Source organism: Rhipicephalus sanguineus, chromosome 9 (assembly GCF_013339695.2).
Source record: "Rhipicephalus sanguineus isolate Rsan-2018 chromosome 9, BIME_Rsan_1.4, whole genome shotgun sequence".
NCBI classification, from domain to species: domain Eukaryota; kingdom Metazoa; phylum Arthropoda; class Arachnida; order Ixodida; family Ixodidae; genus Rhipicephalus; species Rhipicephalus sanguineus.
The window spans coordinates 71,627,156-71,745,637 of record NC_051184.2 but is presented as its reverse complement, the minus strand read 5'-3'; the positions used below and the strand labels follow the sequence as shown (position 1 = coordinate 71,745,637).

Below are 118,482 nucleotides of genomic sequence, written 5' to 3'. Positions count from 1 at the left end.
CTTGCAAAGCCTCACATCCTTGAGGCAGTGGAAAACCACGTTAGCTGCAGAAGGCTTTCGAAGAGTGCCGGATGAGGACCAATACATCAAGTCAGAAAAAATAAGACGTCTTTAGCCTTCGAGTCGTCTTAGGCGAATGCAGGGAGTCTTGGGATTCTGTAAAAACTGCGCGAAAAACGTGGACAAAGGGAGAAACGGACGACACAAGCGCATACTAACAACTGAAAGTTTATTGAAAAAACACAGACTATGAAGAGCAAATAAACCACGTGTGCAGGGTTAAACAACAGACAGTTACAAGTGCGCATCGAGATACGCAATCTCCGCCTCGTGCAACGCCACAGATGGCCTGGCAACACAACTATCTCCAGCTTTGAAGATAAAACACGCTTCAACAATCTCACGTATAGTACGTTCCTTGTGTCTTGCTAGAACTTTCGTTCCGCGGAAAAGTGGGCTGCACTTACAATCGCGACAGTGTAAAGACAGATTTGTAGAAGGCTGTCCTTTCATCGACAACCTGTGGTCATTCAATCTCTGATTAAGACAGCGGCCGGTCTGCCCGATATAACTGTTTCCACAGGAGAGAGAAACAATATACCACACCTTTGCAACATTCCGATAGGCCATCCCTGTGTTTGACCCCGCACTCAAACCACTTTGGAGATGCACCCTCCACCTTTCTTTCGACAGCCCCGCAAATCGTCCGTTTCTCCCTTTGTCCACGTTTCGCGCAGTTTTTACAGAATGCATTACCAACTCGCCCAACAGTCTGTTCTTCTGAGTCTTGGGAGTTTTTTTATCTCTCAATTTCGTTCTCTTTCCGTATCAGTTCTTGATTCAACTAAGTAATTCCTCGAACGCTTGATTTGATTGTCATGAACTGTCTGCTTCATTCTGATAACAAGAAACTAAACCCCTCGATTCCACTGCTAAATAAATAAATAAATAAATAAAAAAATCGGCAGATCCCACGTACCGTGGAAGTCGATAATATGCGAAGCATGCGGCGGGAAGGTGACTGTGGCGTAATTTTTTTTACTGAGCTAAACGTTACGAAATGACGCTAAAGATTTGTATAAATTTTACACGCACACATATATGCTGAAGAGCCGCATATGTGTTATAAACCAGTTGTTTAAAGTTGGGTAACGCTGCACACGGCAACGTGGGTATTACCAACACCAGAAGCGGTAAGCTGATATGTAGTGCTTATACTTGTCCGCTATCGTGGAGAAAGCATGCACGTTTCGCGAACCCGTGTGCGTGTGTGGAAGGGGTTCCTAACAGTTCTTGAACAAGGTCATCATCACCGTGATCACCGGATCCGGTCGCGATTGCGGTGGCGAGGGGTCCATGTGTAGTGAAGTATGAGTTATAGTACAGCTGTTAGAAATCGTGGATGCCTCGGTCATTTCGTCGATAAATTGTCTGTATATAGAGCCGGCGACATGTCGGAATCCGAAGTCACCCATCGCGTTGGTGAGGTTTAGGCTGCTGAGACCAACATCAGTGGATGGCGCTTGTCGTATTCGTAGGCTACCTGGGCGTACGTGACCTACGTAGACTAGTCTAAAAGGAGGCTGTCAGTCAATCTGTCATCATCCTCGGTCAGCATGAGGTCATCGCCCCGCCTCGTAAAAAATGAAGAGGACACTGCATCATTCTCACAGACTTAGTGCACTTTACGCTGCGATGATGTGAATATCATACGTAACTTTCGTTAATGTATTCCTCCGGGGTCGAGCAATGCTTCAATATAGCTTGCTGAATCATATGAATACAAATGTAATGCTTATTAGACTGCTCTAAAAGCGGAGCCAACACTGGAATCACGGACGTTAATCTGATATGACGCCTGTATTGTAGGACTGCATGCAGGCACGTAGCCAGAATTTTTTTTCGGGAGGGGGGGGGGGGGGGGGGGGCAAGGCCTAATTATTCGAAAGAAGGCTTTTCATGGCAAAAAGAAAAAAAAGTTGCCCGGGAATATAAAAGGCTGGAGGAATTTCAGGGGGGGGGGGGGGGGCTTGCCTACGTGCCTGACTGCATGTGTAGTTTTTATTGTTTTCTTGTAAAATTAGATACCCAGCACCACAACCACAACTGACGTTGCACCGCCATTACACCTGCATAGGCTGTTTTTCCAAACCAGTTTGTAAACCTGGCGTGGCTTTGTGGTAGAATACCTGATTGCCACGCAGAATGCTTGGGTTAGATTCCTGCTTGGATCCTGATTTTTATTCCTTCCATTCGTCGGGTCAACGCTGCCGATGTCAGTTTTTCTTAATGCTCTCGCATTTAAATTACTAATGTGTCTGTTCTTGCCGTTCCTGGGTAGACATAAACTGTCAATCACCTGTGGCGCATACCCGTACACCGCGGCCCGTGGTAAACGGGTATGTGCCACACGTGTCTGGAGGGAAGGGTTTGACGACGCACGCGACAGGATTTTCACGTTATTCATGTCATGACCACACAGTCATATTCGTCAAGTCCTCTTACTTTCCCATGCTAATTTTGGTCTACACCAAGTTAAGGCGATCACGAGAGCACCCAGACGTAGGCGGCTAGTTAGATAGATAGGTACGTAGATAGAAACGCTCAAAGTGCCAGAGGTTCGCTAAGAAATGCTTCGCATTTAATAAATAAATAAATTCGACATAGCGTGCAACCAATTGCGCAAAGAATCCACTAAATGCCCACGTTTATACTTTTGCAGATTGCAGGTGCGGTGATCACATACACCGTCATAGTGGTGCAGACCAAGGAACAGCTAGTCGGCGACGCGGTAGCGAATATGACGATGGCGGCAAACTAGCGCTTACAATATTATACGTGAGTATATGATGTTATCCTTTTATTGCACGCATAATTAAAAAGAAAAAAAAAATTGGGGGACGCTTAAGCTTCGCCTTTAAGAGCTGAACACGATAGCGATATTCTGTTCCTACTGCGCAGTTCGAACACTACGAGGGTTTAACAGAATGCGCCCACTAAGGCGTGTGCCTTATGTAATGGGTAGCATGCTTTAAACCAGGAGCAATTATGCGCGAGAAACTTCTTCGAAGTTGCGATGCACCCACTACGTGGTCTTAAGGGAATACGCGCACTAATGTGTGCGCCTTTTGTAATGGGTGGCTGTCTTTAAACCACGAAGTCGTTATGATATTGGCATGGTGTGACGCCCTATGGGCAATGTACACTTGTACCACGCAATACTACTGCGATATTACATCTCGTACTGTGACACCTGTATACAGGACGCGTATTTTTGGGAAGCATGAAAGTTACTTTCAGTGCAGCTCCAAGCAGAGGCGTGGCTGCGTGGTAGAACACCTGCTTGCCACGCAGACGGCCTGGGTTCGATTCTCATTCGGACCCAAGATTTTTATTATTTATTTTATTTGCAGCTTTTTCGATTTTTCGGTCACGGACATGATGATGATTTTTCGCTCACAACCAACGGCCCCGACGCCGACAGCGCAATTTCTGCGATACGAGCTCTTTAACGCTATCGCGTTAAAATGGTCACCCATAGCACGCAGCACAATTCTATATTTTTCTGACCACATTACTCTCAGATCATGTCATAGAGAATAAAAATTTAAATAAAGAACTTGAAGGACGCTTGAGCTCAAGCGTCCTTCGCGATAGCGTAATCGGGACTCGTGCGCATCGCATTCAATCGTGCTCCAAGAAACGGAACGTTAGCTTGTGCGCGTAACATTGGCCGTTTCGAACTATCCTAGAATTTCTGCTGGTTGTATAGTTGCTAAGTGCCCACTACGCCATAATTCTTCCTTTATCAAATTGTCGAAGTACCCACCACACACGTCCGGAAGGTGCCTCGTGACCCTGCGCAGCTGCGCACTTTGTAATGGGTGGGCAGCTCTAAACTAACCACTCGTGGCGCAGTTCAATTGTTTTGACGCCTGGCGCGATTCTACTATTCTGCCACGCAATATCACATGCCTTAAGGAGACCCCTCCCAATACATGAAATTCTTATAGCATTTTTTTACGAAGCAGTTTCGAGCATTGGCGTGGCTCCGTGGTAGAACACCTGCTTGCCACGCGGTAGGCCTGGGTTCGATTCTCACCCGGACTAAACATTTTAAAAGAGAAACACGTGAAAGCTTTGGTGTGTACAAAAACTATATCATCATGAACGGGTATGTGCCACAGAAATTGGGCAAATCCCACTACTCACCGCTGGTCCATAAAAATGAAGAAGGCAACAGACGGGCGGCGAATCCCAATGAAGGTTTCTAGACAGATGTAACCAGTAATTGAGAAAAGCTTGAATAAACCGTCCAGAATAACCCAGTGATAAACACCGTTGCCGCACGTTTCAGCTTCGCTGAAGCATCTGTACAGAGTGCTTCAGCGGTACGTACAACGAGAGATTACTAGGGAACGGGACAGGCAACGACGGCTGCGAGAAGACCCCGAAGCGATGGAAGCCCCACGCGATCGACGACGTGCCCGTACATTTATGGGAGGTGCGAACGCGCGGTTTCAGCGCGAGTTTCTGACTCAGGAGTAGGTCATCCGTGTCGCGTTTGTGACTGGCCTGTGGTTTAACTCGAACTTCTCTGCGCTGCGAAGCAACCTAGAAACAACCTAGCATCACCTATATAAAGCTAAGCAACAACCTAGAAGCAACCAGATTAGACTTCAGAATCCTCTGGCTTCGCTGTTTCAAGCCTTGGGTGACTTAGTGCAAGCTTCGGCATTTTTTTTGTATCTCTTTCTTCCCTTTCTTCCTCTCTTTCTCTCTACTTCATTCTCTCTCTTCCTTTGTTTCTTTTTTTATTTCTCGCTTTATTTTTCGTTCTGTCTTGCTCTCTGTTTTGTCTATCTCTTTTAGTGCCTATTTTTTCCTCTGTCTCCATCTATCTCTCTTTCTATGTCTTTCTGTCTTTTGACGCCTTTATTTCCTTTATTTCTCCCTATTTTTCTCTTCCTCTTTCTAATTACTGAAACAGATATAAACTGCGTTTTTTGCTTCATTAAGATGATTTTCTAACGCACTTTTCACTTCACAAGGCATTTTTATCCGTTGTCACCGAAATACAGTGTTTCAAGGTGAGTTGAAGACTGAAAAGTTACTTTGAAAGAAACTGTTCTGAGTAGCCATAATACAATCAGCTTATCAAAATCAACTCTCTCTGTAACGGCAATGTTAAAACATCTTCTCTATATGAAGTTAAGATCTAAATGCCTCGACAGTCCGCGTAAGAATTATTTAAAATAGATATATAGTATTGCATCTGCCTGATTCTACTCTTTTGTTACCCACACCTCATGACTGCCCCCTGCTGGCAATAAATAGGTAACTGGTGGAGCACTGGTTTGATCATTGTGCAAAAAAAAAATAACAATAACAAAAACAATAAAAAAGGTTCGTTACATTAGTGCAGATTGTTCGCTAAGTCGCAGATAGGTCCCGGATCTATTCGGCTAGAGTGTTTTAAGAAAACACGGCGAGCATCTCGAAGAAAACGATTATATAGAAAGGTTATGTTGGCCGATATCTAAAAAATAATCTCCTCAGAATAATTGCAGTGCTCTCTATTCAAGCCATTTATGTATCAAACACTGTATTAACACGTCTTTTCTTTCTTTCTTTCCTCTTTTGTTTTCAGATTGGACAAAACAAATGATAAGCGTTCGGGACTTATTTATAAATGTTTGTGCTATATACGATTGGAGAAAACCTTGACGACCCTTGAGAAAAAGACGACCAACAAATGGAAAGAGTGCAAGAATGAGCAAACAATAAAGCTCTTCGCCATCACTAATGTGATTGTAATTATGAGCACGTTTTAGTAGCGAAGCTGTTTAGCTAATTGTTCCTTGTGAGTCGATCGCAGTAAACGATCATCATCTTAACGGGTATGTGACTCTGTGCGGCTACCTGAGAACGAGTACAGAGAGAGAGAGAGAAAGAAAGAAGGAAGGAAGGAAGGAAGGAAAGACAGAAAGAAAGATATAAAGAAAGAGAAAAATTTCTGAACAAAAAAAAATTGTTCACGAGGCGGGGTTCGAACCCGCGTACCCTCTATTCTATGGCGAGCGTCCTAAGCACTCTGCTATCCAGGCACACTAGCACAGCGTAGCAAAGTCTTGTATGGTACAGTGCAGCAAGGGGTGGGAAAGGGAAGTGAACGTGAGGAGGAGAGGTGTGATGATAAGGAGGAGGGAAAGGAGGTGGGTAGAGAGTAAAGCGTAGCACAGAAAGAATAAGAAAGAAAATTAGAGGGAGAGATATCCACAAAGAAAAACAGAAACAGAGAGACCATCAACGAAAGAGAGAGAAAAAAGCAGCGAGAGAGAAAAAAGATAGAAAGCAGGAGCAAGCATCGTGCCGTCTAGCGACCAGATACCGCCCCACCTGGCCATCGATTTCCTGCCAGTTTTATGTTTTGCAAGACTTTTCCTGAATATTCGGAAAACCGGAAGTGATTGCTCGACCGAAAGTGCTCGGAAGAGAAGCAAGATAAACAACCACTTGTTTATCGTGCCACTAAAAACTTGCGTTGTACAACGTACAGCACACTCTTCGATGAGCAATTACGTTATTTTCATAAAGTCTGGGGTACATAATGGTACGGAAAACGTCACTTATTTTATTGAGTTTACGGTGATGAAAGACGGAACGCGTTACGTGTAGCTGCTAATTTATCCTATGATTCCCATACATAAAATTGCTTTAGGAAGTACATGAATGAGGGGAGTTTTCGAGGGCTTGTATTTTGGCTTGAAACAACCTTATTGAAAACCAGCACATAATGAAGCCAGGACGGCAGAAGCTAGCCAGAAATTTTTTTCGGGGGAGGGGGTTCAACCATCTGTTTTTATGTTCGTGCGTGCATTTGTATGTGTGCGTGTATATATACACATGCAAAATCGAAAATTTTCGAGGGGGGGTTCAACCCCCCCCCCCCTGGCTACGCCCCTGAAGGAAGGTACAGGGAACGTTAATTGTAATGTTTTAAGTGTATTGTAATATATATGTGATATGGATGTCAAGAAAGTAAAGTGGAGGAAAAGACAACTTGCCGCTGGCAGGGATCGAACCTGCAACCTTCGGATACAAAGGTACAGGATACAAAATTACGGCTGCAAAAGTATAGGATGACAAAACTTACTTCACTTTTTGATCATAAGTTGTTGCATTACCTTAAGATCGAAATCCGTAACCACACAGATACAAAACTGACTTCACTTTTTGATCATAAGTTGTTGCATTACCTTAAGATCGATATCCGCAATCACACAGATAACATACGATGCACAGCAAGATTATAAGTCAATAAGTCATCTCATCCAACAAGACGCCGTGAGCGTGTGAACGCATTCATGTATTATATTAATATACATATATTGAATTGTTACCAACCGCATATGTTCAACGGACAATGAAGTCACGAGTTGAACTGTTCTCCTAAACAAAATTTCTACTCATAACTTATGTCATGCAGAAGTAGTAAGCTCGACTATATATAGGTGCCACCGCCATAGCGTTTCATAATAATGCACTAGAGAGAGATCTGGCGCTAGTGTTTATGGGAGCAATGATGACACTTCAGCCAGCCAAGGAATGATGGGTAGTACACGGAATCGGCTAAGCCTCGTTCTTTCGACTCCGGGTGTCTGTTTTGCTTTGAAAACTGGTAATTATTAAAAAGTTAAGCCGTTCCACTTCACCCCCTCGACCCTTTTAGGCTCAGCAATTCAAGCCAGCTCACGGGGTTCGCGATGAGTTCTTTTATTCGAAACAAGAGCCAAAACACAATGATAAACAATGTAATCAGTGCGTTCGAGGCCGCAAGCACCTAGGCAAGAGCGAATGCATGAACTAACCATAATTCTCATGGCTAAACAAACGCAGCCTCACTGTCCCCGTACTCTAGTAAATATTGTAGAAAACTCTATGCCCACCGCGTGGCCTCCGCGATTAGCTCCGGCAGCGCGCCTGCCGGTGCCAAGTTGTCTTATTTGTTTACATATCTGCTCTCTCCTTCGGTTAAGATATGAAACTTTACGCAACTGAGCCCCCGAACCGGGCTGTTTCATGCGCCTCGAAAGCGTGCTTCTCCACTATAAGAGAATGCTTGCAAAAAAGCCTACCTTATGAGCGCTCTTTCACAAGAGGTATTGCGGAAAAGCCGTCCACACGTGTTGCATGCACAACCAGGTGTACGTACGCAACAAGAAATTGTAATCATTAGGCAGTTTTAGAATAGCGTACGCAAAGCTTTGCGTTAGCTTTTCGCGCAACTGCGCATGCGTCGTACGCTAACCGCTTGCGAGCTCCCGTTTTTTTTTTTCTTTTTTTTATTGACATGATGTGAGAAGGGCTCCCGTTAAGTGACGGAAATAGCCGGCCGCAAACGCTAACTTAGCGTACGCTATTCTAAAACTCTAATGTCGTATTAATTCTGTTAGCAATTACTTTTGTAAATAGCTTGTAGACAACGGACAGTAAGCTGATGGGCCTGTAATTTTTCAGGTCCTTGACGTCCCCTTTCTTATGGATCAAGGTGATGTTGGCATTCTTCCAAGATTCTTGTACGACATTAGACGACATTAATACGACATTAGAGTTCAATCAACCAAGAGACCAGGCGGGATTTCGTACAGGCTTCTCAACAATAGACCATATTCATACCATCAATCAGGTGATAGAGAAGTGCGCGGAATACAACCAACCCCTATACATAGCCTTCATAGATTACGAGAAGGCATTTGATTCGGTGGAGACATCAGCAGTCATGCAGGCACTGTGGAATCAGGGCATCGACGAAGCCTATATAAACACAATGGAAGAAATCTACAGCGGATCCACAGCCACTATAGTCCGGACCCATAAAGAAAGCGACAGAATCCCAATAAAGAAGGGCATACGGCAGGGAGACACGATCTCTCCAATGCTATTCACCGCGTGTTTACAGGAGGTTTTCAGGGCCCTAGATTGGGACGAATTAGGGATAAGAGTTAATGGAGGGTATCTCACTAACCTGCGATTCGCTGATGACATTGCATTGATGAGTAGCGCGGGAGACGAATTACAGCTCATTATTACTGAACTGGATACGGAAAGTAGATGAGTAGGTCTGAAGATTAATATGCATAAAACTAAAGTCATGTGGAACAATCTTGGCAGAGAACAGCGCTTTGCGATAGGTGGCGAGACACTGGAAGTTGTAAAGGAGTACGTCTACTTAGGACAGGTAGTAACCACGGAGCCTAACCATGAGAGTGAAATAACTAGAAGAATAAGGATGGGATGGGGCTCATTCGGCAAGCATGATCAAATCATGAATGGTAGTCTACCACTATCCCTCAAGAGGAAGGTATATAACAGCTGCATCATACCGGTACTTACCTACGGAGCAGAAACCTGGAGACTTACAAAGAGGGTTCAACTTAAATTGAGGACGACGCAGCGAGCGTTGGAAAGGAAAATGATAGGTGTAACCTTAAGAGACAGGAAGAGAGCAGAGTGGGTCAGGGAACAAACGGTGGTTAAGGATATCATAGTTGAAATCAAGAAGAAGAAATGGATATGGGCCGGGCACGTCGGTAGGATAACCGGTGGTCATTAAGGGTAACTGACTGTATTCCAAGAGATGGCAAACGCGTGAGGGGGAGACAGAAAATTAGGTGGGTAGATGAGATTAAGAAGTCTGTAGGTATAACGTGGCAGCAGAAAGCACAGGACCGGGTTGATTGGCGGATTATGGGAGAGGCCTTTGCCCTGCAGTGGGCGTAGACAGGCTTATGATGATGATGATGATGATTCTAAAACTGCCTATCATCACACAATGACGATGGTCAATAACTCGTGTGCAAACAGCTGTGAAGGCTGCATTCGGCGGGAAAGCAGTGCTGTAGGAAGCGTTCCGCAAAAAAGATATCAATCATTGTGGCGACGATTGTAAGATAATGTCTGAAGGTGGCGCAACCCCACAGAAGCCCTTCTCTCTTAAAAGTATGCAATCCAGCTAACACTACGGAAGAAGGAACCACCCCAGGCCTGATCGCAGGCTTTGCTTTGAAGCTCTTTTCACGAAAACATCAATCAAGTACTCTCGGCACTCACATCCACTGTCACTAGAGCTATAGTGCCTAGTTAGGCACTATACTAGAGCAGTGACTGCCACACTCGTGCGGTGCAGAACACATGTGGTGCGTTGCTGTGAAGCAATGTTATAAGCGAATCGCTGTTTGATCTTAGCACAGTGACGTACACCAGCCGCCGTTACTCAGAGGCTCTTATATGGAGTTGAGGTGCTGAGCTCTGTTGGAACCAGTCGGGTACGATCCCGCATGCCAACTATAAAACGTGTTCTTTTGTTTCTCACCGTCGGCATGATTTTGCCTTGCGCGTTTAGTGTGGGGACCAAACAATCTTCCGCAACCCCATAATTAGCGATATAATTGTGCTCTCCAGTTATCGCTTAATTGCGGAGACTGTCCCACATTATAATTTCTTGTTCGTGTTTCACTTGTATATGCCTGTACATTATATAACCAAATCATTTCTTTAATATAGTTTTCGGTGGCTTTTAAATGTGGTGGCGATTTGTTCCATCGTGAATACGGCAGCACTAAGAGCTCAAATTTGCATAGTCCAGCCTGACGTCATGTTACCCATGGTTAGCCTATTTCCTTCCTTCAATCGACTACGCTGGATTTTATTCTACCCTAATTTATCCTCTTCAAGTTAACTACAAAGGATGGTCTGATTACCAGGTATACCCAGTGTTAATTATATCATGAATGTAACTGCATTACTAACAATTTAACTACAGCTCCAACATTTTCCCTTACGCCAATTATAGTTTTACCCACTAGTTTCACCCAATCATGGGGAGGGGGAGGCTAGGAGGGGCCTGACCCCCCTTGTGTTCAGGCTGGGGGGAGGGGGACCCTTGCAAGTGCTCCCCTCTTGATATTTATTTTTCAAACATCATATTTCAATTACTTGACAGTGAATTACAGTGCACATAACTTTCTTAAAGCCTGTTTATTTCATAGTACGTGTGTACCTGTGTTCAATACTCGTGAGCTGTGTAAAGTTGTATTGCAATTGCAACCAGGGCTGGGCAAGGATACTTTGAAATTGTATCGCGATACGATACAAGATACTAGCTCAATAATTGTATCCGATACGATACTTCCCAATTGTATTCTATGCTTCGATACATTTGCAAATTTACTATTATAGATCGATATAGTGAAGCAGTAAAGACCTCTTTACAAAAGTGTTTACTGGAAAATTTCTGAATGCGACCAACTCTGTATAATTTTATTGAAATGCCTGCTTGTACCTCGAAAGTTCTATCTTTCTTGCTAAAAGTATACTCGTTTCATTCCGAAACAACTTATTCAGATTTCTTTGGCTGTTTAACATGACAGCTTTTTATACACTGCGCTGTCAGATGTTTGCTTGACATTTTTGTAATTGATGGGTGTCGCTACTCTACTTGGCGATCAGCTAGAGGGTTGCCATCTATTTGCAAGAACACCATTACGAAGCATCCGCATGATGTCGCGATTGCCGCTGTGCAGTCTTACCTTGTCCGAAAGCGTATTGCCGTTTTCGCAATACCGCATCACCCGACAGTTGTAGAGCAGCAACGCTGGTAGCGATATTTCTTGTGTTGCATCGTTTGAAGACGATAACTACAGAGTCAGCGCTCAAAATTCATTCTGGACATAAAACTGCAATGGGTTTTCATGTTCTACTTATCAGCTGGCGTAAAGCGTCCGTTAGCAACATATTCATTAACGTGCACTCTTGTACCATTTCTTCTCCGAGAGGAGTTGTGCCACCCAGAAATGTCTCAGACGTATAGTATATACCGACACAAAGCGTCGCAGGATATCGTTGCTATTCACACTATTGCCACTTCTCGCTCTGCTACCTGCCGATTTCTAAAAGTAAAAAACAAAAAAAAAATATGGTGACCTAAACAAGGAAAATGAATATAAGCGAAATAGCAGGGCGGTTCCGTATTAAACAATCAAATTGAATAAGTATGCACGTTTCACATAAGCAGGACTAAATATTTAAAAAAGAAGTGGTTAACCGCGACTGAAAGAAACCGACAGCATATATCCTCTTCAGACCTCGCGTGCATTAAAATGCACATTTGTTTTTTTCCGGTTTTCGAAATTCGCGTCACTATTAGAGCCGACACTCTTGGTGCAATCGCATTCTCTATCATGTGGTGCCATCTGGTCGGCAATACAGGAAGCACACTACAGTGGAAGCCCCGTTTTTCCTCTTTGAAAGATGACGTAATTCTCGTCTTCGTTCTCCTCACGGCGTCCAAGTAATTCACAAATTGCTCAATAATCATCGTGCGATATCTCTTAATTGTTGTTTAAATGTACTTAGGAAGGGCTTAGGAATAATTTCCGCACGTCATGTTACCCCAAGGGCGAGTATTTTTGTTATCACAAGCTGTTTTCTTCAAATGTGCATTATAATGCACACTCGGTCTCAATGGGTGCTTTTTCCTGCGTATGTTTGCCAATCTCATGTGGTTCGTTACTCTTTGGCATTAAGCTTTGGCGCTTGTTTCACCTAGGAATCAGTGATGAAGAAACGTGTTCTTGAGTCAATAACCAGCAACGACACTTCGTACCTAGAATTCGCATACGATGAGGCTGTCCCTTCCTCATTACCTGTTGCCGGAAGACAGGTGTGGTGCAGAATTTGTCTATAGGCAGTTTTCGAATAGCGTTCGCTAAGTTAGCATTAGCGTTTGCGGCCCGCTATTTCCGTCACTTAACGGGAGCCCGCAAGCGGAAGCGTACGACGCATGCGCGGTTGCGCGAAAAACCAATGCGAAGCTTTGTGTACGCTACTCGAAAGCTCCCTAATGAGTCACCACGGAAGCTGCTGAAAGCCAAGGTCGGGCCCATGCCTTCTGAGCCAAGAACTGCGCAAGCAAGCCACATTTCAGAGCTTGGGAACTAGGGATCCTGCTCGAGGTGCCGAAACCCAGGATATTCTCAGCGCAGTAGGCGTGCGCACGGGGGGAGGGGGGTGCAGGGAGTCGGGCGCCCCCTGTGGTAACCTAAGGGCGCAAAATCTGCCCCATACGTTGACACCCCTAGCCACCTAAGAGGGGGGGAGGCGTAAAATCTGCCTCGTACATTGACTTAGTTGGGGGGACACTGCGATGAACGTTCACCCCCCCCCCCTGATGGGGAACCCTGCGCACGCCTATGCACAGCGCACAAAGTTACGGTGTATCACGTGCAACATCGTTCTTTGCCTCACATCTGCGCGAAACTTCTCCAGGCAGTTTCACAACAAATAAGCGTGCTTTTCGCGACCAAATGTAAAATTTCTTTATAGGCGAGTGTCTTTCGTTTTCTGTGCACTGAGACCCAGTGTGCATTATAATGCACACACTGCTGTGCAAAAATTGTTAGCCGTACAGACGCAATTTTTTTCTGGTTTAATACAGCATGTGTGTGCATTCCAAAAATGTGTTCTGATTTCACCTGTATGGCCACAAATTCGCTCAGGTCTCAGGAGGATATAATTCAGCAGGAAGTACAAAGGTAGAGTGCGCCAAAATATCTTCAGCTTCGTAAATGCTCGTCTCGTTCTACTGCATCCAGCATCGGCAACGGGGGTGGGACGATTGTTATTACCTCATTTGTATATAAGTGAATCTCGTCCTATGTAAGTGAAGCTTACATCCACGATATATCACTAATCGCTGATGTGTGAAAGCAGCGAGACGCAAAGCAGCCCCATTCTTGCATTCCTGAGACTGCAAACGAAGCATAACGTGATAAAAACTTCGATAACGACACTATCGATAACGATAACGGCACTTCAGAATTTGAGCGGAAGACGCCGCACGCATTGGAGTACGCAACACAGTACCGTGGCTACGAACAAATGTCATAACACTGACACAACTACAAAGAAAGTAAACATGCGCGTAGACTTTCGCGCGCTTCTTTTTGTCGAGATGGCCCGAGTGCCATCACGTGACTCTGCTCCACCAATGAGGACGCGTAGACCTAATAGCGTGTGCTCGCTGAAGTACTCTGGCGGAAAAATAAAAGAATGTCACTGTCGCCTAGTTTTATTCTGGTGGCTTAGTGATAGCAGTATCAGCTTGAGAAGCGGAGTTCAGCCGGCGTTTATTGTTTCGCTCGGGGGTGTTTCTATAGAAGAATCTTGTAGCTTAAGATACTCGATACATTACTGAATGTATCGGAAATACAGATACTCGTTTTGCGGGCACGTATCGCGATACAGATACAAGATACTCAAAGAGTATCTAAGATAGTATCTAAGATACATGTATCTTCGATACTGCCCAGCACTGATTGCAACTACTATTCGATCGGTTTTCAAGAACACTCAATAGCCCAATGCAATTACGTGGTGTGCTCGTTTCTTCTTTTTTAAATTTTATTTGAAAGCATGATTTTAAATTTTATATAGTTAAATATAAAACCTATATTTATAAAAACAAAATGGCTGCGATGGCTAGGAGTGCCCCCCCCCCCTTGTAGTTTCTCTGGATTTACACCACTGGTTTCAACATTGCATATGAGCATTGCAATACACAGTAGGGTATAACACCCAAATGAAGAGACTCATTTATTGCGATGTTTAAAGGACGACAGGCAACTTTTCTTTTTCGCAGTTTAGCTCTCCCATAAATACGCAGCAAACGGTCTCGATTGCTACAACATTTACACAATTGTGCACAGAGTTCAACATTTCTTCCACATTTCTATGAGCGTCGGCAGGGGGTTGCAAAAGAGGCACTTGGCCCCTTCCCCACGCCACACCAGCAATCCTCCCCACTCACCATGACGCAATGTGTTTGTTCCCTCCTCCCAATCTTGTCGACGCCCGCGCACATTTTCTCAGAATGCCCAACATGCAGCCAAAATCATTGCGAAAAGCGACAAGCGGTTCATGGAGATGCAAAAAGGTTTTATTGGCTATCTCAACAGCAACAGGTACAAAATCCAGTCAAAAACTGCTGGAAAAAGACAACAAAGAAAAAAGAACATGTCGGGGGGTAGCAAACAAACAAAACTCAACAAACAGAGACCCGCGTGCGGGGTGGTGGTGGTGTGCGCCTGCATTTGCTGTGCCTCGATCCGGCCCCGTCGGCCCTTTCTCTTCCACTCTCTCGTTCCAAGGATGCTTGACTAGAACCCTCAACAAAAACTCCACCACCGGACATACGGGGCCGTCAAGCAGCTAGCCGCTCGCAGATAAAAACGCATGGCTGCCGCGCAGTCGACACTGTGCGCTCAACGTTTCTTTTGATTGCTTCCAGCTGCAATCGTGCCCGTACGTGGCGAGCTTGCAGAAACAAACAAGATCATCCTAACAGCGAGAGACCTTTCCAAGAATCTGCCCGACTGTCACGAACCAACCAACTGATAAAAGCTTAATTTGTCAACAAAAAACGTATTTGACTACGTAACCAACATTTTCTTTATTGCGTAACCCGACTTGCCCATGAAGACGATTCTGTCCGTCTATATGGCGAGTCCATGCAGCTTATGGTGACCAGAACACCCATATTTGTTGCACTAAACATAAAGTTACAGGCACTATTGAACAACGGCCAAGCTAGGAGTGTTCGATGATCCCTATTAAAGCAAGATATAAGGCGAAAGTTAACCAACAGAATGTGGCAAACCCGCCAAATGTCATTCAACACCAGAAATTCACCGAGGTCAACTGTCAGCATCCAGTGCTACTGAAGTCGCTCTACAGCTGGCTAGATGAGTCAGCAGGTAAAAAAACTTTACCACTGTCTGTCAGTGCAAGCATCCTGTTCTTGCAAACAATTAAAACTAAATCCACAACTTTCTTGTTGCCCTTCCTGAATGTACAAGGCCTGACAGGGACAAGATAGACCATCGCTATTACAAGCTAGACCATCGCTATTACAAGTTATACTGCAAAACTGCGCTTGATCCGTAATGAAATGATAACCAAATACGTCCTTGGTGTCTGATCACCATTACACTGTGCACACTCGTCGCAGCTTGCAAGCATGACTCCTCCTCAAGGTATTACACTGGGATTTTCCTTGTTGTCTCTACATCACGACAGGTCACAGCATTCTTCTTCAAGGGCATTACAAAATCCGAGCTATCGGACATGCTGTCTCGACCTCTCCTTTGCGAGTCTTAATTGCTTCTGCAATTAAAAAAACCTACGTTCCAAGTCACCACGAGAAGAACCAGTCGAGCTTGCTGAGAGTGCACGCAGCAAACAATGCACAAGCACAGTGTATGCTATGCATCCAAAACTCGTAATGAAGTTGTGTTCAGCTTAAACAAGGCTTTCACTATATATGACACTCATAATAAGCACATGAGTAAAAAATATTTTCACTATATCCAATGACTCCTTATATCAGTGGTTGCTGTATCACAGCTTTACTGCATTTGTCTGCTACATGGCAATAACATATTCTTTTTAGCAAACTGCTTTCACGGAAGTTCGGTCACTCAAATCTAGAAGTGTGCAGCCATCTAAAAAAAGAACTGCTAAGCAGGGCCTTCTCTTGGTGCGACAGGCAATGTACACTTCACTTATTTCAATGAGAACGCAAGTCCATGCGACCTCATAGTTCCAGAAGCAGCCTTTGAACACATATACTGTGATTGAGCATTAGTGCTACAAGCGTCGGTGTGCATAGATATCACAGCAACTAGAGAAAACCAGAGTGCCAAAACTCAATATGGGGAAACCATCACGCGTGCTTTCGACGGCCCAGCGTGATGACGGTCGCTTGGGTTTCGAACACACGCACTCTCGGCATGCTTGACTGGCATCGTGAACAGACCATTTGAGCCCCAAGCCCACCCTGAAAGCTGTCAGGATGGTTCGTACGAACAAAGTCTCATTTTCTGCGTATAGCGGCACCAGTCTAAAGCACTTGTGTAATGCCAAATATGTCCATGCAACTGACTCGCCCTTTCCGTCGTGGCCATTACACATTCGTGGCACGAAGTTGTACCACCTCTGTACTGACAGTCCAAGATGGCTGCCATGCAGCCATTCACTCCTTTGAATACCACTTGTAGCAATCGTCTGAATTCTAAACAAGAAACACAGCAGCTTTCATTGCCTGGAAGGGAGTCCCTGGACACCCTCAGGCACCCCCACTCAGGTCAAATGACAATGTTACACCCAAATTACACTGAGCTGCACTGATGATCTTGAGAGGTATGCTATTAGAGGGCAAATGTGGAACTTGCAGCCCCTCTAAAAAGGGCCAGTGTTGTTAAACAGTGTAACCGTAACATATTCAACGTCGCACCTGTACTGCGTCGCCACTATACAGTGCTATGCTGAGCCACAATGTTCTAAGCAAAGAACTTGAATGCACGAAACCCTTCTTGTCATGTTTCTTGTGTTTTTAGATCTGAGGGAAGTTTTCAAATATACACTCAAACCTCATTATAACAAAGTCACATCCTGTCACGAAAATAACGTCGTTATATCCGAAAATTCGGTATAAACGCTAACTTGTAACACTGTATCTATGACAAGACTACTCTTCATCTACTTCGTTATAACCGATAATTCGTTAAATCGAGGTTTGAGTGTATTCTATTCCGAGATGTACATCCTGTATGCCAGATGTAGCTATGCGCTGAGAAGTTACAGCAACTACCGAAACATATCTGAACGGAATCCAATGATTCCTTGCCTTCCTTGTATAGCTCACACTAAAATTCTCATAAATTTACAAAATATCCACGTTTCTTTCTTTCCCCCAAACGCATCTAGTGGTTAAAATCGCCTGCATATAGAAATCCGAACAAGACAGAAGCTAAGGCAGAAGATGGAGGAGGTTTGAAGCGATGAGAAATTGCTGAACACAGAATATTACCGGAGCTGAGATTTCGTCAAGAAGACCCATCTTTGTCAGGACAGCAAGCTCAAGCCTCAATCTTGCCCGGATGCTGCCCTGACAAAGACAAGTCCTGTGTGACATAATAGCCATTTAAATTACACAGAAATGCAGGAGAGAAGCCCGGACATGACACAACAGGCGAATGTTTGCATTTCTTTCTCGTGTTTTCGTGTCATGTCAGCACCAATTATGTCATACAGCAAGACCCAACTAGGCCATGAACAAGATCTCCTGAAGACATGTCCTCTTGTTGAAAACACCGGCCACATTGACACTACCTGTTCAGCGATCTTTCACAACTGCACGTATAAATGTTTTAGTAAGGTAAGCACCTCTCAAGTCCGGAAGGCAGCTCAGTGAATGTGCGGTGTCACATAATTTTCGTCACGAAGGGGTTGAGGGCCTCGTTACGCACAGACGAACTGCATGGAAGTACCCACTCGCACGGCAAGCAAAGCACAGACTCACTCGATCTGCATCGCACCAACGAACCTACGACACTCACGGATTAACAGGCTGGCAGAGTCTTAAATGTCCCCGGCAGTGACATCTGGAGCCAGACACTAGTTCCTCAGACAAGTAGAGTACAGTCCACTCTTAAAGGATTCATTGACTGATTCACTTACTGATTCATTCACAGCATTTTAGCATAACAAAGCAACGTCAGGGAGTGATGGGTGCCATAATTGAGAGCTCCACGTCAACTTTGATGAACCACGTAGGGTTCCTCGGCATGAGCCTAAATCAAGGTAAGCCCCCAAGAAAGATAGTTTCAATTTTGGTTATACTGAAGTGTGGCTCGATGTGTTCGAGCTGCAATTCAGATGAACTAATAAGCCAAGTACTACTAGTTGGCAATCCCTTTAAAGAGATACTAATGGCAATAAATAGGTTTAGACTGGCGAGGCATCGTTTTAAACCTCTATTGTCACTACCGCTGCCATGGTAAGTTGATCGACAAATCAGAAAACGAATGTCAAGGTTCAATTTTAAAACAGTGTGTAAGAATCTCAACACTGTTGCATCAAGGTTTTTGAAGTACTTTTTACACTGGCCCGCTGAAAGTTTTGCAATCTTGCCGTGTTTGATGTTTACCTGCATAGAAAAAAATGCAGCACATTTTCACCGATAAACGATCAACCAGGCCTTGAGCGGGTGCCGTCAAAAGCAGTGACATCTTGGAAAGCTTGTATGAGTTTCAAGGCAGCACTGTCGTTTATCTTTTGGCACCTTCGGCTGGCTTACCAAATATCTTTCCACAGTAAAGGCGGGACTTTCTAGTTTAATGAAAACGTATAAAGGTGTTCTTTTTTCCGTTTCCCTCTAGCAGTGGACTGTACTGCACATTCAACATGACACAGACCTGCACCAGAGCCGCAGGTAGAGGAAAAGTATATCCCTGTCCGCGTGGAAGTCTACGCGAAAACGCGCATGGCAGCACGACGCTTAATTGTGCGCTTCCCATCTGATGCACAGTTTTGGCTTGGGCAGCTTTGGCAACGAGCACTCTGTATGAACACTTCGGCTGGCAAGCGATTGGCCGCAATCTAAGATAGAATCCCTAGCTGGGATTTACGTGCTCGCGAAAGAAAGCTTGCATTTTGATCGCTTCCGAGGTTCTGCTCCATTGAATGCATTCTCAGAGACTTTAAGCTACGTCACTTGAGCTTAGACAGGTTTTCAGATGACGCTCAGGTGTCACAATTACAGGGCACCATCTGTGGCATCCCTGTACAGGTTTCAGGATATCAGCCTGATAACAAGTAGCCGCTGTAGCACCCGAACACTGATACGATAGGTACTGTACTGGTACTACTGTAACAGCCTAGCACCTAATATAAAAGCAGCCGAAGTCAATTTGGCAGTCAGAAAAGCATGAGAATGCTTCTGCAGGCACGGAGGGCTTTGTCAGATATAACTAAAGGCATTTTTTTGCAAAATTATCATATAATCTAATAGCATCTGCAATTAAATGTGCATACACGCAAGCAAGTTGTCTGTGAAGCCCGCTACTTCCCTTCATCAGCAATTCATGGATATTAAGTATGCAAACAAAAAGCTGTTGAGAAACTTGAGCCTTATGCAACTCATTATGATCATCAGTGCTTCGTTAAAAGTGATCTAAATTAAGTAAAAAAAATTAATTCGTTCTCAATCAGGAAGTGACCATGACAGATGCGTAAGTAGCAGTGCCACTATAATACGAACAAACAGATTTTTTTACAGGAAAACAATGAAATGAGAGATCACTAAGCCTGTACAACGTTCTGCGATACATTTTGTCCACGACATGAATGAATGTGGCACTGCAAGTTGTGATGAACGAGAAGAAAAATAACACTCGCTCGAACTACCAATGCTACGAGGGGTCGGCGAGTTAAAAGAACACAGCTATAAACAAGCTGTCCAAGCGATGCTAGTGCAGTTCAATCAAGTCATAAAAATACGGGGTGCCCTTAATTAAATATACAGCAGCCCCAACTAAGGCAGCCGGTGACCAGGCAACCAACCTGGTAACACCAGGCGCTGATGCAACGTTGCCACAACGTTGACACAATGTTATGTTAATGTTGCTGCAACATTAGAGCACATGCTACTAGAGAACTGCAGTTCCACTGCTGCATCATTTTGAAAGCTGAGATAAGAAAGGACGAAAAGCCAGAAAGATAAAAGTTTTAAAGCATACGATCAAAGCAGGTCTTTTGGCTGAGAGAAATAAGACATTGTGTAAGCCAATGCATGATGCATCAGTGAAAGAAAAAAATAAACAATGGCTGCCCCTTCTTCGCTACGGCTCTGATGCAAGCGCTCATCCGTTTTGATGTACGGTACTCCATAAACCCACACAGAAGACAATGCAGCCCCGTGCATTTTCCCTCTGCACCCACACACACAGGTGAGGCCAACTACAGTGGGAACAAAAAAACCAAGCCCGGACAAACAGAAAAAACAACTAAAAACTGCAAAAAGCAGCAGCAGCAGCAGCAATGACAGACCCTACAGAGATTCCTGTAGTTTGAAGAGCGGGCGACAGAACAACGGCATTGGGCTTTTGTTTCTTTAAAACGAGCACATTGACATAAGTATGAGCGTGGCGAGCGTGCGCCGAGACACAAACAGAAAGCCCGTCGAGTGCTGATGTTTGCATACAGCGTCGAAACTCGCGTTCTTCTTTAAAGGCACGTCTAATCTAGCGTATATCAACAGCAGAAGAGCACAACAAGCGCCCCTTGCGTAAGGCTACGGCGAGAAACGAAATTGGCACACACACTCAACTTGGAGGGGGCGGAGAGAATGGGGAAGGTTGGCAGGGGGCGCCCTCTGGATATTTTGTACTAGCGCGCCCTCTGCAGGCGAAAACGGGAAAGTAGGGGGGGGAGAACAAGCGAAACAATGGCACTGCGCGGCTGCGGAGGACGAAGCCGCCCTTCGCAAAAAGGCACTGACAAAACTAATCTGACGCCAGAGCGCGGTGGTGAAAAAAAAATGAACAAGCGGCGCCGGATGGCGGGGCCCGGGCGTCATCGCCGGCCCCACCTTTTGCCCCCAGCGTGTCACTTATATATTATGTCGCTCTGGCTGTACACATGGCCGTATATACAGACGCAAGTGCGCAAATGTGTTTGTGTGTTTGTGTCTGTGTGCAGCTGAGAGTAAAACAAAAGGAAAAACTGAGAAAAAAACAAAAAACGCATCCCTCTGTAAAGAGACACGAAACGGCGAGAGACGTGATGATGCGCACCGGGACTTTTTCCTGGGCGCCACTGGCTCTATGTACAAGTGACAATGTGTTTGCCAAACTAAATTATTGCCTTAATGTGAGCAGGGTGTGCCTCGGCCCTAACGGCTGGGGCCCCCTCAGTTTGCATAGATTTGTAGCAAAGTTTCATAGGCATAGTTGTTGTGGTTGTGACTCCGAAGACTTGTGCCAACCTTTAAAACTGGCTAAAGCTGAAAAGTAATGCAAACGAAGAACGGAAGGCTTGCACAAAGTTTTCTACACATGCTGCCCTGCAACGAACCATTGCCTATCTCGAGTGTTGTTTGCATGTACGGGCATGTGTATACACAGTATATATATAATGTGTATATATGTGTGTATAATATGCTATAACGTTGTATATATATATATAACTGTCTCTAGCGTGGAGCTTGTAAAAAAGGCCCTTACTCGTGTCACTCTTTTTTGAAAAAATGAGCTACAGAGCAGTATGTCTAAAAAGGGCTATGGTACAACAATCAAGTCTCTGCCTATCACAAGAGAAACCACATGTCTTGTCTTTCTGGCCTTGGCACCCGGGTCTGGGGAAGATGGGGAACACCTTGAGCAAATGGCTCAGGACGGCTTGGACGCCTCTTCGGCTTCTCCACTGGCCACCGAGAAGAAACGTTCTGCAAGTGTGCAGGAATGAGCGCTTCAGAAATTCCATTTCCATTCCACCCTGTGCAAGTAAATGGACAGCAGAGCTGGACATGTGCTTTATGTTTATGGTCAGCTGATTGGAGGACTTCATTTGATCATGTTTGGCGATCTACGGCAATTGCCTCCAGTCTGCGCCAGACACAATATTCAGTACCTATGCCAAGTTGCACCACCTCTTTCAGAAATCTTAAAACACAAACGTTCCACAGCGTGTGAGAACGAACTGTTAGAAAGATGCCAATTAAAACAACGTTGGTGAAAGGTTCTGAGATGACTGCAGTGAGCAATTTGAAAGATATTAATCAAACCATAAAGAAGTATGCAGTAAAGAAGGCAAAAGTCATATAAAGTAAAAGATACACTCATAAAAGCTAGTTTCAAGTGGCACAGCATGGTTTCTACTAAAGTCAAATGAGAATAAACTTTGCCATGATGAAGTAAGGTGCTTGTGCTCTTTCAGAATACAAATTGACAAGAAGTGCATTTCCTTTAGATTACATTGGCTCGTTAAGCAACTTCGTGGTTACTTCGTGGCACAGCCTAGCCGTTCCACGAACGTTAGCCTCTCAACATTTGCCAATTTAAGGGAATGAGAATTCATACCCCTGCAGTCGCACAACTCGATTCTCGGAATGGCACGGCTGCCTTCATCACTTCTTGCACAAGTGCAATCTTTGAAAAATGGTGTTTTGGTTATGGTACGAAGATTCACTCCTCTGGCGACTTATGTTATACGCGGTCTGTGGTGTAATAGAAAGGTAGGCCGACCAGCACTGCACAAGCATGCACGTTTTCCTTAATCTACGCGTACTCACAGCCACTGTGGCGTGGTGTGCGTACATGAGGATGGGCGTATTGCTACGCTCTTTTGACCTCGAGAGATTTGTTTTGTTTTTGAAATATGAAATCATCATGTTTGGTGCAGCTTTGGCGCAGAGCAGTGAAAATGTAGCAGGATGTAGCAGGATTGGTCTTTTGGAGCAGTTTGGCGCAACTGGCGCAGCTATCACATCAATGGACTCTCTATTTCTCTCTTTCTCATTCTTTCTGTGCTACGCTTTACTCTCTCCCCCCCCCCCCTCCCTTCCCTGCTCCTCATAATCACATCTCTCCTTCTCATGTTCACTTCCCTTTCCCATTGCCTTGCTATGCAATACTATGCAAGGCTAGCGTGCCTGGTTAGCCGAGTGGTTAGAACGCTCGCCTTTGGATCGAGGGTACGTGGGTTCGAATCCTGCCCCGTGAAGATTTTTTTTTTTTGGCAAGAATTTTTCTCTTTCTCTTTCTTTATATCTTTCTTTCTGTCTCCATTTCTTTCTTTTTCTCTCTCTCTCTGTAGTCATTCTCTCGCCGGGTTATTACAGGCCACGCCGTATCGGTGAGTAGTGGGATTTGCCCAAATCCCGTGGCACATACCCGTTCAAGATGATGATGGCTTTCAGGCACAACCACACATTTTACGCCGAGCTAGAACAGCTTCGCTGTTAGCGAACTGGACGAGAGAAGGAACACACAGCACACGTGGTGACCACATGTTTCTTTCTGCATCGAGTGCCTTCTCGTTTGTGCTATAAGTTTTCTCAAAAATACTGCAGCACCAGCTAGCCCACCTACCATCCCGTTACAATCTGTTTCTTAACTGTTAGACATAACTACATATGAAGTCAACAGGCATTGAAGCCGAGGAGAGCATATGGTGCATTATTTGTATTCTTTTAATTAAAGTGTAGTCGCTATGGTATAAAGAGAAATGAACGCACAACACGTTTGCATTACGTATGCAGTGCATTACCAGTTGTGCTATGCAAGCGGCCATTTCCCAATCCACTTTCTGGGTGGGTGCTTATGTACAGTATTCACGAAACGAAATGCATCAATTTAAGGCTAAGTAATGCAGTTGCCACTTTCATTTCGACTGTCTTTAGTTCACGTCCTAATGGCAGAATATTAGCTCGAGTGCTTGCCCAAGAACATCACCGTGTGTGACCAGGTTTGTAGAGATGTGACGCAGTTAACCCGAGTAAATTGATCGAACCAGCTGTGATACTGAAAAAAAATGTTTTGATGTCGTGTTTTACTCCACGGGCACTGTACATGTGAACCTGGGAGAGTTGGCCAGGTCTATCTTTAGCCATTGCTGCGAACGTGGAACAATGTTTTCTGCCAAAAGTGTCACATAGTACCCAATGACTGACCACCCTCGTATACCACCTATGAACCCTGGTATACCACCTAAAGACAAAGTCGCCAGATCCGAGACCATCGCTACGAAGCGAAGCTTACCACATTTCCAGTGGATATGAACCTCCATTCAGCACAAAGTCAATATTGTCACACCAATGCTCTTTTCAATGAATCAAATGTAAAGTTCACGTGCCCACTCACCGTCATCGTGGGGTGGCCCCATGAGTGAGTTGTCAGGCGGGGGCTGAGACCCGGCCGGGGGAAGAAGGCCCGCCATCATCTGGTAGTCCATGTTTTCGTCGAGCGCAATGAATGGCGGGTTCCAGCGCGGCGGCAGAGACGTGGGTGTCGTGGTCGTTCGTGCTGATCTCGGGGAGGCGAGCAGACCTCCCGCGCCCGGCGAGCTCAGCACCGTCGACGAGAGCGTGGCACCGCCCCCCGCTGCGCCCGGGTATGAGAAGAGCTGGGCAGATGCAATGAGGAGGTTGAAAAAGTAGGAGGAGTTCGATGAGTGAATTATTCATGAAACCGAACAGCTTGTTTGAATGACGCATTAAAGGGGAAGACGGTTAAGCTTCCACAGTCGGCTACGACTTAAGAACTCCAGATGGCTTTGGCACGAACTGTGTACTTTGAATGGCCAAGCGTCGTCACATGAACCCTATTCTCACAGGCATACGCATACGGTTAATACATTTGTATGTGCAGTGTTCTCACCGCTCAGTTTGCACTGAAGCCATAGACAGCCTGAAGTGAAATGACCTTGAAGCCATAGACAGTGAGTGAAGTGACTCACTGAAGCCATAGACGGCAAGTGAAGTGACCTTTAGTCACTCGCATCAGCAGCGGTGTTTCCTTACATCAGCACTTTGCTGAGTTATGCCAAGTAATATGCTAAAGGAGTCAGCTGCTAGCCTTACTTCGTATACGAATTTGCTGCTGTTGCAATCATTGCTCCACCCTTGTGGCAAAACCGAGACTTTTTTTCACTTGTGACCAGCTTGAAATAAGAGCACTCTCACCTGTCCCTGGGAGTGAATGTGGCCGAAGGTGTGCTCAGATGTCGACCGAGCCAGGAAGGGGCTGGACGAAGTCCGGACTGTGGCAGTCACGACCGAGTCACTCCCGACACTGCAGGCACCTGCTCACAGTGACAGACGCAAACGTAATGAAAATAACATTAAACATACGAGGTCTGAACGGGACAAGTAGATTAATCAAGTCGAGAAGCTTAATACCACAAATGCATCCGAAAATGCATGTAGGATTTGCATGAGTGTCTTATACGCGTGTCACACGGGTTTTTGGAAGGCCTTCCAAGCGATAGTCTCTTGACTCAGTGGCCAAGCATACGCTGCTACATGGGACGTTTCGAAGGCTGTTGAGTCAATAGTCTATCGAGTCAACGAAGCACCCCACAACCACATTTAAACGTTGATAGCCATTGAGCAACGGAAGTGGAAACAGCGCGAATGTGCCCTCTTGTTCACAGTGTGCTTGAACTAACGATTACAAAAAAAAAACATCTAACCAGTATGCCTTAAAAGCAGTGTATCTGAACGTTACGAGTTATTTAATAAAGTATTTTCCCACTTGAAACGTGTGAGCTGCACATGCTCTTGACAACAGCTTTGTGCTTGTCTCCATCATGCCATCTAGCCATGTCTTGCTCGCCACTGTTTCTCTGCTCAACAACTTAAAAATTAAGTATGTATTCATAACTTAACTACGTATATAAACAATTTATTGAAATGTCTGAACAGAGATAAACATGTTTGTGCTTTTAAGTAGATTAATATTCTATTTACCTTTTGTGGATGTTAAAACGAGACTAAAGATCTGCAGCGCCACACAATTTTTGCGAAAAACACCAAAACCAATCAACGGCCGTTCGAAATTGCCATGTAGCAGTGCGACAACTCAATCGAATTGATAGAGTTGTTGCGTTTTGATAGTGATCGACTGGATGGCCTTTCAAAAAGTGTCCATGTGACAAAGGCATTAAGCTTTCAGATCATGACATTGTTATAGTGCTCTTCAGTCCAGAAAACTGTGACAATCTAAACCGCAATGGGGTTGATGCACACAAATGAGAGCTCATAATGTGCACATGTTTTTGTGCCTGTGTTTTGCTGCTGTTTTTCTAAATACATAACGTCGTTTCAACTCTGTGCCTATTTTTTTCGTTATATGTTCTCTTTATCTGCATTGCTTAGATTTTTTTCGGTAAGCATGTATTAACAACTTGCCTAGCTCAGCATTCTCTCGCCTGTATCTTGGGTCGAAATACCCGTACTATATTTGACTATTTTGTGATCCCCTTTAGATTCGATTTGCGAGGCTTAGACTGCAGCAGCGTTTTTTTTTCTAATTGTGATTAGACAGTGATACATATATTTTTATCCACTGCACAATATTTTTTTTATCATGAAGCATTTGTGTGATGCTTTAAGCTAAGTATAACGGCAGAGTGCGTCAAGGAAGACAAAAATACTGGAGTACAGCACTCAACAGCCAAGATGTGCACATCACTTATTGCTTTCTTTCTTTTTAATCCCACTTCTCCTGCCTTCAGTGTAGGGTAGTGATTCAGTAGTATCTTTAAGCTAATGTCCCTACTTCTTTTTTTCTCTCTTTATACCTAAAGTTTCAGTTACGGATAATTCCATAAACTTATTAAATATAAATGTTTCATGACTTCATACCTTCCAAGTCAAAACTCAAGCAACATTCCACTGTGCATTTTGTACCAATGTACTTTCCACGGCCTCTAGTATGTGCTTTCCATGTATAGAAATGTCCAATTCATAACAGTGAACAAGCTGGAGTTCCAACAAGTAATGTCCAAATCCTTATTCCGCAGTTCTCTCTGGATAAGAAACAATTATCTCAAAGGCCATGCTTTTGCTAATTCCATACGCCAGAAGTGACTGAACTGAAAACATGCCACAGCACGCATGTTCTTTCACATCACCTACTTTTTTTTTTCGTACAACTGCGTTTCAGAAATTCTGATGTTATACATGCCAAAATGAAAATACAATTATGAGACACACTGTGGACAGGTGGTACGACAGGTGGTGACATGAAAATCATGACTTGCATATCACGTATGGCATGATTTACATGCCAGGCTCATGGTGCGCTCCCAGCCATTTCGCTAGCTTGATATACACCAAAATTGGTATGAAGCGACAAGAGTGTAAGGCAAACATAAGTGGCAGGTGATAACATGACAACCATGACATGCATTTCATGTACAGAATGATTTACATGCCATGCTCATGGTGCGCTCCCAGCCATTTTGCTAGCTTGATATAAAGCAAAATTGGTACTGTGTGACGCGACTGTATGGTGAACATAAATGACAGGTGGTAACATGCAAATCATGATTTGTGTGTCCCGGTTTTGGTGAATATACACAAATGTGGTATGGCATGACATGAGTGCGTGACGAACATAAATGACAGGTCATGCATTGCATATACCAGAATATACATTTCATTGGCATGGTAATACCAGATTGTACATGCATGCATGCATGACAAACATGCAATATATAGTGCACTAGATGTCATGACATAAATTACTTCATTTGCCTCAAAGACAAACAAGGCGATGCATGCAACTCTTTGCTGGCTGCTTTGCATTACATCGATTCCCACAGTGTGTGGGATCTGCCGGATTTTTTTTTCTTTTTTCTATGGCCCTTAGCACCTGCTGAGCCAACCTTCATAGCCAATCACAGCCTTGACGAAACCGAAACCATAACCATTTCGATGAAACTGAAACCACGATGTTTCAGCTATGTTTTGGGCATGGGGCTTGATGGGTGTCGCACCTTGCGGCTAAATTCAGGTGCTGCGGCGCAGTACGGCGCTGATAAGCAAGTTTGGCGCAACAGGGGTGATACGGTCAAGGATAGCGCAGGTGAACAAGTTTGGCACCCAATGGTGCAAACGGCGCAGCTGTTCCACCCCTGGCAATGGACCTAGCTGCACAAAGAATACAGGTCCTGCTGCTGACCATTTCATGGCTTTCATAGCTTTGATTAAGCTATGGCTGGGGCTTTTAATTGCGATTGCAGGAAACCATCAGACATTGTTGGGAAGTATCAGTTGACATTTTTATTAGGACCTTTTTATTACAAGGATTACAAACATGAAACATACTGTAGCTAATGAACTTTATTCCCATGCCCTGAAATTTTATAGCATATTTGAGCTCAACTCTGTTGGAACTCATGCAACAATCATAATAACCAATCCTAGATTATATGACATTTAGGTTATCTCATGATTTCTGTGCACTGAGGTTAGCATTTTTGTATTCAAAAGGATGTTGCTGTGCTCATAGGTCGGCAGTCTCACTCATCAGTTGACTCACACAGACTAACTCAGACTCAGGTCGAGCCGTGAGTCACATCTGCATTTGAGCGAGTCCTGGTGAGTAATATTTTGGTGAGCTTGAATCGGAGTGAGTCCGGTTGAGAAAAATTTTAGTGAGTCTGGAGTCCAGGTGAGTCCGGTTGAGGAAATCTTTTGTTAGTCTGCGTCTGAGTGAGCCCTAAGACCAAAATATATTTCTTCAGTGGGTCTGAGTGAGCTCCCCATTTCTTGCCGACCTATGGCTGTGCTCGCAGATGGCAAAGAAACTGGGGGTGCTCGCTTGAGAACCACTGTATCAGGCAGAATACCGATAGAGGACCTCGAAGGTCCATGGGTGGTTGAAGCCAAAAGTCAAGACTCGAACCGAGCCCATACTCACCCCCGGGACTGGCTGTGTCCTCCTTGGGACCACTGTCCTCTGGCCGAGCCCCTTCCACACTGGGCGGACTGCTCTGAGGCTGAGGCTGATTGCTTGGGCCTGAAGCGATTAAAAGGACACAAGATCTACCACCTACTCAAACACGCGGCCCGCGGAGCTTTCGTTATTGGCACGGCCCGCACACGACTGTCTTTAACCCATATTTATTTATTCGCGAAGTTTGTTCATGAGCTACATAATATGTGATTGGTCTCCATTACTCTTTTCGTGAAGCGCCCCATGCGGTCACCGTGCTGTAAAGAACAACCGTTGAACAAAAACTCTATACCTCGGAACCGGCGTCCAGTTCACAGTCAGTCCGCAGATCAGCACCGATATGTTTCTCGAAACCTGATATTACCGTATATACTCGTGTAAGGGCCGCCCTCGTGTAAGGGTGGCACCCCTACTTTGGAGGGGGAATTTCAAAAAAAAAAAAATTCAAAAAGTCCCGCCAAAAAAGTGCAGTTAGTTAAATTGCAGCTAGATGGCGCTGCCAGCTTTTCCGCTTCCACCGACCTCCCGACCTCGACGGCGCCATTATTGCTTTGTGTGGCGCATCGTTGGCTTCGTGTGGGTAGCTTGCCAGTGTTTCTTCAGATCGGTGTTGTCGGTGTCACTTTGTCTGTAGTAGTGAGCCCTGTTTGAGCCATCGCAGGTGAGGGACGATGGGCCGGCACTTGAGATCTTTCACTGCAGCCTCTAAACTGCAAGTGATTGAATATGCCGAGGAGCACGGCAAGCGAGAAGCTGGATGCAAATTTGACGTCGATGAGAAGCGCGTGCGTTACTGGATGAAATAGAAAGATGCCCTCGTCGCTACCAACAGGAGCCGAAAGGCATTTCGCGGAAAGAAGTGCAAGTACCCGGAACTCGAAGGCGAACTTGTCAAATATGTCATCGACACTCGAAGGGACGGCTACGCCGTCTCAACTGACATGATCCGCGTGAAAGCCCTGGCCATCGCTCGCCACATGGAAATACCCCAGGCACAATTCAAGGCAAGTCGGGGGTGGGCTACGCAGTTTATGAACCGTAACCAGCTCTCCATCCGCCGCCGAACAACGCTTTGTCGAAGGCTTCCAAGCGAGTACGAAAGCCATGTGATTAAGTTCCATCGCTTTGTAAATGGTCTCAAGAGGGAGCATAAGTACGACCTCTCCCAAATTGGGAATGCGGACCAGACTCCTGTGTGGTTCGATGCACCAGAAAGCACCACAGTGGATTTAAAAGGTGTGAAAAGTGTGTCTGTGCGCACGACCGGCGCAGAACGTCAAAGATGCACTGTGATGCTGTGCATCACGGCAGACGGCAGAAAACTTCCGCCGTACGTCGTATTCAAGCGAAAGACTCTCCCTAAAGAGAAGTTCCCTCAGGGAATCATCGTACGTGCCCAGGAAAAGGGTTGGATGTCCGAGGAACTCGTCGTAGATTGGATAAAGACCGTCTGGGCAAACAGACCTGGAGGCCTGTTACAACGGAAAGCCCTCCTTGTTCTGGACAGTTTCAGGGGCCACTTGACGGACCGCGTGAAGAACCGACTCGCCACAACTCGTACGGACTTGGCCGTTATTCCTGGAGGACTGACGAGTGCGCTGCAGCCGCTCGACATCTGCGTTAATCGGCCGTTTAAATCGGAATTTCGCCGATGCTACTCGGAATGGATGGCTGGAGGCCATCATGAGAAGACCCCTACAGGACGGCTGAAGCGGGCACCGCTACAACAAGTGTGTGCGTGGATTTTGAATGCGTGGCGTGCCGTGTCATTTGAAACAGTCGCGAAAAGCTTCAAGGTGACTGGAATTTCAAACTGCATGAGCGGCGCTGAGGATGAATGTCTCTGGGAGGACGCCGATACCGAGGCGAGCTCTTCCGAGAACGAGGACAGCGATAGCGAAATGGAATCGGAATAAAAACATTCCTGGAATGTCATTTACGACTCTCTTACACTCTGCTACTGTCGCGGAACAGTGCAGACCTTCGATGAGCTGTCATCGGCCTGATTCGTGTAAGGGCCGCACCAAGCAAAAATTTCGAAAAAAAAAAGTGCGGCCCTTACACGAGTATATACGGTATATGAATTATTCTGGATTAGTGACTATGTCTGCGCTGACTCCGTCAAGTACAAATGGAGTTACAGGGATGGCTTTCTTTCTACTTCCGTATTGACAAGCACGCTGAAACCTACACGGGAGGCGGGGGGGTGATGACAAAGGGGCAAGAAGCTATGGCAGTGCGTAGCATCACCTTGATCATGTCCTCACGATCACCAAATCAGTCAATGGCTGCATCCTTCCCTCCAGTGACATAGCCAAGCTCGCCGATGACGCAATTTGCCGAGAGAACAGCGAGCAAGTTCTAGTTGTCTTTGAAACGTAACTGTAAACTTTCTGCTGCATGCAGTGCAGTAATATTTTGCCCACATGTGCACAGGAGCCTCAACTACATATTGGCAGCGTTTAATGAACATGTTTAAATAAATTCACGAGCCCTTCCTTTCTGGGGAAAGGGGGACATGCGAAGGTGAGCGTGGGTGTGCCTGCCGTACTGCTTTTCTTTTCTTCTTTCTTTCGCATTGCTCAATGCTTTCTCCTAATGTAAGCGTTCACTTTTACTATAGGTGGCAGCCGTCCCCAGATTGCTGCTTCCGGGCTGAAACAGTGTGGAGTGTTTCATGTTCTTTCCAGTGCTCGTCAGCCTCTAGAACGACTTAACGAAATGACCATCATGCGATCGTGGAAACGTGGGTTAACAATCATATTTTCTCGAAGTCAGAATTTTCCCGAAATGTGCAATTCCTAACATCGAACTTACGCGTTGTCCAGCAGATCACTTTTAGTTCGCCAACACGAAATATCTCATTGACGCGCCCACAGCAAGTGTAGTGCTTCACACTCGGTTTTTGCATCGTTGGTAAAACGCATTCGTATGCTTCAGTTCAGTTCACAATGGCCAAGCGTGGGTACGTGGCCTAGTGGTTAAGGCACTCGCTTTCGGACCGGGGTACCTGGGTTCAAACCCCAGTTCCGAAAGAAAACTTATTTAGTTTTGTGTATTATTTCTTTGGTGCCCACCAGCTGTGGGTGAGGAGGGTTTCTTGCAACAACAGGTGCACAGGTCAGTCAAAACAAGCTTCGCCTGAAGAGTGTTGGAGGGCCCGTTTAACGTGAGAACGCGAACAAATGCAGAGCAATGCCACTTACCAGTGGACCGAATGATGGCGACGGGCCGTGCCATTGGGGCTGGCGGAGGTGGAGGCAGCATGGAGCTCGAGTAGAACTGTGGGAGTTTAGAGGGGCTGCCTCGCACTCCCGCATCGGGGCTGGCCTGCACGCGACAAAGAGTGCGCACGCGTAATGCTTAGCAATGGTTTAGCAATGGTTAGTAAAGGTACACTACCGAGGAAGACAATTTTTCTCGTGTTAGTAAATCACCTTTTTGCAATTCCGAAAGCACCACTCTTGCCGCTTTTCATGAACAATCCAAAAGAGAGAACGCAATGTCAAATCGGTTGATCGCTCAGCAACACAAGAGAGAGAAAGGTGAGGAAGAGTGAATAGAAGGGTTAACCTGAGGAAGTTCTGGTTGGCTTTCCTGAATAGGGGGGAGCCGATGCAGTGGTGAGATGAAAAATAAAAGTAGAAGGGCAGAGAAAGAGAGACAAGTGCAAGAAATGTAACTGCGTATTAGTGATGCAGAACTATTGATAAATTGACTATCGATAGCGTCGATAGCTTCTTTTTTGAAACTATCGATAGTACTACTATCGACAAACTATCAATAGTGCAATAGGTAGTACCATCAGTAATATTACTAGCACATTACTGCCACACGTGTTTATTACTTTGTTTTGATGCACTCGGGTTTCAACCACAAAGACTTAGCAGCGTTTGACGCAGGCTGCGCTGCAATGTTTGAGAAGCTTCATGATTGTTCGAGATCATTCTGTTAGGATTACGTGCCGGATGCAAATAGTCAAGTTTATTCGAGAGCTTACGCAAGCACCAGCGATAACACTAGAAGGTTCGATGACTGATGATAATAGGCAACGCGTTCTACTGATGATCAGGTTGCTCGACGGCCGATGAATGTTCATGCCGCTATCATTGCACAGCGTGTACAGCTTGTATTCTGAGTTTTGATTTTGTGGGCACCAATTCGCTCAAATAAAGAGCTCCATATTTCCCAGTCTTGCTCCCAAGTAATGCTGAACGTTGAGTCAACGTTGCCTAAATGCAACCAATGGTAACACAATGTTAAACAGTTAAATGTAACGTTGTATTAATGTTACTGGCTCTGCATTGCCTTAACGTCGTGCTTTAAATGTTGCAACAATCAAATGATCACATTGCATCAACATTATTATGTATAGACATTATGCTAATTTTTAAAGGTTAACGCAGAGGCAACATAGAGAAAATAATCTCTGAAACCTCCAATAACACAAATGGGAAGCTTTTCAACTTTTGTGTACACTCACATTTGAATAAAGGTTGACAATGGCTAGCTGCAGCATTCTTCACAGTCACAACCACATGACAGCACTATCGATAGTGGTGTGAATAATGATGCTGCTGCTGGCTGACCATGTTGCCAAAATATTTGCGATAGCCTACTATCAGCTTCGCTTAGTTTATGAGCAATTTTCGACGAAATAAATAAATTATTTTCGCAGTGAAAATGGCGGAATATGTCCCATCAATAAATTCATATTCAAAACAACCAGTTACACTTTACAATTAACAAACTTAGTTCTTGACATTTTTTTTTAATTTGAAATAATAAATGTAATATAAATTTGAAGCCATGCAGTTCCACTACATGTAACGAGTTCCTTTCTGCTACAGCTGAACAGTTTGATTTTCTGATCATGCATCAGCAAAGCACTCAGGTGAAGAACACAATCATGTAAACTTTCTTGCCCTTCAGCCTGCTCCTCCTGCCCCACTATGTACCACGTGCACGGGGAACCAAGTTTCTTCTGTCATGAATTTGTGTCTGTTGATTTTATACTATCGATGGTACCATTAAATTTACTATCGATAGCGCTACTGATAGTATTTTTTATTATCGATAGTTCTTCATCACTACTGCGTATAGTACTGTGGTGGAATTTGGTGGCATTGCGACCCAATTCCCTAAGTCTATCCTGAAGTCCTGTGAACCCGAGAAACTTGATTAATGTGAATATAAAGCCTTCTGCTGGGAGTTGCCTTGAGAGTGCTGCATTAGGTTTTTGTAGTCAACGACTGCTCAGAAAACACCACCTGTCTGTTGGCCCTACAGCATAGACAGATACGGATAATGGGTGTGAGTGGACTTGAGACATCACTATTCAGTGCAAAAGGGACAAAGGACAAGGCAACAGACAGGACGCGGCCTGTGGTCTCATCATCGCTATAGAGGCCAGGGACTCAAAAGCTTGTGGAACAGACCAATGGCAGGAACGCACCTGCGTGCCGGAGTTGTGAGCCTCCTGGCAGACAAGGTTGACGAAGTCCGAGAAAGTGTCACCGTTCTCCTGGTACTTTCCCGCTGGATGCAGGTAATACGAAGGCCCGCCTAGGGGAGGCCCTCCTAAGGGACTGCTCGCACCACCTGCCACTCCTATTAAAGTGACAGAAAAGAAAAAAGAAAAGAAAGGCCCTTTTCAGTTCAATAGTCAATCAATCAATCAGTCGATCCGTAGCTACGTGAAAAAAAAAGTCAAAAGAGAAATAAAGGATATTGTTTTGAAGCAGTAACAAATGGACTTTGTTCATTCTTTAGAAGATAAGTCACAATCAGCCATTAGAAAGTACACTGAGGAGCCCTACACAGGGTTCTTCTCTAGCCCGTACAAAAAATCTGCAAGCATAGCAAACAATGCGCTTTTGCAGGGTAGTTTCTAGGCGAGGCAGGCATACTTTGTGGGGTACTAATTACAGAAGATTTTGTTGATTACATCTTCATAGAGCTTTTGAGACAGCTTACAGGCGAATTCAAAAGTAGTCACATCTCAATACACTCACATTTTGTTAAAAGATCTTGACAATCGCACCTAATTCAACATTTTCGTTTTAACATTTCAGCACTTGATGTAGGCAACATTGAAACAAAGAACACCAGGAGTGCAAAAAAAGGCAGCCCAGCTATCATATCAAACAAAAACACCTCGTGACAAAAATTGAACACCACAGCAGGTAATAATAATAATAATATCTGGGGTTTAACGTCCCAAAACCACGATATGATTATGAGAGATGCCACACCACAGCAGGTACTAATATGGCATGTGTTGTCTAGCAACTCGCTAAGATGCAACGTACCGGTATTGGCCCGATGCACCATCCGAAAAACTTTGTCGCGAGGAGTTTCTATCTGACATAATATACTGCGACTGCTTTTGTGCTCTTTTAGCGCGTTTGTGGTTCATATCATCTCAACTCAGCACCAAAATTTGGTGATGCTTCCACTACGTTTAATGATGTTGCTAGTGGCGTTGGGTCAGTCCAACGATGGAAACCTGCCCCAAAATTACGATATAAACATTGTGAGGTCATTTCTCACATGACTTGGGTTTAAAAATGAAACGGAAGGATTGGTTACGTGGGTACTTTTACCGCCAAAATGTTTACATCAAGACAGACACTGAACACAGTTTCTCATGGCAATAACGATCTGAACACATCATTGGAAAGGCAGGTATACACAAGATTCAAACACCAACATTGCCTCTCCCATGCTGACATCGTGACAGGCAGGAGCAGGGTGATCAGCAGGTTATCTCTTTTGTGGGTGTAGTACAAAAAATTGTGTTTCAAACTTATTAACAGCCACCACCTTGTTCGGTGTAAACCGTAGATGTGTACAGGAGAACGTACAACACAAATTTGCCAAAGTTCCCAGGTCTGAGAGAATTATCGATGTTTTAAGTTTACGGTAGAACAAGCACCTCACCTTAAAAGAACAGAAAGAAAAGACAGGATCAATTTGTGCAAAGATAAGTCCCCATGAAGTGGAACCGGTCGGGGATGATGCTTGACGGAGACCATGCGGGGTGAATGGGTGCATCATCGTAAAGGGCTTGCATATTTCAGCATGCAGACGACCAATACCACACCACGTGTAGCACCACCTCAAACGTGAGGACGTCCAAGAAAAAAAAGTAAGAAAGAGCTCGTCTCTCGAGGGAAAAGGATGGAGGCAGACAAAACAAACTCCACCCGGCTGAGAACCAACATGTCCCGACACCTATGGCAAGCAACAGGACGTGCAACGAGCTTTCAGGGGTCTTACCTCGAGTCTTCAAGCCTCTGAAACGCAATGCAAAGAGAAAGCAAATAAAAACCATCACAACTTTACTGTCCGAGGATTCTGCGATAATAGTCTCGGTTTGCCCGTAATCTTCTTATGGATGATTACTTTTAGGGACACGATCACTCCACATATGCTTTTTACGATTTGCAATTTAACTAGTATTTACAATTTATGATTTTACATGACTGGGCACCAAATGTTTTAGCATCTGTGGCCAACAGTGTCCTTGGGTCTGTGCCAAGTCATTGTACTAGGTTGCGTTTGAGGAACATTGTCATTATATCACTTCAATATTGCATAACTTCTAAATACACTTGTGGGAGATAAGTTCACAACAGGAGATTCCGAACAAAACTCTAACAAAGACTTCCTAAAAAAGTGCAGTCAAAGTTAAAGTAAATTAGTCAGCAGTCAATGGTGCACCGCTGTCAGCTGCAGACACTGCAACATTCAACGAACGGTCATGTAAAATCTGACAGAAGTGATTATATCCATGAAAGTGAATTTTCAAAAATAGCGTTGCGTCCCACCTGAAGCCCTCAGGCAGTGCATGTTTAACAGCGTTGAAGCATGTAATGAAACGAGGCAGGCATTGACCGGGGTGAAAAAATATACCAAATGTTTGACATTTCGCTTTTGGCCCTCGCATGCAAAAAGCCTCGTTCGCAACTGTTAAGTTAGGTTTTCACTTCAAGGCCAAAATTTCATTTAGTCTTGTTCCCAATCGTGAACTGTCTGTAATTATGACCAAAAGCTTTCTTGTGGAAGGCGAAGTGTAGTTTCTGAATTTATTTTGCATTAGTCAGCATCTGCCCCGTTCCTCCACTGACTGTTCCCATCAGACGAGATTTCATCACTGTCTCAATTTCAGATGGAGTTCATTTTTCTGCCTCCATGAATTTACTTGAGCTTACAGGTATACCGGAGTAAAACGCCCACCATGTGTTATCTAGAATAATAGGCACGAAAATGGGGTTCAGCGATGGTACAGCCCGAGACCATGAAGTACAAAAGAAAGCTTGACAAGTTGCAAATGTTTGCAGCGCAATCTTACAGCGTATTCACACTCTGCGCTCTGCAGCAAACTGTCATTAAGCCACCATGGTGACTGCTCCCAGGAATCTTTGATTACTCCTCTCTTGCACTGTCAAAACCTAGTCTACGCCCGCAAGCTTTCCGATTTCGAACAACCATTAAAAGCACAAATTCTTTAATTAAAAAATTCTCTCTATGCCTTCTTTCCCATGGTTTCCTGGTTTGGTATGCCCGACGAAGCAGGCACACCAAACAAGAACGCTTGGAACATCGGGAGCAATTCTCTTCGATGTTTCATAATAAAATATTGCATACCGAGTTTGTGCGCTCATAGCATGGTGAAAGACGAAAGGGTCCGCAAATGACAACGAACCCTTGGAGTCTGTACATGATCATGTACAGCCTAAGTCAATATTAGTACTAGGGGTGCCTGTACTCATGAAAAGGGAATTCACCGAAGGATTAGGATGGTTAACATTTCAAGTAAACATGCCCATCGAGTTCGGAATGCCGTTACGATTAATAACGCCAAACGTGGCCCCACAAATTCCGCGAAACACTGCCTTCTTCTCTTTGTGCCTTTTGGCATTCCTCATCCCCTCAACGTTTGCCGTGACGCCAACATGTCGCGTCATTTGCAACGCCTGTTTGTCCGCTCGCAGGTACGCGTGCTTGCTGCTCTTCCTCCTCACTGTGAGGAGGAACATTCGGCCAGGAGGAGAGATGAGCATAGCGAAAGAAAGAGCAAAACGAGCGAGGGCCTCTTTCGTATCATCAAACGCGCGTAACTCGGCAATTAAGGCGCCGTTTTGAGAAATTCTCAGCGCTACGTGTTTATGGTAGACTTGTGTACAACCGCAACACCACAACTAAATTTCAACCTCTGGGTGGTTTAGAGGCCCTTTAAGAGATTGGAAGACAGAAGAATGAGTCAGAGATCAAACACCGGTATCAAACGTTCTGGCTGACTTTAAGCGAACGAAATGGACCCAGGTCAGCCACTTATGGCGTAGGATAGACAAGCGGTGGTCAGTTCAAGCAATGGAATGGTTAACAACAGATTAGAAATGCAGCCAATGACAGCAGCGAGTTAAGGTGGAGTGATGCAATTAAGAAGCTTGCAGTCTTAAAACCGAATCAGCTTGCACAAGACAGAGTAAAATTGGAGATCATTGGTTGAGGCCTTCATCCAGCAGTGGACATACAAGAAACTGGTAACGATGGTGATGTAGGTGGCGGCAAGTACTACTCAAACTGAAATGGTCATGTGATATTCAGAAACCTGACAAAGTGTACTGCTACGATTCGTGTAGTCTCATGGACGATTAAGGTGGCGTGAGACTTCCTTTGGTCAAAAAAATTCAATTTTGGGATTTTGCAATCACCCGACTGAGGATTTCTTTATCTTTCAGAAAATATATCACATTTGGGCACTCACGGTTTCAAGAAGAATTTTTGGTCCTTTTCTTTGACACATTGACAGGAAATGCGTGCGTACCCCTACATTATTTCTGCATTTTTCTCAAAACAACATTTTTGGAATTTGGGTGCCTTTTTCTCAGGAACTAGCTGGCGTAAGCAAACAAAATTTTTCACATGTGTTAAGTGGTATTTACAGGTATTTACATAGCATGGTACTAGAATCAGTAGCCTAGGCACATTGGTATTTTTTCAGTATGAAAAAAATCCATTCACAATGGAAATTTTCATACACCGACAAATGTAAAAAATTGTAAAAAATCTAGTTTTCGTTGTACGCTCCCAATTTCATTTCACTTTTGCAAAACGTTAGCAGCTACCTTTTTGCAACATTGCAACGCTCCACAGATAGCAGATCTTATCAAAAAAAGTACATATGTAGAAAATAAAAAAATAAAGGATAACTAAACACAATTTGAAACTAATTTTGAGCTCTAACGCAACCTGCGTCTACCTTTAAAATACCTTGCAAATTTTATAGCCATAGCTTTTATTACCACTGCTGTACAGCCAAACTTTGAAACTCACTTTCAAAGTTTCACCCCACCTTAACACTATGGCCACTTAGTCCAGACTTGCATAATTGGAGGGAAGGGCAAGGTGACTGCTACATTTCGGTTGTTTACAGTGCAAACGTACAACGACTATTGTAGGCATTGAACTCCCAGTTGCACCCTTCCCCCCTCAAAAAAAAAATATGTGGAGGTGGGGTTGGGTGGTTCAACCATCCACAAATTTTTGCAGTTTGTATGCACGCTTATGCACGTGTCCACAGAAATACAAACATACATACAGAGGTGAAGGTTCTGACCCCTCCTGAAATAAAATCCTAGCTAGGCTCCTGCTCAATACGTATGTAGCAATTCTTCACTGCACAGCATAGAGAAAGAGAGTTGATATGTGCATTACAGCACCTGCATCAAGCTTGGGCGCAGGTGTTGTAATGTGTGTTTTACAGTTCCATACCCTTTATTTTATGTCAGTTTCTGCTAAGTGGTCATAGTGTTCGTGATGCGTAATACAGTGTGAACTCACTAGCCCAATGTTAAGTATGACTTATTTAACGTAAGATCCCGAGCAGGTGCCCCCTCCCCCTCTGCTACGGTGAAAGATAATTGTACAAGATTTGGAGGGGGGCCCTTGCTCGGTCGCGGATTAAAATTCAAGATGGCGGTGAAAAAGCCTCTAAGAAGAATGCACACCTGTGCTTCTATGGAAATGCTTAATTGAATATGCATGGATTTACTGTTTTTACTGAACCGGAGGGAATCCTCGTATGGAATTTCATGTGTTATGACAAGGTGGGAAAGACGTTCTTCAAATGTTCCAACAATTTGTGACAACTAAGAATGCAACGCCGAGGCACCATACTGTAGAAGTACTAAGAAATTGTGTACATATCTAAAGACTCTCAGAACTTGGGTTCCTAAGAACCGCTGCTGCAGGATTCTGTAGTGGAGAACACACTGAAAAGAAATGGCAGAAGGGAATGGGTGGCAGGGGGGGGGTGGGGCTTGCTCGGTCACTGGCGCATACTATTTCAAATCTCCTGAAAAGGAAAAGGGGCGCTAGCTCGGCATTTTATGGAGTGGAGCAGTCTTTGAGGTACCCCTCATTAAGGGGCTATGCTCTTGTATTGGTGTTTGTTTGTGTCATTGATTCCAGACGAAGTAGTGTAGGCCCAATAAGCAGTGCTGTATGGCAACTACCCAGAATAAGGAGTTTCTGCTTGAAATTTCTTTATTCCTCCCGATCAGTGTCCTTCGTGACTACTGCAAGCAGGCCCTGGTGTCCAGTACGCTACCGTGAAAAAAGAATGCCTAACAAAACAGAAAAGTACACCGGCAACGACGTTCCGGTACTCACTTGGGTGCGTGGGCTTGGGATCAGCTCGGGCCAGGGCGAAGGCTTCCATCTTTATTTTGGCATGCGGCGAGCTCAGTGGTCCTGTGGATGACGACAGGCGGGGCCACACGCGCATGCAGCAGCAGCAGACGACACTCACCACACCAGACGGCGACAAAGTCTCGGTTTACCCACTCGCCCTCGGAGCAAGAGTGACTCCAAAACGGCAAGCGATAAACCAAACCAAACGGGCAAGCAAGCAAATGAGAAATAAACAAACGAAACAAGCGGTCCAACCCTCTTGGTTCTAATCGCAAGATATGCGAGAACACTGGAGGCAAAGGCTCGGTTGATCATGTGCCTCGTTAAACCAGCGGACAACAAAGCCAAGGGAGGCATAGGGAACATTATTTGCAGTTTTTAGCTGTAGTCGTGTAATTACTACATACATTTCCTTTCAATTTATGCAGTAATTACTAGGCTGCAGCTAAAAACTACAAATAATGTTCCCTTGGCTTCACTGTCTGTTAGTTTAACTAGGTTGTGTCTAACAAAGAAACGAGCCCTTAATCCGTTCCCTTTCGACCGACCATGTGGAAATTCGCAATCACGACACAGCCTCCATGGCCCGAAAACATTTTCCTTCAGCGACTTGGTCCCGTTTGCTTCACTTGCCTCGAATGCAGGAAAAGTTTGGTCATAAGGAGCAGTCATGTAGACTGTATGGTCCAGCATTCCCGTGCATGGGGCCTTTGACTACAGCACTGTGGATTGAAGAAAGCTTGCACTGCCAATCGGTTTTAAAAACTATGCTTTAAACTGACACTGAAGTGAAACAACAAATTTGTTTAGATTGATAAATTATACTCCGAAAGCTGTAGTGTCATTAATTCCACCACCATAGGACGATTAATGGACGAGAAAACCGATGTCAAAAGTCTCACTTCTAAATTTTCAGCCGAAATCTCGGATGGTGACGTCAAGAATTTCAAGGTGTTTTTTTTTTCCATTTTGGCCACACTGGTTCAACGTAATTTCTTGAAACTTGGTACGTTAAGCCTCTGGCTCCCTCAGAAGACAATACACTTCGTTTTTACCTATTAGGAACCATGTATGCCGCAGTAGATGCCGTCTAAATACCTGACGTCGTGACAAGTGGAGCAGGAACTTTAAGGTGGCATCACCACCTGCATTTTATTTTTGTGTGTCTTCTCGCTTTTGAAGAGCCTTCTCGCAGCAAGCATAATGTTTTGGTATCATGAAAGAGCAATTTACTAAAAAAATAAAAATCGTTTTTCTCTTTAGTGTCCCTTTAAAGCAATGGTGGTCGCATGGAGGGATTTCGGCACAGTCTTCTGAACCTACAAGCTCATTTGTTTGTTTTGCTTTCTCAAACTTAAGTGCTGTCTGTCAGAATTTTATCCTCGATAAAATTGCAGATGTGGACATTGCTGTAGTGTCACAATGTCTCTGGAGTGTCGCAAACGGCAGTTAGAAAAATGGCTATCATAAGCTGAAACTGACGCAGACGGAAATAAGCGCGTCAGAAGTGAAATTTAAAGCGAAATTATTCGAGCTCCTGGCGATACAAAGTGCAGCTGGCTCATTAATTCAACCTCGATGGATTATACATTTCACTTAATTCAAACACACCAGAGAGTCCCTTGCGTCTACCTGTCTCTATTCAGAGAAATTGCCGTGCCACTATCTCTTGGGCTGAGCCAATGTTCACAATTGTGCATTTAGAAAGAAAGAAGACTTAATGGCGGTAAGGTGTCACTAAAATCAAGGTAAGTTGAATGGGCTTCTCAGCTCTTGGTCACAAAATGCGCTAAAAAAAGATTCAGATGATTTAGAGTACTATGCCCCTCCTGTCAGACACAAGAATGTGCCCAAGCACCTATTGTTAAGCAACAACACTAAATATTTCACCTTAATTAAGAGACCTCAACGGTTGCTTTAAATGTATGCATCAAAGTTGTCTCAATATTTCTTTTAAAATAAAAATTTAGCCATGTCCTAACTACGGCGACAAAGAACTCCTGTGCAAATGCGTGTCCTTTAGCTTAATTAACATAACCACTACCTCCAAGACAAGCACACTAATTTCAATACAGCAAGCGATAATATCGCAGTAAAGGATATTCGAACTGGGTCTCCATGGAGGACTCTAAGGTTGTCAAACTCAGAACTGAATACTAATACAAATATAGCAAAAGCTACATAGCATCCATTTAGACCAGAAAATGCATTAGCATCAAGCCAAAGAACCCAACATTCACTCACCTGTGAAATATGGCGGCCCACGACACTATAGCTTCCTTTCAGATATCGCATGCACTAGTGTTGTAAGTAAGGGCAGGCCCTATTGTTAAAGCCAAAACATGCTTTTCTAATAAAGTTGGTCGCTAATAAACTGATGCGTGCACAACACTGCAGCTCCAGAGGAGAGTTGTAACGCACACACTGTTGTACTCAGTCCAGTTATAACGTGCGGGAAAAACAAGTGAGAGGTGCAGGATGTTCCTAAAGGGAGCACATGGCCGTTGTTTATTACGATATAACAGCAATGATTCTATGAACTTGTACAGAAAAGAGCAGCTAACGGTAAGAGGTAGGCAGACATTATTGCATAAAAATACTTCACAGGCCTCTGTGACATGTTGCTAAGGTCTAATCATTGGCAGTTCATAATTAGATATTAGCAATAAAAAATTTACTGTTCCTTCGCTATTGTTTCGCATATTCTGTACTTCATAGGTGTCATGTGATGGAAGTTGCAGTAACTGACCAGGTCTGGTTTAAAAAACACGAAGGTATACCTTGAATTCAACACGGGCTCTTAAGTCATGCTCCAAGGTCAAACTCTGAGGCCTCGTTCCCACTAGGGAAGCAGCAGGAGAGCAAAAAATGGCAAAGCAGTCAGAAATTCGTTTTCCGTGCTTGTTCAAGATGTTCACGTCTGTCCTGCTGCCACTTTTTGCCACTTTTACCACTGTTCATGAACAAAAGAAGTGAATGCTTGCCACTTTGCCTCTCAGTCTAATTAGCAGTAAGGTCAATTAGTTACCACATTACTGCTCTCTTGCCCTTCGTACACACACATGTGGTTGCCATCCTTAGTTTGAAAGCACCAGCATCCTAGGGCAACATAAGGATGGATTGATCCACTCAGTCGATGAGGTGGCAAGAGTGAAGGTATTGGGCAGTTTATGCATAAAGGCAAACCATTGACAGCTCTATTTTTAAAGGGGATACAACCGTTGTACAAACAATCTATTGAATAGCTGGCATTTCAGTAATCTTTCTCCTAGACTGTGGTTTCTTTGCACGTGTTCTTACGTTCCTCACATGAACGGTGTATTCCACTACACGATGGTGTATTTCAACCGGCCTGTGATCGAAACATCATCGTTGCTGGTTAGTAGCACTGTGTGTGTGTTTCCGTGGTTCTTTTGTCTGTGTGCCTTTTTTGAGGCCAGAATCGGCATCTAAGTCACGCAATACCAACAACCCCGTACTGCTACTCCCGTTGTCTTTTGACTACATGTCATCAACCTTTTTACATTAAACAAACATACAATCAAGTTTCTACAACTAAAAAGCATGTGAGAGTGCTTATGTGACATTATCTTTAAGCGTCCCTTCCTCACAAGAGCTTCAATTCCCAGGTCTCTCTGACAGCAACGCAGAAGCAAGGTTGAGTGAAAATAACAGCTGCGCACCGTGATCGACGTCGGGCCAGGGGCCGGCGTAGAAGTGTCCGCCTCCTCCTCCGGCAGCGGCTGCATCCTCCTCGGTGGAAGGCAGCCTCCGCAGCCGCTTGCAGCGCGGCGGAGCCCCTTCACTCGGGCTGGCCGCACGCAGTAGCCCCGCCCCCACGGAAGTCGGCTGCAAGGCCGGGGTCGGATCCGGAGGCGATGCGTAGCCGTAGTATGGTGGCTCCAGTTTGACTGGCTGGCCTCCGTTCGATGCTTGAAGAACGGAACCTGCACGTGGAGCGATGACTTGCAACGTTCGGCGGGCTACTCAACGTGCGATGTGAATGAGGAATGGAGCAGGAACAAGCAACGCTTCTTGTGTTTTTCACGTATCATGTTTCAGCGAAAAGCAATTTGTGTGCAGTGGCTGTAACAAGAACATCGTCCATAGCAGACTCTGTAGACATGAAAAGAAGGCAGAAATCAAGTCGAGACAACCTCTGCTGCTTCTAACTAGTATATGTTCTAATCCATCTTTTTTATCCACCATGTTTTCTTGCTGCCATAAATGCACACTCTTGAAATGATGGTTTAAACTTCTTGCAGGTGGTGGCTTAGAAGAGGCGACATTTCGGTCATGATCAAATGAGTAAAAAAAAAATCAATTACCCCGAATCAAAGTCCGTGAAGTCTACAGCGTATTGCAACTGGCATGTACTGCAAGAGCTGCGATCACAGGACAGATATGTATTGACTGTGTCTTATACCAGATGCAGATCTGTGTTATCACTGCAGACCGCAGTGCAAGGTAAAAAAGAGTTTTTTAAGCAAATTTGCAAATTCGCATTGACGTCAGCAACTGCAATGTAAAGCTTGTCTTTCAACAAGGCAAATACATTGATTTGTGCATGTGAGACAGCTAATTTTTCAAACACTAGCAGTGCATAAAAAGAAAAAGCGTTTTTCAGTCCACAGATGCAAATCTTCACCCTTAGCCTTAGGTGACCAAACTTATGCAGCACTCTTGGTGTACACAGTGTTTTCTGCAACTGGTTGATATGGTTGATAGGTATAGAGCAGTGCTTACTACCTTGTGTTGTTTGTACGTCATTGAAGCTGGCTGTTATGACTGTGTATCAAGTGCTTCATATTTGAGACACTGCTCTAGTAGCAGTTCATGGGTGGCTGGTAAGCCTTTTCCGACGTCTGTTTCAGACATTTCCAGTTGTGTGCTGCGTTAACTGGAATCCTGTTCTGAGAATCGTGTTAGAACGAATGTAAGCATCTTCGGGCCCCACGTGGAAGGGTGATGCAACAGTTTGCCAGAAGGCCCGTCAGCCATTTTTACGGCGAATTCTTGCAGAGGCGAACCTTCATGTACGGTGGAGAAGCATGCCTATAGACACCACCGGAAAGTCTCACCAACCGAGTTTCGATGCTCCGAACACCACACAGACAGACCATGCATGTCCGAACATCAGAGCACCACACAATCACTGCCACAGAAAAAAAAAAGGAAAACAATAATAAACAAACAGGCTACAAACCGTGCTCAACACCTCTTCACCGCAAGAGCAGGCCTCACAAGAAAAAAATTACAACACACCGGCCAATCGGGTTGCAATAAGTGCCGCACCAGACGTCTGTCTTCCAGTAGCAGACGACGGCCAACTCTGAGTGGCCGTCCGCCCATCCCGCCAACCGCAAGTAACGGAACAAAATGAAATCAAAAGAGGCTGGCAGGTGGAAGGAAGAGAAAAAGAAAGTACTGCGACCCTCGGGCATTGATGAGAGGTGCCATATATCCATGCGAAGGTATTGTGGCTGAAGGAGGGAGAAGATGGGGAGGCAAGGGGGTGTCCGCGCACTGAGACACGGGGGGGAAAGAGATAGACAGAGAGGAGAGGACGTCTCGTCCGATCGAAAGCCTTCCCTTACCACTGCTCCTGGAGCTGTCAAAGACAAAGGCCATTGTTTGTCGCTCCAGGAAATCTTCCTTCATTTCAGAGAGACACCGCGCTGCAAAGAACAATGGGCACCCATTCGTCATTGCCCCCGGGTCGCGGCCTATGGCGAAGCAGCAAGACAGTCCACACCTCGGTCGGCCAATCACTGGCCTTGGAGGTGCTCGCCGTTTACAGGCACTTCGAGTGAAATGCGGAGCACACTTGACGGATAATGCAAGCAATGCCGGCTCACGAGATCAACAGCTGTTTTGCAGTTTTAAAAGCGAACCGCGAGCGCACAGATTCAGGAGACACTTGACAGAACTCTCCCATACACCTGTGACTGCAATGACCGAAGGCCCACGATCACAATTTAACTACCTGCCGCTAATTGAAACTAAAACAGAGGCATTTCTTATGAGGCTACTGTGCAGGCTGACGAAAAATCGCTGAACAATTGTTGAGCAGGGGGGGGGGAAACACTGCAGCCAACGTTTCGACAAGTGCACCTGTCTGCATCACAACAGGAGTTGCAGCCCTGATGAAGACAAGTTCAATTGTAAAAATGTCGGCTCCAGTATCATCCCCTGCTCAACAATTGTTCAGCGATTTTTCATCTCATCAAGCATCCATCTCCCCCTCCCACCCAAATTCCGACTTGTTTGCACGCAATACCAACTGTAATAAATGATCAAGTGCGCATTACAAGACACTCGGACCACATCCAGACAATGGCTGTAACAGAGAGTATCGAACAGACCCTGAGATGAAGTCCAATTAACATGTTTCTGTTACTCATATGCCCGTGAAAACGGATGGGTCGATGCCCATGCATAACGAAAGTGTGCTGGAATTAATGAGACAGCAAAACACATCTAACTGTGTCTTTCCGTCTCGATCATACTTCTGTTCTAATTTTATCTTCAACATCAACTTGACTGTACTGAGAGCCAAGGCTTGTGGCACGTCAATCCAGTAATCAAAAGCTGTTGGTAAGTTTGCCACTGTTTGCAATTTTCCGGAGCTGTTCGCATATCACATCAACTCCGCTAGTTCTTGAATGGCTACGTAATAAGTGCAAACACTGAAATAACACAACAGAAAAAAAAGATCGACAGTACAACATTACTCAAAAACTACCACTTGCTTTATTGATATCATGATGCATCTGTTACAGTGAGCTGCTTGTGAAGGTTCTTATACCCTTATTGTTCTGTTGAATGGCTCGTTCAAGTACGTACGTGCCTTGAACATGTGACACTGATACAAGGCCCACTGAATTCACTGCATCGTCCATGCAGTTATTTCAACTCCGAGTGAACGTTCTTCACGGAGGAACTGTCAAACTGTCGATCATAAAAAGCACCATGGAAGCAGTGCTCTCCTGGGAACCATTTCCAGATTCAATCCAGTATAGACTTGCACTTCTTGTGCCATCCAGCTTTTACACTGATAGCTGAAGGTTATTCAACGCACTTTGGTCGTATCCGTCATGTGTTACATTCACTACGTTTATCGCTAGCGGTTCCTCGGCTAAAGACACCAGAAAGATCTATCTACAGCCTTCACCAAGGTTTTAATTTCGGGTTTGCGACATGTAAATTGCTTCATAGGAATCATCGTCATCATTGTCGTCATGTGATTAAGGTTTCGTCATTGCCCTCATCATCGTTCTTTCATCGTAATTATTGTGAAGTACACAGTAATGTCATTCCTGTCATCGCACTATTGTTGACGTGTCACGTGACAGTTTGGTTGGCTTTGCGCTGTCGGCATTCCATTCACGCTTTTGCTATTACATTACCGTGCTGTACTTGTGCCAATGCCATAATCATGCCATCACTGCTGTCATCATCGTTGATGTTGTGTCGTCATCGTAGTGCTCTCATTATCACCATCGTGTATCATTGTAAATGGTATCTATATCATTGTCATGCACTACTAACTTTCATTTTCTTCGCTAGGCCTCGTTCGCGATTCTTGTCGTCTTCATTAGATGAGACATCCCTGGGTAGCACCTAAACAAGTGGTCTTCTACACGTATTTTATTCTTTAGTTCAAATGCAGACATTCGATACTTTTTTTGTGTGTCTACAGTTTAACAAACTAAAAATGCTGTGCTGTGAGCCAATATTATCTCTAACACCACTGGAATTATTTTCGTGCCCGTTACCTTCATTCAGACACATTTCAAACATCCTGACTGTTGCATTGCCTGGAATGTAAGAAGTGGAGCTTGGCAAACACGCTCTAGCGCTGACAAGACTCAACTTTTATCTGGGTAAATTCTCATCACAAAGCACAAAGATTTTATATGTTACCTGCAATATGCAGAAAAGTATGTTGAAGGTACACTCACTTACTCCCCGCATTGTTTGTTTTTTGAGTAATGGCCTCTGAATCACACATGAAGTGTGTTGCAGCACATTTGTTTGCTTGTTTGTTTGTTTGTTTATTTGTTTGTTTATTTATTTACGACACCCCTAAGGACCCTTGTGAAAGGGTATCACACAGGAGTGTTACACATGATAACATACAAAGCACACCACTTTTGGTATTTGAATCTGGTGTCAGGAAGCCGCGATTTCCCATTGTGAATTATGTTCGATGCAGCGTCACTTCCAAATTTGCACTGTAGCCACATTTCCCAAGTAACAGTCGCCGACCGTTTATTCGGACGTGCTCGTTTATTTGGACACCTTTGTGGAACCACCACTCGTCCCATTGAAGTAATGTAAATTCGCGACCGAAAATTCAGACACCCCACAGTGCGCCGTTCGATTTTTCGGACTCTGACCGGCTGATCGAGTGACAAGCTGTCAGCGATGTTTGCAATATTTTTGCTAGGTTGCCAGCACTGAAATGTTGCACTGGCTATAGCTGGAGATTGTGCCAGTGTCAAAATCTACACTGAGATTACAATTGCCGATCTCGAAGGCTATGTTTGTTGGCTACACGTAACGGTTGCCTTTTGGCTTTAGCCAGTCAGGTAACCACTGAACGGCTACCATGGCGAAACAGCAGGCCAAGCCAAGTCAAGCTCGTTGTTGGCTCGGTGCGGCTTTTCAGGTGAAAGACAGCGCGTATGAGTACGACACGGATCGTAACTTGGACAAAGAGAGAACGACAACATAGCACTGCAACACCAACTAGCCCAACGTCGTTCCACTTTGGCGTTTGAGGGTTTGCGCGTTTTCAGATGTTTCTGTGGCTAGGCCTGATCTGCGTCCCGCTTAATTGTTTGTTGCTTGGCGTGCGAGGCCTGACCTGCTGAAATGGCTCCGATGCCACCCGTTCCATGTGCGCCGTCGGAACTAAAGAAACGCGTTAAATACAAGGCCCTGACAATGGCAAAAAAAAACATGCCTGATCCCTCCGTCATATAGGAATCGCGTCTTCACAGACACAGTTGAGCGTTTGTTGTGCATTCTTTCGCCCCAAGCGCAAAGCAATGAATGCTACAGCAGCAAATTGTAATGTCACGCGAAGAACGGCAAGCAGCTCGAAACTTGCAACGCGCTCTCAAGCAAAAAGGGCATACGGAACGAACATACACAGGATGAGCGCGAACTGTCACAGTTGTAAATTATTTCTCTGTGAGCAGCGCGCTCCTTTTGCAAAAGCGGCCGCTCCAGTGAGCGAAGTGACCTTCGTGCTCTCAACGCAAAGTTGCGCTGAGAGCACAAGACCTACATACCACCGCGATCACGAGATAAGCCCGTGCACGAGCGACTACACCGTGTAGAGGTGCGCGCTCGTCCGCGTGGGGCAACGACCTTTAAAGCGCGCTCTTTGAGCCCTTCGCGCCATCTCGCTAGTGATAACGAAAACCCGCTGATGTACCACCGATCTCCGAGTACTGCCACCGGCAAGAGGTGTATATAAATAGATAGATTTACCAGCGCAAAAAAGACAGGACATTTAGGAAGGACACACACACATAGCGCTGCTTTTTTGCGCTGGTAAATCTATCTTGATCATGAACCAACTCGCCCAAGCAGCCGTTTTAGTATATAAATAGCTCGCCATTAGCATGCCAAAGAACGTGCCGTCTGTGGCCGAATCGTTTCGCGCCCCGCGCTGTGGAGCGAGGGGTCGTAAGTTCGACTCCCGGTGACGGAACTTTTTCTTCAGGTTTCTTTCTTTGCCAAATCTTAGTCTTTTTATTTCACAACGTCATATCCGTGACGGAAATACGTGACGTCAGTAGGGCCATGGTGGAGCCCGGCATAAAACAATTTCGTGTTAAATAACGGTGATTATTTGCCAGGTGGAAGGCGGCCGACCTCAATCCAAAGTTGCTCGGGAGTTTTTGCCTAGTTGGGTGATGAGGTCATCCGTCAGCTACTTGAACTAGCGCATGTGGACAGTGACTGCCATGACGACGCGCCTCCCACACCACAGCCATCAAATGCGGATTTCACGTAGGCTGTTACAGTGCTATTGCCAACCTGCAGGAGTGGCCAAACAGTGGCTGAAATACAGGCCGCCTTGGTAAGCGTGCATGTGTACAGACGTGCACTGACAATTTTTTCTGGCCACTGGGCCAATAATGGTGCCTTTTTCTAATGAATCATTTTTTTTAGACTCCCGATTATTCGGACTTTTCAGCGGTTGCCGCCGAGTCCGAATGAACAGTCGGCGACTGTAGACCGTTTTGGGGTTTCTCAACTTCAGGTAGTGTACCTTCACCTTACAGGGTACTTGGCACTCCATAGGGAACAGAGAGCCCAACATGTCTTTTGTTTTCTTTCTTTTTGTTTCGCTGACTTTTCATGCTTCAACTTCCACCGTCAAACACCTGCCTCCATATTTCTCAGAAACGCCTGAAATGCTGGAGTTTGTATTGCCTTAGATGTGCCAAATAGCGTTCAATTCAAAGCTAGACGAGCAGAACCTTTGATTGAAGATAATTATATATGAACAGACAGTTTCTAGTGCTGCTGTTAAGTAGCATCAAGTCGCTTGCAACTCCCGGTGAAAGCATGAATACTGTATTTTCTGGCGTGTAACCTGCCCCTGAACACTTGACCAACTAGAAACCGTGGAAAATTTTTAAAAAGATCCCTGTGCATTAACCCCACATTTCAACCGTGCCAATTATTCTTACACCTTGATAGAAATGACCTCAATAAATATGCTCAAAGATTGCAAAAACTTTGCTTTTGGTCTGTTTCTGTAGTGTCACTGCCCCGTTCTTGCCAACTGTCAGTTTAAGCTGTTGCTGTCACTTCCACACTTCTTGCACTGCCGTGAGGCCACTTTGCAGACTGAAGTACACGTATAACCCGAAATCTGACCTCCAAATGTCGTGAACTTATCCGTGTGGGTTTTGCATGAGAAACCATGGTATTCACATATAGCTTGGCCAAAGAGTAGCACCCTGGTGGGAGCTCGCACCCAAGCCCCGTCGCGCAAGCGGCAAATGCGCTGCCATATGCCCGACAGTTGCACATCGCTGCTTGTACAGTACTCATGGATTGAATTGCGACAATTTAGGGCCTCACAGTGCACGTACATTTTCATCTCCACAGTCTTCATGTTATGTTGGCATAATTCTGACTCGCACACTTACATCTGAACAAATTACCTGAGAGCCCACTTTAGTAGCGACACGGCTCGCTGATCCCAAGCAGTTGCGCATACCAGTTGTTGTACTCAAAGTTTTGGTGTCGCGTTTCAATCCACAGCCATTGTACTGCAGCCTCCACAAGGCGCTACCGTGCGCCGCAACAAGTGCGCTCACTGCGTGCTCATGATGACGTACAGGTCTGTTCAAAAGTTCCCAGGCCACTATCCCATGTTATCCCATGGCAGCGCAGACTGGGAACTTTTGAACACCCTTGTACCACCCAGTACCCAGTGTTGACAGGCAGCCCAAGCACACCGAGCTGCCCGAGCATTTCTATAGAGTGCTGCACGCGCTTGAATTTGGAGACAACAGCCAACATGTTCAAAGAAAGAAACAAAAAAAAAGAGAGAAGATGGCGCAGCGGGATAACATTTAGGCTAGGCCTCACCCACTTTGTTGACTGTACAGATCAAGAAGCCCAATATGTGTACTACGCTGCTCAGGAAAGATGTCCTCCCAGTGATGCATAATGCACATATCTGCTACCACCACGTATACATGTATAGTTGGTACATACAAATATCTTCTGAGATTGAAGCTTCCAGGTGCTAAAGTCCTATTGCTACACCCACTTGGGCACCATTTGTCGTGCGCGAGGCAAGAAGGTGTAATGGTGTAAGGTGCAACGTGTAGGCTTGTGCGAATATCATTTTTTTCTTTTGTTTGAAGCGAATCTGAATAGTAGCAGGATTTTAATTGTAGGAGGGCACAAATTATAAGTGGTAAAATAGGTTACATTTTAAAATTTGTCATACTTAGCCCATTTAAGCCTGTATGACACGCTTATAAACAAAAAACCAAAAAAAAGAAAATAATCTGGTGGGAGTAGTATGCACACCTAACCATGAAGCCTGTTTTCGAGGCAGTGGGAATTTTCATTGAACAAGTGGTTTCACGGCATAGCAACCTCTTGGTGCACCGAAACCAGCATTTCAAGCAGGCTACATGCGGTAAAGTAAACCTAATCGTTCATTTGGAATACACTGAAATTTCGGGAACTTTAAATTCACATTGAACCGAACTCCAATACCATAATAGTCGTTTGGATATTCAAAGCGCTCGAATATTCGCACAGGCCTAGTAATGTGCTTGCAGAATAAGCAGGTGAATTGTGCAAAGCTCACCTTTGGAGAGCCGGTAGAGCTCGGCCGATGTGAATACGCCGGTAGCCAGAATGCTGCTTGCGTCACCTGCGTATGCGGTAATTTTAACCATACGTTGCGTATGTGTATATGCAGTAAATGTACGGTAGTTATAACTTTAGCAGTAACAGTGCCCTAATCTGTCTTGTAGTTGTTTTATTTCGCATTTTTAAAAAAATATTTATTCACTGGTACATACGGTAACATCTGTCAGTGAAGCAGAACTGTACCACTTAAGTTTTCGTCATGCTGCTATGCACTGAACTAAGGCTGTTATCATTGGAGGTGCGTGAATGTGAAAATTCCAAATTCTGTGAAATACTATATCTTTAATTTTTGTATTTGAACTCAACTAGGTATTAGAAAATGTTCCATTATTTTGCAGAAACATTCAAACCAAATCAAACACATTCAGACCTTCATATATCAAACACAACTACACAAAATTACCACCTGTACTGAACAGTTCAAGCATATTTTTGGAGATCCCATGCAAGAGTACAGCACTGTACTATACATGTAGTATATTGAACTCCTGTTCACGCCCACCTATGATCTACGAAACACTTTGTCCCTGCAAGTGGACTTCACTTAGCTGGCTTGCAACATACGTATGTCATTTAAATATTCATGTCGATGAAGCAGCACCGTATTGACGGGCAGTTCAGGCTGTGAAGTAATAAACAAAAGGTGTAAAATGCATGCCTTGAAAATACAGATAAAGGCTTGAGCAGCAAGGATTTCATTTGTGCTCCACAGCAACAAATTTTCTTTTGCAAGCTTCACCGCAATGCAGCTGAGTTATGCGGTGAAGCGTACTTATAGCGGGAAGAACCGCTGTGTAGTGAAGCGTAATACCTGTGATTTCATTATCAGAAAGAAGACTGCGATGCTGCTTCAAGAATGCAAAAAGCTTTCCAGTTCAATATGTACATTCCAGGAGAATGCATGAATGAAAAATAAACTATAAGTAAACTTTTACACATTTAATGCTGCCTTGGTAAATCCCTGCTTTTCGTGATCTGCAAAGTGCGGAGTTCTTAAATATGAGCGTGGAGCAACCCGACTGCAACATTTTCGTGTACTTACTTCTACGCAGTGGCTAGGCTTGGCTATGTCCACTTAATATATAAGGAGTGTTGAAAGTGCTTTTAACGCTTCTTGTATAACTGTTTAAAGTGCGGTGTAATTTCAAAGAATGCATGCTTGTGTGAAATGTATTTTTGTTTAGAGTTTCAAGTAGCGTACTCAAGAGTTTAGCTGCAGTGTGTTGCTGCAGTGACATAGTCTCAACATCTTGCCGATGTTCAATAAACCACGTGGACAATGCATGGTTCATGCTGCTGAAATGTTCAAACCACAAAAATTGTGCGCTCGCGAAACAACGATCACTGAAAACACAACAAGGTAATGCTCGCTGAAAGCTTAAGCGCAAAGAAATGCTGCACGCATCCACCAAGGAACAATATTAGAAGCTACCATCTACAGTAAAAGCTCGTTAATTCGACTCTCGTTAATTCGGAAAATCGGTTAATTCGGACACGTCATCTGGTCCCTGTAAATATACGCATCACGCTATGAGACTGGGCGCTCGTTATTTCGGACAGATTTAACCGCAAATCGGATAATTCGGCGACTTTCGGGCCGCTGGCGAGGCTCGAAAACGAAAAAAGAACAATTCGGAACAAAAGTGAAGCTGAAACGCAGCATCGCCATGGACATCAATTATCGACTTGGCTTGGATTGAGACTGGTTCAACGCCTTTTTTTCGCGTGTGGGTTTTGTTGCTTTGTTCCCGTTGGTGTGCTGCATCTCGAGGAACGATTCAGTACGGCTCCTTTAGCTTGATCGTTGCTGGCGCTTTTGTGCTGACTTCTCATGCGACCGCACTCTCCGCCGATGGCAACGCCGGCGAAGCGGCCCAAGTACGAGGCCAAGGACTTCACCACCAAAGCAGAAATTTTGCGTGCTCTGAATAACGGGCTCTCCTGACAAGAAGTGATGAAAGGGGATCCTTCAATCGGCGGCAGGAAGCAAGGAACGAGTAACCGTACTTTTATCCCCCAACGTGACGGGAACAGAGCGCTTGCCGCTTCTCGTTATCGGAAAGGTTCAAAAGCCACGCTGCTTTAAGAGTAGCACCCTGGTGGGAGCTCGCACCCAAGCCCCGTCGCGCAAGCGGCAAATGCGCTGCCATATGCCCGACAGTTGCACGTCGCTGCTTGTACAGTACTCATGGATTGAATTGCGACAATTTAGGGCTTCACAGTGCACGTACATTTTCATCTCCACAGTCTTCATGTCAACAATCAACAATCTTCCCGTGGATTACCGTGCCAACCGAAAAACGTGGATGACGGGTGAAACTTTTGCGGTACTGCAGACATCATGCGAGCTGCTGAGTACCTTGAAGGGCTCAGAAAAATTGTGTCTGCGCGAATTTCTGCTCGAAAACAGACAAGCATCCGCGATTACTTTGTTAAGTAAAGGTATGTTGAAAAAATTCGTGCATTTATTGTGTTTATTTTGGCCATTCGATAATTCGGACATTCGGTTAATTCGGACATTTTTTCCGGTCCCTAGAAATCCGAATTAACGAGCTTTTACTGTATATTGCTGAAATGCTAGACTTTGCGATCAGCCAACCGTGAAAAGGAGTGTTCCTTTGTACCTGGCATGTCAAGAGCACTGTGGAGTGTTGTGCTGCGAAACTGACGTTGCCGGAAATACTAGGTGGCCCCACCAAGTTTCCAGTTTTACTCACTATACTCGGCGACAACTTATCTTGGCATTGGAGCGAAGGCTACGGAGGCGGGGCATCCGCACATTTGTGTTACTACGCAAGTAGTTCGGCATCTTGCAGCCGATTTCAGTTCCAGATTCGGTTTCGCTTGCTCGCATCGCTAGAGCGTTTAGCACCACGTCTACATGCAGAATGGGAACATCAGTGTGCGTAGTGCGTAGATGCATCTACCTACTGTACTGTATATTGTCACAGGGTTGTTACGTTGACGAAGGCCGCAGTGGGTGTGTCGAAGATGAAACTCTTTATTTCGCCAAACTTGTGGGCAGGAAACGAGTCAGTCAGAGCGTCGTCCGTCAATAATTCAGACAAGTCGTAAAGCGCGTCGGCTTTTATACATGTTCTATCGAATGTTCCAGTGTTCTCGCTGGTGGCCACGTAATCTCCGACTATTCGCGTACCGCGCGCAATGTTAACAGAAACATCTAAAACTATCATGGCGCTTCTGGAACATCGCATCGCGGTCTGCACAGAACATTTCAAACAGTCTTTGCGGGTGAAGCCCGAAGACAACAAAATAAGACACATGGGAATATGATGAACGCCACCAAGCGCACACCGCAACCTGAATACGGCGTTTGCTCGATTGTAACGCGAGGGGCAACTTTAGTAGCAAAAATTTGGAGGAAAAGCTCACATTGTATTCGAATAAATATGGAATGCAAGTACCATGATGCCGCTGAATTGGGTTTAGATTTAAAGAGAGCTCACGCTTAATTAAAAAGAGACTGACGCAGATTATTTTATCAAGCTTCGCTGGTCACACACCTTCACAGAGCGTAGTTTCTCGGCCGTAGGTATTTCAGTGCGCATGAAGTAGCTGTGCACTTTGCGCTGCAATGCTGCCAACGCAAACGTGTAATAGCGCAGAAGCCGCGTCTTGCCGGTCGTGCGCTTCTCAGTTTGGCCCGAGAAATTCCATTTCTTGCGCTTTCGGGAGGCAAGTGGGGCCCGCAGAGCTTCATTTGCAGACAAGTCACGCTGGCGGCGCCTCACTCCAGCGATGACATTGCAGATAACTTGCGCGGTCTGGTTTAATAGCCACTTTCTGTCACATTCAGAGTACAGCTTCTTCGGAGAACGAAACGGCGAGTTTGCGGCCGCACACGGTTCAGGCCAACGGTTCAGGCGGCATCGCGGACGCCATGTTTACTGAGACTCTGAGACATCTGAGAGAGCAGGCGTGAGGAAAATGTGGTGCAGGCGTGATGAAAACGTGGTGCTGTCCAAGAAATAAAAAAGACAGAAACAAACTTGAAGTTTACAATAACATTTTTTAACGAATGGCTTCCCATACTCGTTCTCTTTTTATAATGAAGAAATCTTTATTTATTCGAGCTAGGTAACTTTTCGAATTAGAAAATAAATATTGGTACTATTTCTTGGCGCGCGCGCATGCAAGCACTTTGGCTCTGTAGCTTCCACAGTGGTGCCAAGAAAAGTTGTCGCCGAGTATAGCCAATCAACACACATCAGAGGCAACAATTTAGTGATCACCTGGGAGTACAAGCCCATGACTTCACCCCTGAAGATACCACTACACTTTGCATATTTACATTTATTGGTGATGGTCCTTCGACAGCTTTGTTTGTCCGCATAGTTCAATATTATTTGCTTGCTGCTAACAAATCAGCAGAAGTTACAAGACAAAATTTGGGCCCTTGCCCCCTTCAAACTATGAGGGGCCTTGGTGCCCCCAGTGCATATGTGTACACTGACCCATTAAAGGTCCCATAAACCACTTGGAGTTCAAAGACGAGAGAGTGGTTTCTTTTTCGTCTTCACTACCCTTCCTACGGGCGCTGTCTCCTCCCTACCACTTATTTCTCCATAAAACATGTGGAAAATGTCAGCACTAAGAATTGAGCCTATCAGAATATCGCACTTTTCGGCTACACGCCAATATCTCCGCTTGCGCAGTCGAAAACAAACAAATCGAAGTTAAACCTATTGATCGCGCACGATAGACACGCGAGACGAGGCAGGATGAACGTGCGACTGCATGACAAACCAGGGATAGGAGACAATTTACAGCGGATATCCCTCATATATGGATCAATCGAGAGCTTATTTTCTCGTGACGTCACGTGAACAGACGGCTGGTGTCACAAATTGTGCCAAAAAGCCTGGAAGTGCCAGGAGAGAATAACGCGCTCGTTCTTTATATTCTCAGAGGTTGTTTAGGTGCCCTTTACCAGGCTTGCTTCTTGATTAATGCAAGAAGAGCAACTACTCACCTGCGTCGTCCTCTTTTTCCCCATCACAGACGGCATCCCGTAAGCCACTGAGAGCCTCTGCACAAGAGAAAAGAGGTCACAGAAATAAATTCCCAAGCATGAATTATGTTCTTTCTCTACTACTGAAGGATATAAAATGCGCACAACTAAACATATACGAGTGGTCAACAAGCACAGGCCCAAATTCGTCCTGACCCCTCGTCCTTGTCTAGTTGTGCGCATTTCATATCCTTCAATAGTATCATGAAACAATGCACCAAGCGACAGGTTTTACTAAACTATCTCTTTCTGCTTTCTAAGAAAACACAGAATAGAAAAAAAACACCACATTACTTATATTGCCGTAGCGGCGAAAATTTGGGCACAAGACTGGCTTAATTCCAACGAATGAAATGCTGCAGGTGTAGCCCGTGCACATGGACAGTGCCTATTATTCATTCAGGTGATACCAATTGATCCCGGAAAAAGAATTAACGGCAAAAAAATATGTGCAGTTTTACTTGGGGTGCACTATGGTGGAGTAGCAGTTTCCATAACACCGTGCACATTACATAGCCTTTAAAGTCGCTCTATAAGAAACAACTTGAGGAATTTTAAGGAATTTCGAGGCCCTGTAAGCTCGGAAACGAAATCTCTCAAAGAAAGAGCAACTTAGTTTTTTATTGCATGCTTAATGAAAGGGTACTCGCTAATTAAGGTGTTTTCACGTCAATACAATGGCATGAACCAGAGCTAACGATTGTGGACAGGATGGTGACTTTGTACTATAAAGTTGCTAGAAGGAACACATCCACTTGACATGCACTGCAAGAAACTCAACTCAACAAACTTGACGTGCACTGCAAGAAACTGCAAGTGCACTGCAAGGTGCTGCCTAGTGGTGACTTATTGGGCCAATAGAAGTTGTATTGGTGAAATAGGTACTTCTATTGGTTTCTTAATGTACTAACAGAAGATGTATAAAGCCAACAGGAGTTTTATTGGTCAAACAGCTACCGCCTATTTGTAGCTGTTTATAACATCTTATATGATTGATTGAGCGCGTCGGACCCGATCCCGATCAAATTTCTTGATCATGATTGGCTATTATACGCAAGCTGCAAACGGGATCAATTCACTTTTGATAAGTCTGATCCCGATTGAGCTTAATCGTGCACCGTGAGACACCGCGTGCGCAGTTAGCAACTCGCGCGGCTGTGTGTCGACCACGGCGGTACGGTGTCTCCGTACCTGCCGCGCGGTAAACGGGCATTAGTAAAACACGCTAAAGAACTTGCGAAGGAATCGACAACACAGACACCGCTGAATAATAATAAAGAAACCGCCATGAGATCACAACCAGCATAGAACCAGCCAGGTGACAAAAAAAAAGTGAGACGGTGCGCGGCGTGGCAACGCTGCATGTTTGAACTTTTTCTTTTTGACACGTTCCTTGGTTAAGCAGGCTAAGCCATATGCTAAGCTTAAAGAGAAGCTTTGGATAGTACGTAAAGTTGGTAACTATGTATGATAAGCAATATAAGTAGTGCTGTAAAGATACAGGAGGAAGAATTGTGGATCTGCAAACGCGACCGACCGTGCGTTTGGCGCGCCATCCGCGCTCGGCCGATACGAAGACAAGCCCAGCCTGCGGCCAAGCTAAGCCAAAACGTTCTGTGTGTGTCGCCTTAGCGCGCGCTTTGTGTAATCTCGATGCTTCACGTAAGCCTGCTTACACGGTGTTTGCTTTAGTGTGCTTCCGCGACGATAACGTGAAGACTGTGTTCAGCGTGCACCAGATGGAGACTTTCTGAGCCATAAATGTCTTGGATTTCAACTCTACAAAGTGGCACCAAGAATAATGGCAAGACGAGCAACAAGATTACTTCAAGGCCCATGTGCTCCGATTGTTTGGTGAGTTGGGTGTGCATGGTATTTACTCCTATTTAGTATTGGTTTGATATCGCCTTTCTTTTTGTATTCAAACTTGGGACGAAACCGAAAGATCGGGAAAACAAGTCCCTCGTCCTTTGTCTCCGGTATTTGATGACAGCGAGACCAGCGACACCTCGATTGCAATTCCACACGCTCTAATAGAAGTTGAATGATTGAGCACATATATTATTGCAGTTTGTTTTTGCGTTTGTCAGTATGCACTAAAAAACGTAGCATAGATTAGAGGTAAAGGACAGGCGCCCTGCTCGTGAGTGTAGTTGGAGTCTCGCAAACCCTTTGTAAGTATGTACAACGTGCGTGTTGAGCCGAAAACGCGTTTACTGCCTCATAGTAAAACGCTCTAGTCGATGCGGTTTGTGTGTTGTAGTGCGCGTCAATCAGCTTATCATACTTGTTCGACATAACATCACAAGAACCACATGAAGGCCAGATGATAATTCAATATACAAAATGTGCATAGCATATGTACTACACTGGTGCGATTTATTAATGTTGTTGGCTTAATTGCATAAGCACGTAACATGCAGCACGTGTGTTATATCCAACTCATTGCAGCCTGACTGCTGTGTTGGGCTTGCAACGATATGGAATGTAGGCTGCCTTTACTAGAGTCTTACATATTACTGATTGCCTCATCGTGAATCTACCCTAGCTTAATTTATTTCATGCCATCTTTAAAGGGGTCATGAAGCACCCCTTGGGCTTGTTGAAAAAAACATCCTGCGGAAAGCCGACACGGCTATGAACTGCTCTGCCAAATATTACAGTCGTGCGAGCCGCGTAAAGGCCACAAGTGCGGAGCGCGAACTTGCCGTTTCCTCAGGCGCCCTCTTTTCAAACAGAGGCCAATTCTCACTCTCGTTGGTGGGCGGGGCGTCTGCATGTTGACGTCGCGGATCTGCCTGCTTACATCGCAAGAGACATAGCATGCTTATTGGCTGATAGCCGACGTAAATCGAGAGGAGCGTTCGGATCAGATGCGCTTCTTGCCACGGGGTGCCGCCACTTGCCGGCGCCGCACTCCTCAGTACACGGTAGCCGCACTCGCACACGCGAATCACAGCGGGAGAGCGATCGTGTTTCATGACGCGCACTGATGTAACTTCTTTCCCTCGTTCCATCCCTCCCTGTGCAGCTTCCAGTGCGCTCGTCGGCACGAGAAAAGAGAGAAAGCGCTGAAAGCGCACGCCAAACCTCCGTAACTCCGCTCATTCTTGACGGATTCGAGAAAGTTTTGCGGCAATCGATTCGGGAGGCAGTAAACTCCGATACTGAGGTCATTAGATCATTACTTGGAAAAGTGGTTTATGACCTCTTTAAGTTGAGATTTAGTGGCACGCTCTGGGTATGATAGTCACACCACCATCATGAAAAAGAGCACGTCACAGATAGTAAGTGATTATTGAGTTTGCTGTAATTTAAGGACGAGTTTGCAGTTCATTCTTCGGTACAGCTCAAAGAACACAGGACGCAAGCGTGTAAACGTGATAAGGCGCTGCTTAATTTTTTTTAAAATTTTGCCCCTTTCCTTGCCTTCCTTTTTTGCTGCAAAATTTTGCTGATATACCGTTTTCTTTCATGCAATAAGCCACAGTTGGGTGCGTAATATTTCACTCAGTTTTTTGCTATAGTTCAGCTCCTGCAACGTTGTGAACATGTGCAGTGAATGAAGGTCTAGATAATTTCTCACTGTGCCGCCTACTTTCTATACATTGCTTCAAAGGTAAACTTTAATTAAATATGTGTTACTGTTTTCTGATTTCATGGCTCTGTTTATTTACAGAATCTTTCAGGCACTCCCTCGAGTGCGGATGCGGCAATCCAGAAGAAACTGACACAAGACATAGTTGCCTTGGCAAAATAGTCGCCCGCAAGATCGCCGACATCATGAAGGGCCAGAAGAAGCACTTGTTTTGATCATGAGAATATATTTGAACATATGCCTCATTCATCCACTGTGATTATCATTGCAGGGGCGCTGCCACATTGTGGGCCTTCTGCATGACGACAAGACACCCATAAAACACTTGCGCAAGACTAATTCTAATGGGGCTGAGAAGTAGGCAAATACAAAACCAATACAATGCCAGCAGGCAAATACAGAACCAATAGGCCAATATAATTCCAATTGGCTAATAGAGAACCAATACACCAATATAGGTTCAAGAGACTGATATAGAACCAATAGACCTATACAGAACCAATAGACCAATAGGCTGATACGGAACCAATAGCCAAATACAGTTCCAATAGACCTATAGAACCAATAGACCAATAAGTGTCAATAACCCAATAGGCTATTGGTTTTCTATTCGGAATTTTTGCCACGGAAGGCTTTGCGAGAGTCTAAAAGATCCTTACATTTTTTTTTTTATATATAAGCCTGATCTCACACACTAAGCTCATTCGGAAGAGCACACGTAGCTGGACGGTGCAACTGCCCACTCCCTTTCATGCCATTCCAAGACAGGCCAGCTACCCCAGGTGCACAGGTAACAAAAGGGCAGGGCTGCAGACAGTTGTTGCCTGAATGGTGCCAACCACATGCAGCACCACCAACAAATGGCTTTCTGAGCTTACGGAACCCAATCTCACAGGAACACTGGACACTGCCCACCCAGTGCTTCACTACATTTTTAGCTGGTTGGGTGCAGATCTTCGTACTCTGATGCCACGGAAACGAGCTGTTCCTCAAAGCTGATGTTGACACTGCCAAGGTTATTTGACTGCTACTGTGGTTATGTGCTTGGAATTGTGTTTTCCTCGTGAATCCGGCAATCCATCCATCCTTGTACACTGACGAGTACTGTTAACGTCACCAACGACAAAGAACGACGATATTCTTGTCAACTTCAGGGCTCGTCGTTATTCCCAGCTTTGTTACTGCCAAAGTGTGAGAATATAAAGCTTTTTCATAGTGGCTTCCACTGGAATTCGAGCCCGTGCCGGCCAAGCAATGTGGATAGGGGAGTAGGGTGCACTAACCGGTGAGCTACTGTGCAAAAACAGTGCATGGCTCTTGGGTGCAAGCCTACGTACTTCACAGGAACTTGCGTGCATTTTGGAAGCCACAGTGCAGAACTCTTGAGTAGATGGCAATGTGTTTGCAGGTAATTTCTCTTTGAGATAGATGATTGTGAAAACCAGAGGTGAGGTAAAATTGGCGTCACCAGCATAAATGAGGCATACTAGACAACAATGATAAGGGCCTCAAACAAGGCACGTACAATGGTAAATCTCACTGGCAAATGCCAGCCGGTTTTTATAACCGCAACCCCCATATCCCTAATTCAAATTCAATCCAATGAATGAGTTGTTCACATGGGCAGCAAACTAAGTCGGTTCTGCTGGAATCCTTTTACGCACAACCGGACATGCGCCATCCGTGAAATTGAAATCGATGTCGCGGAGTGTGTTTGTGCAAAGCAATGCGATCTCGAGGCAAAGCAGAGAAGAAGACAGAAGGCACAACGACAAAGCGTTGCAGACGAGGCACTTGTGAGCCATGAACAGTGTGGTAGGCAGAGAAAACATTTTTGTAGTAATTAACTAGCATGATGTCTGGTTGAAAAACAAACACAAACACATTTCACTTGGTGACCCCAAACAGTTGCTTTCACAATGGTAGGATCAAGAGTAGCAGTCAACCCCCTTGTCAGTCACGCTACCAGCAAGAACTGCAGTGGCGCTTCACTCGGTAAACTCAGGCGGCGTGCAAGTGAGCGGGTGCAGTCACAACTGCAACAGGAGGTCAATGGAGTGCCTCCGCCTACCCGGACCGTTCCTCCACTTCCGTTCTGGTGGTAGCGTGCCTGACCGCACCCACATATGCACTGTGGTATCACGCCGCAGTGACAACGGCTCGTTGCTCTATGTGTGGTGGTCTGCGGCATCTGCCACACATTGTTTCCATCAACGAGGTGTGTGTTCTTGCACTGGCTGCAGGAGTTCCCCGAGGTTGACGTAACAGCCTTCAGTGTTTGCTGCACCTGCCAAGGCCCACTTCTGAAAGATTAGGTCCCATCTTTCTCAAATTCCCATGGGTACGTGTGTCCGCCCAAGCCACATCACTTGCCAAAAATTAACTCGGTTGCGGAGTGGCTGATGTTCCTCCCAGTAAGTGCTTATGCCAATTCAGTGGCTTCTCTACAATAGCGGCCAATAGGGCATTCTGGGTCTGGGGGTGAATGTGCTCGTGAAAACTAATACCATGCTCCGTGAACTCCCTCAGAACACTGAGCACGACAAAGCCATCCTGGAATTAACCCAAAGAAACATTCTATGAGCGATGCACAAGGGAATGCACCCACTTGATTGTGCATCACCTGTGTTCACAGAGTGAAACGTCACTGTAGCTTTTTTTTTTTGAAGGTGTATAACCAGTACAGGTTATTAATAAGCCTCAGATGAATGACAGCGCACAGTGCTCGGAGAATGAAACGCACCATCAAAACTTCTCGTATAATTACTGGTATATGCAAGTGCTTGAGATAAGTGCATCACTATGCAGTTGGTTACAAAAGGTAATGTTGGCTCTGGTGTAACTGTGTGAGCCAATAATTAAGCGAAGGCAGTGGAGACAAAAGTACGTGAACTACTCAGCCCTAGATTGATGGGTTTCAATCTACAAGCATCGGAAGTGTTGTCCCTTCTTTTTTCTCGCCTTCATCTTTTCGTGCTAGTGTGTTTCGAAAAAATGGTCGATGATTTATAGTAACTCAAACCTCATTATAACAAAGTTGCATCTGCCATGAAAATAAATTCGTTATATCCAAAAATTCGTTATAAACGTTTATTTATAACACTGTAGCTGTGACAAGACTATTCTTAATTTACTTCGTTATAACCGATAATTCGTTATATCCGTGTTCGTTATAACGAGGTTTGAGTTACTAGCATAGAGAAATATACTTAAGTAAAGAGCGGGCGCTCCCATAGGGCCCTGCGGCCGAGCTACTGCAATGCTTTCAGCGTCACGAGCGGCTTGTCAGACCGATAATGTCTTCCGAAATAAGGGACGATAATCGGCACAAGGAAATAAAAGAACAAAACAAGAAAGATTTTCCTTTTGGTGCTAGGATTTGAAACCACGTCCTCATGCTCCGAAGGCAAGCGTCCTTACCACTGGGCTATACAGCCATGCCTGATGTACGTGAATACATGTGTATTTGCAGTCGGATACAACTTAAGAAGTCCGGCGAGGCTCTGCCCAGACGATCTAAGCGTGGCAGCCAATCACCTCCATGACTGAAAAAAAAAAGAAAAAATAATCCTGCTCATGCCCTCGGCAGTGGCAGTGTTCTCCGAAGGCTGGGTACCGGCCATCTGGTTCATGACGTCAGCCTGGAGTGCACATCTGCCTTTGAGGAGGAAATGCGGCGGACTTCTAAAGCTGCGTCTCACTATAAACCATACGAATGCGTTGTACCCGCGGTGCAAACTAAATGTAGAAAGAGAACACTTTCCATGCAGGCCTTACTAAATTTTGTCGTAATGCACTAAAAGGCCTCTGCAGGACATGAAGTCGAGCCGACGTGGAGGATTAAACACATCAGTGAAAGTTTTCCTTTGCAAAAAACTTAATAAGAAACTCGCGTTTCGATAGTCCTCCTGAGGTGGCTGTTAGAGATGCTGACTACCGAGTAGAAGCGCGCACACCTACGCCACATGGCTGGACGCCGGCTGGAGTGGCTACTCTTTATAAGTACATTTCTTTAAGGTACTACTATGTACTCTACTATGGGACAGGGGCAAGCTCTCCAGAAAAAGACCACAGCCTGCTGTAATGTTCAGCACACTGCTTTTTTATTAGCTCCCTCATGTCTTAGCTTGCCATCTGCATGCCATCTACTACACCCACCACTGATGCTCCAGATTTCTTCAAAATTTTGTGAACGTACAAATTTAAGAAATAAGACAAATTCACAGCATTTTCACACTGGCAAAATACCTCTTTCTTTGTCACACGCCTTTTAGCAAAATATATACTAATGAGCTGAACAGCTCTGAGACAATTTATTTTTCTTTGTACTCAAAGTCGCAATCAAGAAGGTTAAAATGCAACAGTGGTGCGTGCAACATAATAAGCGTGTACTGCCACTCATAGTTTTTCTCAATATTTACAAGAGGGAACTCTGGCGATGTGATCGTTCAGCTACCATGGGAATGATGGGTAGCACACGGATTTGCCTAGTCTTTGTACTTGCGGGTTTTGAACGCACTTGTGGCCTTGTTTATTGTTGCGTTACGGTTTTGTTTCGGATAAAAGAATATATCGTTGTGAACTTCGTGACCCGATTTGAATTGGTGAGCCTAAATGGTCAAGGTGGTGAAGTGGAACTTCTCAACGTTCACTGCTCTTCGTCCTGCGACAAAGCGGCAGAAGGCAACACGGAGCCAAACGGACCCGAAAGAACGAAGTTTAGACAAATCCGTGTGCTACCCATCATTCCCATACTGGCTGAAGCGCCATGCGTTGCAGCTCCCATAGACACTACTGCCAGAGTTCCCTCTAGTAAGTATTGTAGGATTACACGCTACTACTACTCTAGTCAAATATTTTGGCACGAATGTATTTGAGCCAGTTCCACGAGAAATTTGGACAGTCAAGCATAGCTGGTTCACTTACACAACTTTCAGAACAATGTTTACAACAAGAAAATCTACTATGTTAGCTTCTAATCCTGCAATGCTGCTGCTTCAATAACACACATACATCAATGGTGAAATGTGTACGACAATATTTCTGCTCTTAAAGTAGCATCTGACGAAGCTGAAGTGCATAAAATGGACGACATTACTTAATGTCCCCACCTTCCTGATGCCCCTGCTCAGTATTGTATTAGATTAGAATACAGCTGGTGGTTTGCAATCTTAAGTTCTAAGTGCCAACAACGACAGGGATGATTATAAAGACACAGAAAGGCCTTAGAGGAGGCCACTACTGCAGCTGATGCTATGTGTTTCACACAGACAGCCTTGGTCTTTGTTACGTATCACTGATTTCTGTAATCAGACGAATAAGTTTCATCAATATATATAACTAAATAAATAAAAAGCCACATGGCCCCTTTTGTGCATTCACCTATGACGACTCAAAAGTGAGTCACCTTTTTTTTTCTCCTATTCTGCACCTCACATGGTGTTGCTTGCAATTTCTCTGGGATCGGCCCGCTCTCGAGTAAGCAGTGATATCATGTGATGACGTCATCATGCGACATTACAGTGATGTCATGATGACATCATGAACTTTCGCGATTTGTGACATCAAGATGAAGCCACAGGGTTACGTCATTGATGACATAATGAGGCACTGAAGTCATGCGACTTGGTACACCAACACCACACATACATCCGCTTGGGTGTCACGTGACTTTTCATCATCATCACCAGCTTGACTGCACCCACCGCAAGGCAAAGGCCTCTACCATGTTCCACCAATTGACGCGGTGCTGTGCTTGTTGCGTCCACATTATACCTGCAACTTTTTAATCTCATCTGCCCACCAAACTTTCTGTCTCCCCTTGATGTGTTTGTCTTCTCTTGGAATCCAGTTGTGACTTTTAACCAACCTTAAGTACTTAGATTTCTTTGTTGTTTTTTTAACCATTCGTGAAGTCTCGCAGAGTATCGTCAGGTCCCACCAAATCACGAAAATCTCTCGAATCATTAGACACATAAGGCTTTCGCCTTAATAAGCAAGTAAACAGAATGTCTAGTCTAGGGGCCTTTGAGGCACTCAAAATGACTAAAATTTTTGCAAGGGAGCTCACCGTGACTGAGGATGAAGTTTGCGAGGTAGAGGTCGAGCTCTCGGACGGACACGTTGATGTGAAACGGGTTGACGCACAGGGCGGGGTGGTGGCAGTCGGGGGCCTTTTCCAGCCGCTCACCATCAGTGCTCTCCAAGGGCACTGCCTTGAACAGGATCACCATCACCAGGTCCAGGCGCCATACCTGCGATCACCCGTCTCCGCTAGTGAACAATCATTCACCCTCTCTCGATCGTGGTGCACACATCACCATTTCCCACATGTGGGACGCAACCTCACCAGCCTTCTGCTTAAGGGGAGATGCTACTCGAAGACACTTTTTCTTTAATATTCACCCTAGAGCAATGAAACTTGAGCTGCTTATAGAACTTTTTATGCTGATTTCAAATATATAATTAGTTTTCTTGCAAGTTGCATACTTTTAGTTCAGCAACATGACAAAGTGACAAACTGAAGCATTTTGCCCCCCTCTTTTCAGACCTAAACTTCAATAATTTTTTACAATTGATAGTTCATAATGTTTCAAATAAAGTGCGGAATGCAAATAATTAGGAAGTCCATACAAAATATGTACTAGACGTGAAAAATTTTTAACGTTGGAAGTTCATATTTCTCCTACCCTAGTGAAAGTTTACATAACTTTTTTTTATTTTATAATAAGAATATCGAAACTTAAACAAGATAATTTCATTTCTCGTACTTTGGAAAAACTTTGGGAAAAATTTCATGCAGATCTGAGCACCAGAAGTACCCGAAAAAGGAGGGGCACATTGACAAAAATGGCAAAATTTGTGTTTTGAGAAAAACGAGTTTTAAAGTCAAAATTGCATGTTTATTTATCAAAGATGTCATTGAATGCAACGAAATTTGTACACAAGAAAGAACAATCCTCCTTGTAGTGGCCACTGCCATTAAAATGCGCCAGCACCATAGGTTTGGCCCTCACGGCTCTTTCGAGCTGACTCCTCGACAAGAGATTTTTTCTTCAGCGCACGCCGACGGGCCCTTGCTTCTCCTGTTAGTTTTTGAGACATTTTTTTCTGGCGTGTGCTGTCCCGTGATGTGCCAAGAGCAACCAGATCATGAGACGGGAGCACGCCAAGCTCTTCCAGAACACGTTCAAAACTGGAGTGCCCTCGATTAAACCAACGTTATTAAACCAACATGTTCAGTGCTGTCATATCAGCAATCAACAAAGACTCGTCGTCCTGCGATTTTTCTTCGTCTTCGAAGGGTCCGATCTTTTTCTGGGAGGCACTCACATATTCGAATGCCGCGGCAAACTCGTCCGACGCATCGGCGTCACTGCCACTACGCCTTGCGGCAGCAGACGATCTTTTCGTGGTTTGAGTGTTCGGCTTTGATTTGCGCCGGCGTCCTCGAAATTTGTGCGTCGCGTGAAACTTCACAGGCCGATGACCGCGCTTCCTATGGCTTTCTTCATCTATAACGGATAAGCACTCGAGAAAAGCGTTGTTCAGCTGCGCTGCTCGACGAGACACGGATCCTGCAAGTAGGCTTCACAGCACACACAGGCGCGCAGCGGCCAATGGCGGCTCCCGATCCGTACCACGTGATTTAAAGCCAGTCGCGGCGCTCGAAGAAGGCGGCAAAAGCGTGCTTCTCTTTATTATTTCTTGCGCTGCAGCAGCGCGGGAAACTGTTGTTATTTGAAGAGTGAGGCTCGGCCACGGAGAAAGAAGTATTTGAGGAGGAGAATCTCTCGGCCGCGGCAGCGCGCGAGGGCGGCGCGATAGCGTCACGCCGGAATGCGGTTACGCCGAAGCACGACAGATGACGCTTTCGGCCTGTTGCCATCTTTTACATGCTCTTCTATGGACGCGACGCATAAAAATCGTGATAGCGCCTCGTACATTGTAAAATTTCCAATATTTCTGTCTGTAACATCAATCGGTAAATATGACAGATATTTTAGCTGCAGTTCCTAATCGATACTGCCAGAATTATAGGCCGTACAGCGCTTGGAACGAACTGCTAGTAGTGGCCCCTGAGCAGACGACGTCTGCCGCCGCATGCACGCGCTCCTCGCTCCTCGCTCGCATGTTGTGCGCGCGCATGCGTAGGTGGCCTTGGCGGCCTTGGGACGGAAAGTTCCCTTCGCTTTTGCTGGTTTCTTTCTCTTTAGCGCTCTCAGTGGCTTCCGCGCGTTGCGCCGGCGGCGCCGACTCCTCGATGTTTGCGCGCGCTTTTACGTCGCGACAAAGGAGAGTGCTCTGCAGATTTCGACCAGTGCCTCTTCAGGATGGGGCGGAAATGTGTCGTGCCGAACTGCAGCAGTGGGTACGCGTCCAGCAAGGAGAAGGTAATTACCTTCGAAGTTCCTAGTGACCCAGTGAGGTTGGAAGCGTGGGCTCGCGCCATCCCAAGAAAAGACCGACAGCTGACGCCTCGTGACTACGTTTGCGAGAAGAACTTCTCGGACAGCGACATAGACAGGCGGCGCTATTATGGCGAACTTGGTGATGAAGTTCTCTTTGACAAACCGAAACGGCCAGTGTTGTTACGAGACGCTGTGCCTTCAATCTTTCCGCGCGCTGTCCCAGATACTTGTCTGCTATTCTCAAAAAAAGACTGTGAAATTTCAACCACCTGGGGCTTTGTAACGTGCACCTAAATGTAAGCACACGGGCCTTTAGCATTTCGCCTCCATCTAAATGCGGCCGCCGCAACAACCTAAATCTGAATTGATGGCATGTAGTTTAAGTCCCATCATTCGTTGAAATATATACCTAACTCATTGAGTTCACGTTATCAAAAATTATAGATTTCACGTTGTACAAAAAATATCACGGTGGTAATTTTCCTGCATTTGACGCCATTTTTCTCGTTAATTTACCGAAAAAACTTGGAGTGCGCTTGAGCTTCGCCTTTGAGAGTAGAACGTGATAGCGTAATCGGGCCCCGTGCGCATCGCCTTCTCAGTTGCTAGCCTCACCGACACGGACGCCGACACCGGTATTTCTGCGAAACGGGCTCTTTAACGCTGTCGCGTTAAAATATGGAGCCGGCGAGGACGCACAAAAAGAGATCCATTTGGGCGTGAAGCGCGAACGGCGAATCGGCGACAAATGGCCTTGAACCGACGAGCTTCGTTGGAGAGCGCGGTGAGAGGGACGCGCGCATTTTTCCTTCTCCGCTAGCGGACTCTCACGACAGAGGGCGCGTGAGCGCTGTGCCCGATTTTGTGACTTTATTAGGGCGCCCGAGCGAGCGCAGTTTCGCCTCCTCAAGAATTCTTGCTCCGTGGGCTCGGCTCTTCGCCTCATGCGGTCGACAATGGTGAGCGGCGGCGCATTATCAGCGGCAAAGTGCTCGAAGATGACACACTTTCTGCCTTTTGACAGCCACCTTGTGCTCTTTAGACGCAATATTAAAGTATTTCCAGTTGAGTCTCGACATTGATTTTTTTTTTCAGAACAGTAGAGGTACTAATCTTAACAAAACAGGCGAAAACAAAAAATCGATAATTTTTTAGAAAACTCGTGTTTTTCGACCCGCATCTCCCCTTAAGGCCAATAAAGGCCTACTCCAAAAAAATTTCACTTAATTTATTAAATGATTACAAGTTGAGTCTCATTACAGTGAAGTTACGTGCAATTAGGAATTACCCTCATCGTGTCCCACATTCATTATTAGCATGCGCTTGTTGCATGCTGATATTGGGAAAATTTTTTTCGATTTACTTCCCTTTATGTCACAATTCATTATGTTCCCGCACTTAAAATGTATTGTCGAAGCAATCTTGGCTAGTTGCAGAGATAATAATTGTCGAATTTGAAAAAAAATCTTTAGCCTTTCAATAGCACCTTAGTAAACAACACCAGGTGGCTTGTGGACGCGATGCATATACGAAAACATGGCCTCTAAAATTTCCACCTTGGAGCTGGCGCCTTCGGGTGCTGAAATTCATGTCCGCATGCTGTGGTGGTTATCACCATTCTGCATGATTTTGAGTTCCTAAGTGGAAATCAACACGAAATAGAAAACACATCCCTTGCTTGCTTCATTAACATTTCTACTCAAACTTCAAGATGAAAAATTTCATGTGGTCTATGCTATGAAACTAGGCTCCTGTGCACGTCCAGAATTTCGTTGCAGAAACTGCTGGCCTCTAAAATACCTCTGAATACTTGGCATCTATAGAGATTTTCTTGACTCTTTCTTTACAAGCTCTCTCATGTCACAATGTTTATACCACTTCAGTGGCAGTGCATACAATTGTACATGGCAATTGTAAAGACTTGTCATGCACTGTGTGTTACTTCAATAGAGATTGAAACGCAGCGTGCACATTTGTACATGCTTCCTGAGTGGAAAAGCAGCGTTTATGTAACTTCATTGTGCTGCGTACTGCTGCAGAGGATCACTTTGCTGAAGACATTACCATGTTCGACGAGCTGTTTCATGTGCCTCTTTCCGGGGGCCATGAGAAAATTAAAACTTTTGCTCGGAAGAGATTTAACCGATAACAAATTGCCCATATATTTCGAGCCCGAGAGCTGATCACTTTTATACAAAATTAGAACATGACTAACTTCAGAATAAATAGATGTTTAATTTTATACTAATTAAGATTAATTACTGAAAATGTACAAATCAACATATTACCACCTTCTTTCCTCTGCAATAAAATGTCAAGTGCCTTGAAATAAAGTAGAGTAAATTTTACACATTCATATCTAAACATTTCTGGACAGACATTGCCCTGCTGCGACACATGGCCTCAGACTAACTGGTGGCTTGCACTAACTGCATGAGTATACTTTTTTTTGTGTGTGTACAAGCTTGACCACTTCATTCTTTAAATTCACGAACACCTACACATGAAGCTCACGCTGTTTGTCAAACTCCCTATTTGTGTATATGTATTGTGCTGAAACTTGGGCACTGGTACAGCAATATGAAATCATAGATTTCAAATTACTCTCTCGTACTTATGCTGTTTCTATAAAAGTCCGTTCTTAGAAACACGCTCTACTGTAAGAAAAGTATGCCACCTTCGCGACTTGCCATATGCTCCGAATCAATGATTTTGTCATCTAGCTTCTGTAACTTTTTTCGATCAAGGACCCCTTAAGGGCCCATTACAAATTTTGGTTATATACAAAGTGGTATAAGCACTGGAGCAGTTTACTGATGCAGTTTTTCAAATCAATTCATTATGAAAGGACTTAGAAGAAATTGTACTTTACATTGAATGAAACAACGAATGCTCACCAAACGGTGAGCGTCATCATCGACTGACAAGCTTCCCTCGCGACTAGTAGGTCAACTACTAATCCCTACTCCACGACTAATCCCTTCCCTACTAATCACAGAGTATAAAGCAGTGCAAAAAACAAAAACATGGACAAACTGAAGCGCTGTGTTGTCATATTCCTTCCTTTTGTCTATGTTTGACTTTTGTGTCATGTTACACTTTGCAATAAATCCTAACCAATTGGCCCATCATGCAGAAACACACCTTATCTTACCTTCTGCCGTGTACCTAAGCAGAGGAACTGTGTAACGTTCATAGAGAAGCCCTTTCTGTTTTTTCTTCATGACAAATTTCGAGTGATATCATTGCACGTTGCGTATCGGACGATTAATCAAAGTCGCGTGTCACGGTCAGTGACATCGCACGTGCAGCATGCTGCATTGGGCAGTTGTACGTTTCACCTCGACTGTCGCTCTCAGCACAACCTTCCCGGGAGGAAGGATGTGCAACTTTCTCTTTTCAAATTTTGACCATTTTCATGCCATTCAGTGGACTCATAGATCCCAGACACAATCCTCCACAGTGTCAGGGGTATAGCCAGAAATTTTTTTCGGGTGGGGTTCAACCATACTTTATGTATGTTCGTGCGTGCGTTTGTATGTGTGCGTGCCTATATACGCAAGCAAAACTGAAAAATTTCGGGGGGGGGGGGGTTGAACCCCCCAACCCCCCCCCCCCCTTGGCTACGCCCCTGCACAGTGTGATCTACGTCTGATGCTTGCTTGTTCAAGACACTTAAAAACGGTAAGGGGACCTTTGACACTGTGTGCCCGGTATCTAAAGGTCATGTAATTTTCGGCAAGAAAGGAAGTTACAAGTGCATGGTTTTCAAGAAAGAAAGAGTACGCGGGACAGATGGTTGTTGCTTGAGCACAAGATACGCTTGGAAGGATGTTATATTTTAACATCGGAGCTTTCTAAGCTTGCCAGAACTCCGTTGTCATCCCGCATTAACTGGTTGAGCGAGGAGGAACCGCGTTAAGAGACGGGGAGCCCAGCCTAGCTTTGCCAAGGCACGAAAATCCAAGAAAGGAGGAGAGAAGCCTAGCATAGCTACGTTATGAGACCCTAGAGGGAAGGAAAATTTTATAGTCAGCAAACACGGCAATGGCACGCTAACAACTAAAGCTGGAAAGGCATGCTGCATTTTTTGCAAGCGAGAAATGCATTGCGCAGCATATGCCGGCGTTGCCGCCAATCACGCCGATTACTAAAGCAACGGTACGTAAAACATCTGTCTTGAAGTTGCGTTGTCCCCCCGATAGAGATCCGCAAGCCGTCACTGGAGCAACGGACGTGCACCGTTGTTACTTATCTGGTCGAACGCGTCTCACCAAATCCTGGATAACTAATAGTCACCCAGCTTGGCTGTTTCTTCAGCATTGCTGGTGACAAGCTGGCCATGTTTTCTTTTTAAGTGTAGATAGAGATACATACGTGTTTTGTTTCTTAGAATACAACGCGTCATTCCTTGGTGATATAAACAAACAGCTGAACTTGAATACTATGTACTGTCCGAGTTCATGACATCGAGGAGAGCTGGTGCAAGAGGGTCAAGGATGATGTCACTACTTGAATTTTTGTTCTTTTCAGCTTTCTTTATGTACCATAGCTTCAATCGTAGCAAGAGCAGCCGCTCTAGCATTACAAATACAGTTAAACGTAATGTGCAAGATTTTTGGGCTTAGTAAAAATTTTGGTTTCATATGAACCAATCAATCAATCAATCGCCTATTCATACAATGCATGCAAATACATGAATACGTGACAATAGAGACAGAGACATCCTGTAGCACACGGCTGTAGATATAGTGTTGATATATAGAGTAGCCTCCGCATAATACGTTAAGCATAAATGCCAGCGGGTGCACCACAAAAATTGTGGAAAAATAAGCATGCATTATAGTAAAAATCTCAAAAATTAACTGCAATTACAGCTTGGCAGGCACTGCACATAACACAGGCCATAAAGAACCAGCATGTTACCTTGGAATGATCTTCCAGATAAAATGACACCTATGAAACGCTGAAGATCTTTAAGGCAATGTGCTGGGGTTTGCATCGTATTCGCTAACGACTAGGTTCACGACTTGTCTCGTAGTGTGCCACCTCACGGCTGTTAATGAGAAATTTAGGCTGTTACCAGCCTTGCAGCTTTGCTGAGACTCGTGTATAATTTCATATAACAAATTCAGCTAAAGTATAGTTTCAATGAAGTAGGCTCTTTGGCATCCCTTTGAAGGAACGCTAAGGTGAAAAAGTAAATCAGCACAGATTAATAATAAATTCCTCCAAAACTCCACGTTCACAACGGAATAGTAATAAATTCATTACAGAAGAGAAACTAAAAGCTAAAGCTTCGCTTCTGAACTTCGCACTGCAACTCTATCCTCAAAACTCGAAGTATATTCCTTTATTATTATGGGTACTGTGGCCTAGCAAGAGTTCTTGACTTTTGACAAGTTCATTTTTGGTCGGTATTCGAATTATCCCACCTTTTACAATAAAATTTTATTATGCACAAACACACCTCATCAAAATTCACATCGTCACTGTGAACTGTTGCAAGAACTTCAAGCTGACATTGCCACTTTCTTTTTTTCATTTTTGCATTGATTTGTGAATTACCAAAGCTGCTTTAAAATTACTATATTGTTCCTTTCTATAAAGATTCTCTTCAATTTTTTCCATGCGCAATTTACATGTGTTCAAAATTCAATCGACACGACACTAAACACATATAGAATTGTATGAGAGCTCTACTGTTGCTGGTGCTACACATTAAACAGAGTGAGTACCTTTGTTAAGCCTTGACGGCCTTTCACTTTCGCCCCACAGCATCGGTGTTGTGATTGTTGTAGTGTTTCTTGTTATGTTGAAATAAACTGAACCGAGTCATTTTTCTGTATTGCGGAAAGGTAACTTACTAACAAAGCTGAAGTTTCATTCTCTGTTTACGTAATGTAACTCTTACGGAAAGAGATAAAGTCCCCACTTGCCTTGTCGGCCTGTCGTAGGCAGTCGATGCGTCGCATCTTGCCCTTCTGGTCGGGGTTGCTAAGCACGCAGGCGGCCCGCCGCTTGCCCGTGATGCCCAGCACAAAGTCTTCGCGACATTCCTGCGTGATGTCCTTGCGCAGCTTGCCCAGTAACCGAGAGGCCCACTTCTGTTTTACCTCCGGCCGCTCACCCTGTGGGCAAACAAGTGGGCGAGGCCAGCCAACCCCCAAACTCACTCGCAGACTTCTTCATGTCAGCGGTTCCAGCCACTCGCTTACCATATCGCTCAAAAGTACAGTGACACACACACACCGACGTAGACTTGAGTTCGACAGCTGCATTTGATTTCACACTAATTACAGCACAGAGTAGTTCTCATTTACAGCTATTTCATAATGGAACTCTAAACCACACAATCTAAAGTCATCATCTAATCCGTACACTTTAAAAAAAGCTCGGAAATTATTCCTTGTGTCGTCATAAATCGTTATATTTTGTCTTTGTTTAATTGTATTACAGCTATATTGTATCATTGTTTTTGCTGTTGTACTTATTACTATTTCTTTATAGTTTAGCTTTTGCCGGATTTGTTGTATAACACTGCTCTATTGATATGTTTTCTTGCCACTTGCCTATGCATTTTTTTAATACACACGTTCTTCATCGTGGATCCTCTTACAGTCGTCGGACTAAGGGAACCTGGTATGTACAACGTCCCCTTCATTTTATGTACCGCTACTTTGCCAACAACAAACTTGAAACTTGCGCTCGATTGAATTCAGAAGTGCGTAGGCTGGCATGCTCACTTAAGAGTATCACGCAAACAAGACAAAATTTCAGAGCTATAATGGAAATGTGAAGCAACGGGAACTCTTAGAACAAGAAATGTCACTGTGGTCAACGTTTCGACAAGCACACCTGTCTTTGTCAAAGCAGCAATTGCTTTCCTTCGCAGTGTTTTCCCATGCACTTCGCACCCTCTCTCCACCTTCAGTGGAGGAAGAGAAGAGCAAGCATGGGTGCAGAAAAGGATAACCGAAATCACAGTGAGCTAGTCCTCTCGTCAAAAAGTTGGCTACGGTGACATTTCTAGTTGGATGACTTCACATAAGTTTACGAGTACACTGGCTTACACTCACTTCAAGCTCATTTCGCAGGAGTGAGTGACAAAGCATTCAAGTGTATGGAAACCGGAGTGAGTACCTGTTAGGGTGAATACAAACGAAAGTCAAGTACAAGAATTTTAAGTCGGCAAGAATATGAGTGTGAGTGGTTGCTGGTATGTAGTACTATGAGCTTGTGCGAGTACTGGTGAGTAGCGAGTATTGGCGAGTAGCAGTAGGAATGTGAGTCAGTGTCATCGTGCGCGAGTGAGCATGCATGGACAATGGGTGAGCACCCGCTTATTCTGAAAAACCTACGATGGAGCCCAGTGTGCGCCAAAGTAACATTGGGTCCACGTTACCTGAAGCGCTGATTCTGTTACATTTGAACAGACAATGAACGTGAACAATGAAGAAAATGTGGCACACTAAAACGATGCCTTAGATTAGATTTTTAGGCAGCTATTCAGTGGGAATATATTCTTCTCGATTAGGTGACAGTTTTACCATCCACCACTGAAGGACTGCTTCTCCTATTAATAATGTGAGTGGGCCGTCACAACGACCACTGCCAAAGCACCAAAATGTGTTGTAGTTGAAAAAGCCATCACTGCAAAACAGCAGCCCTGATTGTTTTGCAATTGCAGGACAAGTTATGCATGTTGCGTGCTTCATTGATATTGCAAAGTTAGGTGTAAAACAGTTCAAACAATAAAATGAGCATTTTCAATCATTCAATGAACATCAGTATTCTTCATAGACTTACAGACAGTTAAGAACCTGAAGTATTAAAATTACCTTTACTTACACGGTATAAAAATATTGTAGTGAAGATGGCAAAATAAAAAGAAATGCCCCTATAATTTTATCAAAATGCACCTCAATAAAGCAGTTATACACTGAAATGCAAGACACAATTGGTTTTGTAAGACTAATCGTCTAATAATGGTATGCAGTGCATTAAAATGCATATTACGAAGTAATATTTACAATTGTTATAAAATATGGCATTTCAATCACAGTGTACAGACAAAATTCTATATAGAACTTTATGCCCTGTTTTTAACTTGAAGGAATGAAATAGTAATAAAAAGAAGATACAGTAATGATAAAAGAGAAAGATACATTAATTTGAAAGTACGACGAAGAAAACAGGTAGAAGGTTTGAGACAGCAACTGATATGGCTGCTGCTCAAGATGCATTGCCCATTCATCGATAAATGCCCCGACGTTTGCCTTGGAAACAGCGAAGTTACAAATTGCAGGTTCTTTATGGCACTATATATGCATACTTGCAAATGTCTTATCTTCACTTTTTCAGGGGTAAATAAAAACGAACAAGCAAGAAAACAAAGAAACATTTGGCTGTCATGAACAAATTAACACCCAAATTTTGTGTGCTCTGGAAACATCATCAACAACACCGCTGAGATAGATGTCATGGTAATTTTGCATGCTCAAGATGTTTGTGCATGATAATAGTGACCAAACTCGGCCATGTTTAATTTACTATCTTCAAATGTGGTGTATTTCTTTGCCTGTAAACCAACTCACTAGGTGACTCACAGACACTGCCAAATTACACGCATAATGCGACATGGACCCAACGACAGACCACTGAAGCCTTGCTTAATATAAGACTGACCCTTGTGCCACACTATAAATTTGGTCTACCGACGTAGTTCATTAGGCTCGAGCTGATGTAACAACCGCAGATATAATGAATTATTAGATATGATGGGCTAAATATAGAATTTTGTGCCGGTATTAACATAACAGGTATATTTTATGTACATATACTTACAATACATATTGAATATGACGATGGTGCTTTTACGTAAGACATGACTTCTGTATAACAATTAGGTTTATCAACTGCACTGCTTAATTATATGTACGGGCACTTAATCAGTTGTTGCTAGCGGAAACAACGACGGCACATAAGATCCAGAAACGATTCAAATGTGGCTATGAGAACCACACTCAAGGGATATGGACCAATTCTGGCTGCCAGGGGTTCCTTGAAATGAAACCCAAGGGTCAGTAATTACAAATTTCTAGATTATGCTCCAATCAAAATGTGGCAGGCATGAGTGAGAATCAAACCCATGACTTTTACAGTGCTCAATAAAAAATACACTGTATTTCCACCCATCTTCAGCAAAGGATGCACTGCAGCAGATGGGTGGCGCATCGTGTATCGTTCCTTCCCTGTCCTCGTCATATAAGAGCTGTTTTTTTCCCTTTCATTATGCAACACCAACTAGCCCAATGTCATTCACTTCTTCTCTATACACTGCAGATTACAAAAGGAAGATGTGACGTGTGTGTACTCAGCCATCAACAGTGTAACTGCAAAATTCGTGTGGCTGAATCCGTAATTGACGGATGACGAATATCCTGAAACTCATCTGAAAAGCTCTGTAGGGACAGAAGTGTACCAGTACACAACCAACAGCAGCAACACGTTCGCATTCAATAACTTGGATAAATGACTGTACAAGATTATGAAAGCTTCTACTGGTTGAAGTAAGTTGGTATGAAGTGTAGTAAACTAACAGAGCAAGGACACTACGCTGCTCCACCACCTCTTGCTGTTGATGAAAATTGGTAATACTGTGGGAGAGTTTGTTGCACTGTGGTAATATGTGTCATCGCGGATGAGCACCTATCATGAAGTTGTTTTACACATAATAATCATTATGGTACAATGAAGAAGTGACAAAAAGGTCCATACACTTCAATATATATGGCACAATAAAACGCAATGTCTTAAAAGCCATGCCTCAACCCGACTATGTGCAATCACATTTCAACGCTCTGATCGTACTCAATAAGTTCAACGTATTGGTTTCAATGACAGTCACGATTGTCCGTAGCATAAGGGTTAAATGGTTTCATCAAGCGTATACAGCAGCGCTCGGCAAAGTTGCAGGTCAACAATATTAAGAATTAATTTGCAGTGCTCAATGTATATGTTATGCGCTTCTTGAAAAGCATTCGGCAAAAATGAACACGGGTCCAGAATTGGTGATGCGGACCGGCAGGGTGGTTAAAGCAATTAAAAATCTGCCATTTCAGAAACACGCTTATGTGATAATTTAAGCTAATGCTGTCCTATGTTAATAAGAATCAACTTGCAGCTCTGAATGTTGCTGTTGCATGCCTTTTGATAAGGATTCAGCAAAAATGAACCCAGGTCCAGAATAGGTTATGTGTATGGGCAGTCTGCCGTAGTTGATTGATCATCCTAATAAAGTTGGTGTTATGTCATGCCTAACCAAAACATGCAGTGATCCATTTATCCCCAGAACATCTGTAGACTGGAACCGCCTTCCTGGATTTGTGGCCATCATGACCGATCATCATTTGTTTCGTTCTGCACTAGCTATCATTGTATAACGGACACACCAACTTACCTGTTCCATTTGTACACAACGTTTATATATTTTAGCTAACATTGTATAGGTAAAGAAAATCATGTTTCACCCCCCTCCATAATGCCTTTGGCCCGGAGGGTATTATGAAATAAATAAATAAATAAATAAAAAATCTGCTATCATATAGACACGCTTATGCGATAAATTAATTTTGTCCTAAAATTATGCCATCGTATCAATATCATTTGACGCATGAGCATATGACATGACAAAAAAAGAAATTAAATTAATGCACAAAGACCGAGCAAATTTGTTCACATGTCAGATGCAGACAAGTCTTCCACAATGTTTGTGGAAAAGTGTGTGAAATACAAACAGGTGAACGACTTCGAAGAGGGCTCTAGCGAGAGTTTTGTGAAAACTGTGACAGCCAATTGGCAAATATCCGTGGGCACAAGTGAAAGACCTCTACTTGTGAGTGAGAGCATTCTTGGCGTGAACAACCTTCTCCCTCTAATTTTTATTTTTTTGCGCCGGGCAGCATGATGAAAGTTGGCGGAGAGAGGGCGGTAGTGGGGGGTTAGGGTGTTTTTTTGGCAAGCGCCGTGCAGTTTATGTGCAAACATTCAAGGTGGGATCCAGTGGCCCACAACCCACTTGGCCGGACACCAGCTAGCTGCGGGGACAGTGACCGCGGGGGCGCGCTCTTTTCATGACACCTCGGGCGTGACCTCGACTTTAGATTCGGAAGCGGTTTCCTTGACTTTCTCCCTCTCTCCCATATTTGTGCGCATACGTAACGCCCTCCTTCGGTAGGGTCGCGAACGAACTCGATCCCGCGACGTTCGTATCACAGCAGACACGTGCAGATAAAACGTTAGACAGTCGGGGTCGCAGTTACATATATAGTTTGCGGCCTTTAGAGTATCGCACCGACGTTATGCGTCGTGTGCGGCGCACCTCAAGTACGCGTAACTCCGCAAGAGTCTCGTCGACTTCGAGGGTCAATCGCTGCAACGTAGCACGTCTCTTTGAGAATATAACCACAATATCGCCGTCGCGAGGCCTCCGGGCGAAGTGCTGTTTTTTCCGAAGCTAGGCGACTGTTACAGCGCGGGGGGAACCGCCACGAGCCGATAGGCCCCAGCGTGTTCAAGATTGCGCGCGGAGGGGGGGGGGGGTGGCGAGGGGGTGAGGACCTTGGCAGTGCCGCTTGGGAGGGAAGTTGTGGGGGGGGGGGGGGGGTGAGATGTAGGAAGCAGCGAGCGAAGGGCGGCTGCCCGGCGGCTCTGTGTCAAGGACTTTGCGGCGAGCGCTGCGCGCGAGTCCGCACCTGAAGCTCTTCCTTGCAGCGGCGCTCCTCGTCCAAGCTCATGCGCTTCTCGTGCTTCTTGAAGTACTTGCGCTTGGCCGCCTGGAGGTTGAACCAGGTGTACGAGAAGGCCTTCACATGAGGCAGGAGGGCCTCAATGAATGGATGGAATTCATCCTGCGCACACACACGCGGAAGAAAAACAAGCGCGCGTTACATACGCCGGCGGCCAAGGTGAGCGGCCCTGACGTAACAGCCAGCAGCAGCGCAGCGCGCGCGGCGTCACAGGCGGCCAACCTTGGGCGGACCGGAAGCGCGCGCTTCTGCTGCTGCTCGTTTCGCTGGGCCGCCGCAGTAGACCTTGGCTAGGGTAGCTAGGGTACCCACCAGAGGCATGCAGTCCCGTGAGAGCTGGGGAAGGCTACAGCTGGCCGGTATGCCGCACGCCACCATCGGTTGCAGGCCGCTGGGCAGGCAGTACCACGACGAGGCAGCGGCTCCGCTGCGACGCCTGCGCGACCAACACACACAACGCGTTGCGCGGTCTCTCGATTACGAGCCGCCAAGGCCGCCCCACGATAACGGCGCCCAAGGTCCGGCGCCGAGGGGGGAGGCCACGAGCTCGCGCGGCGGCGGCGGTTCCGAATGCTCAGAGGTCCGAATGTCAAGGGCTGCTGTGCCGGACCATGGGTGGAAGAAGCGGCGGGTTCGCACCGGCGGCGCGCATTTCAAGGTTGCTCATCGCGCAGCACCGCTGGGGACCGGCCGCGCGCGCGCGACGCGCGTCTATTTCGAGGGGGGCGGGAAGCGCCGCTAATTCGGGCTGCCCTGGAAATAAACCTCGCGCGCTTACCTCATGGCTTGGAGTCCCCGAGGCGGTCCGCATGGGAGCTCCGCGGCGGAAGCGGCGGCAGCAGCGCGCGAGGGCCTCCGCGAAACTGCGCCTCCAAGGATACCACATTACACAAGGACAGTGCGGCAAACTGGCCGGCCTTGATCGAGCCCGTTCCCTTTTGGGAGCGCGCCCTCGGGACATGGTCGCCCATGACGAGGCGGCGAGTCGCCTTGGCGCTTCCGAGCCGCCAAGGCGTGCAAGGTCGGCCCCGTTCAAGGCTCGGCTGACATAACTGCCGCACACACACGCGCACAAACGGAGGACGCCGCGCGGAAGCTAGCTGCCTTCGGGCCACCGACGTCGCTGCGGTCGCGGGGCAAACCCCCCCTTTTTTTTTTTCGAGAAACGCGACACCGCTCGGACACGGGACCGCGACCCCCCCTCCTGCCGCGCACATCGCTCGCCGCGCGCGCGCCGCGTGCTCAGCTTTCACGGCGCGGCGCGGCCCATAACGGGCGATCCGAAACCAGCGCCGCGAGGAGGGCCCAAGGGCACGCGCGGGCTTAAGCCTCGCGATCGTGCGTAGAGCCTAGGCCTAGCGCTCCTCTACCGCCGGTCACACCCGGGACACTGACGAGCGTCGAACGCACGAGCAGCCAGCGCGGCGCCGCTGACCTGGCTTGAGCCCAGCAACCGCGGTCAGCCTTTCCGAGGGTCCGCGCGCCGCCGCCGCACCCCGACACACGCGCGCCAGCCAAAGGAGAAAGGCACACAACACTCACCATGCTCTAGCGGCAGAATCCAAGGGGCGGCAAGCGCATCCTTTTTCCGGGCACAACACTTGGCGCGGGGGCGACTCGGCGGCGGCTGTCGACGACGGCGAATGTTATCACAGAAAATACGCACGCTCCTTCCGGGTTTTCCTCGCGGCGATACAAGACACACGTCAGAGAGAAAAGGCCACCGACGAACGAGCGAGCGGGGTCCCACGGGAGCACCGAAAAAGCGATGCGCAGCCTCTATCGATTCCACCGGGACGAGCAGATGATGGCGGAGGATGAAGAGCAACTCGCCGGGCCAACCAAACAAAAAGCTGCGCCAAAATCAATGCGGATTTCAACTGTGGCGTAGTACGGGCCAAATAATCGCCGCAAGCCGCTGCAGTGGGTCGCTGGGCGTGCGAGCGAGCGAGGCGGCGAGGGAGGAGCGATAAACCGGCCCCGAGCCGTCACTCACCGCCCGTTCGGAGCCAATGGCGGCGCGCGAGTCTCGTGACGTGCGTCGCGTCACGCGGCTGGAGAAGGCGGGGCCTTCGCTCCACGTGAGGCCGCATCACCCGCAGCGCGCGCGCGCGTCGGTGGTCGTTTCGTTCGGGCTACCGAGGTCGTTCCTCAAAATAAGAAGAAAGCAAACAAGTCAACCATTCTCTCTTGTGCGAGCCCTGCTTTGTGTGTTGGATAACGCAAACCCGATCAGGGGCCCCTATGAGATAAAAAAAAAAAAAAACGGCCCGGGAAAAGAGACGGCAAAGTTCGCTGGACGTCGCTCGGGCGAATAAAAAGTGGACGGTTCGCTCGCGTTTGTACGGCGCAGCAGCGCAAGCAGACGACGCCCGAACGCAGCGGACGTCCCGGGAGCTGCAACGAGAGGAACTTTTATTTTTTCACCAAACTCTCTCTCGCCATCTTCGCGGCTGCGATGCTCGGTCGTTCGCCTGACACTGGAACTCTGAAAATAGCGCCGTGACTTGGGGCTCTCGCGCTCGGCGTTCACAACCGACTCAGCGGCGGTGTCGCTAGGCGCCCCGTTTTTCGCGGGAAACAAAAAAGACGCGCCAGAAAAAAAGAAAAAACGTAGGCGAGCGAGGCGGACTAATCGCGTCCGTATCGGCGATTCTTATATAACCGATGGGAACTTCCGATTAGCGGCGTAGCGACAGGGTCGCTTCGCGCCGGTCTTTCTCCGTTCTCCGCTGGTTGGCTTTGCCGTGTGGAGCTAGCTCTTGCATGCACTGCCGGAGGCGTCTGCATATGGCGCGCGCTCGCGGCGGCGTCGTAAAAAACGCGGCTTGCCGTCGCTGCGCGTCCCTCCGCGGCACGAGGCTTTTCCCAGGCCATTCATCATGTTATTCGAGACAGGTGAATGGAAAAGCTGCTCGTTACGATCCGCTCGTGAGAGGAACGAGAGAGAGTCGACGTGAAGAGCTATACCGACGACGATTGTCCTCCGAGTCGCTGCAGCCGCGCAGCATCGACTACTACACCGCCGAGAAAGTTATACCCGCGTTGTGCTTCAAGCCCTGTCTCTGAGTGTACTGCGCAGTAGCGGCTGGCCTTGCCAAAAAGAGCTCCTCTTCGAGCAAAACTCGTAACGAAGCGCTCGCTTAAACATATATACCCTCGACGCCTCTGTAGTTTTTCGGCCGTGCACGAACGGAAATGCAATGCCCGTGACTCCTTGCGAGTGACGTAGTGATGAACTCACCACCTGATGACTCTGATGAGTACTTGTCGAGATGCGGTACGGCGAATCGCCACCCCCTTCCCAGACGACCTTGCGGTGCTGAAACGAGAACAGCGCAAAATGATATGCAAGGTCACGGGGTTACTTACGCCTTCGTTGCGCTTTTGTACTTTGTATACCGCTGTCACAGTGCACTGACAAAGTTCGATCCGGCTCAAATCTCTCAACAGTGATTGACTCCTTTCTGCAGCTTGCGTAAAGCAGCCAATCGCGATCAAGAAATTCATCCGGACCATACCCGATCGAAAGTGACCCTGTGACACCGGTATTGTTCGTGATCACGAACAAAATTCAAGATAAGTGTAGGGTGCATGGTGTCAGCTGGCGTTGTGGAGATTGTTAAAGTAGGAAAGGAAGTGTTGCGCAGGGCACTAACTATCTGTCAGGTGAGGACAACACAACATCACTGCACTAGGTAATGGAGGTGGGAGAAACATGGGCGATTGGTTATCGTAAGGAAAAGACCTTCGTTTTGCGGTGGGAATTACATTGCCTGATGCTGACGTTTTGCCAATCTAATCAAATTCCGTTAGTACGTTCAGCACTAAGAAGTGTTAAGTCTGCCTATCTGGTCTAATCAGCCAGCCACTGTAAGTGATGTTGACTTATTAAATCGAATATACGTGAATAGCGTTAATTTCTTTAACATTCTTTGTTAAAGTTAAGCCACTCAGCTGGGTCTAAGCCTGCCAATGTAAGTGATATTCACGTGCACTTAACGAAGTTTTAGTTTTGAAAATGCACTTTTTCATAGGCTCTTGAGATTCGCTAATCATTAGTCTAACTTAGGAACAGGGTGTAGTTTGGCCCTTACACAAACAATGCTAAGGTACTGTTCTCCAAAACAGAGATCAAGCTAGCCAATCGTGACGTGCCAAACACACTGTTAGCGAAGGCGGCCGAAAAATAGGAACCATAAATTCATCTAATTTTAATACCCACGAAGGATTCAAAAGGAGACTGTCTTACTCTGACTTGGCCCACTCTTCTTGCGGCACTCCCGGCAGGTACAGTAACACATAACTCAAAATATATGCGAGAAATAATCGAGGGACACTTGGTCTGACGGTCCCGACGTGGGAGTCGCCCGCTGCGCGCTGACGCGCGCCTTGCAGGACCCAAATAAAGTTTTTTCAACCAACCAACCAACTGGAACAATAGCTCAATATAACCATAGGTACGAGAAAACTGTTCCTCGCAACAGCAAACTAAGGACAGATAGAAATATTTATAAAATCGCCCCTATGCGCCCCGCATTTACAAATATCTTCGTATGCTCAATTGGCTAGCAAAGACAGGCTGCGACCTTTGCAATCGGGAAAGACAACATACGTGCCACTATTAAGATGATTTTACATAAGACCCATGGGCGCCGTCACCTTGGACTGCTAAACGAAGGTTTTCTTATTTTTGCATATCGCGACGTCAAAAGTGATGAAACGTCAAATGCACCAATCCAACTGTTTTCATGTGCATGCTTCTACCGCAGCAGGGTCCGTTTAGTCGTTAAGATACAAAACCGTAAGGCTACAGCTCAATATAGCGACACCGCAACCCATCCATAAAATAGTCTATAGGCAATAGGGAGTTTTCGAATAGGGGCCCCAATCGTTTTGGGGCACCGAAAAAAATATCGTCGAGGCCACTGCGCATGCGCGTGACCCATACAGCGTTTGGGTCTTGCGTTGGGGACGCTATTTCTCAAATTTAGCGGGAGCCCCAAAGCCTGCCCTAAGAGCTTTGCGTCAAGCAAACATGACGGCACCCACTGAAGCGACGGCTCTTGGCCAAGACTAGAGTCACCTAGAATAGGGGGAGTGTCCAAAGCACCGCAGGCCCTATTTGAAAACTCTTAGCCCCTGCTTGACCCAAAACGAGCTCACGCAAAGCGCTTTGGGGCCCCTATTCGAAAACTCCCTATTGCTTTCACTCACAAACGATTTTTACGAACTGAAATAGGACTGAGCTTGAAGAACATTTTTGTTTGTGTTCTTTGTAAATTATTTCCCGGTTGTCGTCGCTAATTCTGTCTCAAGCGTCGGGACTGGCTAAACATTTCTCTTACGAAACAATTCTATAGGTTAGAAGATTACCGTGAATAGTGATCACGTCTTTGAATCAGATTCGGCTTTAGGCATACTCAAATTTTCAGTTCCTCGCTTGCTGTGCACCAAGATGAAGCGCACTTGCTGGCTGTCGACTTGAAAACGCGTCACAAGCTTTCAAGGCAAAACTCAAGCTTATTAACATCACTGGGACTGCTCTTTCGACTACGATGAAAACCACGGCCTCTTATCGAATCCTATTCCGTTGCTTCATTGATTAAACCAAATAATTGAAAGACTGACTAATTCCAGCTGATGAGCATTTAAATGATTGTAAATATATATTACGGTACGCGCTGCATAATGGGTTAGCCAAAATGAGTAAAGGGATTCTTCGCATGGAAACACCCACCCACATACAATTCCCAGAAGGACCACGAGTTGACAGCCACGAATAATCGGACGTGTTCCGTACTATCCTGTCGTCTACATTGTTGGCTGTGTCACGCTATCGTGCAAGGATTCCCTCCTTAATTCTTGACCTGTAAAGCTGCGTCCCGGAGAAGACATCAGGTGCAATATGTGATTGACCACGCACATATAGGCGTGCGCAGAGATCGGTTTGAGGGGGGGGGGGGGGCAAATTTTTATCGCACTCCCCACCTTATGTATTAGGGGGGGGGGGGCGCTCCTCCCGTTCCCCCGTGCACACGCCTGACTCCGCAGATGAGACCGACGTGGCTAATTGCCGCAACAAATCACGCCGCTCCGAGCTCGACCGCGACGACCTCGCGCGTCGAGTGATTGGCCCGCACTGAGTCACGTGATTCTATGTATACATTTCGGAACGTATACCAATGCCTCCACTCGTAATGCGAATAGGGCTAAACGCAGTTGTTATGGATACTATTTTGGACGCGCACTTGCCGACGAGTGATAAGACAGAAGCTGGCTTCCCCGCATGTTCCTCACTATTGCGGTGAAGCATGATTTGACGAACCGGTTGTACGACGGATTACGCAAGCGCACGGAAGTGAACATTAATTTCATTCCTAGGTTGAAACGTTCCATTAAATTCCGAGGTCAGGCGATGTTTCAAGATTAAACGAATAATCTCGAAAGTCAATCAACAATTTTTTTTGTAAGATTAGACTTCCTCTGTGTGTGTTCTCTGTGTGTGTTGCTATACAAGTATGAGCTTATGTGTTTTAACAGCGGGGTTGTTTAAGCCATCAGTTGGTCCGTGCAGAACGAACAAAATACTATCATCATCACGAACCGTCACGCGCTCTCTTCATCCTCATCTTGATCTTCTGCTTCGCTCCTAAAACACGTGTGCCGATTCGTCCGGCGTGGGATGCAATAACCCTGATTGGCGAGAGAACGAGTACAGAGAGATGAGAGAGAAAGTGAGAAAGAGATAAAAAGAAAGAAAGAAATAGGAATAAAGAAAGGGAAGAAAGACAGAAAAAGAAAGAAGTAGACAGAGAGATAGAGAAAGATATAGGAATAAACAGACACAAAAAAGAGATAGAAGACAGAGCAAGACAACAAGAGAAAGAAAGGGAGAGAGTCAAGGAAAGAGAGATAAAGATAAAGAGATAGAAAGAAAGAGGAAGCGAGAAATAAACAGAGAGAAAGAAAGAGCGAGAAAGAGAAAGAAGTAGATACAGAGCGAAATACAGGTAGAAATGAACAGATAAAAAAATTCACAGCATATCCGCGGGTGAATGATGAAGAGCTTGGGCGAAGCTCCTGAAGCAATCATGGTTACACCGTGAAATCTTCAGTGGTTTCGCCCAGCAGTAATCAAAGCGATAGCCCAGTGCATCATCAAAGACGTGACAAACACTATATATACGAGGGCGGTCTGAAAAGTTCTCGGCCTGATGCAGAAAAAGGCGTTTTGGACCTTCAAAATTATTTTTATTTTTCAACATAGTCTCCTCTCAACTCTACACACTTGGTCCATCGATATTCCAGAGCCAGGATTCCGTCCTTAAAATGACTTTGTGGAAGTCCTGAAAAGTACTCATCCACAGCAGCAATCGCTTCTTCATTTGATGAAACACGTAGCCCACCAAGAAAGATTTTGTGTTTTGGGAACAGGTGCTAGTCCGACGGGGCCAAGTCAGGAGAATATAGGGTGGGTGCTCCAACAATTCGTACTTCAAATCGTAAAATTTAGCCATTGCGAGGTGTCTTTTGTGCACCGGTGCATTGTCCTGATGAAAGATGATTTTCTTCTTCTGCAAACCTGTTCTTTCCTCACGAATTTTCTGATTCAATTGAGTCAAAAGGGCAGAGTAATACTCCCCAGTTATGGTTTTAGCCTTTTCAAGATAATCCACAAGCAGAATGCCTTTAGCGTCCCAAAAAACAGAGGCCATCACCTTTCCTGCGGAGGGAACTGACTTGGCTTTCTTTGGTGCAGAGGACCCGGCTTCAGTCCACTGCTTTGATTGTTGTTTCAATTCCGGTGTGTAATGGTGAATCCAAGTTTCATCCATTGTTATAAATCTGCGCAAAAAGTCCGCTGGATTTTTGTTATACAGCTCCAAAGCACGCTGTGACATCGTCATGCGGTTGCGTTTTTGCTCAGGAGTAAGGATGCGCGGCACCCATCTTGCACAGAGCTTGTTCATGTGTAGTTCGTTATACAAAATGTGACATACACGTTCCACTGAGATGCCAACCGCCTCGGCAATTTCGCGCAACTTCACTCTCCTGTCTTCCAAAACCATATCGTGCACACAGTCAATCAATTCAGGAGTTGTTGCACTTTTGGGGCGCCCTTCGCGCGGGTCATCTTCAGTGCTCTCTCTCCTCCACTTAAACTCAGCAGCCCATTGCTTGACTGTCGAGTATGAAGGTGAATCTTGCTTGTAAACTTTAACAAACCTTTGGTGAATTTCATTCGGAGATAAACCTTCCTTTACAGAGAACTTTATCACCGCACGGTACTCAAGCTTCTCCATGCCTTCCGGTGCTTCACACTACACCCACTGTGATAGACTGTCAAAGCCAAACTCCTCATCGGCACTAGATGGCGTTTCATCTGAGACTTGCAGATACTTTTATCAACGTGCACATGAGTGCTACAAGTTCTCGCTCGCGTGATGCATGTACTTCTATGAGACAGCGCCATCTATTATACTGTTCGGGAGATACTGCCGGTTACGCCGGACGCCGGACAAGGTTAGACTAAGAGGAGCTTCGCCCCTAAAAAAGAGATACAAGACACACAGAGAAACAGAAAGAAAGAGAGGAATAAATAAAGATAAATATAAAGAGAAACAAGGCGGCCCAGCTCCGCACTTCCTTCAGGCTTGGCGCCACTAGTGCGAAGCCGCCCTATTTTTATTTATTTATTTTTTCAAACGTGAAACGATTAAGGGTACCACTCATATCAGAGATATTGCGAACTCGAAAACCAACAAATGTTCTCGCCTAAACCGATGCGCTGAACATCGGACAGTACAGAGAACACTCCGGGGCGGTAGTGAGCGTTGTTGATCACCAGCTTAGGGAAGTCAATAGCGCTTCGATCAAAAGCAATAACATCCTCGAGGCTGAGGAAGTAGCGATCGCTCTCGCCATCATGCACCAGGGCAAAGAATCCACTGCGGAAATAGTTACGGACTCGCAAGAAGCGTGCGGACGATACAGCAGCGGACGCGTATCCACTGCTGCCATCCGCATACTCAAGGCGAGAAAAATCACCTTCTCGTGCTGCTCCATTACGTGGACACCAGGCCATGAAACTGTGACTGGGAACCAGCGTGCTGACGCCAACGCCCGAGCATACGCCAACCGGGGGGCGCACGACGACGGGGAACCAAACACAGTCACTAGACGCTATGGCGCAATTCTAGAACATCAAAGAGCCCTGAGGAGGATTTACCCTCCTCCCCACAAAGACCTCAGTAAAGAGCAGTCGGTTGCCTGGAGACAGCTTCAGACTAATACATACCCAAATCTCGGTCTACTGAACAAAATCTATCCGACTACATACGACAACAAATGCCCGCTATGCGGGGAACATGCAACACTATCATGTTACATGGGCCTGCCAACACTCAAAGGATGTGCCAATAAACAACACACCAACACCGGAGCAGTGGGAGGCTGCGCTGTCCTGCTCGAAGCCTGAAGAACAGCTCAAGCTGATCGACAGAGCGCGCAAGATGGCAAAGGCCACAGGGGCCCTGGACTGAGGGCTCCACCTTCGCCGGGAGAATTTCTTTGCACCAATAAAGTTTTTCATTCATTCCACGCCCACGCGCTAACTGTGGTGTTCAAACGCTTTCTTTTTTTTTTTGTCTTCGCTCAACGCTAAATACATATAAACTATGTTGTAAAACATACTTTTTGTTCCTAAAAAACACACTGCTCCAGCTTTTATTGTGAATGTACCCTTTCTTAAGTGCCTATTGAAAAACATTTTCCCTGCCGTCTTAAACTGCTAAGTTCCCATTTGTTTAGTGTTGTTTTGCTGCATGCATTTCTTTTTTCAATGTTGCTACAAGTGTACATGTATTGAGAATTCTTGCCGTGTTGCTGCTTGTGTTTCACGGGGTGGTGGGAACAGTCAGGCTGCCATTATGCAGCTTTTATCCTATCATTCTCGTTGTTTATGTATGTTATGTACTTGTGGTAATAATAAAAATTCATATTTCAAGCTCAAAATCTTTAGGTGCATTACTGCTGCATACAATATTTGGCACCCAGCTGTCCAAGCGTACACACAAAAAAAATTCACCGACTATTACGGCACTGCCTAATGCGAATTCTGAGCGCAGCTTCGTGTTAGGGCAACGCCAACTGTGTTTGAAGTTTTTGCTTTTCGCACTCGTAGCAGTGTAATCAGCCCAGCATGCGCACGAGCTCCGACCGAGGGGCCAGTTGGCGTGACGGAGGAAGAAAGCTAAGTTAGAGGCCAGTGGCTCGTGATATCAACAGACTCCGCGTTCGCTCTCTTTCGTCCTCGTTCGCTCTATCGGTTACGCCAACGGCGACGCCTCTCAACTCAGGAACGGACGCCTAAGAGCTGCGCTCTAAAACGTCAGGCCTGCGCGGAACGCGCAGCACAGTCCCATCGAAAGGTAAAAGAGCGGCCTTTCAAGAGCCTGTTCTGAACTCTCTTGAAGAAACGAATACAAGTACACATTGTAAGGTATCCACTACGCCATAAATCATAATTGAAGTAGGGAAGCACCCGCTAGGCCATTATTCCTCTTTCTGCGGATAAGCGAGGTACCCGGCTACACATATCTGTAACGTGTTATGTGCACTTCGTTGATGCTGCATGTGGTTGATGACGATGAAGAATTATGGCTGAGCACTTTGCAGGGGGTGGGAAGCTTTAAACTGCACACTCGTCGCGCTATTAGCATTGGGTGATGCCTGGTTGTTATTTCACTCTTTTGACACGCTATATTACATATGTTAACGCGATTCCTTGCCCGACATGACGCATGTGTTCTTTTGCAAACGAGTTCGAAGCACCGGCGTGACTCTGTGGTAGAATATCGACTACCACGCAGAGGGCCCGGTTTCAAATCCCATTAGACCCTGGATATTTTTTTCTCATTTTATTTTTACATGTCTATCGGTTACGCCGATGCCGATGGTGGCCCCGCTCAACGCAGGAACGGCCGCCAAAGAACTGCTCTCAAAAAGTCATTTTACGTGCCTTGTCACATGCAGAATCAAGGCAGTGTATTTGACAGCAGTTTCATGCAGCATACACTAGTGCATCAGTCAGACTCGGAAGTGCCCAAGTAGTGCGGTGAGAACGGAATGAGAATCCAAAGCTGGTACAAAATGTCAGGTTTAACATCAGTAGGTTGCTTCTAAGACACACGTTGCCTCGTTCTCATCGTAATCATCACAACGTCCATTGCAGAACAAGAGTCTCATCATCACCATCATCATCAGCCTGACTACGCCCACTGCAGGGCAAAGGCCTCTCCCATGTTCCGCCAATCAACCCGGTCCTGTGCTTGCTGCTGCCACGTTACACCCGCAAACTTCTTAATCTCATCTGCCCACCTAACTTTCTGTCTCCCCCTCGCGCGTTTGCTTCTCTTGGAATCCAGTCATTTACTCTTAATGACCAGCGGTTATCTTGCCTACGCGCTACATGCCCCGCCCATGTCCATTTCTTCTTCTTGATTACGACTAATATGTCCTTAATACCCGTTTGTTCCCTGACCTTCCCTGACCCTGCGCTTCCGAATCCCTTCGGCATAGAACTTCGCTGCAACGCTCCAAGATGGCGGCGTTAGCCATGACAAGAGCGGAAAGCATGTTTGACGCGTTATGCACCAACAAACGTGTTTGTCTTTGTGTAGTAGTGCTTTAATAAAAAAAAAGATATTGCTGCTGTTCAACGAGGTTAACCACGCTTGTCGAGCGGTAGATCGGTTTTGCTTGCTTTGTAAGTTGACGAGAACACTGTATTGGAGGAGGAGGAGGAGGAGGAATAAACTTTATTATGAACCAGCAATTTAGGTTCGTTGGCCTAGGCCTCCCACGTGGGGACGTCGAGGTCTTGCCTCTTCGCCGCCTCGCGGGCTTGCTGGATGGCCCATAGCTGATCGGAAATTTAATATTATTGCGTGTCTTTGGTTTAGGCAAGGACAACGAGAGGTCTACACCCTTCGACTACACGCCGCGACAAGGTAGACAACGTGTTGCACTACAAGACAACAGACGCTGCTAGGCGCGCACGCGCAGTGAGCTTGGATGCAGCCAGCGCTTCTAGCGGTGGTGTCACGAAAGGCTGACCATAAAGGAGCACTGACACAAAAATGTTACACATTGTTTCTTTTTTCGGTGACAGTAAATAACTTACGACCCACTTATCATGGCTTGAAAGCTCGTTTGCTCGAGCGCGCGACGGTCAATTATTTGAAGACTGTCTTATAGCAACCCGTGGCAGTTTCGGTTTCAGATAGCGCCGCGTGAGGCGATCTCAGACTGGTTTTCATGTAAACATAGCTGGCTACGTGAGCACACAAAACCGCGTGCACATAAGCCCCGCATTGGCAACGCTTTTCAACGAAGACTTACTGAATACCCTCTGGGATGCTGTGAATATGCGTGCAATTGAATGAAAAAAAACATTACTCAGGTCCGTCAGGGTGGCCCCAAAAAATACACTGCCAAGGCAGGGACGTCAGCCTTCGTACTCACGTGCAAGTTCATAAAAGAGGTGCCCCATCTTTCTATTGAAAATGCCTGATCGGAGAGAGCGTTGGCAGGGATCATGGCAGCCAATAAAAACTCGTGATGCAGGGTTACCGTAGGCTGGTGGTTGTTTACGTTAAAACCAAGTTGGTGTCGATATCGTGAGGTGGAGCGCTTGGCGTGCAGTTGCGGGACGCACACTTTAAAATTGATTTTAAATATGTTCTAAGCTATATTAGCCGTTGTGTTGACCTCTGTCTCTGCCTTGACGTCGCGACAATATTTTGTAGACGATCCGTGTGTGTCCACGCAAATACATCCCGCAAGTTATCTCGCCGTCAAAATTTTGCGTCAATACTCCTTTAAAGGCGACCTGCAACACTTTTATTAAAGCATGATCAGAAAAAACGCTGCCGATCGGTAGTCGAGGCTCCCGAGAACACACGAGCCAAACATTGTAGCGTTGCACGCGGCTTGGAATTTAAATTAATTTCTCAAAATCAGCAAGAGATGGCTCCCTCTTTTCTGTACAAATGATGCCGTATGCCCAAATTAACGCGCCATCTACCCAAATCCGTGGCCATTGGCTGATTTGAGCATCCAGAGCTGCATTGTTACCGTGGACACCGCAGGATGTCGCCACGTGCCCGTGCGCTCGCTCGCGATCACGTCAGGTAAGCCGCGCCTTCGAAGAAAAAAAAACACACAGAAAAGATAGTGCTCAAGATCATGACGCGCGCTGTCGAAGGGACGCATCTTTTTGCCCCCTTGTCATTGGCCTTCCCGCGTAGCACACAGCAGAGCTCTTAACCCTTTCAGCCCTGGATTTTTTTATTATTTTGGAGGCATATTTTTGTACGTGTTTTCCTAATAGTTAGGACCTCAGAAGACCAAAAACGAAAAATTGAGCCAGTGGTGCAAGTATTTATGGAATAATTAGCATGAAATCAAATTACGTCATCAGGGCTCAGTGGTTGTGAAATTAGGAAAATAGCTTATTTATTTCTGCTACTCGCTAGAGTACGCAAAATGTGAACCACGCCTCATTTTTAAGTGCGATACTTCTTGAAACAGCTTCTGTACGACGTCCCGAAAACGACGCTTAGCCGCCTCACCTGACCCGCCTCGGCGTCACCCATGACTTCGGTCAGGCTTTTAGGGGCGAAGCTCCTTATAGCGGCACCCGTTCGTCCCTCGTAGCGTAGTATGTAACCAGTCTTACGCTTTGACCTGCAAGGTGGTGCCGGTGGGAGATTTTTCCTGTGCGTTGTTGAACAATAAAAAATTCGCAGCGTTAGCTAAAAGCCGACTTCCTCTGTCTCTCATTCCCATTAGCAGCCATTCTTTACCTCCAAGGTAGTGCCTGGTGAGATTTCTCCTGTGCGTGATTAAACAATAAAAACTTTGTTCAAAACGCCGTTGATTGATGAAATAAACCAACAAAAGACGCCAGATGTTTCTAAAGCAAAACGAAAAGACGCCAGCTGCTTAACGAAAGACGCCAGATGTTTTCTAAGCAATGGTTTTCTAAACAATGAAAATTCACAGCGTACATGTAAAATTAAAGTGCGCTGCAAGTCGTCATAACTCATCGAACCTTTAGTATAAACGCGCCAGATCTCACGTCGGTGATGATGTACTGGGCAGAATTCACGGAAGATTCACGGTTTACCGATGAACCTCCGCAGCTTCGCCCACTCATCATCACTCACTCCGTGGATATGCTGTGATTTTTTTCTTTTTTGTGGCTCCCAGCTCCGCACGTATGTCGCAACTTTGGTGTCAATCACAGCGGGGATCATTGAAGAAGTATTTCCCAAAGGATGGGCAGTTTTGGTTTCATATCCGAGGTGCTAGTGGAACTTTTTGTGCGGTGTCGTCAATTGACGACGCCAGGGCCAAAAGGGTTAACCCTTTCAGCCCTGGATTTTTTATTTTGGTCGGGGACATTTTTTGTGTTTGTTTTCCTAATAGTTATGACCTCAGAAGACCACAAACCAAAAATTGAGCCAGTGGTGCAATTATTAATGGATTTACAGACATGACATCAAATTAGGTCATCAGGGCTCAGCGGTTGTGCAATGAGAAAAATGGGATCTTTTTTCCCGCTATTCACTAGAGTACACAAAATGTGAACCACGTCTCATTTTTCAATGTGATACTCATTGAAACAGCTTCGGTACGTCGACCCGAAAATTGCGCTTAGCCGCCTCAGCTGACCCGCCACGGCGTCACCCATGACTTCGGTCAAGCTTTTTCTTCTTTCTGGGTCCCAGCTCCGCAAGCATGTCACCATTTTGGTGTCAAACGCAGTGGGGATCATTGAAGAAGTATTCCCCCAAGGATGGCCAGTTTTGGTTTCATTTCCGAGGTCCTAGGGGAAATGCTGTGTCATGGTGTCAATTGACACCGCCAGGGCCGAAAGGGTTAAGGTCGCGGTTGGCCGCGTGTTTAGATAAAATATTATCATAATCATGAACCGGCACGCACAATCTTCGTCCTCTTCTTCATCGCCTTCTTTTTTCCCCTTCCGCTTCGCCAACAGAATACGCGCGCCGATTTGTCCGGCGACGGATGCAATAACTTGGTGGGCGAGAGTACGAATACAGAGAGAGAGAAAGAGAGAGAGAATTTCTTGGCGAATTTTTTTTCTTTTTTTTTTTGCTGAAGCGAGATTCGAACTCCCCTACCACGATCCGAGCGCGAGCATCCTAAACCCTCGGCTATCCAGGCACGCTGGCAGAGTAGAGCATAGCCTTGCATATAGCAAGGTGGAGGAAAGGGAAGTGAGGGTGGGGAACAGTGATGTTAGGGTAAGGAGGAGGGAAAGGGTAAATCATAGCATAGCCATGTATAGTATAGTATTGCAAGAGGTGGGAAAGGGAAGTTAGGCTGAGTAGGAGGGAAAGGATGAGGGGAAGGCCACCAGGTCCGCTGTTTCCCCAGTCTTCGTACCACTAGCGCGTAGCTGCCCCATTTTTTTATCGATATGACCAGTGCTGGGCAGTATCGAAGATACATGTATCTTAGATACTATCTTAGACACTCTATGGGTATCTTGTATCTGTATCGCGATACGTCTCGAAAGACGAGTATCTGTATCTGTATTTCCGATACATTCGATAATGTATCGTGTATCTTAAGATACAAGATACTTCTATCGCAACACAAGCGTGCGAAACAATATTCGCTGGCCAAGCTCCGCTTCTCAAGCTGGTACTGGTGCCACTAAGCCATCTGAATAAGTCTAAGGGCAGTGACGTTATTTTATTTTTACGCCGGAGTCATCCAGTGAGGATAGAAGATCAGGAAGACAAGCACGCGGACGTCGCCCAGCCCACGTACCTTTTGTTTTCTCCATTTCATTTCTTTTTAGTTGCGCCAATGCCGCGACACTTGCTCTTAAGGCCGTTTCACATGACGCAAAACAGAGCGATTTTGAGCCTGCGAATTCGCTCGCAGCGAAAAAAACGGCCGATCGCTCTCGCCGCAGCGGTCAGCGGCGAGCGACCAACATGTTGGAAATTTTTCGCTCTGTTCGCAGCGGCGGAGCGATTTTTCAGTCGAGACCCGTCGAAATTGCGCCAACCCGGCCGAGCCGTCGAAATTGCGCCAACGAGTTTGTTTTGGTTATGGCCGTTGTTGCGTATTCTCAAGTGAACTTAGATTGGAAAGTGTTTTTAAATGACAAAACACGCGTGCTCTTCGCGACAGGTGATAAAAAGTTAAGAATATCAAAACGCACAGATTGTTACATTACAATAAAAAATTATGCAGTGTCTGCCACAAACAACGGCAGCAAGCAGTGGCGGTATTTTGTAAGCATTCCTAAAACTGACGGAGGTGGTCCGTCCGTTTGAGTCGCACGCGATTGGCCAATGTGAGCCGTGACGAGAGCCGCGACGAATCGCGTGCTCACATTGACTAGTCACGTCCGACTCAAACGGACGGACCGCCTCCGTCCATTTTAGGAATGCTTACAAAATACTGCCACAGCTTTGCGCGCCGCGCCAGTCGCAGAGCGAAAATCGCAGACCATTCGCAGTCCATGTGAAACGAAACCGCCATTAGCGGCGGTTGCGAACAGAGCGAACCGAGCGATTTTTTTCGCTGCAATCGCGGCATGTGAAACAGCCTTTAGACACTGTCCTGCGCCGAGTACTCCACTGAGTGCGGCGTCTATCGCGAAAATTCTGATGTTGTTACAGTGACGTTATTGAAGATTTTCTTGCGTCTTGCTCCGTGACGCGCTGTGATGCGTGCAAGAAGGGGGTTGCTTTGCGTCGCGTGGATTTTACATATCAGCGATTTGAAGGATCTCGTGCATGTAAGTTTCACTTGCATGCAGTGAATTAATTAATATGCAAATAAGACTCTCACAACATTAGCACCACTGGTACAGATGCTAGATCTATTAGAGCAAGCGTTTACCTAACAGAACATATCTTGGCGTACCGTATTTTTCCCTTCCTTCTACATTTATTCAAATAATTTATGTAATAATAATTTGATTATTAGCACAAGTGCTTTCTTAGCTGTCATTTTGCATCACATACGTTACCTATAGCTCTCTGCGCTGTTTTTCCAGTCTGGTAACTGCAGTATGTCTTCTGTAACGTGCTCCCAAAATAAGATCTCTGCTTTATTCTTACTGTCTGCTTTATATTTCTACTACTGTTTACACATTTACAGGTTGCCAAGGCGATTTTGAAAACAAATATATAATTATGTGGGCGTCCCTTGAGTTACAGTACAAAACATTCTGCTTACCGCTTAGGAAAATAGCGAAATTGAGTTTGCATTATAATATTGGAAATCATTAGGAGCCATCTTAAAGATGTTATGAGGGGGATTCGTAAAACGATGTTTTACTGAATGCTCCGTTTTACTCACGGTGTAAGAAAAATAATTTAGGTGTGGACACTCCGCCCGACGGCGCGTCCACATAATGTTCGCCTCTTTCCTCCTCTCGGCCCCCATGTCGCAGCGCCTCCCACGCAACCGCGGCCGGCGCATGTACTATAGAAGACGAGCTGCGTTCGTAGCGTCCGTAACGGCGTTGCGCACGTGAGAAGTCAGCGAGCAGAAAGACTGCTCACGCGCTCTAAGCAAGACGCCGCGCTTTCACGTACGCAACGCTGTTAGGGACGCTATGTGCGTCGGGTGCGCCGTTTACACCGTGGCCGTATGAAAACTCGCCGTGAAAAAATGCATTGAGGTAAAAAAAAATAAAGAAAAACGCGCGTTCGCCTCGTAGCAATAGGTTTCTTAAGCCCCCATGTCGCAGCGCCCCCCACGAAACTGCGGCCGGCGCATGTATTAAAGGCGAACATTATCTGGACGCGCTCTCCTTCGCGGCGGGCGGAGAGTGTCCACACCTAAATGATTTTTCTTACACCGTGGTTTTACTCATGAGCGTCCCAACGAGCCGTTTAGGGCAATTTTTCCATAGCCACTGAATTTTCTATTGTCTCAACAGGTAAGTTCACGATACATCAGGCTCATATCTATTAAAGGCACCGTCTGTATTGTGTTTCTGTACTCATTCAATGTGAATGTTTGATACACAACCACCTCTCCATTTTACTTATATGTGGCTCGAATGTATGTATGTTTCGAAGCAAACAAGGCAGGAGCGCACAGGTTGGTGGAGACTTCAAGTGATGAAAATTCGTCGAACTAGGAGTGTTACTGGGATGTTGGGGAAAGCAGAATGCGGCTCTTCCCCTATGCGGTAGTCTTTTACGAGAAACGTTTTCAAAGCATCGAAAGCGTTTTCTGTCCCTCTTTGTGTTTGAGCAGCGCGCTGTAAGTGTCGAGCTGTGACAGTTAGTTCGCGCTCGCCTGGTGTGTTTTCTTTTCCTGCGTCCTTTGTGCTTGAGCAGCGCGCAGCAAGTTTCTAGATATATACTTGCCATTCTTCCTGTGACATTCCAATTCCTTGCTGTCGCATTCATTGCTTCGATCTTGAAGCGAAACTATGACTTTTTAATGTTTTCGTCCCTCCTATCCCACCCTTCACCTAAAACTCCTGATAAATGGGCTTTAAGGTACTACTCTTTCCACTTTTTTTTTTATTTCGCCTAGGCGATGTTCTGTGGCTATAAATCCCACATAAAGGGTGCTATTCTGAACACTGTCAAATGACGCCATATATTGTCATATTTCGTAATAGCGGCCCTTTAAGCCAATAAGGGAGGCCGTAATAGCCATATGGGCCAATCAAAGTTAACCAATGGCAGAATTTGACAACATGGCGGGTTTGACCGTGTTCAGAAGGGCTCCCATGAATGCCGACAAAATCTCGGACCCCCATGATCGATTTTGTATATTCGATTTTCAGCAGCCAGTTCTGATTTTGTTTTCAAGAGGTGATGTGACGTCATGACGGAGAATGTGGTTACATTCTGCGAGACATAGCGACACTCCTTACGTCCCGATGGGTACCTTGCTACGTTTCTACTTGTTGTGACGTCAAATGCAGCAGCGTCGCCTGAACGATTATGATTTCTCGCACTCACGTGATCGCTTCCTGCGCAAAACTCCACGCCACAAGGCACCTCCTCTGAAACAAAACTGAAACTGCCTGCAGAAAAGCTGTATACCGTAGCTAGCTTCCCTGATAAATTCCAGTATCTTTTTTTTGTGTGTGTGCGTGCGTGTGTGTGTGTGTGTGTGTGTGTGTGTGTGTGTGTGTGTGTGTGTGTGTGTGTGTGTGTGTGTGTGTGTGTGTGTGTGTGTGTGTGTGTGTGTGTGTGTGTGTGTGTGTGTGCAGTTTCGGTTTTTTGGACGTTCACTAAAGGCAAACAAGAGGATTCTAGGGTACGTCAGAGAGAGAGAGAGAGAGAGAGAAATGTTTTAATGAAAAGCTGGAGATGTTAGCACCAATAAAGAAGTAAACTGATATGAATGAAGACATAGGGCTCGTTGTATAGTATTAACTGTTCTATGTAAAATTCGGCGCACGTGTATTCATTTTCATGCTCCGCCTTTTAATGTATTCCTGTGTTTTTATTAGCAAACGTGAACTGATGTGACCATCCAGTCAAGAGCGGCAAGCGTTACGCGCTGCTGGAGCGCCGGAGAGGAGTCAAACGTTCAGCGCTTTGCGCTTGAGCGGTGTAGGTCACTGCGCTTAGGGTTGCGAGAGCACTGGCCAATGAATGCGGCTACCGGACTACAAGCCGATCACTGCCAGATAAAGACGGCCGGGCGCCAGCGAGAGACACATCGGCCAAGGGCGCCTCGCACGCGTTTAGGAGCTGCGCTGTCGGCCCATTTATTTTCGGTTCTGAAGGGGCCCGGTTGTGAAACGAACGGGACATAATGAACTCACAACTATTAGCAGCGTTTCTCTTTGAGAAAGAGAGAAGGGGACAGATGATATCGCCCGCATGTTATTTGCATGGGAGTTCGGCGTTCTGCCGCAGGGTATCAGGATAAGTGAATCGGGGGGGGGGGGGAGGAGATTAAAGGCGGGGTGATAAACTGTACGCACACACGGTTTGCTACCCTGCGCAGTAAGAAACAGGATTACGGGACAGAAAACAAAGAAGATAGATAGATAGATAGATAGATAGATAGATAGATAGATAGATAGATAGATAGATAGATAGATAGATAGATAGATAGATAGATAGATGGATGGATAGATAGATAGATAGATAGATAGATAGATAGATAGATAGATAGATAGATAGATAGATAGATAGATAGATAGATGGATGGATGGATGGATGGATGGATGGATGGATGGATGGATGGATGGATGGATAGATAGATAGATAGATAGATAGATAGATAGATAGATAGATAGATAGATAGATAGATAGATAGATAGATGGATGGATGGATGGATGGATGGATGGATGGATGGATGGATGGATGGATGGATGGATGGATGGATGGATAGATAGAGATAGATAGATAGATAGATAGATAGATAGATAGATAGATAGATAGATAGATAGATAGATAGATAGATAGATAGATAGATAGATAGATAGATAGATAGATAGATAGATTAACGGAATAGCGTCACACATACGACACATACGTCAGATATGTCTACCGAAGAAATTTCGACCAGCTTCGGCAGACCGCTATCGGACAGAGCAGCAAACTAAATTGAAGCAAATCTTTATGCGTGTTGTTGTGTGTACGTTTAGTGAATACGGGCCTAAGAAGCTCATACATGGAAGGAAGTTGTTACGTTAATTCTTTACGCGAAATCAGACGCCAGCCAATGGCGCCATTGGACGCGCAGCATTAGCTATGGCAGCCGGCCAACGGTTGAGAACACCTAGGAGCGAAAAAAATCTTCGCGACTTCGCCTTGCATTCCTTGACCTTCAGTGGCGCCACCACGTCAAGCAGTGATGAAAGCCTGAGGTCGTGTCATGCTCCAGAGATACACTGGTGGCGAGCGAAGGGCACCAGGGTGGTCTGCATAATACGACCTTGCCGTTTAATACCTACCCGCGGACGCACTACCCTGAAGGTCAGCTTGAGAAACGGACGGGTCACCGGGAACCTCGGCGATTTGAATTTGAAATAAGGCCATGCTCAGGCAAAATAATCGACGCCCTGCCACAACAGAACCTCGCCTCGTTCAAGCATGCCCTGCGGAGGAAATAACGTTGGGCAATATGGGCGTGATGTAGGCCATACACGGTACGACAGCTCCATAATGAGTACACAGGCGGGCGTTGTGCCTCTCTTGGTGGCAGTTGACAGCCTGCTGCCTTCGTTTTATTCTCTTTGCGTACGTATATACTTGATGTCAAATAAATACGTAATAATACGCTTGATAGTGGCGTCGAGGTGGTAGCAGTAGTAAAGGCAGTAGTAGCTGTGGTAGTAGTGGGGATAAAATGCAATAAAACGGAAAGGCGGGCTAGTTGGTTTGGTTGTATAATGATAATATTGCGCACGCAACACGAAGACACAGACGAAAAGTTCACAAGGACCAGCGCAGACTATCAACTGACCTTTATTCAATAAGAAACAACAATATATACTCGCTACACGCACCGAATGATCACTGCGCATGCGCAGAACGGCATAGCGTATTCCTTTACATAAAGAACATTAATGCATCTAATATACACGTTGCACTGTCACATCTTGTTTAGCAAGTCACCTTCGCTATCATTCAACGCTACGGATGGATGACTGACGCACATGTCTTGAAGTCTAGAGATGTGCCAAGCTTCTACAATCTCTCTTGTTGTATGATTAGGATGAGTATACAGAACATCAGTTTGGTTAAACAAAGGACTACACGAACCCGCAGAACAACTTGCACAATGCATTGCTAAATGTGTTTCCGGCCTTCCTTTCAAATTGGCCAAGTGCTCCTTTAACCTAACATTCAAGCATCGGCCCGTCTGACCGACATAACACCGGCCACATTTGAACGGAATCTTATAAACTACATTTAGTTTGCACTCAACCACCCGGTGATCAGCACGATTGGAACATTTATTATTGATATCTCTAGGTCTGTCATCGTACATGTTATTTACAGCAGGACACACGCCCCCTACTTTGTTCTTTGCCGAGAAAACTACCTTGACACCATACTTAGCTGCCAGCTTCTTAATTTTATGGGAAAAACCATGCATGTAGGGAATCACCGAAATTTTCTTAGCATCCTGGCTTCTTTGCACCTCTCTTCCCACGGATTTCATTTTCTTCAATAGCCTTTCACTTGCAGTTAGCAAAATCTGGGTAGGGTATCCAGCCTTTTCCAGCCGTAACTTCTGCTCTAGGAAAGATTCATTTAACTTGTGCTTGCACGTTTTTGTTAGAGCTGAATGAAAACATCCCATCGCGATCCCGTTTTTCATTATTCTCGAATGGCAGGAAGCCATACTGCAATAAAGGCTTCTCCGTTCTCGGGGAATACTTCCAGCACAAATGGTCTTTTTCAAAAATGAGCTTAACGTCCAGGAACTGTAAGCAGTTATCAGTGGGCTCTTCATATGTGAAATTTAGGCCTTTGGCTCTTTTTCTGAACGTTTCCATCACTGATGAGGTGAACACATCCCATTCCGTGTTAACGCCCAAAATCAGATAATCATCAACATACCTGCATATTTTTAAAACTGTTGTCCAAATCGGTATACACAAGTCTTGTCAATGTAGCTCAAAAAAATTGTGCTTAGTACAGGGGCTGCTTTTGATCCTATGCACACCCCATTTTTTTGACGGAACATTCTATCTTTAAACTGTACAACCGTGCTTTGGAGGTACATGCAAAGTATTTCAAGAAACGTTTCCAGTGACATTCCACTGCTATTACGGAACGAAACTTCATCGTTATCTCGTTCAATGCAGTCTTTTACAAGAGTAGTGGGGATAGTAATAGTAGTAGTAGTAGTAGTAGTAGTAGTAGTAGTAGTAGTAGTAGTAGTAGTAGTAGTAGTAGTAGTAGTAGCAGCAGCAGCAGTAGTAGTAGTAGTAGTAGTAGTAGTCGTAGGAGTAGTAGTAGTAGTAGTAGCAGTAGTAGTAGTAGCAGTAGTAGTAGTAGTAGTAGTAGTAGTAGTAGTAGTAGCAGTAGTAGTAGTAGTAGTAGTAGTAGTAGTAGCAGCAGCAGTAGTAGTAGTAGTAGTAGTAGTAGTAGTAGCAGCAGTAGTAGTAGTAGTAGTAGTAGTAGTAGTAGTAGCAGTAGTAGTAGTAGTAGTAGTAGTAGTAGCAGTAGTAGTAGTAGTAGTAGTAGTAGTAGTAGTAGTAGTAGTAGTAGCAGTAGTAGTAGTAGTAGTAGTAGTAGTAGTAGTAGTAGTAGTGGTAGTAGTAGTAGTAGTAGTAGTAGTAGTAGTAGTAGTAGTAGTAGTAGTAGTAGTAGTAGTAGCAGTAGGAGTAGTAGTGGTAGTAGTAGTAGTAGCAGTAGGAGTAGTAGTGCAAGTAGCTTTCGTTTCATGCGCAAGAGAGAAGATGAAAAGTGGGAAGCAAAAGATGCTTTTGGGCAGCTTGAAGAAGCTTAGCTGCTGTGTCTTGGACAGGTGTGAGTAGTACACTGTTAATACACCGTTAGTACTACGTTGGTGCATCGTTACTGTGACACCGGAGAGTAATAATGAACGTGATTTGTAACTCCATAACAAGCTTCGCTTAAAAAAAAGACAAATTACTTACCACTGGTGCAAGCCACTGAAGGAATACTTACGAACGACAATCTTTGAAATCCTGTGACCAAGTTTAGAGAGGAAAAAACTTGATAAGTTATACAGGCGTGCATAATTAGAGTGGTGTACGCTTCGTTACACGTATTTGCCGCTTGTAATACAGTGTTGTATTATAAATGGAAACTGATACCTTGGCGATTAAATATATAGACAAGTCGACAAAGTGAAGCTTCCAAGAGTGTTTTTGCCTTTATAATGAGTCGGTGACGGAATAAGAGAAATATAGTGGTCAGTACACTCAATTTTCCAAACCGAACAAGATATTCCATCTTGTTCGGTTTTATAACACGCGTTGCTTATCCATTCACCAGTAATTGGCGAACCGAACCAAATAACATCATTTATTATTTGAACCGTTACACAGCTGCGTTTTTATCGTTTATTCGACCAGCCAAATCAACAGAGTCGTTCATGAATATAACCTTTGTTTCGGCTTTTTTTTTTAAAGCGCCTGCGAAAATGCGGATTAATCGAGAGAAAAGCCGCGTCGATAGTGATTAACGGCTAAGCCGGTGAACGGTCAATCGTTAACCGATATAAAAAGTTAATCGGCCATCGCCAGGTCAGAACGTTGCCTCACGCGTCGCTTACACTGAACAAGGAACTGGGCAAAAGAAACATGGACGGGAAGAGAACGAGGACGTTCATGTTTCTTTTTCGCAGCACCTTGTTTAATGATGTGTGACTGACTCGCCCAGCCAACGTGCATTACTGGTCCATTACCACAGCTACGACTGCCTACAAAAATTTCTGGACGTGGAGCTACAATCCTGCGTCGGCTGTGGGTCGGTGTAGCATTCACAAACTCATTCAGCTATCGCAGTGGGCGTGGAGGATACACCCATGTGCGATTACTGCAAATGGGAATATGCTACAGATCACCTTTCGTGCCGCTGTCCCCAAAGAGAGTCACATACGTGACGAGTCAGGACTCAGGAACAAGAGTTAAAGGACTCTTCTTTTCTTTTTCCACAACGTGTCAATCACCTGCCAACGTTCGGTATTCGGACGCTCGCTTTACGAGCCGCGTACACTTCCTCGAAGGTAACCTATCTTCCACTTTCCTATACCCCGCCTTTTGATAGCAGCGGGAATTCAGAATGAGCCAACTCTCGCATTACACAAGAGATGATTTAGAGTACTACTTTTCACTCCCATTTTATGTTCTGTGGTACTATGTTGACAAATATGGAAGTGTTACTGTCAGCCAGGGCGCATTTAGATACCGCATTCATGGAACCAAACAGGGTTGCCAGGTCGAAAAGACAAAAAATAGCCAATAAATCGGAAAAAACTAGCCAGAAAGTAGCCAATTTGAGCCAAGGACACTAAAAGTAGCCAAAAGTAGCCACACGTGTGTGAAAACGACTGCGACCTTGTTATTCAAATGACTAAATTCAGTAGCCTTTTGGTGGAAACGTAAAGAAGTACACCAGAAACCCTTAAAAATCATAATTTCTGAGAATAAAGCATAAATTGTTGACTTTAGCAATCATTTCGTGCCGGATGATGAAGTTTCTTACGCTGTTGCAGAAATGACGTCCTCTTCGCGCGCCTTGCGTGACTTTTCTTGAAAGGGCTACAAGTACCACCGACAATAAAAATTAGTGCTGCATAAGTGTTCACAAAGTCAGTTTCCGTAATTGAAGCATAAATTGTACTCACTTCGGCAATCGTTTCTCGCGTGATGACGAAGTTCGAGTAAATAATATTCTCGAGTCGCAGTCCGCCCCTAATTCTTGGAAACGACACAAGCAGTTCGTCAGATATCCGATTTCTAATGTCGACAAGTGCATAGCACCTTGGATGCGGAGCGCTTTCGGTTGTCCTGTTCACTTTCAATTAGTTTTAAAGTCGCGTTCAGCAATAGGTGGTCTGCGAAATGAGACGCCATGCAACAGTTTTCTCCCAAGTCCCAGCCACTTATGCATAAGACTTTTCTTTTGTATAACGCGAGCACCAAATTCAATTTCGGGAGCTTGTAACACGCCTTGATAACCATGTCTTGACACCGCATACTCGAACGCCAGCGGCTGCGACGTCACAAGCTATTGATAATTTGGTTCAAATTGAGGCAACAAGAAACTAGCCAAAAAGTAGCCAAGTAGCCAACACACTTTTCTTGCCGCCACCGGCCTAAAAAAGTAGCCAAATTGGCGCAAAGTAGCCAAACCTGGCAACCATGGAACCAAATACACGAAGGCGAAGCTAGCTTAAGTCACCCTGAAAAGCCTCCGTGCTCGATCTGGTTTTAGTGCAGAATTCTGCTGCCTATCGAAGAAGCTTTATTCATAACCAGCGAAATAAAAAGTAGTGCAAAAAGATATTGAGCTTCCAATTCATACTTTAATCAAAACTGCAAGATAGTGGAAATGCCTGGAACGGTGCCGTTTAAATGTCTGCTACAAACTCCTTACCAAGCAAGAGGCAGGTTAAACCAAATGAAGCACTGATAGCCATAGCAATGAATTAATGTAAAAGTCAGTTTTACCGCATGGGGGAAGCAATGAATGCGATAGCAAAAAATGCGAATGTTACACAAAGAACGGCAAGCAACTCGATACTTGCAGCGCGCTGCTCAAGCACAAAGGACGCACGAAAATAACAAAAGAACATACACAGGACCAGCGCAAACCAACAACTGTCGCAGCTCGACACTTGCAGCACACCGCTCAAACACGAAGAAGGACGCCCGAAAAGCATGCGCAGGTATACACAGGATGAGCCGCGAACCAGCAACTGTCACAGTCGTTACTCCAACTAGCCCCTACTCTGGCTCTTCTATAGCTAGCAGCTCCCTCCTTTCGCAAATATGGCCGCTGTAGCGAGTGAAGGGAACTTCGTGCGCTCTTCAACTTCAACGCAAACTTTGCGGTGAAAGCACAAGACTTATGCACAAACCGCCCCCCCCCCCCCCCCACACACACGAGACAAGCGCGCGCGCACGGGCGACCACGCCCTGTAGGTCAAAGTACAGGTGGTACAGGTAGGAAGCGCGAGCGCAACCAAACTCCGGCGAAGCATGAGCGGGGCGACGACCGTTAAAGCGCGACCCACCACGGTGGTCTAGTGGTTACGGTGCTCGACTGCGGACCTGAAGGTCGCAGGATCGAATCCCCGCCACGGCAGCCACATTTTCAATGGAGACGAAAGTGCTTGAAGCCCATGTACTTGAAGTCCGTGATTTAAGCGCACGTTAAAGAACCGCGTGTGGTCGCAATTTCCGGAGCCCTTCACTACGGCGTCTCTCATAATTATGTCGTGGTTTAGAGGCGTTAAACCTCAGCAATGAATAATTATACCTTTAAAGCACGCCCTTCGCGCCATCTCGCGGGTGACAAAGAACACGCTGAAGCGCCCCCGAGCTCTGTGGCCGAGTCGCCTAACGCGGCGCGCTGCAGAGCGTGTGGCATATATATATATATATATATATATATATATATATGTGTGTATATGAAAACAAGACGGTGCACGTACGAGAAAGCAATACTTTATGCCTAACGTTTCGGCCGTGGTACAGCCTTCGTCTCTCTGACGAAGGCTGTGCCTTGAAGAGATACGGCTGTTCCTTGAAGAGAAGCGGTTTCCGTGCAGTCTGCTTCCCAACGCGAAGCGGTAAGAGCACGGCACGAAGGAAGATATGCGAGCCATTTCCTGATGACTGTCGAGATAACACAAGCACCAGCGCTGGCGAACCTCACGCCACCCTTTCCCATATTCTTTTCGGCTGCCCTGCTGATCCTCCCCCGCGGGGACAGCCTGCCATCTCCAGCTGGGAGGACTGGGAGGTCTTGCTCTCGTCTGGGGACCCGGCATTGCAACTTGCTGCGGTGACTCGGGCTGCCGATGTCATCGCGGTGAGAGGCATGACCGTGTAGACGTGGCGTGGGACCGCGCAGTGGTCCAGGGATCCGGGGGGTCCAAACACACTTGCAAATAGAGTTTTTAGCTGCGAAGTATCTTATGGCGGAGTTCAATCCGGTGGTGGTGGTGGTGGTGTGCGGCGTGATCACCCTTACTGCGCATGCGCATACCCTCACCACTCACCCTCTCCCATCAACCTCTCCACATCCCCTATCTCTCCCCTCTCCACTTTCCCTCCCCCCTCCCACTCTCCTCGTTCCCCCTCTCCACTTACCCTCTCCCATCCCCCTTTCCACTCTTCCTCTGAAACGCGCGCTAGACATGCCGAAATTCTCTCCTGCGCAACGCTGCGCATGCGCGTCCCATCCCCCTCTCTCTCCTCTCCTACGCTGCTCCCCTCTCGCACGCCTGTCGACCGCGTTCCCCCCTCGCCCTGTGAGAATTAACGGCCAGGCTAGAGTTAAGACGCGCGTAGCGTTCCTCTTCGCGTTCCACGACGCGAGGTCGGTAGCATGCCCAACGAACGCCAACGGAATGCGATCGTGCAAGTGCTCCGGCTTCGCATCGCCTCATGGTCCCCTTTAGCGGGAAATGGTGTAATTTTCTCTCTCTCTCGCGACCACGCCCTTATGATCAAAAGTTCGCTGTTGCTGCTCGAACGACGCAGCCCGCACGTCACCCCCGGCGTCGCTTCATGCTCCTTCGCACGCAAAGATGTGCGGAATGATGTTATCGCATGCGCCCTCCGTGCGACGGAGATGGCCAGCTCATTTCATCTCTGCGTCCGCCGCGCTCGTCGCCAGAGCTCGCGCGGTTTTACTCGCGGGTAGAACGTACGATTCATGAGGTGATGTTATCGATTTCCGCTTTGTACGAAACATGACGGTGACGGCAAAAACTTATCGTGAGTGCCCATATAGTTGTTATCGCAATAAAAATTGAGAAGCTCTCACCCTATCGGGAAAATGGAGGCAAGCGAAGTTTCTCATGCGCGTGCCTAACGGGGGGAGGGGGGGGGAAGGGTACGTACTTCTCTTTCTTTCTTTCTTTCTTTCTTTCTTTCTTTCTTTCTTTCTTTCTTTCTTTCTTTCTTTCTTTCTTTCTTTCTTTCTTTCTTTCTTTCTTTCTTTCTCATGCCGAAGTGCTCCCCCATAACTTTTTCCGTCATCCATACCGGGACTTGGAGCTTCGTCAACGTGCCTAGCAGAGCGACAATTTAGTTTCTTCAAGCAACAACGACGGTCATGCGTTATATCCATGCAACAATGAAATGTGGCAACATGCAATGACAAGTGACCTGGATAAAATATCAGAAACAGCTGATCCCAGACAAGAGAGAAACAGCATTTATTGAAAAAAAAAGTGTGGCTCATTGCGGGTGGGGCCCTTCTTCCAAGGTTCCACTGGCTATAGCGGTTCGGCGGGCCTGACTTAGGGTTGCCAGTTGGCTTCCCAGAGCTCGTTCAGCGAGTCGCGCCTCCCACGACCACGTGTGTATTGGGTGCGTATGTACTGTGCCGACTGTAGCCGGTCGCTCGGGACAGCGGTAGGTTATGTGTGTGAGTGTTGGAATATCTCCGCACCACGGGCATGCGTTGGGATATCTCTCTGGGTGCATGACGCGAAGCCTATGCAGATTCGGATACGTATTGGTGTCTTGGTGTCTGTCGAGGTCTTTGTGAGGAGGTGCCCCGATGCGGCGACCTAATCTTTGTTTGTCTAGTACGCCACACCGTGTCACCCCATCATCTGTGTCCTCTTCAGTGGCGGGTGGTCCTGGGGCTCGGCCACTGAGTACTCGAGCTTGGCGATGAGCTAGTTCATTGCCATCCTGGCCCGTATGGGCCGGACACCAGACTATCCCGTGATAAAAGAGGAGTTCGCTTCCCAGTAGCTGGATGGCCCTTGTTGGTAATATGCCCTTGAGGTACATTCGACAAGCTGCCTGCGAGTCTCAGACCACGTAGGCAGAGGTACCTTGTTGGTCTGCCATTCGAATGGCGAGAGCGATAGCAGTTGCCTCGGCTACCGCGGAGGATGAAGTAAGTATGGTCGCGGAGTTGGCAAGTTTGCCCCGGTTGACTACAACGAGAGCGTAGGCGGGAGCTTGCCCTTGTTGCTTTGGGTAGGGACAAACGTCTGTATAGTAAACGTCAGGGTGGCCCTTTAGTCGTTGCAGCTTCCGTACTCGAGCTTTGCGGCGTCCTTTATGGTGGTATGGATGGACGCAGCCTATCCCAGACAAGCCTACGATAAAGATAGCATCAGTTATTAGAAAACATCGCATATAAACACGCATATGACCTGTACACCATTTAAGGCCGCATTTCTGTACACTGGCCGGCGCCGATTTTATCGCGTACGACGCGACCGAATTCTGTGAGCTGTAACAAGCTTCGCTTGAATATGCTGCGTAGCCATACGGTTCGCACGCCGCACGTGTATAACTGTTACCCCGTCACACTAGCGCAGTTGTTGCATAAGTGGGCTCCCTCATCGAATCGAGTGCGCACGGCAACGCTTACACTAGCTATAACATCCAACACTAGTCGACATTATTCGTAATTTAGCCGACACAAGCCAATATCAGTCATCACTTAGCAAACAGCTACCTCCACTAGCCATCATTTATGCTACACTAAATAGCTTAATCAAGTCTGCCGGGACGAGGCCCTCGCTATGAAATAACGAAAGAAGGGGAATTGATCTGGGGGCTCGTTTCTTAGAAACAGTCTAATGAATCCGCGATAAATTTGAAAAGACTCCCGTCTGCACCTTGCGGAGATCCGTAGCGTCTTCCCCTTCAAGCGATTTATGGGGGGGCACTATATTTTTGCCGTGTGCTCCGCTGGTAAGCGAGAATGTCTTTTGGAGCCAGTAAAATACATCCCACGTTGTACCGTAACGCTTGTCCGTGGTGCGGCGGTTTGCCAACTTTATACCATATCTCTTGGGAGTGTGACCGAAATCCAGCGAATTTAAACTCATTTTTAGGCAGCAACATTGTAGGACGTTCGGAGCAGTGGGAGGCACAACTTGCCAGCTCGGACCCAGAGGTGCAATTAGCGCTTCTGAGTCAAGTTAGGCGAGCGGCGCAAGCCAGTGGGGCCCTGGACTTGGGGCCCCAACCAACAGGCTCCTGAGTACCCCCTTTTCTACCCATTCCCTCAAAATAATGTTTTGTTGTTCTTCTTCTTCTAATGAATCCAACAGACAACCAAGCTAAGGAAAGTACAGGGGATATTGTTTGTTATTTTTAACTGCAGTTTTGTTATTCTTACACAAGTAGAAAATGAATTAAAGTAGACGGGAAAACTCCCTTGCGCCGGAGGGATTCGGGCGAATTCTCAGTTATGAGCTACTCGCGAGTTAACGGCAAAACATGGTTGATCCCTCCGTCATAGGAATTGGTACAACACGAAAGTAAAACGTGTCTTTACAGAAGTCGTTGTATGTATACTGTAAATTGATATAAGAGAGATTGCACAATGACTATTGGTATTTACGTGGATGCACCCACGTTGACGCTGGTGGCACATCTCCATCCAGACGACTAACGTCCACGATCAATGATTAAAGAAACCTTTGCGGTAGCTGTAGTAGTTAACGGTGAGAGCGTAATCACAGAAATTGGTGTGACAGCCAGAAGAGCGTCGCTGACTGGACGCAGAATTTGGCCTAAAGTCGCCATCTCGCCGCATGTTAGAGAGTTATTCAACACCATGGGACTAGAGAGAAACGAAACGCGCGTGGCGTCTATCTTGCCCGGCACTGATTTTTCTCGGGGGCAGCGTAAGCTGAGAACGCGGTGTTACAGCCAGGCGAGGCAGGCGTGAGTCGCAGAGCTATTTTTAATACGGATGGATGCCATGAGCGAGGTCGAGACTTTGGCTAAAGTCGCCATCTCGCGGTGTGTTCAGGTGTTGATAAAATTGCACTTCTACTATTAGAAACGCAGAGAATGGGACGCACGCGTACCAACGACGCGTTGCAGGAGCTAATCGCGGAGGCCACGGTCATAACGCATTGCTTTACTTTACCGCTCCCAGGCGGCGACTCCACTCCGCCGACCAAAATCACTGCGAGAGGAAAGTGTGAGATATAAAAGGCACGTTTGTAAAGCCTCCAGAGTGTGTGACCGTGACGCAGTGGATGACGTGCCGGGCATTTGTTGTCGCGGACCGAGAGGTCGGGGGTTCGACTGCCATTGATAATGAATGAATGAATGAATGAATAAACTTTATTAAAAGTCCAGGCGAGGCGGGGGAAGAGGGGATTAACACCTGTCCCGTCCCACTCTCCGTCGATGATGATCGTGTCAGGTGACGGCTTGAAGCCCTTGGATCCGGGCGGCATCCTCAGCTTGCCGGACGGCCCAAAGTTGGTCGGTCAGCTTGTCGCTGGTGAGTGCCGCCTCCCAGCAGCAGCGACGCCGACGCAATCTTTCGACGTCATTTCTATGACGGAAATACGCCACTGAAGTCTTGGTGGACTCCGCGCCATAAAACACTTTCGTGTTAAAAAATCAGGCGAAGCTTGCACTAAGTCGCGCAAAGCCCGAGACAGCGAAACTGGACGATTCTGAAGACTCATCTGGCCGCTTCGGTTGTTCCTAGGCCTTAGCTAGGTGATGCAGGTTGTTTCTGCGTTGATTCTCAGCGCAGAGAGGTTCGAGTTAAATCACAGACAGTCACAGACACGACACGGGTGTACGAACTCCAGGGACAGAAGCTCGCGCTGAAACCAAGCGTTCGCACCTCTCATAGATCTACGGGCACGTCGTCGTTGGCGTAGGCCTTACATCGCTTCGGGGGTATTCTCGCAGCCGCCGTTGCCTTTCCCGTTCCCTAGTGTTGGGCTTACTGTTGCCTTCTTCCTTTTTGGTGCAGGTTGTGTGTAGTGGGATTTACCTAGCTTCTGTGGCACATACCCGTTTACGATGATGATGGTTTTCTGATAGGCCGCACAGTGGCACATACCCGTTTGATGATGATGATGATGATGATGATGATTCAAACTTTATTGGGGTCCAGAGAAGACGCAGGGGAGACCCCGCGCGCCCCGGCTAGTCCCATCCGTTTGATGACAATAGTTTTCTTCTTCATTTTTAGTGTACCTGTGGTGAGTAGTGGGATTTATCCAATTTCTGTGGCACATACAAGTTTATGACGATGATAGTTTTTTGGTACGGAGTGAACAAGGAACGATTTGCTGAACAGCTTCGCCGTTGCCTAAGGAAACGTAAAGGCGAAAGCATTGGGCAGGAGACCGTCTCCATCGTAACGCATTCGTGGCCGAGAGGTGCAGGCGATGAAGACTTTCTTTGGCGCCTCGGTATCACGCTTTCGCAAAGACGATGTCAGTCACGTGAGCGCCGTTTTTAAACATTTTTAATCGCGCGCGCACCGCAAAGACAAAGTGAACGAAGTCAACGCACAGCTCGCTCAACGTGGGTCATGTGATACTTTTGGTACCATATGTGTTGCCGTCGGGGGCGGATATTGCCGCACGGTCACATTCCCCTTTATTCTTTCGCCTTATTAAATGTAACTTATTCTTATCCGAATCTGGCTTTCATGCACTGTCTATTCCCAAGTGACTTCAGCTCGCAATGCCCTGGCTGCGGGGGAACGTGCGATTTAGAGCACATGCTTTGGCGGTGCCCCTCGTTACGTGGGGATAAGGACCTCACAGAGCAGAAATGGAGCTCGGCCCTCAAGAGCTCGGAATATCAGCAACAACTTTGGGCTGTCCAGAGAGCCTGCGATGCGGCGGTTAGGCTAGGTCTAACTGTCCCCACGTGGGAGCGGCCCGCGGTGTCACCCTAAGGGGTGGCACTTCTCCGGATCTTTAAATAAAGTTCTTCGTACCGTATTAAATGTAACTCCACACTTAGACACGCGATCACGCATGCGCACGCACAGGCGCACACACTTACGCATTAGCGAACGAGCCTACAGACACAACACAATTATCAAGCAAGTGAACGCACTTGCTTGCAATTAATTCAGACGGTGAAACGCATTTAGTGCAGCTGTTGTAGCCACGTGGAGCACGATCGCAAGCGGAGCGACGTGTCGATGGCGCTGCAATTGCTGCAACACAGTCGCGGCCTTGGAAAGCGGGAATCAATCGTCCAGTCACGGGAGCGTATACCTATCCGAGCCAAGTCTGCGTCGCGGGGCCGAAAGAGGTGACCGATTGGTGCGGACTGCACGTGCTATGCCCGTCCGCCTCGCCATATGTCGTCGTCGTCGTCATCGGCTGCATTCCCAAATCCCGAGGGCTCCTTTCAGCGCAGCGCCAGCTGTCGCCCGAGACGGCGTCTACGAAGACGCGTAGACTCCTTTATGGAAGACTCGACGCCCTTGCAGGAGGGAGGAAGACGTAGAATTCTGTGAAAATTACTGGAAGGTAATTGCTGGACGACGACAGTGTCTATTGGCACGTAACCCCCCCCCCCCCCTCCCCCACCACCACTCCTGCTTGATTTGAGATCGGCAGTTACTTCTAAGCGGTGGTGCCTTGGTCAACCGTAATTACTCGCGCACTGCCAGCATTATTTAGCACTGGCTGATATTCGTTAGTGTTTGAAAGTCATCGGTGAGGGGCGCGAAGCACAGAAGTGCGGAAATACAGGTACGGGTGGACTGAGGAAACGAAAGGGTTATATATATATATATATATATATATATATATATATATATATATATATATATATATATATATATATATATATATATATATATATATATCCCCAGTCCACCCTTACTTGTATTTCCGCACTTATCTGCTTCGAGCTACTCACCTTCACCATGAACTTATACAACTAGCCCACATCGCTATTCGTATTTAGTGATTAGAGTTGGCATTAATACTTCCAGAGCTAATTTTCGCTAGACGGGGGACAGGGAGTGTTGCCTATGTTGGCTAATCGATCACTGATCTCGGCTAGTATTGGCCAGTGTTGTCTTTTGTTCGCTCAAAGGGGCCCTGGAACACTTTTTGAGCACGGCAGCTCAGGCTCCTGAGAACACGGAAACCAGACAATATAGCGCCGCGCGCTGCCCGGAATTCGCAATGAATTCTCAAAGTCAGGTAGAAATCACTCGCTCTTCTCTCGACATATGACGCCGTAAACCCTAATGACCGCGCTATATATACCCAAAGTCCGCGGCCATTGGCTGATTTGAGCATCGTGAGCTGCATAGTTACCGCGGCGACCGCGGGATGGCGCGACGTGCCCGCTCGCTCGCTCGCGATCACACTTAAAACGAGCCGCGCGTTTGAAGAAAAGGAAGTGCTCAAGGTCATGACGCGCGCGTGACGTTGCTTCTTTCTCCTGCGCCATCACTTCCTGCCTAGCTTCCAACGCGCTCGTCGGGACGAGAGTGAAGAGAAAGCGCTTACAACGCGTGGCAAATCCCTGTAACTCTGCTCGTACTTGACGGATTCCAAACATTTTCCCCGGCGGTCCATTCGTGAGGCAATAAAGTCCTTAAATGAAGCCATTCAATGATTACTTGGAAAAGCGTTGCAGGGCCTCTTTAATGACGGAAAGTATCGTACAATGCTGGATACATCCGCACCCGGCCGCCACGGTGGTCTGGTGGTTATGGTGCTCGACAGCTAATTCGAAGGTCGCGGGATCGAATCCCGGCCGCGCCGACCGCATTTCGATCAAGGCGAAATGCTAGAGGTCCGTGCGCTTAGATTTAGGTGCACGTTAAAGAGCCTCAGGGGGTCGAAAGTTCGGGAGAGCTTACTACGGCGTACCTCTAATTCATATCGTGGTTTTGTGACGTACAGCCCTTACAATTATTATGATTATAAAATACGATTGTTTCGAAGCTTATAGAGCAGTAAAGTTGCCTTTAGACATATAGTAAATGAAGCTCCCAATAATGTTCGAAGTTACCGCGTTTAACTGAATAAAAATAGACGCACTAACCATTCAAATGTTACCACAGTAGCGGAACAAAATCGGCGCCGGAGTTCTCCAGCAATCCAAGTATACAGGGCACTATTTGGGGATGATACAGGAACGTCAACACCTTCTACGAAAAGTGAGCGTGAAGGTTTTCTGATGTGCTAGTAATTATTACCGTTAACGCTTCGATCGATCACGGTAATCCGAACCCCATACATCGCTATAACGTGCTTGGGTTTCTTACATCTGTTCGATGTCAATAGACCGTGGAAAAATTAACGGTGGTAACGTTCCTCGACACTAAATACGCGAGTGATAAAGTGGCACACCGAGCAGTCACTGAAGCTGTGAGTGATGTGAAAATATTGTTACGTGGACATAAGAGCGTGTGTTGCGTGGTTGTAACCGATTTTAACAATATGTTGCCGGGGTACTGCGCTGTTTTTTTTCTTTGCAGCTATTGCAAAGGGAGAGCCTTCCTTGTGCTTACAGTGGATAGGATGGTACAGTTTACCCTGTAATCTGCAAAGGACTCAATGTTTCAACTGTTACTGTTGGCAGAAAATGTTGCCGTGTAGTATACTTGAACTACGGTCATGACTGTTTTTTTTTGTTGTTGCTGTTGGTCTTGTTGT

General features: G+C 45.9%; 1 protein-coding gene across 4 annotated transcripts; it reads right to left on the bottom strand.

The window, feature by feature from the left end:
* Nucleotides 1-14,976: 14,976 nt before the first annotated feature.
* On the bottom strand, nt 14,977-84,319 carry LOC119405307 (nuclear factor 1 X-type). Of its 4 annotated transcripts, none has more exons than XM_037672131.2 (16): nt 83,886-84,319; nt 82,656-82,779; nt 82,290-82,445; nt 76,473-76,664; nt 68,193-68,376; nt 58,486-58,542; nt 53,428-53,493; nt 46,664-46,744; nt 44,750-45,013; nt 41,046-41,126; nt 34,819-34,973; nt 32,570-32,693; nt 29,328-29,426; nt 25,583-25,701; nt 24,762-25,023; nt 14,977-22,345 (listed from the first exon to the last, which is right to left on the bottom strand). In XM_037672131.2, exons 2-16 carry the CDS (start codon nt 82,719-82,721, stop codon nt 22,290-22,292), a joined length of 1,962 nt encoding a protein of 653 aa, XP_037528059.1. In that variant the 5' UTR covers nt 82,722-82,779; nt 83,886-84,319; the 3' UTR covers nt 14,977-22,289. The 4 variants fall into 4 exon arrangements, with proteins under 4 accessions (XP_037528059.1, XP_037528058.1, XP_037528061.1 ...); XM_037672130.2 differs by lacking the exon at nt 83,886-84,319 and adding an exon at nt 83,122-83,410; XM_037672133.2 differs by lacking the exons at nt 41,046-41,126; nt 83,886-84,319 and adding an exon at nt 83,122-83,414.
* Nucleotides 84,320-118,482: the final 34,163 nt, after the last annotated feature.

Bases quoted from the DNA above. Each gene is read 5' to 3' on its own strand.
- LOC119405307 (XM_037672130.2), bottom strand. The intron at 76,665-82,289 runs GTGCGGACTCGC...GTTTGCCCACAG, and splicing joins GCTGCAAGGAAGAGCTTCAG to GGTGAGCGGCCGGAGGTAAA. The intron at 25,024-25,582 runs GTGAGAGTGCTC...GCATCTGCCCAG, and splicing joins ACATTCACTCCCAGGGACAG to CTCTTCTCATACCCGGGCGC.